Below are 144,179 nucleotides of genomic sequence, written 5' to 3'. Positions count from 1 at the left end.
TCATAAGCCCAGCAGATTTCACCAATAGAGAGTTCCTTCCTGAAAGGGCAATCCACAGGTGATATGGGGCTGCCCTAACAACTCCTACGATGCCCCTTCTCCCTCTCTCTAGCATAAAAGTGTACAGTGAGGGGGAAAAGGTAGGTCTGGGTTGCCTGAATGGGTTATGGAAGCTGGCATAAAGTAAAGAACTGTGAAGCTGCTTTTCCCTGCTCAGTACTGGATCAGCAGTCAGTCAGCACCAGTATTGCATGGTGTTGAGCACAGATTGGACTCAGCCCAGACTCTTTATTTTATAGAGTAAATAAGATTTTCTCTAAGCTATTGGCAATCATTCCACATCATCAAATCAGAGTCATAGGAATTAAAATAACTGATTACATCCCAGCTAAGTGTTATCAGTCAAAACTCTCAAAGAGATCTGTACTAATTATTGTGCTCACTGTCCTCCCACAACAAAATGAGAATAATCAGACCAAGCATCCTCCACATTCAATCAACTTACTGATATATATCAGTATATATATATATATATTTTTGGTCATGGCTTAATATGTTCCTACAGGACACACATGTAGGTGCTCCATTGATGTCTTTCATTTCCTTCACTGAATTTAAGACCTAAAAAACCAACTTATTTCATGAGGCCTTCAATAAATAATTTTATAATTAAAAAACACATCTCTATCTCCCTGACCGCTGGATATCCCGAGTCACTTCCTTTTAGATTGTGAGTGTTTTGGGAAGGAACAGTAATTTTGTGCAGCATATAATGTTAAACATGTTATCCTAACAAGTAGTAAACAATAAGTAACTCACTGTTTTGAAATTAAATTTTTGACGTGTTGTGACCTATGAAATGTATAACAAAAAACACAAATGAGTGACTCGGTACAAACGAGCAGAGAAGGAAGCTTGACATTAGGTGGGATTCTTTTTTCAAAGTGCACGAATATGTCTATATTTTGACATTTTTTCTCCATTTACAGCGATACATAGTCAGACAAGACTAGCTATGGGGGGGGGAAGAGGGGAGAGAAATTTCAGTCTAAAATGAATCATTTCTTAGTCAGTTAAGCAGTATGCCCACACATGCCAGTTGTAAGAAAAGGGAGTACATAGGATTAGATATATTTTTATACAGTACTCTTTTATAGATGTTCATACAGAAGTGTGTACATTAATGGCTGGATTGTGTCTTGTACTACATGTCTGCTCAGGGAAATACCCCAACCTCACCCACACTGTAGGCTAATTGGACTTTGGCTTGGTGGCATGGGGTAAAAAAGAGTGCAAGATATCTGCTTACTCCCTCCATTGGGCAAACAGAGCAGTAGGTTGATGATTAGACAATGAGCGAAGCCAGGACTCCACCATCATCCACTTTCTGGCCAATGCATCTGAGTTGGCACAATAATGGTCTTAGTGTGCTCAGAATTGTGCCTAAAATCACAATCTAGCTCTCAGAACTTGACCCGTCAGAGGACAGATGTTGGTTAGCAGAGACGAGCATTGAGCCACTAGTAGAATTGCTACTGTGCATGGAGCAGGCTCTTTGGAACTGTCAGTGAAGAAAGATCACGTGTATCATACAGTGAATGAAGTTTCAGCACGAATATCTCAACCCTGCCCAATGTGGCAGATGCCATAAAGCTTTCCAATGTTTTGAGATATTCACTACCAAAGTCTCTAAAAGCTGCTGGGTAGTATTTTGCATATTTTGAAATAAAGTGTTCAGCAGAGCTGAAATTTACAAATGTTGAATACTTAGCCATCTGGAGCATTAGATACTTAATTACATCGGAAAGAGTTGTGAATGAACAATAGGAGACAGTTTCCACTTTACATTGCAGGTTACTGATTAGGTCTGAGCATTTTATGCCTTATTAAAAAAATGAACTATACAAGTGATCATGTTATGCTATTCTTAAGACTTTTGTGCTTCTTTTTCTTTTCACAAAAGCTTAGGTTAAAAAAACCTATCTAGCAGTGCTAAAAATGCTCTCTTTTTACAAAGCAGTGAAGACAACAATTATATATAGATGGATTTGGAACAATAGTCAAAGAAGGGTATTTTGTTTCTTGGTTGTAATTACACTTAATGTAATTCTTCCCACTACCCCCACCTCCATTGTAAATTACTTGCTTTTTTGTGCTTTCACTAGTTTTAACAATGGGCTTGTTTTCACTTCCTAAGGATAAGTCAGCCTAAGTTATGCTACTCCAGCTACATGAATAACGTAGCTGGAGTTGACATAGTCTAGGTCGACTTACTGTGGTGTCCTTACTGCCCTGCATCGATGTCAGATACTCTCTGGTCGACTTACCTTACTCTTCTTGGAAAACTGGAGTCCCAGGGTCGATGGGATAGCACTCTGCTGTCGATTTAGTGGGTCTTCACTAGACCCGCTACATTGACCCCTGCAGCATTGATTGCAGCAGCATCAATCTCCTGTAGTGAAGACAAACCCTATTTTTCATCCCTGGCTGCAACCAAACTCTTGAAACAATATCAAATTAATGAGTTTACTCTGACTGAAATAAGAAAACTTTGTCCCACACACCCTAGGCAAGTCAAAGTATCATACCCCTTTCCTTGTTTGTCCATGTGGGACAACAATTAGGCCTAAGGCATTCAGACATGACATTTGAAATAGAAGGAGCATTGAGGTGTATGAACTATGCACTGTAACTATAGGTGGTTCTTTACAATACAGAGGTAAATTTACAAGTTGTTGCTTCAACCAAGCACTTGTCATTGTTTTTCTTTTGTCATTGCTTTGTAATGAAGAATGAAACCTAAAAGTTGCTTACTGCAATTTTTAGTGTTTAGTATGGGTGAGTGAAATTTACAAGTTGCTTATTCAGGACTGCCATACAACGCATACTGGCTTTTCCTGATTTTCAGAAAGTGAATTTTACTAAATATCTTACAAACCTGTTTCAGTTTGGTTAAGTGTGATCATACAGTGCTGATTATGGGACCCTCCCACAGTGGCCCAGGACATATCTTGGGACTATGAAAGAGTCCCCGCTTGCATTTTAATAAATGGGAAACAGTGCTAAAACAGGTTTTTCCTGAAGAAAAGTTGTCTGATAAAGCAGATTCCTCTAACCTTTGGTAGAGAGTTTCTATCCAAGAGTCCCAAAATGGTGATGGATTTATTTTGTGGCTTCTAAAACACAGTATTTGAAGTGGCATAAGCTGCCCGCAACCTCCACTGTACTGGTATGTCAGGAACTGGCAGATCCAATCCAAAATAAACTATGAGGTCAGACTGGCCAGATGATGAAATGATTCTGCACATCTATTGGGGAACCCTGAACATAAATTAAGCTCCCTTGGTAGAATACGAGGGAAAGGGTTGATAGTACTGCCATCTGGCCTCCCCCAAGTATGAATATCTCCACTAGGTAGCTGCTTCATCTGTTTGCAGACCTCTCATCTATGCTACTAGGAGTGCCATAATCTGGATAAATGGTACTGTGTAGCCTATAATAATATTAGTAGAGTTGTTACCTTCAGAAATGATAGTTCAGTATGGTAAGGAAATCCAGTTTGGTAAGGAAATCCAGTTGACAAAAATGAAGCATATAACAAAATACACTTTTTAAGTATCAGAAATGTAATGGTCTACAGGCTATTTTTCTCCCTTCAAGAGACAAAACCACATACATTTTTTTTAAAAGCAGTGCAAGTCTTCCAGTGGTATGCAGAGAAACAAACTTTTGCTCAAGTTTTTGGTCATTCACTGATACAGAGGAGGTCTAGGGATAATACTTAACTTTGTAAATCATTCAGCATCACTTTACAAATAGGAAAAAATAAGACAGATGTAAAGTGACCAACCTTATTCAAATCACTCAGCTGGTCACTGGCAGAAGCAGAAGTAGAATTTAGATGTTTCCTATTCTCCACCCCGTGCACAAACTACTAGTCCAGGCTGCCTCATCTCTAACTATCTAACAAATCTCACAGAATCTTCTGTGTTCTCTTCTGTGGCAATAGGTTCTTACTAGATTTAAAAAGCTATATGCTGTGAGATACTAGGTTATAGCTTTTTGTTATCTATTAGGTATTAGTACAAAGGAAGTGTTTTCTGATAATGGTAAAATGGTTTTGTTATATCTACACATTGCACAGATTGAGGGAATATATTTTTATTGCCATCACCCTAAGTCTTGAGATACAAATTGTGTGCTAACTGCCTTGGGCAGGATAGTGCAAAAATTTAATTTGCACTCACCAGCCTGAAACAAGGGGAGTGCAAAATATACTTGTCACACCAATTTCACATTTTACAGTAATTTACCCAGCATAACTTCCTGGAGTTGAACCAATTGTCTTAAAACATTCAGAACTAATGCCACAGCATACAATAACAGATAAACTCCCTAGCAACACAAGAAACCTGTAAGAGAAGACAAGAGTTTCTTAAAGGCCATTGAAGAGTTATTTCAGAGATCTGTTAGAGAAAACAATGTAATGGGCATATGACACGTTATGACATATTTAACAGATAAAAACATTTTAGGCGCCAGCTATCCAGCAACAAACTGGGGATCCCAAAGGTATGGCTGGGGGTATGGTGGGGAGAGAGAGAAAGAAACCTGACATTTAATTGACTATTAGCCACATTCAGTGCATGAGCCCCCTTCTCTCATTTTATCCCCTTTTCATTTGCTATCCGTCCCTACGACTCCTTAAAGTTGAATCATATGATCAAATATTCAAAAGTGGAGGCGCAAAGTCCACGAACAACAAAACTGCACATGTAATTGCATTCATGGCTTCTGTCAGTATAAGCACAAATGGGGCAAATGAGCTTGTAAAATGCTAGCTCAGCACATCTCACCCTGTGAAGCATTTAAGCACATGCTTATTTTTAATCATGTGAGAAATCCTGAAGTCAAGCAATATTAAAGTCAATGGAACCACTCACATACCTAAAGTTAAGTACATGCTTAAGTGCTTTGCTGGATTAAGTACCTAACCAGCAATTTGTCCCATTTGCTTAATCACCCACATTTTTTTTGCACACTGATTTTGTGTTTATGAAAGATGTAACCATAGTGCTTAATGCTGCCACTTTGTAATACCTGAGAGTTTCTTAGCTCTTGAATTTCCTCAGCGTGGTTTTGGTCTATTTTTTAAAACCAGTTCATTTGGTTCTAAGGAGAGGAAAAAGAAAGGGAGAGTGTTTGTATTACTCAGCAGTCTCTTTGGTTTTTTTATACTGGCAATCAATGCTACTGCTAAGCTTTTCTTCAGCATGTGTCATTTTGCTGGACATTGCCCAAGTGAGAGTGGAAATAGCAGTAACAGCAGGAGAGGTTTAGCAGGAATGGGATTACCAGATTTTCGATGACAGTTTTTGGGGGCTGATCTTTCCGTTGTGTTCCAGTAGAAGAGAGCTGTAACCTACTCAGAAAAGGAAAGTCTCAATTTCAGCTTCTCTTCAACAGTTTCCTGGTTTTTCTTTCAGTGTGGCACAGATTGCCATGTTTTCCTTCCCACCTGCTTCACTCTTGCATGACTCATTTCCCTTATTCTGGTGCTGGCACACACATTCTTTGAGCTCTTGGATTATTATGCTGTGTACCCCCCTTCACACACACACACACACACACATTGTGTTTAGAATATGTTGCCCAGTGCTTAAAGTGATCTCAAACGTGGCATGTCTATCATCACTCTCACATCTGCCAGTCTCTCTGGCCAGCAATTAACTCCTGCCCTACAAAGCCCAAATCAGTCCTGTCCCCCAAGTCTCTGAATCAGTGCTCTCCTTCATCAGTTCTGTTCCTCTAGTCTCACTTCTGCTCATTCTCAGACTCTTCACTCCTTTTCCCAGGCCTGTGGTGGTTGCAGCAGGATCTCTCTCCCCTCCCAGACTGGGTGTTGCAGGGAGGGAGGAACAGAGGCGTTGTCCCAGTGCTAACAAGTAGGGACAGAAACAGGGAGAAGGGAGGGAGCCACACTCTTTCTGCTTCCCTTCCACTCCTATGAGAATGGTGTCCATTCCAGAAGGAAGGGGGAAGAGAGCTCTGTCTAGTATCAGAGGGGTAGCTGTGTTAGTCTGTATCCACAAAAACAAGAGGAGTCCAGTGGCACCTTAAATATTAACAGATTTATTTGGACCCAGACGTCACCTACTACAGGACAGGCCGAACAAGGAAAATAACAGAACACCACTGGCCATCACATACAGCCCCCAGCTAAAACCTCTCCAGTGTATTAGAACATAAGAATGGCCATACTGGATCAGACCAAAGGTCCATCAAGCCCAGTATCCTGTCCTCTGACAGTGGCCAATGGCAGGTGCCCCAAAGGGAGTGAACAGACAGGTTATCATCAAGTGATCCATGCTCCATCACCCAATCCCAGCTTCTGGCAAACAGAGGCTAGGGACACCATTCCTACCCACCCTGGCTAATAGCCATTGATGGACCTATCTAGCTCCCTTTTGAACCCCGTTATAGTCTTAGCCTTCACAACATCCTCTGGCAAGGAGTTCCAGAGGCTGACAGTGTGTTCCATGAAAAAATACTTTGTGTTTGTTTTAAACCTGCTACATATTAATTTCATTTGGTGGCCCCTTGTTCCTGTATTATGAGGAGTAAATAACATTTCCTTATTTACATTCTCTATACCAGTCATGCTTTTATAGACCTCTATCATATCCCCCCTTAGTTGCCTCTTTTCCAAGCTGAAAAGTTCCAGTGTTATTAATCTCTCCTTATATGAAGGCCGTTCCATACCCCTAATCATTTTTGTTGCCCTTTTTGTAACCTTTTCCAATTCCAATATGTATATTTTTGAGATGGGGCGACCACATCTGCAAGCAGTATTCAAGGCTGTGGGTGTACCATGGATTTGTATAGAGGCAATATGATATTTTCTGATTTATTATTGATCCTTTTCTTGATGATTCCGAACATTCTGTTTGCTTTTTTGACTGCCGCTGCACATTAAGTGGATGATGATGATCATCATCAACTATCTACAACCTATCTTGGAAAACGATTCCTCACTCTCACAGAACTTGATAGACAGGCCAGTCCTTGCTTACAGACAACCCCCCAACCTGAAGCAAGTACTTACCAGGAACTACACACCACACCACAGAAACACTAACCCAGGAACCAATCCCTGTAACAAACCCCGCTGCCTACTCTGTCCTCATATCTACTCTAATGACACCATCAGAGGACCCAGCCACATGAGCCACACCATCAGGGGCTCATTCACCTGCACATCTACTAATGTGATATATGCCATCATGTGCCAGCAGTGCCCCTCTGCCATGCACATTGGCCAAACCTGACAGTCTCTATGTAAAAGAATAAATGGACACAAATCAGATATCAGGAATGGTAACACAGAAAAGCCAGAAGGAGAACACTTAATCTCCCTGGACATTCTATAACAGATTTAAAAGTAGCCATCCTTTAACAAAAAACTTCAAAAACAGACTTCAAAGAGAAAGTGCAGAGCTACAATTCATTTGCAAATGTAATATCATTAATTTGGGCTTGAATAGGACTGGGAGTGGCTGGCTCACTATAAAAACAATGTTCCCTCTTTTGGTATTGACACCTCCTCATCAATTATTGGCAGGACCGGCGCCATTTTTTTTGGTGCCCTAGGCACACGGCCATTTCTCCACCTCGCGTGCTGTTCCCGCAGCTCTGGTGGACCTGCCACAGGCGTTCCTGCGGAGGGTCGGCTGGTCTCGCGGCTCTGGTGGAGCTGCTGCAGGCGTGCCTGTGGAAGGTCCACTGGAGCCGCAGGACCAGCGGAGTGTCCGCAAGAATGCCTGCAGCAGGTCAACCGGAGCCGCTTGCCGCCCCCCCGGCAAAATGCTGCCCCCCAATAATCCTGGCACCCTAGGCTATTGCCTAGGTCTCCTAAATGGAAGTGCCGGCCCTGATTATTGGGAGTGGACCACATCCACCCTGATTGAATTGGCCCTGTCAACACTGGTTCTCCACTTGAAAGGTAACTCCCTTCTCTTCATGTGTCAGTATATATATGCCTGCATCTGTAATTTTCACTTCATGCATCTGAAGTAATGGGTATTTTACCCATGAAATCTTATGCCTAAATAAATCTGTTAGCCTTTAAAGTGCCACCAGAGAGCTCTGTTTGTTTTCTACAGCACCTAGGATCAATCCTATTCAACTTATTCATAAATGACGTGGAGAAAGGGGTAAAAAGTGAGGTGGCAAAGTTTGCGGATGATACTAAATTGTTCAAGATAGTCAAGATCAAAGCAGACTGTGAAGAACTTCAAAAAGATCTCACAAAACTAAGTGATTGGGCAACAAAATGGCAAATGAAATTTAATATGGATAAATGTAAAATAATGCACATTGGAAAAAATAACTCCAACTATACATACAATATGATGGGGGCTAATTTAGCTACAATGAATTGGGAAAAAGATCTTGGAATCATCATGGATATTTCTCTGAAGATGTCCATGCAGTGTGCAGAGGCGGTCAAAAAAGCAAAGAGGATGATACGAATCATAAAAAGGGGATAGAGAATAAGACTGAGAATATATTATTGTCCTTATATAAGTTGATGGTATGCCCACTTCTTGAATACTGCATACATATGTGGTCTCCTCATCTCAAAAAAGATATACTGGCACGAGAAAAGGTTCAGAGAAGGGCAATTAAAATGATTAGCGGTTTGGAACGGGTCCCCTATAAGGAGAGATTAAAGAGGCTAGGACTTTTCAGCTTGGAAAAGAGGAGACTAAGGGGGGAATATGATAGAGGTATATAAAATCATGAGAAAGTAGATAAGGAAAAGTTATTTACTTATTCCCATAATACAAGAACTATGGGCCACCAAATGAAATTAATGGGCAGCAGGTTTAAAACAAATAAAAGGAAGTTCGTCTTCACACAGCACACAGTAAACTTGTGGAACTCCTTGTCTGAGGAGGTTGTGAAGGCTAGGACTATAACAGCGTTTAAAAGAGAACTGGATAAATTCGTGAAGGTTAAGTCCATTAGTGGCTATTAGCCAGGATGCGCTAGGGAATGGTGTCCCTAGCCTCTGTTTGTCAGAGAGTGGAGATGGATGGCAGGACATTACCTGTTAGGTTCACTCCCTCTGGGGCATCTGGCATTGGCCACTGTCAGTAGACAGGATACTGGGCTAGATGGACCTTTGGTCTGACCCAGTATGGCCATTCTTATGTTCACCTCTCATTAGTTGCTCTTCCCCAGGAGGCTGGCAAGTGTGGAAAGCAGCCAATGAGGGGGATTTTACCCCCAAGTGGTGCTAAAAATGGGTGCCTCTCAGTGACCTGGTTCCAGTGGCACCCATATCTGTATGCAAGTTACACACCATGTGCACCACAGGCAGAGGCAGAGCTAGGGAGAGCAGCAGAAGCATGGTTAGTGGCTGCAGAGTTGTTTAGAGCACTTGGACAGGCAGGGCTGGAAGGAGGGGCTGACTGTGGCATGGACTTTGGTGAGGTGCTGGGGCTAGCGGTTGCAGCAGGGATGGCTCCACGGGGATTGCCTGTCATTTCTGGGTTCTCCCCACTACCCCACGCAAGGCTTGGGAACTGCTCAGTCGGTGGGTAACTCCATTTTCCCCCCCTTGCTCTGGGTGGGAATTTTGTGGGAGAAGGAACTTTGGGCAGTAACCCCTGGAAGTTCCATGTGTTGTGCATACCATGTGAAAAATGTCTGGACAAGGCCTTGTCTGGCTTACTACTTGGGCCTTTTTTTGGCACTGACGTTGCCACATCTGCCATCTTTCTGAAAAGTGAACAGCCAATGCCCCTGACTACCACATTTTCTTTCCCATCAAGAGAACGTCTTTAGGTGGAAACTGTCTTACTGGTCTCATCCAAGTTCTTTTTTCTAGATTTTCCAAACTACCTCTTCTACTAATGGCTAATCAGCGAATAGCAACATTACCCCAATTAAACATCATCCACCTACACTTTTCTAAACTTGTTCCAGCTGCCTATCTTTGCTTAGACAGCTCAGACTGCTTGGTGTCTTCTACAGCATTGTCAGTTCTGAAACATTCCCCTGCCTGGCTCTTGGAGTGATATCTGAATTTGAGTTTTGACATTTGAAGCATAAACACAGTTTAAAGCCTTTGACATCTGGAGAAAAAACTTCCCATGCAATATGCTAATGTAAAGGGAATGACTAATGCACTAACAGTGGAAATGAACTTGAATTTGACTCAACTGATACCACTTCCAGTGTGATTTTATTTAATAGTAAACTATAATTTGGCATTAAAACATAAAATTAGGGGGGCAGGAAGAGGAAGTCATGCTTTAATCTCAGAGCAACATCCAAGATTATATAACAGTGATATCACCTCTGAAACAGTGGAACAAAAAGGCTGACCCCTATATTGTCCTAATCTCCATGGGTCTCTGGCTAAGAATTCCATATCCAGGCTATTCTACTTACTATGACAGATTATTCAGAGTTTTTTTTTTTAATTGCTGTTGTTAAAAACAGTCTCTGGATGATTGCCTCAAGAGGTTACTCAATTATTTATGATGCCGATGCAGAAAAACAATATATCCTGAAGATGACATACCATTAATTAATGCATTTTTGTGCTTATCACTGCCTTTTTCACATTTTAATTCCATTGTCAAGACTGTTCTAATTCAATAACTTAGTGTGTTTTACCTCATTCCAAGACAGCAACATTTATTGTCGGGTATAAAAATAAAAGTAACTGGTAAATTATCTCAGTTTGAGGAAGAGTCATCGTTTTAACTTGATGGCATGTGCCGTTACACCCTCTGCAGTCTTTCTTCCTGTTAGCTGGGTGTTTATCTTGACATACAGTGGTAAACTAGACTTAAGCAGTGGTTCCATGACATTGTACATGCTGGAGAGAAGTTAGGCTGGAATAAGTCCTCTGCCTATATTTAAACTTTTTTTCTTTAGGGAATTGCATTATTTATGGACCTCCCTTTCCCTAAGTCACAAATCACTTATTTCATTCAGATCTGCAAACGTAGTGCCCAGACTAATCAATCCCAAACCACCAATTCAATCAGTGATGCTGAGATAAACTCATTGCCCTTGTGTGCTGAGCCAACCATTTCACCAGCTTGCATTTGATTTGTGGCTCCCTAAAATGCTCATAAAGTTGAAAATGTAGTATTTCCACTTGCCATTTTATATATTTATAAAATGTCAATTGTCCTTTTTAGCTACTTAATTTATGTTAATTTAAATGGGGATAAAAAGCAGACACCACCTGAGGACAGTAACAGGCCTAGTCTACACTATGTTTAAACCGAATTTAGCAGGGTTAAACCGATTTAACCCTGCACCCATCCACACAACGAAGCCCTTTATATCGATTTAAAGGGCTCTTTAAACCGATTTCTGTACTCCTCCCTGACGAGGGGAGTAGCGCTGAAATCGGTATTGCAATGTCGGATTAGGGTTAGTGTGGCCACAAATCGACGGTATTGGGCTCCGGACGGTATCCCACAGTGCACCATTGTGACCACTCTGGAAAGCAATCTGAACTCGGATGCACTGGCCAGGTAGACAGGAAAAGCTTCGCGAACTTTTGAATTTCATTTCCTGTTTGCCCAGCATGGAGCTCTGATCAGCACAGGTGGTAATGCAGTCCCAAATCCAAAAAGATTGCCAGCATGGACTGTACAGGAGATACTGGATCTGATCGCTGTATGGGGAGACAAATCTGTTTTATCAGAGGTCAGTTACAGAAGACGAAATGCCAAAGTATTTGAAAAATCTCCAGGCTATGATACAGAGTCCACAGCACAGTGCTGCGTGACAAGCGTAACGGAAAACCAAAGAATCAAATAGGTGCTCATGAAGGGAGGGAGGGGGTACTGAGGACTCCAGCTATCCCACAGTCCTTGAAAAGCATTTGCATTCTTGGCTGAGCTCCCAGTGCCTGAAGGGTCAAAAACATTTTCCCGGGTGTTTCAGGGTATATGTCTTCAATTTCACCCTTACCCCTCCCCCCAAAAGAAAAGGGAAAAAAAAGTTTCTCGCCTTTTTTCAGTGTCACCCTATGTCTACTGAATGCTGCTGGTAGACAAGGTGCTGCAGCGCTGAACACCAGCATCCCCTTCCCGGTGGCAGACGGTACAATATGACTGATATCTGTCTTCATCATCAGCCCGTGAGTGCTCCTGGCTGGCCTCGGTGAGGTCGGCCTGGGGCACCTGGGTAAAAATGGGAATTACTCCAAGTCATTCCCAGCAGATGGTACAAAAAAGCTGGTAACCATCCTCATCATAGCAACTGGAGACTGAGCTCTATCAGCCCCCCCCGCTTCATGTCTAAAGAAAAGATTCTGTACTGCCTGGACTATCATAGTAGAGGGAAGCTGCGCTCCTCTCCCCTCCCATCCTTTAATGTCCTGCCTGGACAATCATAGCAGCTGGAGGCTTCCTCCCCCTCATTCTATCTCACTAAAAAGTCAGTGTTTGTTTCTTATTCCTGCATTCTTTAGTACTTCATCACACAAATGAGAGGACACTGCCACAGTAGCCCAGGAGGGTTGGGGGAGGAGGGAAGCAATGGGTGGAGTTGTTGCAGGGGCACCCCCTAGAATGGCATGCAGCTCATCATTTCTGCGGGATCTCTGGGGCTCTGACACGGAGTGGCTGTGCTCTCTGGTTCTCTAGTACACTTGCCCCATATTCTAGGCAGGACTGACTATTTTCAGACAAGACATAAAGAAGGGAATGACCCAGGGAGTCGGTCCCATTTTTGTCCATGCACCTCCAGCCGACCTCAGTGAGGCCAGCCAGGAGCACCCATGACAGCAGCAGATGGTACAGAACGCCTGATAACCGTCATCTCATCGCAAATTTACAATGGCAGATGGTGCAATAGGGATGGTAATTGTCTTTGCTACCTTGCAAAGGCAAATGAATGCTGCTGTGAAGCACTGCAGTACCGCCTCTGTCAGCAGCATCCAGTACACATACAGTGACAGTGACAAGGCAAAACGGGCTCCATGGTTGCCATGCTATGGCGTCTGCCAGGGCAATCCAGGGAAAAAGGGCGCAAAATGATTGTCTTCCGTTGCTTTCAGAGAGGAAGGATTGAGTGATGACATTTATCCAGAATCACCCGCTACACTGTTTTTGCATTGGGATCTCAACCCAGAATTCCAATGGGTGGGGGAGACTGCAGGAAGTATGGGATAGCTACGGGATAGCTACCCACAGTGCAATGTTCTGGAAATCAACACTAGCCTCGGTACATGGATGTACACCGCCGAATTAATGTGCTTAGTGTGGCCGCGTGCACTTGACTTTATATAATCTGTTTTACAAAACCGGTTTATGTAAAATCGGAATAATCTCGTAGTGTAGACATACCCACAGACTCTATGCAGATATGTCTTCCTCCTACTCCATAAACAATGCACAGTGGACTCAGACCCAAATAAAACAGCATTTATTACATTAAAATGAAAAGGGACAGCATATTTTGGTCCAAACTTTTGGCAAGTGCACCAGAGGATGAATAAGGATGGCAGAATTTGGCCTTTTCACTTTTTTTTTTTAAATTCATCCAGATGATTCTTAAGACTGTACAAAAAAATTCACTGTTTATTTGGAAAAATAAAATGCTCCAGATATAATGGGTCAAATTCTGTTCCCCATTGGAACCTCTTCAATTTCTGCCCGCCATGCACAGTGGAATACAGGAGAATATTATGGTATATTTTCTGGTGCTAAGTATCAAAGGGTAGCCGTGTTAGTCTGTATCCACAAAAACAACAAGGAGTCTGGTGGCACCTTAAAGACTAACAGATTTATTTGGGCATGGATTCCTTGTTGTTATTGTGGTGCTAAGAATTCTACAAAAACCCCAATTTCCCCACACAGAATTTCTATTCTCTTTCAGGGGTAGAGCCATGGGATAGAATCTATGCTGCATAGAGAAGAGGAGGCAGATAAAAGGGTCCTGAGGTAGTGCAGAAACACAAGACTTCCCTCCAGATCCTGAAGGGGCTAACTACATGTTCATGCCATGCTAACGAAGACCCTGTTTGTTAAGGAAATAATCCGGAGGAAACTCTGCAAGTGGAAGCTCATGGAGTTCTCTGTTAAATATGTCATTTCTGCCTAGGGAATGATCTAGATCAATGTTCCCTGAATTCATTTCTAAAACGGACTGAGCATAACACAGTGAAAGCGAGACTCGCAGGGGCTCGACCCTCCCGGATGAGGAGGGGAGCCACACCGGCCTCAACTTGTTGTCTGAGGGTCTCGGTTCTCGGAACTGTCGCCCACTGCCCGGGTAGCTCGGTCCCTGTGGATAGGACCGGGCAGTGGCACAGTCAAAGGGGGCCCAGCCCTTGGTTCGGGAGGGCACCAAGTACACAGTTATCTCAGCTCTGGCCCTTTGGTTCAGGGGTGGGGTGGCAGGAGTACGGGTTGCCCGGGCCCTTTGGGACAGGACCAAGCAGTGGCACAGTCAAGGGGGGCCCAGCCCTTGGTTCAGGTGGGGCACCAGTTACAGTTATCTCAGCTCTGGCCCTTTGGTTCAGGGGCAGGCTGGCAGGAGTGCGGGTTGCTCGGGCCCTTTGGGACAGGACCGAGCAGTGGCACAGTCAAGGGGGGCCCAGCCCTTGGTTCAGGCGGGCACCAAATACACAGTTCTCTCAGTTTAGCTGGCCTCTTCAGGCCGGGGGAGGGGGATTCTGCCACCCGCGGACGGGTGGCAGGGGGAACGCAGGCCCACCCACTCCACTGCGTTCCAGCCTGGGGCCCTAGTAGCGGTAATCACCGCTACGGGTGGTCAGTGGGAATCCTGACCGCAACACACTGCCATGGGTATCGGGAAATCTGCAGCCTGACTCGGGTCGGCTGCCCCCAGGCTACTTCCGATACCTGCTCCGAGCCTACCTGGTTCGTGGGATCAGCTTTGGGGATGTCCCACCACGTAGGCTCCTCACGGCCAGGGCTGGGCGGCAGATCCGGCAGCTCCTCCAGGAAGTCCGGCCAGGCCTGTTCCGGGGTGTCCTCAGGGCTGCAGCAGGGACGAGACGGCTCTGGCTGCTTCTCGTTGTAGCGAGCGCAGGGAAGCTCTGGCAGCTCCTCGTTATAGCGAGCGCAGGGAAGCTCCGGCCAGTCTGGACACTGGCCTGTGGCCTCAGCAGCTTCCCAGTCAGGAGCTCCAGTGGACAGGTCTGCTCCTGACGGTGGCTGGGCTCCAACTGAGGGCTGAGGGCCGGCTTTTATCCTTCCGGGTCGCCACTTGACCCTTTGAGGGGTGGGCCTTCCGCTTAGAGCCCCCGCCCCATGGATGATTGACGGAAGAGCCACACCGCCTCATTACACACAGGTTTAAATGTTTAATTTGTAGACAAGGCAGCAAATGTACATTAAACCTATTTTGATATCATTAGGATAGCGCCTAGCAAAACACCATATGCCAAAAAATAGCCTGATTGAAAGACCCTGCTTTCACTAATACCAGTCCTTTAAATTTATTCAGGCCACAGTATTATAACCACCTCACACACAATTTCTTAACTGAGCTTTCCTTTGGCCTCAAGGTCCTAAGGGCCCAAACAATCTGCTGATCATTCTGGCACAGTGGAACAGTTAGATCCTAACATATTGAGGCCTTGTGGGGACATTTTAATTCCAGTATTAATGACACAATGGGTTGTAACATTCTTATGGAGCCATTAGGATCTATTGTGTCAGACTGTCGTGTATTAATCTTAACTCTGTGTACTGAGGAACCATTTTCTGTTCCCAATTAAAATAAATAAATAAATAAACAAACAAAATTCCTGGGCATGAAGAATAGCTGCTTTTCCAAATGAAGTAACCAGATCAATTTTAATTTATTTCCCAAAGTAGGAAAACCAATTAGTTTCGCTTGGAACCAATCACTTGCAAAATTCCATTTAAATGAAACCCACACAAACCTCTCCCCCATCAACTTTTTTCAAGTTCTCTCAGCGCAAAAAGCACCTGAAACCATAAAATTTTCACATAGTTCAAAGTAGGCCAAAAAGATTTAAATTCAGTTCATAAAAGAATATTTCATTCATCTACAGAAGCCATGGTTTCAATTGTCTCCTCAGTGATGCTTAGTATGACTTAATCACAAACATAAATGGTAGGAGATGCTTAACTACAACGATCCTTTCAGAAATGCACATGTTTAACCTGATTTTCAAATTTGGGTTGGAAAGAAATTTCTCTTCTAGGCACATTGGCTGGCGCTTTATTTTTTTCCCACTCTCCTTTGGAGCAAAAGGTAGAGATTAGGTCAGTATATCCCTCAGAGTCAATTTCCTGCATTTACAGTGGGATGTGAACACTCCTGGCCCTTGGCCCTTCCTGTTTTTCTTCTTTTGTATATCCAGTGAGAGTCATGTGTACATATCAAAGGGATCATATTTTAATATGTACTTTTGCATGCCAAAGCTGAGCCTCAAGCAATTTTTTTATGATTATAACCCCTGAAAATAAGCAATTCTGATGGAAATGCTGACAGACCCTTACTTGTAGCATCATGAACGGGTGGGGTTTATGGCAATATTTTTAGCACAGTGCTTGAGAAATAATTGCACCATTTCTCCCATAATCACTTCTGATACTTTCAACTGAGACACACCTTTGTTTCCTCTAGGGGTGAGAATGATGTATTAACATCTCCTCTAATATAGGGATTACAGGAGTTTTGAATACAATAGTAAAATCATCTGGGTCTGTTTCCTGGATATTTTCCCCATTAAAGACCAGATGGCTCAAACTATAAACCGGATAGCATGAAAATCCAAGATGATGATTGAAAAGTAATTATAATATAGGTTAGTACAGTCTCACTAAATACAAAATGCAGACTTTCTCCCTCTTGATTCAGTTTGTCTTACAGCCCACCTCTGCTTTTCAGATGCTAGTCTCAAATAGTCCTAGCCTGCATGAAATGCAGTTAATCCTTGGCTAGTATCAAATGTATTTCTGGAACATTTCACTTCTACTCAAAACAGGGTTGTTTTTGCTTTTTTTTTTTTTTTTTTTTTAAATTTAAAGCTTTAGTGCTTTCTAAAATTTGCAGCTTGGTGTTAGTACTAGAGCTTTAATTAGCTGCATTTTTTTGGTCACTTATTAAATGAGTCTTTCTACACATCACAGCATGATGGGCTACCTCACCATCTCTCCAGCATATGCAAAACCATGCATCACAAGAGGATGTAAATTGCTTTTTCCAACTACCCCAATAGAATTGCAGCTTGACATTTTCTGTTATCAGAAAGGCAGCTCCATTGAGCTAGAGGTCAGGAGAAAGTATGTACATAGACTTGGGACCATACTCTGTCTACCTCAACCCATTGTTCTTCCAGCAGTTGCTTATTTAAATGTATATTTGGAGCGTAAGACTCATATGAGCATGCATCTATAACTTAGTATTGCTAGAACTAGAATTTTCCCCAGTTGTTTAGTTCTGATTCCAAGTGGGATGACTGCTTTTTTCTCTATAATCTTTGGACATAATCTCTGACTGTCTGTGTTTGGCAAGGCAAAAGGGAACAATATCAGCTAAAACACCTCCTAACCACCCCAAGTATCTTGTGATTTGAGCGTTTTGAGCTATTTACAGTAGTAGTCATATCACTCCCATTCAGATTGCATCGATATGTCCCTCAAAAGGCAAGGAAACATATTCAAGTTTCTCTGTGTGGTTTGTTTCCCCAATTTTTAATGTGTATAAGACACTGGCACTCAGGTCTATCCATTTAGTGACAGCAGATTGTGCTTTCATTTGATGTGAATTTGGATTCTGAGTATGGTCCGTTATTCCTGAGGCTATAAAGGAGCTCTGTGGAAGCAAAGTGAATAGTCCGGGGGATGAGGCAGGCTCTCTGTCTGGATGCTCTCAAGTGACCCTTTCTGACTGATCCAGGAGCAGTTTAACAGGCTATGAAGACACACAATTAATGACCAATTATCCCTATTGTTTCCCCACAGAATCATTGCCTCATTCAGAGCACAGGATGGACTGTGATCACAGTGTGTAACTATTCAATATTTCTTTTTGTATTCATCAATGTGGACTCCACCTCTAGAGTACTTACTGCATATCATCCTAACCCTGCACTGCGTACAGAATTGTAATTTTCCTCATGGGCTTTCCTATGGTGCTTATCGCTCTAGAGAATCTGAGTGATTCACAAACATTAATAACTTGATCTTCGCAATACCTAGTAGAGGATGTGGTATTATTTCCCTCATTTTACACCCAGGAAACTGAGGGGCACAGTGATATTAAGGCCAAAATTGTCAAAAATGTTCACTAATTTTGGGTGCCCATCTTGATATGCCAAGGGCCTGATTTTTCAGAGTACTTAGCATCATTAGCGCTTTACATTTCAGAGCCCAGCTCCCACTGACTTTGCTGGCAGCTGTGAGTGCTTAGCATTTCTTAAAATCTGACCCTACATATCTCAAGTCAGGCACCCATTAAAATAAGTTTCAGAGTAGCAGCCGTGTTAGTCTGTATCCACAAAAATAACAGGAGTATTTGTGGCACCTTAGAGACTAACGAATTTATTTCAGCATAAGCTTTCCTGGGCTACAGCTCACTTCTTTGGATGCATAGAATGGACATTAAAATAAGGAACACACAATTAGTGGCTACCTGTGAAATTTGATTTATGTGACTTGCCCAGCATCACATAGGGACTTTCTATGTCAGAGGCAGGGAGAAACTACAGTTCTCTAGAACAGCATTCCATTAGAATGGGACAGGAACCAGCTTTTCCATTTTTGCAAGAAATTCCAGTATTTGAATTGCCTCCTCCCAAATTTTGCATGAAAAGAAATTCTGGACAAATATTCATTTGGGGTTGATCAAAGCATTTTGTTTCAACAACAGCAAAGTACAGTTTGTTCCAATGTTGACATTTAAAATACTTTTAATAATATAAAAAATTGAAACAGGGTGTATTTAAATCAATAGATTTCCATGCCATTTTCCCCAGTACTTTTTCTATTCTCCCTCATCTAGTGAAACAACCCACACCCGTCCCCTCTTAGGGCAAGTCCCTGTTAGCATTACCCATAATTTAAGTCACTTAGGGAAAGACAATGGGAGCTCAGTGCCTAACATCTCTTTATGCTTTTGAAAATCTCCCTCTTATATTACCACAGAAATATCAAAAGAAAATGCAGCAATATCAAGCCATTTTCAACAACTTTGTATTGCAGGGCTATGCCTGAGGAGGCTCACAAGAAACAATTGTTAAAATTCTTCCTCCAAACTGCCTTTGATGGAATTCCGGTTCACCCCACCCTACACCGAATATTGTTCAATCATCCCTGTAAGAGAAGCTGAGAGTCATTAAAATAATTCTTCAGAACACACAAGTATTGGCACGTATTTAAAAAAAAAAAGTGGGAGAATACATTTAGACCCACAGATCCATCGTTAAAGTTCACAAATTAAATGCTGTGCTAGAATGTCTATACAGTCAGTCGATTCACTTTTGACTTCTTTTGTAATGAGATAGGAGTTTTGTTTAAATTAACAGGCACCCAAGTTATGCACTACTGGTAACCCTTGTTAAAATACCTGCACTATATCTCTGCAGTACTGGTACACTAAGAAGAAGTGGTAATGACATTTTAATGTTGCATACTGGAAAGTGTAGGATCCAAAATAATATATTTGGATTTTCCCCCCTGAAGTAGTGTTTACTCTGATCCCAGACATAAATTAAATGATTCCAAGATACACCCAAAAGTTCTCATAACAAATTTCAAAGATGAATGGAAAATCCGAGAAATATGGATACTAAAAACAAAATTACCTCTCCAAAGAGAAAAAAATATTTGCTTAGCTCTGTGTCTCAAAAGAGTGTCTGGGGAAGTTGGATTATCTAAATGATGAGAAAACTCAGGGACACTAAAGATTTTAGCCATCTTAGTGCCAAAGCTTTCTCTTAACACTCTCAAATCCCTCTTTAATACAAAATCCCACACACACTGATCCTGGAACCAGAAAAAAGCAGTAGACTGGATGGATTTTCCCAGGAGAATGGGATAAAAAGCAGTAAGTAGCCTACTGGGTGAAAAGCCATAGACTTAGGAGGTCTGTGTAACAGTAGCACTAGAGTCAGTGCATGCTGCCTCTGCCATATAGAAGTGGTATAAACTTGTCATGTAACTGGGTTAGAGAAATAAAAACCACTCTCTTACCAGCACTCCTGTCTCTCTCAGTTACATGGGTCCGTGGTGCCCGTGCTCCAGCAATATTCAGGGCATGGGGGCCTGTCTCCACCAGTGTTCAGGGACGGGTCTCTCCCCTAGCTCTGCCTACCGCCCCCAAGCGCCTTCCCTGACCGACCCTGCCTGCGCCCTGGGAAGCAGGAGGCTGCCCTGCCACTCCGCACTGTGCTCCGCTCTGCCAGCTCCAGGCATCAACTGCCACCACAGGGTCTGAGCGCTTCCCAACCACTAGAGCCAGGACAGGCTGACCCTGATCCTGCCCCTGCCCTTCCTCCTCGAACAGATGGGCCCTTCCCTTTTCCAGCAGGATCCTCCACCACCACAGGGAGCCCCCTGCTTGTAGTCACCACTCCTTCCCCTTGCTGGGCAAGGGGCAGCCCCATCCCCTAGCCCCAGTAAGGCTATAGTGAGGGGCAGCAGCAGGGGAGGAGGCACACACATCATGGCAGCCCCCTCCCTGCACCCACCATAGGAGAGGCGAGGGGGTTTCCTGGAGCTGAGAAGGGCCCTAGGAGCACATGCAGTGATTGGGGGAAAATGGGGGGTTCTTCCCCTGGAGCTTGCTGCTGCCAGAGCGAGAGGGCTCGGGGGAGTCCTCCTCTCTGGCTCCAACCGGGGACAGACTGCCTGCACCCCAAACTCCTCATGCCTGGCCCTACCCCACCCCACCCCAGAGCCCGCACATACTCCCACATCTAAACCCGCTGCCCCAGCCCTGAGCCCCCTCCTGCACCGTGAACCCCTCAGCCCCAGCCCCACTTCAAACCCCTCATTCCCAGCCCACCCCAGAGCCCTCACATATTTACATTATTTAAATATATATGTTGGCTTAAAAGGCAGGTCTGGGAGGGAAAGTGAGAAGGACTTGGATCTGTTCTGGGCACCACCAAAAGTTATATAGACCTGTTGCCCCTGCACCCTTATAATGGATGGAATACCTCTGGAATCATTGAAACCCAAAACTTAAAGCAAAATGTGAAGGTGAAAGAGATGGCTGCTGCAAATCCACAAGGATAAGAAAGGAAGAAAACACTGGCAAGTTTACAATATTGGACTCAGAAGGACCCTGAGGTTCTTATAGCCGCCAGTAGCTTGCTGAACTTGCTTCTGGTAGATGCTACAAACTAAGCTACTGTTTCCGTAATATCTCTTTGAAAATGATTCAGCTACAAATGAATATTCTCTTGAAAGAAAAAAAACAGCATTATTATTAATTTTTTATTCCTATAAAAGCTTCTTCCCTTTATTTATTGCTCAGTTTAACTTCAACAGTTACTTACTTTTAAATAAGAAAAGAGCAATGGTACTGGTATGTAGCCAAGTTTACTGGAGGCTTTAGGATCCTCACGGTCCTGTGGCCTCCAGTGCATTTAAATTAACTTTAAATATTTAAATACCATTAAAAATTCAAATATATGAACATGTGTTCTCATTAAACCAGATCATTTTATAAAATATACAAATACTCAGAACATTTTTAAAGCAGATAGTTTACATTTTCAGAGGCCTACTCTATATTAAAAACAAAACATAGCAAACAAACAGTATTATACAAGATATGAGGCACTGGGTTTTTATCTTGTGTTTTTCAGTTCACTCAAGAAATATTTATACTATATTAAAACAAACTTCATTTATCTGAAAATGTAACATATATATACTTCTGTAATATGACATATGTGAATGCCCTTAACTGAAAGGCAACTGAAACTAATGGCTCACATCAATTTCAATGGATGTTGGGTCAGGTCTTAAAGACTTACAAAGTCCTATGCATACCTGAAGTCTTATCTATCTGAATTAGTGTGAACTCAATTTTTATTTCATGTACTCCATGATATTTATAGTATGAAATAACGTCACACTGGTAAAACTAAACTGGGTCTTTATTAAGAGAACTATTTACAGAAGTGCTGGAAATACAGCTAGCATTCCAATCATGTGCACACAGACTGACTTTCTGATGTCTCATCCAGACTTTTCCCTTCTGCAGTCTGTGCTTCTCACTCCAAGTTCCAGGCAGGCTGCTACATCTTTCCCTTCAACAATGTTTGTTATGTCTTTTGTGCAATGGATTGCTGACTTTCTGGGGCCACCAGTTACTATTACATAACCCACCTTTACTGCCACCTTACTGTGACCCGTTAGACCTTATATTCCTTCAACACAATACTGCTCTTCGAACCAGTCTCCCACTTCCTGTTTGTGTTACTGCCATTCATGTGGGACTTGTTTCCACCTAGTTACAGCCTTTTTTACTGTTGGATGGTCTGTATTATTTGTACTTTGTTTTAATTACACAGGCCAACTGATGGCTGAGGCACTTTCTATGTCCTCTTGGTACTGGCCTTGGCCCTGACTCCATCTTTCTGGATGTGCCAACTATCTGACACTACTTCACAGCTGTCCTCAGTTTAATCTCTACTGCTGTCCTGAATCTGTAGCTACCTCATATGACCCATGTCCCACTGCAGCCTGGACTTTTGCCTTTTGCTTTTACTTTGTGTGGCTATTTGATGGTTTAACCTAGACCTGCTCACCAGGGTTAGTAGCCTCAGGTACTTGGTTCACTTTGTTGTAGCAGGCTGCTGGCTTAGCTTGGTGCCTTTTCTTCTATGTATTATCTGTCATTCCACCATGGGCTGCAGCAGACTACCCCTCATGGGAAACAGAGTCTTGGTTCTCAAACCAATCAGTGTCTGTGCTGGGCTACTATCTAGTCCCTGGGAGGGCTTATTGCAATGGTCCCTATACCTTCCAGTCTGTTTAATCTTTATCATCCATCTCTTGACTGTCATTACTGCCAGCTCTGCCCTCTCATTGCTTTGTGGGTACCCAGGGGAAGCCATCTTGTTCTCAAATTTCCATGTGGTACTGAATTGTTTGAATTCTGCAACAGTGCACTTTGCACAGCATGTCAGGTTTGTCATACCTTGCAAAATATGCATTCAGTTTTCTGATCATAGTTCTTACCTGAGTTTCCTGCAGATAGTCCATCTCCCAGAAACTGGAGCAATAATCTACTGAGATCATGAGTTCCTGTTAATTAAAAGTGAACAGTTCTGTTCTGATCTTTTCCAAGGGTTGTGTAGGTATTCAATGAGGTTGTAGAGTATCCTGTCACTATATTCTTTGCACATCTCACACTGCTCCATGTATGCTCTCAACTGGGCCTGGCCTACAGATACACTTCCTGGCTTATCTCAGGCATGCTACTGTAGCCAGGTGTGATGTGTCATCTCTTCAATCTGTTTGGATTACTGCTTAGTTCCCTTTAAACAAGATCGTGTCTTGCACACACAGTTCATCCCTTAGCTGGCAATAGGGGGTAAGTGCATATGGCATTTGTTTCTTCAGATCTGGCCAGCCTGGCATATGAATAATTTTACTGCCTTGTATCACTTCATCATGACTGGTAATTTGTTGGATTTACTGGAGCCTCCCATCAGAAATATGAAAGTATTGTAGCATACTGAAAGACTAGCTTTTGTCCTACAGAGCCATCTATGTAGGACTCTGGAAGGTATGCACAGTTCAGTGTAACTGTTACCAGTATTTACTTTCCTTGGCAGTACCATACCCTCACCTCTGAGTGATGGCATCTCAATAATGTGTTGTGATCACTTGTGTGCTCTCAGCAGGGGCTCCTTCATGATGCTTTCTAATGGCTTGTGACTGCACATCCACCTCCTACCTAAAGGTGAACTGATGGAATTGTTCCATTCTGAAGAGCACAGCCAGTAGCTTGTTTTCCTATCTGTGCATATCCCCTTTCTTTGACTGTCAGGGAGCTAGTAAGAAATGCTACAGGCTGCCAACTTTTGCATGTGTGTTGCTCTGAGGCATCACACTGTAGCTCTAGTTGCTCTGCAGGGCTGTAGTATTTTATATCTAGTGCCTCACTTATGATTTTCTCTACTCTTCCAATACCTGTTTTTGGATCTCTGACCATTCCCATACTGCATCACTGTGTGTTAACTGTATCAAGGATCCACTGGCTTCTGACAGGTGTTTGCAGAATCTAGAAAGATAGTTGGCTATCCCTATAAGTTGTTGGACTCTGTTCATATTCTTTGGTCTGGGCACGTCTTAATGTCTTTCAGGTTCCTAAGGTCCATCCAAAGTCCCTCAGAAGTCAGATGTCTGATGTAGGAAACCTCAGTTCTCCTCAGCTTCAGCCTGTTGCATTCAGCCTAATGTTCCACATACAATACCTGTTTAAGAGTTGCCACAGCTTGATATCCTGCTTCTGCATTGTTCTTCTGTGAAATCACCTTCTCCCACAGTAAGAATATCATCAGGTACAGTGTTGATGTCAGTCAGGAAGTCCCTATTGTCCCCAGCTCAGTTTACACTGGAATACCTCTGGGGCCAGAGTAATGCCCATAGATATTTGAATCTAGTGGTACCAGCCTAAAGCTGTGGCAAAGATTGCCATGCAGATAGATGGCTCATCTAGCTCAATATACTAGAACCTATGCTTGCCTTCAAACAGTGAACACTTTTGCCCTGCAAAATCATGTAGCATATCCTCAATCACTAGTGATAGGTAGTGACTTCTTCTCAATGCTCTCTTCAGTGCTTTTGGATCAACGCATAGCCTGAGTTTACCCGAAGATTTTCTCACTGTTACTAGGCTGCTGATCCACTCCATGCTAGTTTCCACAGATGTAATGATGCCTCTTCATTGCAATCTTGCCAGTTCCTTCTTTAACAGCTCCTCAAGGGCCAATGGAACTCTGCTTTTCACTAATCACACAAGCAGTATGTGGAGATCTGTTTCAAAAGTTCAGTTTGCCCTGTAGGTGTCCTCTCCTTGGAATATGTCCATATATTCTGTTATAATGCTGGTCAGGACCACATTTCCTGTCCTCCTTGCTCTATCACTTTGGCGATATTCTGCAGCTGTACTGTCATCTAATTAATGGCTTGTACTGTCCCGCTGCCAGGGTTGCCATAAGTACTGATAAAAAGGACTTAAGTTCCAAGCACACCATTGCAGATATACTTAAAAGTACACGTATGCTGTGGAAATAGTACTTATGTATTTTTAAGTAAAAGTACAAGCACAAGTACTTTCCACTCCTGTATTCCCTGCAATTGTCTGGTGAATATATGGACAACTACCTAAATAATATAAGCACATAGAGGAAGAGAAAGAAAAAGAGCAGCAATGAAAGGCTGCAGCAGACTAAGTAATTATTTAGGCCCTAATTTCCCAACAGCCCCTTCAGCACTGGAATGTGTCCAGTAACTGATAGGTATTTCTTACCCCAACCTGCAGAGGGTGCAGCTGCTGAACTTATTCCCTCAGTGGTGGATACAGAGTTATGGGCTAGGCTGGGAAACAAGCCTCCCTGCTGCCAGTTGCAGTGACCAATCAGAAATGAAGGGGGCGAGGCCACCATCCTCACTTGCTGGTGCAACAGCAGGGCCAAAAGAAACTAACTCTGGCAGCCAGAATCATAGAAATGTAGGAGTGGAGGGGACCTAGAGAAGTCATCAAGTCCACCTTTTCATGCTGTGGCAGGACCAAGTACACCTAGATCATCCATGAGAGGTGCTTGTCCAACTTGCTTTTAAATGCTTCCAATGATGGGGACTCCACAACCTCCCTTGGTAGCCTATTCCAGAGTTTCACTACCTTATAGCTAGAAAACTTTTCCTACTATCTAACATAAATCTTCCTTGCTGCAGATTAAGCCCATTACTTCTTGTCCTACCTTCAGTGGATGTGGAGAACAATTGATAGCCATCCTGTTTATAACAGCCCTTAATATATTGGAAGTTTGTTATCAGGTCCCCACTCAGTCTTCTTTTCTCAAGACTCAACAGGGTCCATTGTTTTCAACCTTTCCTCTGAGGTCAGATTTTCTAAACTTGTATAATTTTTGTTGCTCTCCTCTGGACTCTTCAGTTTGTCCACATCTTTCCTAACTTGTGGTGCTCAGAAGTGGACACAGAACTCTAGCTGAGGCCTCACCAGTCCTGACTAGACTGGGACAATTACTTCCTGTGTCTTACATACAACATTCCTTTTAATACACTCCAGAATCATATTAGCCTTTCTGCAGCTGAGTCACATTGATGATTCATATTCAGTTTGTGGTCTATTATAACCCCCAGATCCTTTTCAGCAGTGCTACCGCCTACAGAGTTATTCTCCATTTTGTAGGTGTACATTTTATTTTTCCTTCTTCAGTGAAGTACTTTGCACTTGTCTTCACTGAATTTAGGCTTACTATAATTCCCCAGGTCTTCCTTTTTCCGTGAAGCCTCTAAGCGGGTACGGTCAGTTCTGGGGGCCTACCAGAATCTGGGACAGTTAGGAAGGATACAGAAAAGCTTTAAGTACATAAGCTTATCTGCAAATGTAAACAAATATACTTAAGTTCAGGGGAAGGTGGCCTGCTGCCCAGCAGTGCATGGTACTCATGTGTCAAATACCATAAATGTCAACCGATAATGGCTTGTTTCATGGTTTTCTTATGAACAGCTGACATTTGCCCATTGGCCTCAGAGTAGGTTTTTTTTTGTAGATCACTGCCCCTAGCCACATTTCTCCAGTCTAATATTGCTGTTTATCAGTATTGCTGTAGTCCAGCTGGAATTTAATTAGTCTCTAATATCATAGCTGTGAATATGGCAGTTTAATAGGTGGCAGTCTTCTTTTGCAGTGTGTGCACATTAAGCATCTTTGGATCTGCTGAAGTCACACTGCAGTGATCCTTTTCACGAGAAGTCTCTATATCCTCAATTACTGCAGGTACTGCTGCTTTTTATTTCCTGAGATAGCTGAAGCACTGGGACAAATTGGTTCTGATTCACATACTTCTTGTAACTATGCCAATAGGCTGGGTATTTTTCTTTCAGTCTTTCATGCTTCTTTTCACAGTATACCCACTGGACCAAGATGCCTGCTTTCTCAGTAAGTCTCTTGCTGTCCTGCTGCCTGGGTTTCTTTAGGTTGACTTTATGTATTTGTTTTGCACTAGTGGCTGTTTTTATTTTGATCCTTTCCCTGTACAGTTCTCCTGCCCTTGCTATATGGAGGGGTTTCTCTCAGTTTCTCCTGTAAGCAAGAATCATCCTATCTTTAATTGGGAAATCTTTCATGCTTCTAAAGTTGCATGTGGATTCCAAAGTTCAAAGCTCTGTAATGTAAGTATTTATTCCCTCTTTCTATTATTTGTTTTGATGTAAAACAAAACACCCAGTCTCTCGCCACAGTGCCATTCTGTCTTGTGGGTAACAGTCTTCAAACACCTTTATCAGCTGTTGCAACATCTAGGGCAGTATTCCTGGCACTAGAGACTCACACTTTTTTTTTTAACCCTAAAAGATGATAAAATAGCTTTATCTGTATTGTCTCATATTTCTCCCCTTTTGTTCTCTCTGTTTAGCTTCCATTCTTGCTTCCATGCTTGTGCAATGTCTTGTCTGGAAATCCAGCATTCCTGGTAACCTCAGTCCCCCATGCTACCTGTTTGCACTGTTTCTAGATGCTGCTTTGTTTGCCTATCAATCACACACTCTTCCTTGCTAGACTGACTGCTGCCACCATATTTCAGGTGCTGTGTGCTGGGTAACAACATGACAGGTCTCTGCTTCCGAAACTAAACTGGTCCTTTATTAAGAGAACGATTGACAAAAATAGTGCAACTGCAGTACTATTCAACTCATGTCCCTATAGAGTTCTTGGTGCCTCTTTCAAACTCTTCCATCCTGCTACCTATGTTCTTCTCAAAAGTTCTCTCAGTCTGGGGCTTACCAATAGGGTTTTCAGTTGACAGAAAGAAGGGACAAATGCAATGGTATTCATTCAACAGATGTCACTTGCCATTCCAACATTCTCAGAATTGCCTAGGTTCGACACCTTCTCTTCTCATCTACCCATTGCTGATATGAAACAAGGGAGCTTTGAACTATCTTGGCTACTCTTTGTAGCCGGAGGAAGGGGGAGATTTCCCTCATTTCTACTGCAGTTCTGAGTGCTGGAAGATGAGGAAGCAAGGTTCTTCCATCTTCTTTCTCCTTGCTGTCTGTGTGTGGCATCTCTCTTTCCACCTCCCCTTTCACTTCTTGAGAAGACATCTTCAGCGGCTCAGCTCTGCATGGCTCTGAGGGTGTGAGGTGCACATGGGTACTCCATCCAGCAGGGTGTGTGGAGTGAATGATTCCCATATGTTTAAATCAGTGCTATGCACAGTGTGCCTGAAAGGAAAGAGGTTGTTCTAGTGATAGGTTACAAGCACAAAACCTATCAGCAGAGCTCTCACCTGTGCTGCATTAGGAGATACATGCTGCACTGGAGTCAGCCCAGCTTCCCTGCACTGTTCTGAACAGATGGGAAGCTGCTCTCTGGGAGTAGATGGCTCAGCTGCTGCAGCTTTTCTGACCTTCCTGCTACTCTCTCCTCCTTATGAGGAGTGGGAAGAGGCCTGGGGCTGACAATATTTCATAAGGCAATGGAGTGGTCAGCCAACATTCATCAGGGGTAACATGGAGGAGGAAGAGAGATAGCACTGAGCCCCTTTGCAACTGTCAGCCCAGCAGACATGCTTTCTTCCTCACCTTAAGTTTACTGTTGGTTCCTGAGCACCTCCCCTCTTTTCCTGCCAGGTGTCTCTCTGCTTGCAGGCGGGAAATGGACAGGTGGCCAAGAGTTACTGCAGCAGCATCTCCTTCCTAGAGAGGGACAGGATCCCTGAGCTGCAGGCTATAGTAGAAGGAGCAGCAGCTGCAAATATGGGGCCCCAGTCTATCTGCAGCAAGCCTAAGAAGGGGGATAGAGGCAACCAGTATTTATTGTGTGTATGCAATGTGAGAGAAGCAAAGGTATTGTGAATAGAGGCATCCCCTTTTCATTGAAGGCTGTTGGGGAGATGGGTAGGAGCTATTATTCATTAGGGGATGGAGTAGGTAGCATTAATTGTACTGTCTGTCAGAAAGAAATTTCATGGGATAGAAATTTCATGAAGTGAGGTTGAGGGAAACCTTATCAGGGCCCATCCTTTTCATCCTTTGCGCGCCTCTCCCCAGTTTACCAGCAGAAGCACGGGCATTGACCCTTCCCCACCCATATTCCCTAGTGGCCAAACTGGGGGAGAGAAATATTTTGTTGCACATCAGGCTATGAGTGACTGTATAATTGATATTAAATGACAATACCTCCTTTATAAGGATGGCCTCACTAGGTGTATGAAAGAAATCTGTTTAGCAATCAGTTAACAGGCACCCCACCCCACACAAATAACCTGGACCAGATTACAAAACTGCTTCCTTTCATTCATACATGGAGAAAAAAACATTTAGAAACAGGTTTCATACTTGCATTGCACCATAATTGTCAGATTAAAATACTTTTTAATAGACATATTCCACATCTGGGTAATTTGTCACACGTTGCAATGTCTTGTGTTACACAGTGGCAGGCTTGAAAGTTAAAAGGTATGCTTGTCAGCATTCACCCAACAGCTCAAAGAAATGCCCATGCCTTGGGGGAGAGGCTGGGAGTACTTATTTAAATTCACAGATTAAAGCTATTAACTCAGTGGACAGTTTCTGGGATGGCAGGTGGGTATCAGTATTTTATTGCTAAACTTCTGAGGGTGCTGAACAGAATAGAAACATCTAACCATGAGTGTTCTATTGACTTAGCTCAGTGGCACAGGATACCTTGCTTCTGACCAGCTCCAGTTATTAAGGGAGGTCTACTCTACAATGCTACAGGCTGCTGTAGCATAGACATTTCCTACAATCGATAAAAGAGGTTTTTCCATCAAGGCAGGTAATCCCCTGCTCCAAGAGCAGTACTAGGCTGCTAGAAGAGTCCTTCCATTGGCCGAGTCGCATCTACAACTACTGTGCTCAGGACACAATTTTTCATAGCCCTGAGTGATGAGTGAGATTGACATATGTTTTATGTATAGCCTAGACCTCAAAAGTCAACTTCTAGAGCTGGTCAAAAGTCTTGCCAATTTGTTTCAAACACAAAATGGCTTTTTTTCTTTAAAAAAACAAACAAACAAAACTTCCAAAATTTTCAATAACTGCTGTTCACTGCAAAAATGTTTGGGTTTTCAATTAATTCTCCCATCCCCTATCAAAAAAATCAATACCAATTCCTTGTCAAAATTTTTCATGGGGAATTTTTTTCTAAACAGTTCTACTAATTTATCAATTTAAGGTAATACAATACATATTTATAGAGCTGTACAATGACGGCACTTTACAAACCCAAAGTAATATGTTTTCTACCCCTAAGACTGTAGAATATAAAGATGGAATACCTCTGTCTTTTGAATCTGCATCTACATTAAAACCTCAAGGGGAAATTAGCATGTGTTAAAGGCAGGGTGCGTTGTCTACCCATGACTTTTCAAGTATGTTAGCTAACAGTACAGCTTTTTTCCTAAGCCAGATAAAGCCACTTACACAAGTCTTACAGCGGGGAACTATATATAATAAATAATTTGCACTAATACATGTGTCACATTGCCACTGAGAGACAGGTGTGTTTTTCCATTTTTTGGCAGATGAAGTGGGACAAGCAGAGTAAAATTCACCCTCTTGGAAAAGCCTACACCAATCCTACAACACTCCAGAGGAGTCCCAGACACAGCCTTTGTATGGCTCCGCAAAATAGCCAGAGTTCACTACTTGAAAGCAGGAATTGAATGCACACCTCCTGCCTTCCCAGTCCTGGGCTTTAACCACTAACATGCTCTAATCTCTACCATGCTTTCCGTTTAGTACAGAGATCTGAGGATCAGCCTTGCCAACTAGGGAGGAATGCAGTGTTTACAACGCGTACTGTCATTTCTGATGAATCTGAATGGTATTTGTACATCAAGCAATCAGAAATATAATTGTTTATTCATTCCACTATGCTGTAAAAATAGTCATTTTAACTGAAAGAGTTGAGATGAATGACATTAACTGTGACATGTGTGTGACTATGCTCATGTGGATCATAGAAGGCATATGGCAGAAGCTAGAAGTTTAGCTCGCAGTTCAAAGAAGGTTAGACATCCTTGTTCAGATTCACAGAGCATTCACATTAATTACATCTCAAACATCTGAATGTTAGTTTTAAATTTACTTGTGGGACTGAAATTTTGAAAAAAAATTGTTTTATGACCACAGCTCATTTCCAATGTCAGAAGAGCTTTAACATGAGGGCTAACAACTTCAAAGAAAGCACAGGTAGTTCCTTGAGAACCAAAAATAACCCCAAACCACTCCTTCCTCCCTTCCCTCCACCCTCTCTGGAGGACATACCCATTGTGAGGTTACCAGGATCAGCACAGGAGATTTTATGGCACATAATAAGGTGGAGTGAGTAGCTCTGCTGTAGGGAAGGAGAATGGTGAGGACAGAACTGGTTTTGTGGAGGACAAAGAAAACAGCCTTGAGATGTGAGAGTGAGGAAAGGAGATGAAGGAATGTCACAGATGGGAAGGAAAGTTAGAAAGAGGCCAGCTCTAAATCCAATGGGAAGAGTCTCTGGAAATAGAAATCATACTGATCCATGGAGATGACAATTGAAATGAATATTTATTAATTTGGGCCGGATCCTGATTTCACATCCTCTGGTTTTCTACTGGAATAACTATTGATTTCAGTGGGATTACTTCTTATTTATAGCAGTTAAGTGAAATTAAAGTAAATTATCACAGACATATGAAAATATGGTCCTTGTCCCAAAGAATTTACAAAATCCATAAGGCAGCAGACATAAAACTAAGATCACTTTATCCTGGTACCTCAGAGTCCTTAATGGTGGGTATTTTCAATAATCAACCCAAGAAATATTTTGGGAGTACAAAGTGAAAATAAGTGGCAATAAAGACAAATAATTTGCCTGAGGTAGATTTGCTTTTAGATACTGATTTGAATCATAATATTAATGATATGAATGTCCTTCTAAAAGCTTAGCATCCCTCTATAGCACTAGGCTATTTCAGTAAGAAACCAAAAATTGAATTAGGGTCTTCTGGAGGGCAGTACAGAATGTCACCCCTAATTAGCAGGGAGCAGAAGCTGGTCCACAGTAAATACTTGGATATCAATTTAAACAGTCTAAGCAGTAATGGGAGTTACTGTATATGCTGTGTTGTGAGTTAATAGTCAGAGCCTGCCTGGGCCTGCAAAATATTTCCACCTTCCCCACAAAAAAAATGTAACCTATTCCTGTCCACTATTCCCATACTCCCCCACAAAAATGTGACATATTCCAGTTCATACAGCATATGGTCAGCCTAAGGACTTGGAGATCTTCTTGTGAAGATTCTTTGGGATGCACTCCAGATTTAATTAACTCCTCTTTAAAAAGAGTGTGCATTCTATAGGACCCTATTCAGCCACCTGTTATAAAAATGTATTCCAAACAGCTTGTTTCTTTCAATTTAGTTATAAGGGTGGTATTTAACTGGTTTACATTGCTGAGTATCTCAGCAAGGTAAAGGGCTAGGACTGTACTTTTTTCATGAAAGCAGAGATTCCTCTTTATGTCTCTAGGCCTCTGTTCTACAAAGGAAACTGTGCAGGCAGACCCTTTGCAGCATCAGTGTCCCTAGTACTCCAAAAATCAGAGGCTTCCACCACCATAGGGGTTTCATGGTGTAATAGTGTTTAATGGTAGTACATTATTCAGCCATTAGATGCTATGTGCTGTATAGAGTTCTAGATAGGCCATGGTCTCTGGTAAACAGAGGAGACAAAGCTGTGTGAAATTTGTAGCTGTTTTCTTTAATATACTTTCTGTTTAAGTTTAGTGATTCTATATACAATTAGAAGTAAAGCTGTGGTGTTAGTCTTCCCCCCCTCAACCCCCACTTCTTGACATATATGTTTAAAGTTGTATCCCTCATGTTGCATTAAATATTGCCTCTATTATCCCAGATTCAGAATTGTGCAGAAATACATTCCATTATCACTGCTGCATCACTGTTCTGATCATCTGGGACATTGCAAAGATGAAAATCAGAATTTTATACCACATCCTATAAGATCTGAAGGGACTGACTTTTAAAAAGGAAACAGATCATTCATTTAGAAATTAGAGACCAAAATCATTAGCTATTTTTTTAAGTATTGCTTAAGATCTTCTATAAACCGGAGTCATTTGTTTTTCTTGTTGGCTTCCTGTTGCTTGTGTCTTTGTTTAGGTTCACCATATGTACTTTATTGCTACACTTCCAACCCCCTGCAAGATTCCTGATACATAGGGTTGCCAACCCTCCAGTATTGTCCTGGAGTCTTCAGAAATTAAAGATTAGTCTTTAATTAAAGTTTGTCATGTGATGAAACCTCCAGGAATATGTCCAATCTAAACTGGCAACTCTACTGATACAGTCTACATTAAATATATTCAATTTCTCTGTTTTATGAGAGCAAGCTTTCTGTTTTACCCTGCAGAGTGGGGAAGATAGTCTATCACTATTTTGTGAAATTCAGAAAACTTGAACTGTTCATTGTGGAATATGCAATAAGCAAAGAAATACCAAGGGGAAAGGGATTAAGTTTTAAAACAATAAATCCAAGAAATAATCTTACATTTTAAAGAGTTGTCTGAGATTTATCATCAGCCAGCCATACACTATACTGTACAGTCTAGTCTGCATAGTGCAAGCTTCCTTAGTTTATTTGCATTCTCAGAATACACTGAAACTAGGATGACAAAAGAAATCAAGGGTAATATTTTTATCTTTAAGAAACCATATGGCAATGTTTGCAACATGAAGTATTCAAGCTGAGAAAGCAAGAGAGTGGCATGAGAGAAAACATTGCATAGTTGAGATAACTGCTACCTAAAGTAGGTGGGTATAAACCCGTGTGCTCAGAGAAGTGTGATTTAGAGGCCAGTTCTGCATCATTGAAGTAAAAGGAGAGTTTTGTCATGGAGCTCTGGGAATCATGATCAGGTCTTTACTGTGGGAATGTTTGTGATCAGTCAGGATTACCAACTGCATAAATCACCACTCTATACAAACATATTTATATCGCTTCCCCCCCTCCCCCAGATATTTGTTCTAGGTTTGATCAGATATATTTAGATAAAGTGTATACATTATATGGCATACCCAGCTAATCATAGCAGAGTGTTTCAAATATATAATAACTGTACATTTTCCAATCAATAATATGCATTTTTGTATTCAGAAATGATTGGCCTGAATCTCTATTTGCTTTCTAGCCATCCAGCACTCTTGTGGAATGAATTGAAAGACTGTGTATATTTTCTAATTAAAAACCCCATTAGATCATTACCATTTATTTTCATTAAAACTTGAAATTAATCTTGCAGTAAAATGCCTAGGGACAGCTTGGAAAGCATTGGACGTTTGCTTTTTCCAGTCATTCATTTAGCCTCTGATCCTGGCAGATGCTGAGCACCTCCCATGAAATGCTGAGCACTCTCCATTCCCATTGACTTTCCTGGGAGTTGATGGAGCAAAGCACTATTGAGGAGGCACTCAGCACCTGCCAGGATTGTACCCTAAGTAGTAAGTTTGCATCTGAGTTCTTTTATCCACAGCAGATTTTTTTTAATCAACATGTGGCTGCAAATTATGTGATTTACTTCACATCCAAACTACAGCATAACTGGATAATAGAGGAACAGAATTTTGCCTCTGAATGAGAATGTGCACATATCCTAGGGAAGTGTCTGGATTTAAACGCAAAAGCAAACAGCAAGCTTTGTTTTCTAGTGGTTATAAATATTTTCTTGCATTAGACCAAGTTCTGCTCAATTTACCATGGGATCAAATCAGTTGAGGAGGGTTTGGTTTTATATCTACACAATCATGGGGAAAAAACATAGGGTATCTGCACAGCTGATGCATCTCTGGAGGATCTAGTCCCATACACAGCAATATGGCAATCGAGTTTCCCTTTGCTAGAATTCCTCCCCCAAAACAGGAAGCAGGTTAGGGTGATTTCCTTGAATCTGATTGAGTTGACTCCACTCTGGCTACTACATAATTCCTGCAAGAGGTGAATTATCTTTGGAGTTTATGATAATACTCCTGAAGAGCATATTCACAAGTTTGGAATCAGATTTCACCAAATTATTGATCAAGCACCCAAATGTGCAATAGGCAATTGACAAGTATATACAGACAGACTGTTGCCCTGAAGAGAGCAGATGGTTTCAAAAATATTCAGAGGGGAATTGTACCTTTTCACCTCACATCCTCCTCCAGTGTTCACAAGTCTACAGAATAAACTAGACTGTCAACATATCTAATGTACTTTTTAGGGGACAAAGTCTGAATGTTTCCAATAAGTGGCACCTAAGATATAGGTATGCCCAGTGATGCAGTCTGTTTCCTTGATTGTAAGCCAGTGAATGTTTTGTATATGAATAGATGATCTAGTCATGCATCCAAGTAAATGGGGTTTGTTGGAGTCTTAGAGGAAGGAGTGGCGGGAACCACTTGCAAAGATATTTGCCATTGCTATCTGATCAGAAAAAAAAAAAGTTGGAAGGAGACTGACCTTTCAATTGTGCCATGAGCAAGGTAGGATTTGCTTCCTCCCTACCTGCAGTACAAGCAGTGGCTTTACCTCCTAAAGAGCTATAAAATCAGCACTAACATGGGCGGGGCAAGGGAAGGAGGGAATCTGCTTGAGGCACAAGACTGTGCACAAGGAAGCTCTGTGCACATCAGCTCAGGGCTTTCCAGCACCTCTTCTTGCTCCCTGGCAATACAACTCCATTGGATCAGCCAGTGAATATTCCAGGTAAATATTCCAAGTATCAGAATGGTATCAGAAGCCTCCTCCCCACAAGTTAGTGTCCTCTCAAAGTGGTTTCTGAAGGGGATAGAGGGAATAATTTACATATTGACCCATCCCTTGTCTCCTTTTCCAATGTGCATCTCCAGGCCTATAGATGTTGACGGACTTCCCTTCACACCACAAATGAAGGCGGGGGTGGGAAGGGAGATCTACATGCAGGGTTATTTCCACATAGAGATTCTGGGGAATAAATCTCCCCTCCCCTCAAAAAACACGGTGTTTAAGGGATCAGTTATTTATTTCATGAAATTAGGGGCAATTTCAGGATTGGCAAGTAAAAGATGAATGTGCTATAAAAGTGAAATACTTAGTCTTTGGGTTAGTGCCAGCTTTATTTCAGTGAAGGATTTCTACAGAGATACTTGGATTTGAGTTCTTTGAGAAGTCTGTAAAAACAGGCAACATCAAGGCAAGACACAGGTAATAAATATGGGTAAAAGATGACATAGGTACATGAATATTTTATGTAAGAAGTGGAATGTGTTTTAGACATGTTCATATAATTAATACAGTCAAGTACAGTGTTTGTGCCATTGCTTTGTTTGTAACATTGCAAAAACCTATTCTACTTAAAAATAGAATTATGATGATGTGTTCTTCGGTCTTATGAAGATATCAACCATAGAAATTTTGACACTGTATGTAGGAGCACTTCTGAAGCTACTGTTATAGGAAACCAGACTGGCACATTTGCCAAGATGCATGAGAAAGAAGCAAATGAGCAAAGTGAAATAGCAATTTTTTAATGTTTACAGTGACTATTCGAAGTGATCCAAGATTCACTTTTCAGAGTGGGAGACAATTAGAATCTCTATCTTTAAAACTGAGAAAAGTAAGCTCTCAAAGAAGAGAAGGATTGCTAATTTTCTAAGTGTGTATAACCCATTCATCAAAATTAAGCCCCAACAATGACTGAGCCCAATCAAATAGAAGGGGTGAGGAAAACCACGCATCTTTTCAATCTCCAAGTCAAATGTATAAATATACAGCACATGCTATCTTTGATGTTTTTGAAATATAACTAAAGATTATTGTAGGTCTGCAGTATGTACTTTGCAATTCTACAGCACCAGTTCATAACAGTGAACCCATCAGGTTTCTAAACAGAATATACACAATGCTCACATATTCTATTTTTAGTTTACATTTTTGCCTCTGCTAATAGTGTGAACATTAATGCACAGTCAAGCATGAAGCCTTTGTTTTCAGGAGAATCAGGATCCTCTGAAGTTTCATCATGACTTGCTGTTTGTCCTGTGACAGCACTGCAAACCCCCATTCAGAATTGGAATATTATCATAATATCCAAGTTCATTGATTAAAAATAGCTTGAGTGATCCCACAATACTTCATCTTTCATAAGGAATTAGTATAGAGATCCAGCAGAGATAACTTGCACATCTATAACCTTTGTTACATATATGGTAGTTGAAAAGCATTTATAGCCTGTGGTATTATCAGGACCTTAAAATTATTCAAACAGTAGAAACTACCAATACAAACATTCCTCTTCAATGTTTTTCTTTGCAGGGAGGTTCTTTTGTCACACATCTGGCTTTTGGCATCATTCATACTGTGTGTTTGGTGCTCTAGCCAAACAAATGTAAAGTCTCAAAAACCATAAAAGTTGTCAGGTGTTTCAAGTTGAACAAATTCGTCCTCACCTGCCAGATTGTCAGCTAAGTATTGGGCAATCATTAGTTTGATATACTGTGTATTAAAGCAATATCCAACAGCAGTAAAAATTGATAGGTATTAAAAAGCCTTATTTCATGGGTAGCCCCAAAAGATCCGCTCTGCTGGTGGTAAGCATACTTCACAAGATTTAGTTTTAAAGGGAAGACTGGCTACTCCTTTCAGCAATAGGTTTTAAATAAAATTATTTTTAAACTATGCAGGCTAGATAAAAGCAATTATTTTTATTATATTACTACAATAGCTCCTCAATGGTCCAGTCAGAGATTGGGGTCCCATTGTGCTAGGTGCTGTTCATACATATAAGATTAATCATTTTGGGGACTAGGACTACCTAAAAATCTGATAAAAGATGATGCGTGGATACAACAAACTGGGAGAGTACAAGGTAACAGTGAGATCATATCAAGGGATAGACATTATACAGCTCTTTCCTCTACCTGTTTCCTAAACTATCTCCTCTTCCCTAAATACTTCACTTTATCGTGCCTCAAGGATCACACCCAATTTTGCTTTGATTCCCTCTCTTGGGACTCCAGATCATAGTGACCATCTTTACTACTGAAGAGGAGTGTTGAATGCAATTCCCCCGGGAGCATGTGAATTAACTAGTGGGGTTAGTGCAGAGTGATATGAGGTAATGTCTCTACGTGACATGGCCTGGCTACTCTAGTCCACTACTTCAAATGTAAAAGTCCTATTCTGGGACACTGTTGTTAGACTGTAAATTCTTTGGAGCAGGTACCATGTCTTGCTATGCATACAGTGCCTGAGGTCAATGGAGCTTTGTTACTTTTCACTAGCAAATGAGCTGCCATTCTATTTCCACTGTGATTTCACAAAAATCTTGTTATATCCATGTCTAAGCTTCCTGACTTCACTTACACTCTACTTCAGAATTGTAGTACTTTGTTCCAAGCCTGGTTTTGATTTCACAGCATCCTATTCCCTTCAAGGTTTAAGTCGAATGTTGTAGATGTTGACATCAGAAGGTTACTCCCTTGTCCACTGAAACTAGTCTTTATCTCCTTGACATGTGACGAACCTGAGGTCGCACCTTGGAACTTGTGCCTAAATATGTTCAATGGCAATGGCAGCACCAGATGTGGCAGCAGCTGGAAAAGCTTTTGTTCATATTTGAAACTGATGTTCAAGTATGTGTTCAGCCAGACACCTTGGGACAAATGTGAATTTTTGATGATGCCTTTGACTGTGCACTAAAATAATCTATCATTGATACTTGCCTCCCTAGCATGTAAACACCTACTGCAAAGAAGAATTTGATAAAAAATGAAAACATACACTTGTATACATGATGTTTTGATCTACCGTGACCTGGAAACACTCTAAGTGACTCATATTCTGCTAGTGCAAATTAGCTGGTACAAAAGGCAACAAAGTATTCCATTAACATAAAAGGAATTCAGTTCCAAGGTGACATAGAACCAGCATAATGGCTCTTTGTCATCATCCCTCACACAACCCTTGGTGGAGGGTAGGAAAGAGGGAGCATAGCCAGAGGTCTGCTGTCCTCCTGCAATCCCCAGCTCACTGCTGAAATGGCTCTTTGGGAACCACTGCAGCTGGACAGAGCAAACCAGCTCTAAGTAGTGCCAAGGCCCAAACTAGACCCTAGCCAGCCCCAGGGTGAGGTATACACAAAGGCAGCCCAAAGGAAGATTTAGCCCAAGGAGTTAAAGGCTTTTTTTAATTTTTTTCATTTTTTTTCCTAAAAGTTTTCCTACCACTTAAATATACAGTGGTACACAATTTTACTGACTGAGCAAATTGGGCAAAACCTGTATGACAAAGCTTCATTTTACATGGGCAGACAATATAGTGGGGAAGGGGGACCCTTTAACAGCTGGTACAGACCCCCAGGGTACAGACAAAACTGCCGTCATGATTTTATGCACCAAGGGCCTGTATACTGCCCCACTCCCAATCCTAGAAGTAGCTAAGGGCTAGTTCTAATTTTTGTCTGATTAGCTCTCAGTGCATTGCAATTTTCGTAGCATGGCTCCCCTTGCCCAGCCATGCGCCATACACTTGGCATTCTCTTTACCTAGTGAAATTCTATTGGTTTCTGGCTTGACTGCAAATCCCTAAACTAGGCAAAGATTTCTGGAAGGCCACCATGTTTTGAGTAACATTGGGGCAGGACCAAACAAACCATGTGTGATAGTGAGGTTACATGAGAGGCTGCCCTTCTAGCAGGTCAGAGATTCTAAAGGCTGACAAGGAGGTGTCCAATAGAATCTGTTTAATATTTTGTTTTGGGATTGAGACAGGTTGGGCAAAGAATCCTGTAAAAAAAAAAAATCTCATAACTGCTTCTCTACTAAGATCTAGGGCTGTGTGAAAATTCAGAAGCCAAATATTTGAGTACATTCTACTTTCTAATACAGATTTTACATTTGTTTATTCTTCCATATTTTCTTTTTAAAAAAGCAACGATTATGAAAGATTAGGCTTACTGCTGGAACATCTCCTTGTAGCCATGTGTAGTATAACAACCTTCTTCCTGTCTGGTGCCATCTGCCAACAGCTGCCCTAGTCCAGTGGTCCACCTCTTCTCCTGACTCAATCCTCCGGCCAGGTAATGATTTAAGTGTACCCTTCCAGGATAACAGAGTCAAACAGAAAATGTCCAGCCATCCTCACACAACATCTGTGGCTCTAGCTCTGGTCCCTGTGGATCTCAGATTTCTAACATCCTTATCTTCTGTCATGATAGCTGTATGCCACCTTCTCCAGTGGCTAGTAGAAGAACCTAGACCTTCCCACTACAGTGGGTTCCAGCTCAGGGACCCTATAACCAACAACCAAGGTTAGTTCCTTTCAACTCCTTGCTGCTACATCCCTAGGCTTCTTCCTACCATAGCTTATCTGAGGCCTTCTCCCACACAACCTTTCTAGTTTCACCCTTCCCTCAAGGCCCTCCTCTAGAATCCCCCTCAACAAAGTCCCAAACTAAAAGTATCAACCTAAACCAACCCTTGCTCTCCTCAAGCTTGATCTTTTTAGCCATCTGTTCTGCTTTGTTTTACCCAGCTTTGTTTCTCAATCAAATTCCTATGACTCTTTGGAAGTCCAAATCCTACCCTTTTATCAGGGCTCCCCACAGAACTACCCTAAGTCTCTCCCAGCCTCTTAATAGACTTCCCTACTGAGGATAAGGTCTCAGAGCTAACTCACGTCCTCATCACAACCTCTCTAATTCCAGAGAGCAACTACAGAATTTCTCTTCTCCCATAGCCCCCTTCTGTTCTCAATGTCCTCATCTTATAGTCCTCTCCCAGCCTTTCCTCATCTCAGCTTCATTGTCTGTTAAGCCTGGCCCATTCTTTAGGTGCAGCTTGGTATGTTAATTGGCCTCTCAGGCCCACAATAATTGACTCAGGGCCTGTGCAGGTACACATCCTATCACAGAAACCTTAACTGATTTCAACAGCTTCCACCCCACCATCAACCTCAGCCTGGACCAATCTACATGGGAGGCCCACTTTCTTGACACCACGGTGCAAATAAGTGATGGTCACATTGACACCACCCTATATCGAAGACCTACCAACTGCTATGCCTACCTTCATGCCTCCAGCTTCCATCCCGGCCACATCACATGATCCATTGTCTACAGCCAAGCACTGAGGTACAACCGCATCTGCTCTAACCCCTCAGACAGAGGCCAACACCTACAAAATCTCCACCAAGCATTCTCAAAACTACAATACCCTCACGAGGAAATAAGGAAACAGATCAACAGAGCCAGATGTGTACCCAGAAGCCTCCTACTGCAAGACAAACTCAAGAAAGAAACCAACAGGACTCCACTGGCCATCACATACAGCCCCCAGCTAAAACCCCTCCAATGCATCATCAAGGATCTACAACCCGTCCTGGACAATGGTCCCACATTTTCACAGGCCTTGGGTGGCAGGCCAGTTCTTGCTCACAGACAACCTGCCAACCTGAAACATATTCTCACCAGTAACTGCACACCGCACCATAATAACTCTAGCTCAGGAACCAATCCATGCAACAAACCTCGATGCTAACTCTGCCCACATATCTACACCAGCGACACCATCACAGGACCTAACCAGATCAGCCACACCATCACTCGTTCATTCACCTGCGCATCCACCAATGTAATATATGCCAGCAATGCCCCTCTGCTATGTACATCGGCCAAACTGGACAGTCTCTACAGAAAAGGATAAATGGACACAAATCAGACATTAGGAATGGCAATATACAAAAACCTGTAGGAGAGCACTTCAACCTCCCTGGCCACACTATAGCAGACCTTAAGGTGGCCATCCTGCAGCAAAAAAACTTCAGGACCAGACTTCAAAAAGAAACTGCTGAGCTTCAGTTTATCTGCAAATTTGACACCATCAGCTCAGGATTGAACAAAGACTGTGAATGGCTTGCCAACTACAGAACCAGTTTCTCCTCTCTTGGTTTTCACACCTCAACTGCTAGAACAGGGCCTCATCCTCCCTGATTGAACTGAGCTCGTTATCTCTAGCTTGCTTGCTAGCATATATATATACCTGCCCCTGGAAATCTCCACTACGTGCATCTGAGGAAGTGGGTATTCACCCACGAAAGCTCATGCTCCAAACTTTTATGGTCATAGTCAGTGTAAGAGGCCAGACAGTGCAGCAATTAGTCACATTAGGAATGAAGCCAGCCCATAATTGTTGGCAGCTTAACACCTAACAAATGGGAAAGCCCTTCCCAAATCTTAGAGTCTACACAGAAACAACTTATACTGTCTTTTTTCCTCCTCCTGCTGCTGCTGTAGTGGTGTTATATTACCCTGGAACTTCAGGTACCTGGGGCCAATTAGATGTGCCCACATTTCCAAAAGGTGCCCTGATAGCCTATTAAAATTAAATGCTCCATTGCATTTACAGCTGCACCCACAGCGACATGTCTTCTGGCTGTGAATGGCATGTAATTAACCCCTTCCTTTCCAGATATAATGCCAGAGTACTCCACCCCATTGAATCAGATTTAAAAAACAGAGTCAGAGACCTGGTTTTATTTCCAGTGTTGCCACTGACTTGCTGCATGACCTAGGACAAGTTAACTAATCTTTCCGTGCTTCAGTTTCTTCATCTATAAAATGGTGCTAGTGGTGCTTACCATCCTTTTTAAAACACTTTGAGGTCCTAGGAAGAAAAGTGCTATAAAAGAGCCACAGGTGAAATCCTGGTCAATCAGATTTTGGCCACTGACTGCCACAGAACCAGGATTTCAGCCCAGTTGTCTCATTAGTGTATTATAACAGGGATACTCTTAAGCAACATGGTTGTTACAGTCTGTATGCAGTTTTTATTATTGAAACATATATACATGTGCAGAATTGTGGAAGAATGCATCTGATGCTTTCAAAATAAACAAAATCAGTTATGGAACCACAGCCTAGTCAACAACATTTGTCTTCCCCTCTGGGATTCCAAAGCCATCCTTAGAAGTATTCAGCTTCCTTCGTTCAAGATGGATACTTACAACAGAGGAAATCTTTCCTAAGGGTGAAACAACAGAGCCATTCATATGAAAGGTAGTTTTCCATTTCATTTGGTCAGCTTTCTGAGTTTTCATAGTGGAATCTTAACCTGGTTAAATGATGCTGGTTTCCATTTTTGTTGCAAACTCCTCAATCAGGCAGAGATTTAAGTAACACTGGGTCAAACTTAAAGCACATCTGGGCTGAGTTTCTAGTCAACCTGGCACTACATATGGTTTACAGTAGAAATAAAACTAGGGCATTTTGCACAGTTCAGACTCCAAACCAGACAGGACATAGTGTTTTTCGCTGCTTGGAATTGTATTTTAATGCATTACTTTGCATTTCTAACATTTAAGAAAAACTGATCCGTTAAGCCTTGCAAAGCCCTTGTGAGGCAGCGAAGTATTATTCTTAATTATTATTCCTATCTTACAGATCAGGAAACTGAGGCATACAGAGGTTATGACTTAACCATAGGCCACAAGGCAAGGCAGTCTTCTTAGCATATGCACAATGTGCCATGGATGGCACAAGACCAGGATTCATCACTGAATTTGGTCTGCAGGTTGGATTATTAACTTCCCCAGCTTGGGCCAGGTGCTGATGGGGAGTGTGTCATAAATGCTGATCCATGCCTGAGAGTGGTGCCTTAAATAAAACCCAGAACTCCTAACTTATTGTCCCATAGTCTAATCCTTTGACTATGTTCCCTTCTTTTTCATTTGACCTTCCTCCTAAAATTCAAAGTGAAATTCATTGTACATACCTATGAAGACAAAAAGCAAACAAAGGTTCATGCAAGCTCTGTGTCAGCTAAGAGTTGCACACAAATCTTTACTCCTATATGCAAGGATTTCTCACATGAATAAGGATTTACACAATCTGCCTCCTAGTATTCCCCCACTTCCCTGATATAACATAGACAATAAGCCTTTTGATCAAGAAATACATTTTAAATCTCTGAGTGAAAAAAGGGCCAACACTGGACACTGGCACCCATGTTCCAAATGTAATATGAATTTGACGTAATAGATATAAAAGCCATTGTGTGACACACTGCAGTAAAATAGTCATCAGTGCACTCAATGGGTTTTTGCAGTGCCAGGATTCATTATCACTCTTTCCAGCAAGCAGAGGCTTTTTCTAAGATGCAGGTTTTTATTTCTGTAGGAAAATGGGGGGCAAAGCACATCTCTCAAGGGAGAAACATCTCTGCGGAGAACTGCATAGGATATGCAAAAATAAAAGAGTTCAGGTAAACTCTGTGTATGCAATTCAACAAGAACACTGCTTTAGTGCTGTAAACTCATTTGACAAGCGGAGGAGGAGATGTAAATTTATCTCCTCCATGAGTGACCTTTATGTCCTCTCATTATCGCTGAGTGATTAAACAGCAGAAAGTTTAGCATATGCCAAGGAAATGTCTCAACATGTTATAGGTCATACATATATACATGTGGCGATTCCAGATCTTTTGGTCATATTGTTTTCATAGTTGTTACTATAATAATTTCTGATGTCTGAACTTCTGAGGGGAAAAGAAATTCAAATAATTATATTCAGGCATGTTTGCGCTGTGATCTCAACTACTTATCTAGCAGATAAAATGGGTTAACAATGAATATGCAAATATGCTGATTTTACTCTGCCATAAGTCCATTGACTTCACTGGAATTATTTCTGATTTACATGGATGGAAGTGAGAAAAGTATCAGGCCCAGTGTAATCATTTATGCAAATGGACTTACAGAGAAGAAAGAAGCGCTCATAGTCCCATGTGTGCTGGGGTTCTCTGATCCTGGAGCTGTCTGGGAACTGAATTGCTCCCTGCCATGAACCGGAATAAGATAACAGCTGTTCTAATTTATGCTGGATGACAGTAGCCAGAGATGAGCGGAGATCATATGACGTTTACTTTGTGAAGCAACAGCAATAATGTTGACCATGTGTCATACTTCTTACCGCTAACTTTTTGTCGTGTCCATACTATATTATAGCACATTACCTCCTGCATTATTGTGAGATAATATAAGCCCATAGTCCGGCAGGCCAGCTTCATTTGTCATTGCTATGATTTCCTATAAATACAATACCTTTCCATGGAGGTGCTGCTGGACATGACTGACATACCATTGGCGCCAGTGCTACAGGGATCATTTTGGAAGCACAGAATCTCCAAAGCTACATATTGAAAGAGTTTAAGTGGGAGCCCGTTTCAAGTGACAGGCCTGGAGACAGCTTGGTCTCACTGGGGTCTAATATTGGAATGTCCCAAAGGAAGAGGACAAGACATGTGATTGATCTACCCTAGAACAAACTTAGGAGGTACCTTCATGCCCCTTTGGCACTTGCAATGCATGTGTTCAGAACAAAGACATACGGGGTACACCATGGTACCAGAAAAACAAAGTAGAAAGCTGATTGGTTAAATCTAGTTTCAGGGTATGTCTACACTTACGGTTTTGCAGCGCTGGTAGTTACAGCTGTGTTAGAACAGCTGTATAGGGCCAGCACTGCAGAGTGGCCACACTTACAGCAACCAGCGCTGCAGTGTGGCCACATTTAACAGTACTTGCAGCGCTGTTGGGAGTGGTGCATTGTGGGCAGCTATCCCACAGAGCACCTCATCCCATTTCGGCGCTGTGGCTTGTGGGAAGGGGAAGGAAGTATGATTGTCTTTCCGCTTCCTGTTCCAACGCCCCGTGGTGCTTTGGTACACATTCCGAGCAGTGTGGCAGCATTGTGATTGTACAGCGCTTTTTCTGCTATTTTTGTTATAAATGGATCCTGAGCAGCTGATGACCTTATTGATGAATGTTGCCAGCACATCACGCATGGCAGTGGAGCTATTCCTTCAGCTGCAAAATGAGAGTGAGAGTGACAGTGACAGTGAGAGTGAGGAGTCAGACGATGATATTGAATCGCCTCACTGTGAAGACAGTAAATTGCTTGTGGCAGTAACAGACGTGCTCAGCTCCGTGGACCGGCGCGTTTGGGCTTGGGAAACCAGCACTCAGTGGTGGGATCAAATCATCCTGCAATCCTGGGATGACGAGCAGTGGCTGCAGAACTTTCGGATGAGAAAAGCCACTTTCATGGCACTGTGTGCTGAGCTCGCCCCTACCCTGTGGAGCAGGGACACGAGATTGAGAGCTGCCCTGCCAGTGCAGAAGCGGGTGGCTATTGCAATCTGGAAGCTGGCAACTCCAGACTGCTTCAGATTGGTGGCGAACCAGTTTGGAGTGGGAAAGTCTACAGTTGGAATGGTGCTGATGCAAGTTTGCACAGCCATTAATCGCACCCTGCTAAGAAGAACCGTGACTCTTGGGAACGTGCAGGACATTGTGGATGGCTTTGCAGAAATGGGGTTCCCTAACTGTGGAGGTGCAATAGATGGGACGCATATTCCTATTCTGTCACCACCCCACCTGGCATCAGAGTACGTTAATCGCAAGGGGTATTTCTCTGTGGTTCTGCAAGCGCTTGTGGATCACCGTGGGTGTTTCACTGACATTTACTCAGGATGGCCTGGAAAGGTGCATGATGCACACATCTTTCGGAACAGTGCCCTGTTCAGGAGGCTGAGGGCCTGGACTTTTTTCCCAGACCGCAAGATCACAGTAGGGGACGTTGAAATGCCCACTGTGATCCTTGGAGACCCCGCTTACCCGTTAATGCCATGGCTCATGAAACATATACAGGGAAGCTTGACAGGAGCAAGGACCGGTTCAACTACAGGCTGAGCCGGTGCAGAATGACTGTGGAGTGTGCTTTTGGACGTTTGAAAGCTCGCTGGCGCTGTCTTTATGGGAAGCTAGATTTGGTGGAAAGCAGCATCACCGCTGTTATATCCGCGTGCTGTACCCTCCATAATATTTGTGAAGGGAAGGGTGAAAGATTCAGTGAGGAATGGACCTTCGACGCCTGGAGGATGAGTTTGCTCAGCCAGAGAGCAGGGCTAATAGGGAGGCCCAGGAAATGGCTTCAAGGATTAGGGATGCTTTAAGGGAGCAATTTGATGCTGAAAGCCAACTGTAATGTTTGATGCATTTGATGTGCTTTGCTTTATCTTGGTGTATAATATTTACCACTTCCAGCAACAATAAAACGTAGTGAAAGAAATAGAAAAAAAAAAAACTTTATTCAACATACCATACATAACAGGCAAGGGGGTAGGGGTGGTGGACTGTACATTTACAGGTTTTAATATGTCCTATTTTGATCAATATTCAATGTCTGCTGCACTTCAGGATTACTATTCTGCGGAATAATGGGGGTGGAGTGAACAGGGTAAGAATTATAGTTATCAGGGCTGGTAGGTGATCTTACAGGTGTTGAAGGAAGCTGGGGATAATAAGGAACTGGCTGCTGGAGAAAGTTGTTTTGTGCAAATACTGGGGAACAAGGAAGAGGGCTTTGGGAGGGCTGTGGGTTACCATAGTACATATTTGTCTGCATGGCTACAATAGACTCGAAAGACTCAGTTTGGTGAGCCAGGAGGCTTATCATCTGCTTTGTGGTTTTTTTGGCAGACAGTTCCTTTCTCCTGCTTTCTATTTGCCTCTATTCATGCACACTCTCTCTCCATTCCTCTGTCTTCCTACTTTCTCTGTTGTAGTGGCTCATAACAGATTTCATCAATTCCTCTTTTGATTTTCTAGGATTCCGTCTCAAGTTCTGCAACCTACGTGAGGCCGGTGATCCGGCTGCAGTAGTCAAGGTCACTAGAAAAAAGAGAGATAGAAACATGTAATACACAGAGGCTACATTGTTTATTATCACTTGGTGAAGGACTTTTTAGACTTTTGGTAGCATCCTTCTCACATACCTCACATAACACAGAGAGGGCAGGCAAGCTAAGTCATGGCGAGCAATGGGGTGAGTGGTTTTGCCCCGATTTCCCCTTGGGAGTGGGAATTGACCAGTGGGTCACTGAGGTTTATCAGCAATGGGTACAGGAGGTAGCTGGTGTCCTGAAGAGGGGACAGTAGTGAATTGGAAGGTCGTGAGCTAGCTGCTTGGGGGGGGGGTTTCTTTGGTCCGCGTTCACGCCGTCCTGCTGGTGACGGGGGGGGAGAAATGTGGGGCTGGATGCCTGCTTGGAGGGGGGGACGGGGAACACAGGAGCACACGGCGGGGCTGGATGCCTGCTTGGAAGGGGTGTGGGGAACACAGGAGCACACGGCGGGGCTGGATGCCTGCTTGGAAGGGGTGTGGGGAACACAGGAGCACACCGCGGGGCTGGATGCCTGCTTGGAGGAGGGTGGGGAACACGGGAGCACACGGCGGGGCTGGATGCCTGCTTGGAAGGGGTGTGGGGAACACAGGAGCACACGGCGGGGCTGGATGCCTGCTTGGAGGGGGGGTGGGGAACACAGGAGCACACCGCGTGGCTGCCTACTTGCTGGGAGGGGGGGGTGGGAAACACGGGAACACACCGCGCTGCTGGATGCCTGCTTGGATGCGGGGGTCGGGAACACAGGAGCACACCGCATGGCTGCCTACGTGCTGGGAAGGGGGGGGCTTAAAAACAGAGCGCCATGGGCTGGGGAAACGCGAACCTGGCGCCCTGCACTCAATTATCCCTAAACTCTCCACAGGGTTTCCTACTGCCAGACATATCATTGCTGCGTGTTACCTGGGAAGAGAGGGAGGGTCTTCTACAGGAATGTGGATACCGCCCTGGCCCCTATGCAGCTTGCCTGTGTGCAGCCATGGTCCCCCCACCCCTCTCTGCACAGTGGATCGGATAAGTTAGCCTGACCGGGACAGGGACCATGGTGGCTCTCCGTATCAAATTGAGAAAGCAAATTGCAAACGCTCTTGCAGCAACTTTTCAAGAGATTACCGAGGCAGATTACAGAGACGTGATAGAGCAAATCAATGGGCTATTCCACGTTTAGGCATGCATGCAGGCAGCCATAACCAAAATCCTCCTCTCCCAAAACATAGAAATCTACTTACCCCGAGCACGATCCTCAGCTTCCTCCTCAACATCAACTTCCAGCTGCTGCGACTGGCTAGCCTCCTCCAGGCTTGAGAAGAACTCCTGGCTGCATGTGTCCTGGGACTCCGGGGTGTCTCCCTCCAAGCCAGTAACCTCACTGTCTCCGTCCTCTACAAACTCCCCCACTTCTCCCTGCTCTGAACTCTCCATCGTGCTCCTAGGATTTGCAGTGGGGTCACACTCAAGTATGGCATCCAGCTCCTTGTAAAACTGGCAGGTTGTGGGGGCAGCTCCTGAGCGGCGATTTCCCTCACGGGCTTTGCAGTAAGCACTCCTCAGCTCTTTAATTTTTACCCTGCACTGCAAGGCATCCCGTTCATGGCCCCTTCTCATCAAGGACTGCGATATCTGCCCATACGTATCATAATTTCTCCTTCTGGAGCGCAGCTGTGTTTGCACAGCCTCCTCTCCCCAAACACTAATGAGGTCCTGCAGCTCTGCATTGGTCCATGCTGGGGCTCGTTTGGTATGTGGAGGCATGGTCGCTGAGTGATTGATAGATTAATTGCACTCCACACCTGGCTGAGCAAACAGGAAGGGGATTTTTAAAATTCCCAGGGCATTTAAAGGAGGGGTTAGGTGAGCCCAAGGCAGTGGAGTTTGCTTGATTACCAGAGAGGCTTCTTCAGGTATGCTGGGATGCCTGCTTATGCTACGGAGGTCAACAAAAACGCTGGTGAGTGTCTACACCTGATGACCAGCGCTGGTGATCCAGCGCTGGATCCTCTACACCCGAGGCTCGACCGGGTGTACGGCCAGCGCTGCAAACAGGGAGTTGCAGCGCTGGCCGTGCTGTGCAGGTGTGTACACATCCTAAGTTGCAGCGCTGTAACCCCCTCACCAGCGCTGCAACTCTGTAGTGTAGACAAGGCCTCAGATGACCTACTCAGTACCTTTTACTTGTAAAGAGTAGAGTATACAAAGGTAGCTTTAGGGGTATAACTTTGGGAGCACATCTACTACATAAGGTGAATGTAATAATGCTGCATGAGACGGCTTCCTGGAGACTCATGTCATATAGAACCTTTTTCCTGTAGTCTATTGTTGGCTTACAGCAATCAACCTGACTGACAGTGGTTACTTGGTCTCTTGAATGTATTTCATAATGAATCAAAATGTGGTAAAGCAATTGACTATACAATATATCAACATGTGCATACATAAAACCCTCTGCTGTTTAAGGGACTAACTGCACAGTTCAAGGGGAGAACTGAGTCCAGCATTGGCATTATTTTGTTCATCACTTTTGTCCTCTGCTATTTTTAAATATAGTTGTAATTATTAGAAAACAGTACAAAGCCAAAATAAATTACATTAACTTTTTTATTTTGCACATTCTATTACATTCTATTTCTATTACCTAAGAGTTATCAAATAGGAGATGATAGCTCTAATTACCTTTTCAATGTATTTAGATTTCTTGGCTGTTTTGCCCTTAATTCAGTGGAGCAAGAAAATGAGGTGACTCTGGCTACTTTAGCCCGCCATTGAATCCTGTGAGTAACTGAAAAAATTGTTAGGGTGATTGTAATGGTAATTACAGATAAAGTGATGATATATGCAAAACTAGTGTAAGAGAAATTATAGGTCAATTCTGTTTGTGTCGTGCCATTTCCACAGTGATAAAAGATATTGCAGTTAATTACCAGATTATTAGCATATTTACTTCTGATAATTCTAGGCTATCAAAACAATATTTGGAAACACAAATCATTATTTTGTTCTTCCAGCAAGGTGGCAGTACTGTTCCTATATCACTAGCTCTAAGAGTGCTGTCATTTTTGTTAATGAATTAATTTTTCTTCCTTATAGCTGCTATTCACAGATTAAAAATTTGCCTTGAGAAGTTAAACAGTTCCCTTCTGAGTGATTTACTGACTTGCATGTGCATATTGTCTCTTGAAAGCATCACTTCTAAGTTTCAGTGTAGTTATTGCTCTTCTGGCTACATTCTTTGGGATTGATACTGCAGAGTGGGAGTTGGCAGTGTTCATCAACTACCAGGCAGAATTAAGTTTCAGTCGCTACCAAGAGGTATAGCTCCAAGTCTAGAAATAGAAAATTTCCTTCACGCTGTTGTTGGGAAGAAAACAGAGAGCTATGACACAAGAGTAGTACTGGGAAATGGATCAAAATAACTCATTTTTCATTCTGACCTAGTTCAAGAAAGCATCTCTATTCAGAAAAGCACATACTTAACTTTAAGCACATGCTCAAATCCCATTGACATCAATGGGAGTTGGGGGCACCTTGCAAGACCCAGCCCATAAAACTGCATCTGTATGTATTAGTTTCATTATTTAGAAGTAAAATCACATTTTTCTTGTCTTTGGTTCTGATGCTTGTCTTCAAAATGTTAATTTGAAACTGTGATGACTAAACACAGGGCCAGATTCTGGTTGTATTTATTCATGTAATCTGTCCCATTGAAATAATTGAGACTACTCATGTGAGGGGACCTCTCACTGAAAGATCAAATACAATTTAACAAAAACAAACAAAAAAAACCCCAAACACCTCCCTACAGGTTTTTGAACCATCCTTAGAAATAAATAGAATTTTAAGGGATAATTATAAAACCTATCAAAAGAAGCTAGTTCTCTGCTATTTTCTGTATTCATTTTGAGTAACTGCTATAAAACCTATCCAATTTCTATAGAAATGTGTTATTTTTATTCCTATTCAATTTTATCCCTACAGAACTTTTCTATGAGAGAGGTGAGTGGGATTTGAGTCCCAGATCTGTTCCCATTAACGTCAATAACAAAATGTCCTTTGACATTAATGGTGCAGGATTGGGCCCATGATAAACAATTTGAGCGGCCATTGCAGAGTCACCAGACCAAAACTACTGCCTTCCTTGCGCTCTGGTAGTTTTCCTCATTCTGAGTAGGAGACACTTTCTAGCTAGCAGTTTTCCAGTGTACTTTTTGCAATAAAAACTAGTGAAAATATAATCTTTTCTTACACAGACAAAACTGGAAACGATATTAGTATAAGAACTGCAGAAGAGATCCCCTCCACTATTCCCCATGAATGTTGTTCTGATGTACAGCAGCTGTACAAGTCCTGCAGCCAGACGGTGCAGTTCTACTTAGGAGTGGGAGAGGGCAGGCCATGGGGAACTGGAAATAAGAGAGAGCATGCCAGAGATGTGTTGAGTGTTAAAATTTTTTTGGAAGGCTCCAGACTGTCAAGCAGCCCATAGACAGCCCAGTGGAGGAAGGGAGAGAGATGGGTCTGTAAACAATATTTTTGCTACATGAACCATGACGGTAGAAAAGCTTGAACATAGGTAGAGAAATTTGCCCCAAATAATTCACTAAATGTGAAAGTGAAATAAAAGATATCAAATACTTTTTGCCCAAAGTGGGATGTGACATAAGCATTACCTTGTGCTGGGGATTTGCTATTTTATGTTGAATGATCATGTGGCTCTGACACAGGTAAGGAGGACATATTAAAAAATATCTAAGAGATTTAGGAACACAATGAGCTTTGTATCTCTAATGCACTCTTGAAAGTCTCATCTGAGAAAGGGCCCAAACTCACAGGATGAGACTCTGAGGAGATTTAGAGCCACAGAGTTTAAGTTCAGAAGGGACTGTCGGAGAAAAACTCAGTTCTTGCTTTTTATTTGGGTGCAGCAGAGTCAGATACTTTGTTCTGTTTAGCAGCTACAACAGGGAGAGAGTGCACTAGGACATAGGGTCTCCCCTTCCTAGACAGGTCTCTCAACAGGTAAACAATTACAGCAAGCATTTATACTTTTGTTACAGACAATAATAAGCAACACCTGCATTTTGTTTATACATAGGTCATCCTGATATCTTGTTTTTCTCACTTAAGAGACACCTGTCTACATATTGTATTATCTACACAAGGTCGAAAAACAACTTCTCACACAGTTCTTTTCCACTCGCCTCACACAATCCTTGCTTCTACAAATCTCGCGTTATTAGGGTTACAGCTAGCCTAACTCTGGCTAATAGAGACTGTCATGCATTAAGATCCCCTGCAAATCCCTGTCAGTTCTTTCTGTACTTCCACAGGACCATCAGATCATCTAGACTGACTTTCTATATAACACAAGCCACCAACGCCTCCCACAGACTAAACCCAACAACCTAACTTAGACCAAAGTATTACAGTCCACCAGAGACTAGACTATTATGTGCCACAGGCAGAGGCTGCTGCAATTTCAGGAGGTGCAGGACAGAATGCGCAACCCAGTGAGGGGTGAGGGAGGGGCAGGGGTAAAGAAGATTTCAAGCCAGAATCTCAACCTGCATGTTTGGGGCTTCTTTACCTAGGGGATTTAGGATCATAAATACCAGTGACTTTCAAAAGTGGAAACAACCCAGGGTGTTAAAATTAAAAGAAACAATTCTAAACTTGCCAGGTGTTGCCCAAGAATGATTTGAGCCACAATTTCAAATTGATTATGAGGACCTACTGTATGGCAAATGACAGAAACAGAAACTTTCTGTAACATGTATCTGTGGTGGTTGTGTCTATTATTAGTACTGCTGTAGTTCTTCTACTACTATTACTTTGCACTTATATGGTCTTTTAATCTGAAGGTCAGGAAGTTCTTCACTGTAAATATTACGGAGGCAACAACAGCAACTCAGACATGGGGCAAGGGCTTCAGCATTGGCTTGCAACCAAAGTCCATACCCAGGATCTCAGGGCTTATACTTGGGTTGCTAGCCCATGCCGAATCCCTCGCCACTATGTCTACACTGCTATTGATATCCATGTTAGCTAGAGGAAAGCTGTCATGGTTATGCCTATGCTTGCGGTATAGACATAATCAGTTCAGTCTATTGAAGTCCAATGGGAATCTTCCCATTACTTTCATTGGGTTTTAAATTAAGTCTGAATGGGGTAGGCTGCTTCAGATAGCTAAGATCGTACAACCTTAGATAGAGAATCCTCAGCAGAATGTAAATGAAGCTTCAGGCCGCAGATATGTTTTAAAGGTTATAATAAAACACAGAAAACACAGTTTTTAGTTTGTGGAAAGTTAGTGCCCCTGCATTAGAAAATGATGTTCAAGGCACAATAATTCCCTTATCTTACTACTTCTGGAATAATATTTTATGGTTGAACTTTTTTTTTTCTTCAAAAAGCAAGTTTTCTACTATAAACCCCACTCATATGTCTCATTAGAAAACAAATGAGTGGCACTTCCCTAAATACTGCCATAAACCCGAGCTTTACCCACTCATGATGCCAATGTGAGATGCCACTAACAGGATGATTTTGGTATTAGAAGAATAAGAAGATTGCCCCACTTCTGTCTTCTATGCTTTGATCAGCAGTGAAATGAGTTAACAGTGATGACATGTGAATTTATCCATTAGGTTTCAGAGTTAACATTTAGTTGACTTACACATGGGAAGTTCACACTTCTCAGAGCTATTTTTACAGGTTGACTGTACCCTCAGGCAAACATCACTGCATCAGTTTACATCCGGTTCAGATTTTAATCCCAGCATAAAGCTGAGAGATCTTTTTTTTAATGATAGCCTAGATTCTGGATCATAAAATGAACCCCACAGCAGAAACTGAGGCACCACTACCTGGCCCAACTCACCCCTCAATTTGTTCCAAAAGTTCTATATAGGTGGTGATTTTTACTGTATTATACAGAAGAAAATATTCAACACTTAACAGGGACTGAAAAAAAATATTAAGTGACAAGCAAAAACAAACCTAGAGAAATAATTGATCACTGAGAATTTTGTTTGTACGTGTCATAGTAGCAGAAAAGTTAAAAGCTGGCTAACGTACAGTGAAAATACTTCAGATTAAATTTCCATCATTATACATGCATCTCATCTTCTTGCATCTCATCAGAAAATGGTGAGAGATCTGAGTTACATCCCTTGGGTAAAATATTAAAATTATATATTCCATCTTCTGGTGGGTTTGAAACAGACACATGAAATCCTCTCATTGTTTGAAAGGAGTAAGGGATAACTACCAGAGTGCCCTTGTTTATATTCCCTCTGAGTTAATACCACTATAGATAAATGTAGATTGCACTAAAACAAATGCTCTTCACTGTAAGTGGGCACTTGCTGAATATGCATTGGTTGCTGCATGTGTTTCCATGCAATCAATTCATATAAGACTAATAATAGGCACAAAGTGCTTTGAGATGCAGTATATGAAAAGCACTATAATACTGCAAGCCAGAACCATATATTATACTTTCCAGTCTTTAATTCTTGAATGATTGATATCAGTCCAGTACCTCACAGTGAAAACACACAAGCTTAAGGCCACTCTTGTTTCAATGTGCTATGTGTGCAAGCTCCTTGCAAAATTGTCACTATTACACCACTGCTAACAGAATGATGAATTGACTTACACTAGTTGGAAAGCAGTTTCTTCCAGTGTCAGTGCTCCAACAGCCAGTATAGTTATTTTTCATCATTTTGCTAGAAGTTTAATTCAATTCTAAGATATTTTGTCATGGTTTACAGTTGGGTCTTAACTCTTCAGTTGCATCTTTTTGGTGACTCTTTCTCTTCTATCCATTTATGATTTCCATTTATTTTCATTCTGTATTCTTTCTAATAATTATCCAACATGCACATGAATTAGAGTTCTTTGGGTGTACAGACTTAATAAAAAGGTCATGTAAATTATACAGATGATTTGTTGATTGTCCATGACTGAATTTTTATATAAATCAGCATTTATGCTATCCAGATAATCTGGACTCTTCTGGAAATACAGTTTTCCATCTGTGAAACAAAAATGATAACTATGATAAATGTATTGAGCCCAGTCTACCTGAAGTTCACATTAGAAGGGGACCCTTCATGGATGGATCCTCTCCCTCCCAAACAAAAGTGGAAACATCTGCCCACCCCTTTCCAGGATCTTGTGGGATCAATTGCAGTTGGACCATAAAGGGTGAGGGTGATTGGGCAAACTGGGGGTACATGGCCCTATATGAAGTGGTAATGGAATGCTCTGGGCTATATTTCCCATAGTTTCCATCTGCAGTGGGTGGTCCCTATAGTGGCCTTAGCTTTCTATTACAAGGGTGATATAAGAAGCTAATTAGATTGATAGCACATGAGAGTGCTCAGTGCAGGGATGATGGGTGGAGAGACAGTACTGGAAGTAAAGATCTGGTTTAGAGACAGAAATTCTACCTGGAGGCCCTGACCTCCCAGCATCTGTAGCATTTAGGGGTGATCCTTATGGTCTATTTCATGAGGCACACTTCACAGTAATTTCCTGTCCCTGTGCTACATCCAGGACATGGATTTTAATAACAATCAAAACTAAGTTCCCACAATGATTTATAAATTGTAAAAAAAATAATAATTTCATCTTATATTAAAAAATTTACTAAAGAAAACCATAAGGTTTCAACTGTTACATGTTCTCAGAGGGTGACTACATAATTAATAATAAATAGAATAATAGAATCATAGAATTGTAGAACTGTAAGGGACCTCAAGAGGTTATCTAGTCCAGTCCCCTGCACTCAAGACAGGACTAAGTATTATCTAGACCATCCCTGACAGGTGTTTGTCCAACCTGCTCTTAAAAATCCCCAATGATGGAGATTCCACAATCTCCCTAGGCAATTCATTCCAGTGCTTAACCACTCTAACAGTTAGGAAGTTTTTCCTAATGTCCAACCTAAACCACCCTTCCTGCAATTTAAGCCCATTGCTTCTTGTCCTATCCTCAGAGGTTAAGAAGAACAATTTTTCTCCCTCCTCCTTGTAACAACCTTTTATGTACTTGAAAACTGTTATCAGCCTTCTCTTCTACAGACTAAACAAACCCAATTTTTTCAATCTTCCTTTCAATCTTCAACATAAGTCATGTTTTCTAGACCTTTAATCATTTTTGTTGCTCTTCTCTGTACTTTCTCCAATTTGTTCACATCTTTCCTGAAATGTGGCACCCAGAACTGGACACAATACTCCAGTTGAGGCCTAATCAGTGGTGAGTAGAGCGGAAGAATTACTTCTTGTGTCTTGCTTACAATACTCCTGCTAATACATCCAAGAATGATGTTTGCTTTTTTTGCAACAGTGTTACACCGTTGACTCATATTTGGCTTGTGGTCCACTATGACCCCCAGATCCCTTTCCGCAGTACTCCTTCCTAGGCAGTCATTTCCCATTTTGTATGTGTGCAACTGATTGTTCCTTCCTAAGTGGACTACTTTGCATTTGTCCTTATTGAATTTCATCCTATTTACTTCAGACCATTTCTCCAGCTTGTCCAGATCATTTTGAATTTTAATCCTATTCTCCAAAGCACTTGCAACCCCTCCCAGCTTAGTATCATCGCAAACTTTATAAGTGTACTCTCTATGCCATTATCTAAATCATTGATGAAGATATTGAACAGAACTGGACCCAGAACCGATCCCTGCGGGACTCCATTCGTTATGCCCTTTCAGCATGACTGTGAACCACTGATAACTACTCTCTGGGAACAATTTTCCAAATACATAATAAATAAGTAATATTTCCTAACAGAGTGCTTTATTTTCCATTTTAAACTGCTTTAAAAACATTAAGGGCCCTACTCCACTTAGACATGTTGGGTGGGAGGAAAGAACTACACCCAAGAATCTATGAAGACCAGGATAAACAGAGCTCTCTCTTCAGGAAGAAAGGGTTTGTAACTTCACAGAAGAAGCACAGTGATGTTTTTCCAAAGCACTGAGTTTAAAGCTATGCATCATAGTTGTGGGTCTCTGACTATTAGCATAGAAAACCAGTGTCTTCATGCAGTGTCTTGCTTCTTAGATTGTCAGCATGACTGGCTCTGTGGAAAGCTGCAGTTGGCTCCATAATCTGCAACTGCATGCTACCCTTTCTTTGTGAAAGGTGAAGGATTACCACCCACTGGAAATTCCAATAGCAAAGCCTCACCTCTCTTCTAGCCAACCCACTGGAACATGAAGGGCTCAGCATTTGAGATTTTCACATTTTATTTTGTGTTCACAAAAATAATCCATTTTTAATATCTATCAGACATGCCTCCTTTGATCAAAATCCTAATTTCAAAATTTTGTTTTGAGAAAGGCTAATTTCTATATTGAAATGCAAAGCCTTTTTAAATCTTGCATGTTTTGACATGAAACTACTATTTTGAAAAAAATATACCAAAAGTGAAATCTTTGAGCTGCAAAATGGTTTAGAATAAAACAATGAGGGGGAGAGGCAGGGAGAAGAGTGGCTATTAACATGTAGGTTTGATTAATATATATTTTCTGGAAAGGTATGAGGCCCACAATCTTCACAACACACACATTGGGTGAAATTCTGGTCCAGCCAAAGTCAAGGGCAAAGCTCCAATTGCCTTCAGTGGTACCAGGATTTCATCCACTAACTTTATGTATGCGAGTAGTGCCGCTGAATTCTTGTAACATCAAGGCTTTAATGTTTTCTGGTTCTTTGCAAATATGTTTTGTAAATTGACAGTGATATAAAACCTCAGATATCTGACATCTGTCTGTATAATTAATGGGTAACGCCTCAAAGATACTGTCCTAAAGCCAGGAAGAGCTTTTGACTTAATTAATTAAATTAATTTTCAAGCCAATGACATGAGCAAATTCATTGCAGAACTTCAAAAGGCTAAGAAGCAGAATTTATGGCCCTCATTGGTCAAAGACCTAAACAAGTGCTTAATTTTACACTTATAGTTAGTCTCATTGGTTTCAATGAGCCTACTCACACGCACACATACATAAATCATTGCAGGATTGAGGCCTACTATTTTTACAGGCCTACTGTAAAAGATGTTGTGAAGACTCTTAGCTCATTAGATATATCCAGGAAATAAGGTGTACATTTTTAAAATCAAGACTGGATGTTTTTGTAAAAGATATGCTCTCTTCCAAACAGGAGTTATTTTGGGGAAGTTCTATGGCTTGTGTTATAGAGGAGGTCAGATAGATGATCATAGTGTTCCCTTTTGGGCTTAGAATCTATAACTGTGAATTATTACATGATGGGAGAGAGTGTAACTAAACACATATGTCAAAAAACAATTTTTGAAGGTGTTGGGTTAAAATCTTGGCACCACTAAAGTCAATGGCAAAACTCCTATTGACTTCAGTGAGGCCAGAATTTCAAACTTTGAAAAAATAATCCCCCGATTCTGTTTCTATTGAAGGCAATGAATTCTAAGAGCTTGATCCAAACAGTTTGTGTCAAATATTGTATCGCTCAGTTTAGCCACATGAGCAGTCCCAGTTGAAATCAGTGTGACAACTCATGTGAGTCAGAAAAGTAGGGTTTGGTTCTTTGTTTCTAAAGCTCTATTGCCAAGCAAGTGAAAGAGAAACTGTCAAAAATATTAAAAATTGAAAATCTGGTTAAAAATGATCTATACATTTCCTTTACTGGAAAAGTCTGAAAAAATACTATTAGTGTTTTATGTTTCCATTATCTGGCTAAAAAGTCCATTTTATTGCATACAAATGGCCACCGTTTACCTTTCCATACATTTACAAGTTATTTTTCAGCTTTTATGTCTGATTTATAATCATTTCCATGTGCTTAAATGAAATTAAGTTATTTTTCTAGCTCTAACTAATTTGCAAAAAAATCTGTACAGTCACACAGAAACAGTTTTTCACTTCTAAATACTTTGGTTGTGTCTTTTAGGGAAGATAAAAAGAGTCTGAGTGAAATGGCTGTCAATGACTGTGTGCAATTATATCACCTGTTGTGGCTAATTTGTCTCCAGAATTGACAGTGAATATTTTGAAAAGTGAGCTTTTTGTTCATTACAATGATGACAATGTATCTTGACATAAAGACCATAATTTCAGGAGAGACAGCCCCATCAGGCATTGCACTACTTATACAAGTAATGCAGTGGGCTTCAATGGGAGTATTTGCATGAATAAGGACTACTCCTCACATGAATGATGATTGCAGAATGAGACCTATATTCTTCCCAACTACTGACATATTGAATAGGGATTTTCATAAAGCAGGATTTTAGTTTCATCTTCCTACTAATACATTAAACATAATTTTGTGGCCTGTAATTCTATAAGTAGACGACTGTAGGGGTGAGATCTTCACCCCCTAGTCAGGTCCTTTAAGCTGGGTAAAAAGGGTCAGACTGACATAAATGGCCCTAAAAACTCCCTGTCCAGGTGAAGGAAGATTCCCCTAGTGCAGGCACTGTGGAAGACACCTGAGGACATGTCTGTAATCCACAACATAGAGGGCATGCTCCATGGTCTGGAGGCAAGAATGGTGTGACAGCACTGCAGCCCACAGGGCATCCAAAAATTAGATAGTCTAATTAGGGGTGTTTAAATTATACCAGAGGCTCCAGAGCAGCCCAGGATTGGGAGGGTGCAAAAGTGGTTTAAAGCCAGTTTAGTGCCTCCTCTCTCCCTGGTCCGCGAGTTCTGTGCTGCACATCTAGGGAGGGCAGCACAGACTCTCACCTGGAGATATGCATCCTGGAAACTATATAATTCAGGTTCACTTAACTGAAAAACAACATTAGTAAAAATTAATAGCTATTTCATTGAAACAGAAAAACTATGGCCTTATATATTCAGAAAATGTTACAAGTGCACAGTTAAGCATTTAAGAAATGGAAAAGTTAAGCTCAAGTTTCTTGCCTCAGGAGGTCTGCAGGAAAAGTGCAACCTCTCTTTATTCTGTGGAGCTTAGATGCTCTGCAGGAGCCCTGTCATAAACAGATAGTTAAGGGTTAATGTCTCTTTTACCTGTAAAGGGTTACAAGCAGTGAACCTGGACCACCTGACCAGAGGACCAATCAGAACACAAGATACTTTCAAATCTCGGTGGAGGGAAGTCTTTGTTTTGTGTTTGTTTGCTTGTCTGTTGTTCTCTTTGGGTTCTGAGAGTGACCTACAGGCTCTCTAATTTTCTGTTTAAATAGTAAGTACCAGTAGAAAGGTGGTTTAGTCTTTTTGATTGTTTTCTTTATTTGCAAATGTGTATTTTGCTGGAAGGGTTTTAATTTGTATTTGTGTTGGGGGGAAGGCTTCTCTTTAGTGTCTATAAGCTGAAAGACCCTTTACCATCTTAATTACAGAAACTTTAACTTTTTTCTTTCTTTTATTAAAAGCTTTTCTTTTTTAAGACCCGATTGATTTTTTCCCCTTGTTGAGGCTCAAGAGAATGGAGTGTGTACTCACCAGGGAATTGGTGGGAGACAGGGAAAGAGAAGGGAGGGGGAAGGTGGAATTCCTCTATTTTAGATTCATGGGGCTTGAATCTGTATTACCTCTTGGGGAGGGGAAAAGAGGAGGGAGAAGGTGCATTTCCCTTTGTTTTAAGATTCAAGGAGTTTGAATCACAGTGATCTTCCAGGGTAACCCAGGGAGGAAAAGTCTGGGGGAGGCAACGATGGGGGAAAGGCTTTACTTTCCTTGTGTAAGATCCAGGGGGTCTGGGTCTTGGGGTCCTCTGGGAAGGTTTTGGGGGGACCAGAGTGTACCAGGCATTGCAAGTCCTGGTTGGTGGCAGCACTGCAAGATCCAAGCTGGTAATTAAGCTTAGGGGGATTCATGCTGGTACCCCATCTTTAGGACGCTAAGGTTCAGAGTGGGGGTTATACCATGACAAGCCCTCTCTTATCCCCTTACACAGTGCGTATGGGCTGAAGCAAGAGCTCCAAAAGAGCCCAAGCACACCTTCAAATCTCTCTTTGAGATGCCACTAAATAACTCATGTATGGATTTGCACTGCAGCCTTCCTTAGCAGGCAAATTTACAGGCTTAGCAAGAAAACCTATTCAGAACCTACTGCACAAGTGCCAAGTGCAATTTTCAATGGCTTATAGCATCCAAACCAATTTTCATTTAAGCACTTAAAGACGCTTCTCCCCAGTGAGTTCTATTTTCTGTCTGTCCATACAACCCCACACTGGACAACAAGGGGCCAAGGAGTTTCTCTAGGCTCTACCCCACCACATCTACAAGGCATTCAAACAGACTGGAAAAGGCATTTAAATTGGGAGCACAACAGCTCACTTATGGGAATGAGGGAACGGAACAGACCTTCAACTCTCAGATTCTGAGGAAAGGGCTGACTGAAGGCAGGAGCTTCCCAGCAACTACTGCCTGAGGTAAGGAAGGACCTGATTCTGAGAGGGTGGCTTTTGCCTGCAACTCTGCCCCCTCACTAACCCAGTTTGTTTGTGTTAATCCACCTTCCCTTTTATTTATGGATGGCCCTGGAAGGGGAGAAACTTTGAAGTGACCTGGCCAGAGGGCCAAATCATAGGAAGAGGCAGGCCACTGCAGAGGCAGAACAGCCAGTGGCAGCAAACCTCAATGAAGAAAGAGCTTCCATGTTGTGCTCACCCATGAGGAAATGCCAGCAGTGAGTCATCCCCTTTACACCACCCCAATGTGAAATCCATATTGAGCAATTCATTAGATATGTGAGTTCTCACCTACTGTACCTAGATGGATACAGAAACAAAGGAAAGGATGATAGAGCCCTGGGTTATTAGCTCTTGTAACTTGTCTACTACATTTTAATTTACCTGACTTTGCAGTGTTTGTACAAGCAAACCTATAAAACAATGGGATTTTTTTCCCTGTGTTACGATGGCAGGTTATTCATGAGTTTCTTGTCACAGCAGAAGTGTCACAATGCATTTTCTCAATAGTGAAATAGTTGCATGTTACAAAAAAATTAATTCCTGGATATTGTGCCCTATGGTGTATATGCTGGCAATCCTGGATTATTGCATTCAGTTCCGGGCACTACATTATCAGAAAAATATTGACAAACTGGAGGGAATTCAGAAAAGAGAAAAAATGGATCAAGTGGCTGGAGAGAATGCCTTATGGGAAGAAACTGAAGAGCTACATATCTAGATTTATTAAATGGTGATTAAGAGCAGTGGGAGGCAGAATAACAGACTATACATATTTGAAGGATATATGCACCAAGGAGGGGCCTGATTTTTTCCTCCCTCAGATCTATATGTAAAGAGGGACATTTATAGATTGGATTGGGGTTTAAGGCTTTAGAACAATCCCCCAAGGGCTATGGTGGACACCTCGGTGCTTGGGGCTGTTAGGACTACCCTAGACAAAATGATTGAAAATTGAGTGTAGGTAAAACTCTAATACCAATATGCAGTGCAGGGTAGTCTAATGCGTCTTTGCCATTTCTTACTTCTGTGCTTCTACAGAGAGATGCAATTCTAATTAGCAATCATCACAGTATAGAAAATATGGCATACATCACAGTGAAATGTCATTGAAATAATTGGAAACATACCAGCTGTGATCATTATGGTCCATAGAGTATATTTCTAACATTTCCACTGAAATCATGTTTCACTGTTAATACATATGAATTTGAGTATGCAAAACCATTACATAATAAATCAGTAAAACCGTACTTAAAGCCGTACTTAAACCAAGAACTAAAATCTACATGGACTTACATCCCTGCACAAACTGACGTCAATGTGGTTGCACAGGCTGTAAATCAGTGAACAGTTTAGCCTTACAATGTGGCAAAAAATTAAAATGACAACCAACTATAGCTCATTAATCTGATAAATAAGAATGTGAGATTTTTGTCCTTATTCATTTTAACATTGGAAATTTAAATTAAGCACTAAAAGCAAAATAAAACCAACATGAAGACCGGATTGTCCAGAAAGACCTGTCTAGAATAAGAATGATCAGTAAATTAATAACAGTTGGGAGAGGATTTTGAGCCTGATCTAGAAGTCAATGGTAGTCTTTCATTGGGCTTTGGATCAGATCCTTAGGGTATGTCTACACTGCAATAAAACAGCTGTGGCTGGCCCAGGTCAGCTGACTTGGGCTCATTGAGCTACAAAATTGCAGCATAGTTGTTTGGGCTCAAACTGGAGCCCAAACTCTGTGACCCTCCCCACTCACGGGGTCTCAGAGACCAAGTTCCAGGCGAAACCCAAACATCTACACTGCAATCTTATAGCTCCATAGCTCAAGCCCTGCGAGCCTGAGGCAACTGACCAAGGCCAGCTGTGGGAATTTTATTGTATTGTAGACATATCCTCACATACTCCAAACTCTGCTTCCATTGAAGTCAAATGCAAAACTCCCTTTGACTATAGTGGCAACAGGATTGGGTCCTTACTGACAAATAACTCAGACTATTGTGAGAGCAAACTCATACTTGTTGATTTGGGCTGAATAGATTTTGGGGGACGATAGGGGGTTGAGGGAATGATTTTATTTGATATTTTGGGTCATTAACAATAAGACATTACAATTACATTGTCTTGACACAGATAGGGACATATCATACAGCATTAACAATATTAAGCAAAATATTGTATATTGACCATATTTTGTTATATCATTAATGCTTCTTTTTTTCCTCTTCAGAATTATTTAGACCTTAACAAGAGGTAGGGTGAGTGTGTGTGATATAACCATTCATACTAACTTTTCAGGTGTTTTGCAATAAACGGAATGTTGTCTGGGGTTGATAGGGGAGAGGAAGTCTAGACAATAAAATGAAAGGAAAGCTAAGAGAGGAAGGAGGGATGTAATTCAATTATTATCTTCTGTGTGTATCCTGCAATGACTATATTGTAATATAGAATAATTGTGTCTAAATCAAAGCTTCTGAATGATTTTAGTATTTCTATTGTATTGTTTCCCCATGCAATATATTCTGTTACTTTTAGCCTTTTGTGTATGAGTGTGTGCGCACGTGTGACCTTCTTTAGCATTGTTCTTATAAAATTTGTTAAGTCTTCCATTACAAAGATATTCTATTAATAGCTTTCTCCAGTAGGAATTGTGGTCTGTGTCCACAAATTTAAGACTGTAGCACAAAAGCAAAGAGCACAATCCTTATTCTTAGTTTGAATCATTTTAAGAGGCCAACACTGAACATGTCTTTTGATCCTGTTCAAGTTCTCTTTCTTTATTTCCTTCATTCAGGCTGGTTTAAAAAAATTACTGTCCAGCACCCCATATCATGTGTACAAAAGAGGGACTGACTGTTTCGCATTTGTGGGGCAATACTATGTATTTTGTTATAGAGAGATGGAGAAAAGTACATTCTGCAAACTGAAAAGTACTGACATTGTACTACTTGTGTAGTATTAGAGCCAATATAAATCAGCTGCATTATCTAATTCCATTCATTGGCTCTTATTTCATATTTACAGTCTGCTCTCCATTACTTAATAGCTTTGTCATTTGTCCTTTAAAACACAGTCAGGAGATCACACATTCTAGACATAATTTTGATAGCTGAAATTTAAAGCAGTTTTCAAAAACAGACTGTTTAGTTGGTTCCTTTCTTCTCTGAAAGTGTTTTTTTAAGTAAAGTAAGCAATCTGTATAAACTTGTATTGTGCATGCTTTCCCTTTTTAAATATATCAGCTACATCTGTTTGTTTTAAAGGCTTGTCCATCCCTAAAGAAATCCTTATTTTATTGATATTTACCTTGTTATAGGGCAGAGTTCCCTTACCTTGCTCCAAACAGTCATGCACACCAGTGGTAAGTTCAACAACACCATGTGCCTGATTTTCAATGTGCTTTAAAAGTGTTTGTTCCCTACAGCATAAGGCTTTTCTCCAAGTAGTAGGCTTTTATCTACTACCACAGCACAGGGCATGACAGGGAACAAAATCTCACCTGTCGGAGGTCCCCCCATCTCTTTTGTCTTTTTTTGTCTCTTACTCATCAGCAGCTGAGGGAGCTGAATCCCATTGTTGAGTGGTTAATCATTTGTTACTTAAACAATGATCATCATTTTGGCTCATTTGGGGACACTTATCAAGTGCGGTCAGAACTTAGGCTACTCACACTCTGGCACATGCCCCAACATCTAAAATCTTCCTTACTCAGTCTCAAAGCACTATTACTTCTGATTTTTGATATCACTAACATATGTTTTTTTTATTTGGGTGCTGGAATGTTGGAATATGAATCCATCACTCAATTATATAGTGAGATCAGGTTTGCCAGCTTCTGTTTTATAAGTATCCATGATGGATTCTCTCTATTAGAAATGCATTGCAGTACCAGTCTAATTTGTGCCACCCTATAGTATCTCCTGAAGTCTGGTAGGCCTCCAATCTCAGCTGGATGTTCCATTCATTCCATTTTGATTCTCAGTTTCTGATTTGATTATAGGAATCTTTGAATAGTTTTTTAAACTTCTTCAAGAAATTTTTGGGAGGTGTAAAGGAAATCATGTTAAAAATGACAAGACCCTTGGCAGGACATTCATCTCCAGCCATACTGGATGAAAGACAAGAGGCAATGGATGTGGTTTAATTAGGCTGCAACTTTATTCACTTAAAATTTATAAATTGCATAGTATAGATCATCATCTTTTCCCTAATAATACCCAACCTGATCCCAGCCAACCCATTGCTGGGATGCCACCAACTTTTTCTTGTATGAGGATTAAAGTTGGCTGGATAAGGAGGTGTGATTGGCTTACCACTGTGCCAGATGCAGGAGATGTGGACTCCACTTCCTTAGCTCCCTTAAGGGATGATTTCCTTCAAATCCTTCTCTGAGTCATTTTATCCAATAACCTTGTCCCAGACACAAAGAGTATCTGGACTGGACACTTGCCACAAGTTTTAAGTACTAAGTTGCAACATTATAACCTAACTCCTACCCCACCTCACTAATTTTAGGCAGGTTTGCACTTGGCATAGTGTACGTCCACTGCTGCTATCTCTGATACTGTGGCTACACTATTTGTACTCATACTAGCTTGGTGAGACCTAGTGTAAGTTTGTGTACACAAGCAGGGGAACCACACCCCTAGCTCATAGTGAAGACATAGCCTTACAGTAGTTTGGTCTGTACCTTGATTCCTGACCAAATACTTCAATTATTTCTTGTAATACTGGGGAACTTTTATCTACATCTTTTGTAAAAATCATAAAGGTGTCAGGTGTCATAATGAAGGCTGAATATAATTACTTGATCACATGGATGTTTGTTATGATGATGCTTCATATAATCTAATATTGTCCTTAAAAACAAACCTGTGTTATGAAGCCTTCCAGCTAGAATAACCATGATAAGTTTATTCAAGTCAGTATTGTTTCCACACATCTTCAGATGAGGTCCTCATGATAAATTGGTTGGTTGCCTCAGAGTGTGGCCACCAACTCTTGCTGGTGGCTGCTCCTTCACTTTTCCCTAAAATACTTAATTAGCTTTAGGAAAAACAATAAATATTCATGTACACATATCCAAATCATTGTAATTTATTTATCGCTAGCTAGAAAGTCTGTTGTGAAAAGTGATATTAACAAACATGCAAGTATCACTTTGCACAGCAAACTTACTCAGCCCTGCCAAGCCTGAGGACGATTTAAGCTCTGGATTGGGGGTTAGGTGAGGCAGTCAGGGCCAGGGACAATGGGAACTGGTTGGTAGGGAGTTGCGGGAGGTAGTGGGGGACTGGAGCCCAAACTCCTGCAGACAGAGCCCAAAACCCTGCAGATGGAGCTTGGGATCTGCCACCATACAGCCAGAGCCTGTGGCTGGAGCCCAAAGCCTCTTGACTAGAAACTGCCACCCCGCCACCCCAGGGTAGAAACCCAATGCCGAAGCCCCATTGCCCCAGAAAGGTGGGGAATTCACTGGCTGCCTGCTCCTCCAGAGTGGTGCCCCAGGTGTCTCCAGAGCGGGGCCGTCCCAGCAATCAACACTAAGGTGGTGCATCGAGGAGCAAAAGGGGCCACTATTTTGCCACCCATCCCCACCCCATCGCAGCCCATGAGTCTGAGGCCACAAGAAAAGCCCCTGGTGGTCACATGCAGACACAGTGGCCACATTTGAGAAACGCTGCTTTAGACCAGTGGTTCCCAAACTTTAACAACCTGTGAACCCTTTCACTAAACTGTCAAGTCTCGCAAACCCCCTCCTAAAAGTGAATATTGCCAGGGATTTTCTCCTTTACCTGAACATAAATTATAAAAGCAGTGATCTTGAAAATATAAATTTTATTTTTATGATACGCTTATTACACACTATTTATTAATTATTATTTATCATAACGGTATTTTTATTACATTATGAAAATGGCAACACTCTTCCAAGATCTCACTTCCACAGCTTGTATCACTTTGATTGAGCCTGTTATAAGACAAGGCTCCTATGTTTCATCCAGGAGTGTCAGATGTGAAACAGCATGAAGGTATTTAAGAAGCCAACTCAAAGAGTTCCTCCTACACAGGCATTCAGGTCTTGAGCAGTCCAGGCAAACAACGCACGTTACAACGAAGCTTAAACTTCGTTTTTCATAATCATTTTAAAAACAATACTAGCTGCCTATTTAATTTTAAAAACAGTAAAAAATATCCACCTCCCTTTCCATTTCTTATAAGGAGTCTTGAAGTTTAAATTTCCTCAGTAGAGTGACCAGACAGCAAATATAAAAAATCAGGACAGGGGGCAGGGGATAATAGGTGCCTATGTAAGAAAAAGCCCCCAAAATCAGGACTGTCCCTATACAATCGGGACATCTGGTCACCTTACTCCTCAGTGTGATATGCTTGCTTTGATCTGCTTAGCTCTTGGAAGTCCAGGGGATCCCGGCTGCTGGCCCCATGGTACCCAGAGTTCCTAGGGTCAGCTCTGTCTGCCATTAGGGAATTTTTTCCCAAGAACCCCCTATAATATTTCATGAACCCCCAGGGGTTCACGAACACCAGTTTTGGAACCAGTGCTTTAGACTATAATCTGTCTGGGGCAGGGACACACTATTTTATAGCACCATCTATATGTTTGTGGCTACTTAAGGTCTATATGTGGTAGGGGTATCAGTGGGAAGGGATCGGTGATAGGCACTGGCTAGCATATCAGGGAACATATGTTGCATCAGATAAAAGGCTGGAGTGGAGTATGTCCCTATTCTGTTGCAGAGAGGTAGGACTGTGAAATTATGCACTGCCTCATACACAAGTCTTCTGTTAAAGCTACGCTGTATCTCCAAATAAAGAAAAATGATACTCCTGAATGATCATTGCCACTTTGAAATATTAGTATGTTTTTTATAATACACTACAATGTATACAGGGAATTTGAAGCAAACTATCATTTGATCCTGTGTGCTTCAAGGAGATAGAGGAAGGTAAAAAATATATGACAGTGTAGCGCAAAGTATTAGTAAGATTATCATGGTTTTAAGACTCTTGTAGTATCTAGAAAAAGTGAATGAAGTAAAAGACAGAGGTCCTGATTCTGATCTCAGTTATAATAGTGTGGATCTAACTATATCCATTGACTTCCATGGAGTTACTCTGGAACTGAGCTGGTGTAGCTGAGATCAGAATTTGGCCTTACATGTTCATTGCTAATTGTTTTTAACTTAAGAAAGTCACACTTTTTTGATCAACCATCTCTGTAACTTCTATTTTTCCTCACCATTTGACTAGCTAAGAAACAGCCTCATGTGTCCTTGAAAATGGAAATGATGACAGTGTTTTTTTCTTTTTCTGTTTTTTTTTTAATGAAGATTGTTATGATCATCATTGCTGAAATGTCAGGATGTATTTAATCAAGTGAAAACGTGTAGCCCGGGACACCCTAGCAGATAAAAATATTTAAATTGGAAAACACACACACACACACACAAATAAAACCACTCTTTTAACTGTGACACTGGGAACTTTGCTTCTAAGTCAATAGAAGTTCTTACAGAAATAAGTAGTCTGTGATTTTAATACCATTTGAAACAAAGGGGACAAGGAACAAAGGGTCACAGCAAAAACTAATAACAAAATTTAAAATTTTTGTCAGATGCTGGAGTTTCGACTGAGCCCTTTGGCGTTTCCTTTGGAAATTTAATTTTGACATTCCACTGACATGGATTTTTTAAAGTACTCCATAGCTAAGTGAAGCTCACAGGAACATCTGTTCACCACTGTAGAAGTTTATAGTGACCTGTGCATTTGAATTTTAAATCAGATAGCATTTCAGGCTATAACTTTAAATTAGAAAGAAACAGCCTCACATTTTAAATGAACCAATGTTGGCAGAACAGTTTTAACATAACTACCTTTTTACCTTAAAACAAAAAGCATATGGGCTTCGTGTTAGTCAATGTCACTTTCTTTTTGATACAGTTATGTACATCTGTTATTGCAATAAAGAAAATAGTTCTTTAGCAATATACATCTGCTGGCAGGAAATTTTCCAAACTACTATTAAACATGTAAGACCTGCTCTTCTGTTAATATCTTTTAAAAGTCATGGTTTTTTTTTCAAAAGAGTATATCCTCTTCATATTTCAAATGTTCTCTTTGTATTTTCCTCCATTTTACTGTTCATGATTTCTCTAAGTGTGATCTATACAGCACTAACTCCTGCTCACTTCACTCACACAAATAGTCTCATTTGGCTTCCAATATAGACTGAGGCCATGTCTTCACTGCCAAAAAAATAAAACAACAAAAACAAACAAACAAACAAAAAAAGAGTTTTACAGTGAGATGGCGATGCACAATAGCTATCTCACTGTAAAATCCTAGTAGAGACAAGGCAAGAGATAGTTTTAACCAAAATATAGGTAGGTGAGCTCAGGATATACTGTTGACCTTGCCTAGTTACCTAAATGTAAAGTCTAGCTGTGCCTTTTCTTCAGTAGAATTTGAAGTGAGAAAACTAATTCATGGTAGTTATCCCTATGCCACCTTTTTTGGCAGTGAAGCCATAAATTATACTTTCATTTCTCAGGCTGATATACAATAGTGATTCTTTTACCATGTCAAGTCACCGAATGTCACATAGTCCTGAATCTCCATGTCTCTCAAATGAGGGGCATCGCTCATTTTAGTCCTGAATTTACTTATATGCCACACAGATTAGAGGTTCCATCTCTTTTATGGTTCATAATTACATGGGAAATAGAGAATCATGAGACTGAGGGTATAGAAAAAGCCATTCACACCAAAGGAAGGAAACCCACAGCATTTTAAGTCTTCAGCACAGATACAGTTTCTGTGCACCTCATTTGAGGGTTTTGCCACACATTGAGTCTCACATTTGGGCCATGGCAGGTTGAGGAGAGGAGAGTCTGCATTGCTTAGAAGCTGCTGTATATGCTGACCTTTGATTTCATTGGTTTATACTCTAAAGTTTGGAATTGTTTCATCTGGACCACTGACAAACTTTATTGCCCACATAAATCATTTTCATGTAGCCTTCTTTAGTGTAAAACTTTTTAACAAACCAGGAAGCACTCATCTTATAACAGATAATTCTAGGTATTTAATATGTGGAACAAATCATGGCATTTTCTTTGTCATTTCAATTATTATTACACAATTTGTTAAATAATCTTCAGCCTAACATTTTACTTACAGCTAGTCCAAAATAAACCCTGTTTATCTTATGGCATTTTTATAAGAAATGTATTTGTCACCTTCAGATGTACCACTGATTGTTATAGATAGATAGATGGATAATATGGTTAAATAGTGGATACAATTATTTACTGAAAGATATATTTAATATGTTTTTCAATGGACATTTTTCATCCAGCTCATCAACTGGTCAAAAAAACCCCAAAACTTATTTATCCAATATATTTCTTGACAAGTATTATTCAGCCTGATTTAATTCTATGTGACAGTCTGTCATTTGGCATCGCATGATTTTGTAAGTGTGCATCAGTGAAACATTGTTCTGAAGCCTGTGAAATGTAGATCTTTTCAGTTGTACTGCAATTGTTTTTTCTAACTTCTTAAAAAATTTTTTATATTTTCAGTGGGTTTAATTTTAGCATTTAAGATCCACTACTCAGTATGTGTGGGTGTTCACCCACACATACTGAGTGGTAGCAGTGCTGAGGTGTTTCGGTAGTGGGGGAAGGGCTGTGTGGCTATTCCTGGAAATAATAATTTTAGTGTGATTTTCATATAATAATGAGTGCACACATCTTCACAATCAGTGTTCTGGAAGTACAGGATTTCACTGTTCCTGGCTCCACATATAGTCAGACCCGAAATAGCTAAGCTTGGGGCTGTCTAGGTACTCCTCAAGCTTCCAGGATTTTTGCAGTATAGGGAATATGAACTAAATTTGTTATTTTGCTATTCTAATTCTCAAAAGATGAAATTCACCCCTTACCCGAACAAACCCCAAATAAGAAGGTTTTGTACATAGAAAGCATCAGTACTAAGATGGACAGCTTTACCCCTGACAACCTACAGACAGAGTATGAAGCTACTGTGCAGATTTGCTGTTTGTTAATTTTTTCATAGCTCGTCACAACATCCTAAGGTTTGCTGGAGGTTCTGTTGTCCTAATTATGTGCTACTCAAACCTATGTAACCCAAAGAAAATAGGAGCAAACTTTAGGGCAAAATGATAGTGTGTAGTGCCTTATTTGAAATTATTTGACCTATATATCTGAGGTTGATCCAGAGGGCTCATCAGAACCTAGAGGGGCATTTGTAAAAAAAGGAGTTACAAAAACAATCATATTTTATCTTATTCTAGGAATGCTGCTGGTTCCTTATCAGAAAGAAAACCATTACATCATTTGTAATTGGGGGCTTGATGTAGCAGGGTGGAGAGATCCAGCACATAATTACTGCAATAGCACTTTCAAATCATCTAATCTTGTCTGAGGATTTATTTGACCTTGTTTAGACTCTGCATTAATTCTGTTTGTTTACTTTTAGCATTAGCAGCCTAATCTTCCATTAACACCTGTATCATATGCTGCACCAAGACCCACAAAGTTGTACATTGACAATGCATTGTAATGAGGTACATCGCTTCTTACTATATAAATAGAACTATACAAACTATATAAATAGAACTATACTATACAAATAGAACTATTAAGACTTCTGTAAATAATAAATTGTCAGGGAATAACAAATAATAATGATGTAATGAAAAAAATGACAGTTACATTTTAACTTTCTGTGTCATTATTATTTATGTGCAAATAACAAAGCTTCCTTCAAAATGGAAGGACATATGAAAATAAAGTTCACTGATAATCACTCATGCAGACACATGATAAAAAACTCCTGAAACAACAAATAGAAAATATAGTTGTCTACATATGACAGAGTTCCTAGCTCTCAATTGGAACATAATTTGTCATCTTGTAAACCTTTTCAAGAAATGGTAGATGGTATTTTTGGAAGCTTTCCAGAAATAGTAGACTTTTTTTCAATAATAAAAGGAGCAGCCAAAAGAATATAAGATGCACCACCAGGATTTCAGCAGAGATAAATCAAGTTCCCCATCAATGTGCTCTGATTAACTTTCTGTGAAGAAACAAAAAATCTTGCAATTCTGATCAATCCATTTAAGTGATCTGTGAGCCTGTACTAACACTCATTATGTGTATTATATATACTCACACAGACACTCTATAGGAACATAGTACTATATATGTATCTATAGATATACATGAATAAGTTATAGTGAATTTGTCTGCATAATTTACACTGGCTGCCATGTCAACTCTAAAATTTATGATAAAGTTCAGATGGACTCTGAAGATTCATGACAGTAAAATATAAACTATGGAAAATTTATTTCAACCTGGAGGAGCAAACTGCAGTAAAGTGCCTTGAAGAAGATTGTTCATACTTTTTTTAAGTGAATAAGTGTTTGCACATTAGACAGATAAGGCAATAGTCCTACAAACTCCCTTCCCAGAGCATTGCATGTGACTTCAATGTGATCTTCATGAAATACAGTCCTTCCAGTCAATCTCATCCCTTAGTTTCTGCCATGATAAAACCATTCTTGCTAAATGGTGCAGTATTATATTTGAACATTTTTTAAGGTGGATATTTAACATACCATATATAGGCCAAATGCTGCTTCTGTTTACACCAGTGTAAAACCTAAGAAACTCAAAAGTAGAATGTGTCAAAAGTAAAACGTTGAGTAGAAACTCAAAAGTAGAATATAGTTTTTTCAGTACTGCTTAACAAAAACTGATGGTCCAAATTCAGCTCTGGTGTAACTTCATCCCACCCCCGATTCAATAATAAAATCACATTGAGTTTAAAAAAAGTGATGATCTTGCTCTTTCTAAGAGAAAATAAAATTTAGGGGGGAAAAGAGTATAAAACCCCAGAAACAGGAATTATGATGTTTAAAGTGGTCTTATTGACATTTGAAATTCAGTAAGCTGTGTAAAATCAGTTTACATAATTTGTAAGTGACTGATTTCAATTTCTTTCACATAAATAACCCAAGAATATAGTTTGGTTACATTTCCACTGTATAAACTTGAAAAAGAAGAAGGAAGAAAATAATTTGCTGGGTACTTTCCCCTATGAAAGCATATAGAAAACAGAAACTTAGATAAAGGTTGGGGAGAGTATGTGGAAGAGCTAGACCATCACTTTTTTGATGAAAATATGAGGGGAGGCCATTGGCTAAATCTTAGGCCCTTTTCTGACAGCAGCACAAAGTCACTAGAAAACTGTTGTAAAGGAGACGCTAAGGATTCACCATGACCTAGGAGAATCCTGAGGGGCAGCAAAGATGGAATGGAAGGGAGTGTGAGGGGAGTGGTGTGTGTGTGTGTGAAGCACACACTGTTCCATAGATATTCAGATTGGGCAGCTGCTGGCTGTAGCCGGGGTAATTTAGAGCAGCCTCAGAGTCACTTCAGCTCCCAGTCAGACTAGGACTGGGAGAATGGAAAGGTGTTTTAGAGCTACTTTTCCACTTCCACCTTCTCAACTGCATTGAGTATGACATCCTGTGCCATGTGTTATAAAGAATATGAGCGTCAACTCGGAGCAGCTGAGGAGTGAGCCCCACATTTCTAGATTAGAGGCAAATGGAGGCATATACCTGTGCGTATTTGGTGCAAGATGCTGCACAGCTTCAGTGTCATGGAATTGAGGGAAACTTGCAGATTCAAGCCCTTATAACCCACATCTGCACTCTAAATGCTCATGCCACTAGTGTCTTAAGCGTTTTAACGTAAAAAAGAGAAGAAATGTGTGTTTGGTTAAAATACACCAAGCTACAAAGCCAATGATCTCTGAAAGATGTACATTACAGCAAAGGAAACCAAACAAGGTGATTGCTATTCCCATTGTCAGCAGAGCTAAGACGAATGACTGAGTATTACCACTTTGAACAATTATTAGAGGATCTGTAGAGAACTCTGTAGGATAAATCCATATTAAAAACAAGGAAGCTACTAGTCCAAGCAAAATTAATAGAAAGATGTGGATGTTTATGAGCTGTGAAATTATAGAGAATCAGGCTAATGATTTAAAATGTATAGTGTCTAATTCATGAGGTAAACTAACACATAAAATGTTGTCATTGAAGCAAACAAAAAAATCCATGTGATGTATGTTATTATACAAATGCAAAATGTCATGGGATTGGACACTTTAGGTGGATACACCAAAAAACCAAATCAGCACAGAAAATAAATAAATGCCAGCTAGGAAGAAAGAAACAAAGCAAGTTTATAAAAAAAAAAAACAAAAAACACAGACACCAAGGTATCCAAACTAAATCAAGTATAGACTAATAGCAAGAGTAAACAAAATTGCTGAGAAAAGGGATTCAGTGAATTGTCTAGTCCTATTCTGAAGACTGTAAAATCAAAAGGCCACACAAGTTATTACTGAAGATAGAACATAAAGCCAGCCCACTGTTATGGAATTGGACACAGGCATATTTATATCATTCCTACCTGAAAAACTATATAAGAAAAGTTTAAGAAAATGTCACTTCAGGACTTGAATGACAAGCTAAAAATGTTTATAGTTCCAGCAGCGTCTGAGATTGGAAAACTAGAGGTGGCAGTGACCTTTGACACTCATATGACAAGGTTGCCATGACAAGTAATGCATTGGCCCTGTTAGAGCCAATTTCTGCCTATCTTCTAGTTATATCAACAGAAGGTTAAATCTGTATATAGGAAAAACTGCTCTTCAGATACTATTGGAGAAATATTGACCCTACAGAAATTAATGTAAGTTTTGTCATTGACTTCATTGGGTACAGGATTTCACCCCATGTTTTGCACAATAAATTGAATACTGTTAGGACATTTCAGTATGTAAAATACTGCAGAAGTACAGCAATAAAGTATTCCAAAGTTGTTCAAAACCATACTCTGTGCCATATATTCTAAAGAATAATAGAGAAAAACAGCCGAGAAGGCTGAAAAAGGTCATATGTCACAGAGAAAGCAGGTTATTCAGAGTGGGCTACACAAACGGTACTAGTCCACACTACATTGGTCCACTCATTTATCTAGTGATTATAAACGGAATCAGTCTCGACCTGGAAGTGCATCAAAAATCTGTGTCCAGACCAGAAGAAGTGTTTATGGGGGACAGAAGTCCTCTGAATTGAACTCTCATGTTCTTATATAAAAACAATAATGATTGAAAAAATCCAGAGATACTGGTGACATGACCACTCATATAGGTCTATAACACCGTTTATATCACAGACTACCATATGGTGTAGCTTTCATATCAACTGTTTTCCACTTAGTAATAGATAAGATTCTGAATGGTTTTCCAGTGAGATGCTACATTGATCATTTTAATGGTTGCTGAACAAAATGAATGACAAGCACTTAAAAAATTTGGAGGTAGCTTAAAAATATTTACATCAGTATGAAAATAATTATTTTCAAAGTCCAACTGCTTTTCTACAAAACCGTTGAATATCCTTGATTCATTGGTAGTTCACTTAGAAAACCACGCAGCGTCATCTTATGGCAGAGGCTGTTGCAAACCCCAATCGTTGTGAAATATAGAGGGCAGGGAGAAGGCAGGGCTGAGCCACTGGTAGTGCTGTGGAATATGATGCTTTGTTCCTCATGAACCAATATGATGAAGTAAATGGAGGGAACATGGCACTGAAGTCTGGCGAGACAAATAGAATATTGTACTGGTTTATGTCATGAGTCACTGAGCTGCTGGATGTGAGAAGTTCTGTGATGCAACAATGGTCAGTTTTAAATGCAGTGCTTAGGCTAGTTATCAGTGCTTTTGCAAATCCCACCCCATGGCTTTTTTTTTTAAATGGCATTTAGTTATGACAAGAGAGTGGATTTTGACATATTACAGAAAGCGAGATTTGGGAGGAAGAAGTTAAATATTAGAAGAATCAGCAGCGGTTTTGGCACTGCAGGCTGACTTCAGTAAAAGAAAACAGTTACATAGAATTCAATTCAATTCAGACAGACAGTTATGACATTTAAATGAAATTTCCAAAGCATGTACTGCGGTTAAACAAGAAGGGTGGCTAGTTTCCAGATACATATAGTAATTGTGAGGAAGCAGTTTTATTGATGACATTCTAAGCTGGCAGGAGAATTGCTGGGCCCAGAAAGAAAAAGAATAAAAAGCCAGGAGCTCTGTACATAACCTATATCCTCCTCCTTTCTCCTTCAATATCTTCCCCTTCCCCTTACTTGTCATTCCTATCCTTCCTGTAACACTCCCATGCCCTTCTTTCTATTGCTTCCCTCTCCCATTCCTCTTCTCTTGCTTACTTCACATCATTCTCAGTCCCTCACTCATTCCCTATGCCCCCTGACATTTCTCTGGCCCTGCTGGAAATGCTGATAGACCTGGAATGCATTAGCACAATATGTAGGAAAGATCATCTGAATCTTAATGGGATCACCATTCTTGATGAAGGTGGAGGTAAAAAAAGCACGTTTAACAATGGCAATCAATCAGATGTCACCAGGAGTGCATTGATTTTATTTCTACCTGCAGCAGTGAGCCTTTTCTTCAAGCACACACTGGTCAGGAAAGTGTCATGTGACACAACTGCTTAAAGATCAGTATTGTCACACAAAGAGTAAAGGTAACTAGCAATGTTCGACTGCGTTTTGAAACTTATTTGTAACTAGTTATTTTACTCAATTATGTATTTCTTTTCCTCCTACTCCTTTCTGTGATGGCAGTCAGCGTAGCATGTGGGCTTCCTGTCTGTGATACTGAAACACAGAAATTCTCCACCATGGTGGAAAGTGAGCTCCTCCTCCTAATCTTTGTTTAAAACTGCTTATGTGGAAAACAGAACAAAACCTGCTAGCATTCAGATAGTGTTGGCAGGTCCACTCTAAAATGCAGGAAGGGGAAAGATAGAGCAAAGAGATGAATCTTTTATTCTATCCTACACTTCTGCTCAGATGGATCTCCAACTGGAATGAATTCTAGTCAGTGTGTGCATGTGCATCCTGCCCCTAAAAATTCTACCTTCGGAATCAAAGCCAAATCCTCCTGAGGAGAGTGGAGGAGACAGGCAGGGCCAGATTTAGGGACGGGTGACCCAGGCGACTGCCTGGAGTGCTGTAAGATATTCAAAAGTTTAATAAATGGAAGGAGGGGCATGAAAGACACTCCTCACCTGGGGCGCCATTTGGTCTAGGGCCAGCCCTGGAGACAGGCATTGTGAGACAGTGTAGCCCTAAGGCCTAACACCAGAACTTAAAATTAAACACTGAATTGAACTGGCAGTCAGTGGAGAGTACAGAGCATTGGCAAGATGTGGTCTCTTGATCTGCCCTGACTCGAAGGAAAGCTGCTGTACAGTAACTCCTCACTTCACAGAGGGGTTAATCTGGATCTGTAAAAAGCGACAGAGTCCTGTGGTACCTGATGGACCAACAGAAGTACTGGAGCATAAGCTTTCGTGGGTGAATACGTGCGTCTGATGAAGTGGATATTCACCCATGAAAGCTTATGCTCCACTACTTCTGTTAGTCTATAAGGTGCCACAGGACTCTTTGTCGCTCCTCACTTACGTTCCTGAAGAATGCAGCTTTAAGTGAAATGATGTTAAACAAATCCAATTTTCCCATAAGATTTAATGTAAATGCAGGGGGTTAGGTTCCAAGGAAATTTTGTGGGGGGGCAGACAAAAGGCATTATATAATGTACAGTACTGTACTGTACTATGGTGGGGAGGTGCCCTGGCTTACCCCTGGGGCTCAGGGCTGGGGGTGCGGGGTTTGGGAGGGAGTTAGGGTGTGGGAGGGTGCTCAGGGTAGGAGTGCGGGAGGAGGCTCAGAGCTGGGGCGGGCAGGAAGTGCAGAGCTCTTACCTGGGGCAGCTTCTGTTTGGTTCAGGGGGTGTGCAGGTAGCTCTGAGCAGTGCGGCACCACACCTATGGCTGCGATTCTGGGAGCTCCCCCACAACAGGCAGGGCCACTTGGAATTCAGGGGCTTTAGGGGCTTCAGGGCCCTTGGCTAAGGGGACCCTGGGGCTCTGGCCTGCAGTTCTAAAGCCCCTTTCGGAATGAGGCCCTGCGAGCACGGGCCGGAGGACTCAGGAGGAGCAGAGGCAGAGCGCAGCCAGTGGCCGGAAAGAAGTGGCGCTTTCCCCTTCAAAGCTGGCTGGAGAGAAGCGGTGCTTCTCTCTTGCTGCGCAGCTGCCCCTGCTCCTCCTGAGTCCTCTGGCCCATGCTCACAGGGCCTCATTCCGAAAGGGGCTTTAGAGCTGCAGGGCAGGGCCCCTTTAGCCAAGGGCCCTGCAGCCCCTGCATTCTGGGTGGCCCAGCCTGCCGGGGGGGAGGGGGAGATGCAGCTTCCCCGCTCCCTCCCTCCCTCCCAGAAAGTCCTAAGCACCACCAAACAGCTGTTTGGTGGTGGGGAAAGCACTGGGAGAGAGGGAGGAAGGGAGAGGGAAGAGGTGGAGGCGGAGACGAGGAACTTGTGCAATGCTCCCTTAGAAAGTCAGCCAAGCGACCTTATAAGGGAGCATTGCACAACTTTAAATGAGTATGTTCCCTAATGGAGCAGCGACGTAACTTTGAAACAATGTTAAGTGGGAGGATGGTAAGTGAGGAGTTACTGTATTCTGAAACTGCAACAGTTTCTGGGCAGACTTACAAGAAGCACTGGCTAGTATGTTGTACTATGGTGTAGTCTGGAAGTGAAAAGAGTATGGATCTTTAATGCTAGATCTCAAGGCGAGAGCCAGTCTTTTTGCTAGATGAAATTTGGAAGGGCGGTGGTGGTGGGAGGCATTTCTAGCCCCTGTTGCTACCTGCGAATTCCAGAAGTAGAAAGGCGTCTAATAGCACCTTGAGCTTACTGATCATCTTGACAAGGAGAAAATAGATACCCTAAAGCTGAATGTGAAGCCAGAATTCCTGTCAGTTCTTCAAAATGCTTCCCCATGCTGGACAGTATCACCTCAGTCATACCTAGACCAAATCTGAACCAACTGTCCAGATTCCTTCTTCACTCAGATACTGAGACAGAAGGCAAGCAGGGATACCATTGCTTGGCAAGAATCACCATATTATATACAATGAAAATGTGTGTATCTTATTATCTAATTGTGAATTTTTCCTAGATAATATTTGGTAACAAGTAAACTGATCTATAACATCAATCTCCTTTTGGGACACTGAAGCCTGTATCAAACTGGAGTCTGACAAAGAGAGGATACAGCCTCAATGAAATGGAAGCAGATTCAGCTGGGAGAGACTATTATGAATGAACTAGAAATAGATGCTCACAATTCAATGAACTTTGAATACTTCTGTAACTGGGGAAATATAGGAGTCTGTGAGAAGGACAGATTTTTAGCTACAAAGCAAATAGGTCAAACTTGTTATGAAATGATTACAGTAAAGATGAACTTTACACATTCCCCCCTTATTTCAGAATCTGCAGGGTTTTTCTGTGATATCTTGGCAACTCTTGCTAAGTTTGTCTGTGATTGTGACAAGTAATCATATTCTGCTTATGTTGTTGTATTAAATATGGCCAGACCATCCTGACCCAAATCCAATCTCAAGTCGATCTCCTTGGAAAGCTACATGTCAAGATTTAGAACCTCTAGCCCTGGTAGTCTATGGCTTTACTTACAAACCCAATAGCTTTCTCCAGAAAATTAAATCCAGGCTTCACTCTGCATTGCCACATGAGACTAGAGAATATCTTCAAAATATCATCTTATTTTTTACCCATCTTCACAATTAGACAGCTACTTTCAGGAAAGATTGTCTAGGCACTGCTGTCTATTAAATGTAATCTACACTCATAAACCAATGTCATCACAGTATCTGTGTGCGTCAAAAAACTATAATATGTGCAGACCTGCTCAAATGTGTCTCTGCAAACTCTCATGCTACATCAAATGAAGGAAGAGAGTCTCCTACTTATCCCTTATCTCTGTTCATTTGGGAACATAATAGCTGAGCTGTATCTCTGCTTGTGACTGAAAAATCCTAAGTGACCCTGTTGTAGAGTAAATGATGACTATCGAGTCTTGGGCAACAGGGAGTGGAAGCAATTAAATAAGGTACATAAAAATACTGATAGCAAATAAGCATGCTCCGATAATCCGATATTTAAAACTATAGTCTAAGTGATGGGGCAAGGCCAGATGGCTACAGTAAAGTACTGAGGAACCGGTATGTTAGCCCCAGGCTAAACAAATCCTTAGTACCATGGTAACCAAATGGCAGTTGCTCCAGGTTAATCAGGGCACCTGGGGCAAATTAAGATCTTTCTAGAAGGCAGTGGAGATAGTTACATTGATTAGAACACCTGCAGCCAATCAAGGCAGGCTAATCAGGGCACCTGGGTTTAAAAAGGAGCTCACTCCAGTCGGGGGGGGGGGCGGGGGAGGAGCCAGAGGAGAGGAAGTGTGTGAGAGGAGCTGGGAGTAAGAGGTGCAAGGAGCTGAGACTGAGAAGATGTGCTGCTGGAGGATTGAGGAATTATCAGACAATCAAGCATTATCAGACAGCAGGAGGAAGGTCCTGTGGTGAGGATAAAGAAGGTGTTTGGAGGAGGCCATGGGGAAGTAGCCCAGGGAATTGTAGCTGTCATGCAGCTGTTAGAGGAGGCACTATAGACAGCTGCAATCCACAGGGCCCTGGGCTGGAACCCGGAGTAGAGGGTGGGCCCGGGTTCCCCCCAAACCTCGCAACACCTGATCAGACACAGGAGGAGTTGACCCAGACTGTGGGTTCCACCAGAGAGGAAGATCACTGAGGTGAGCAAATCCGCCAATAAGCGCAGGACCCACCAAGGTAAAGGAGGAACTTTGTCACATCTGATATTTAAATATAAGGCATCAACTTAGATAAAATTGCTGCAACTCTCCTTATCTTTTCTTAAACCTATATTGGTGGGTTTATATTGGTGACAACCAATACTGTAAAACTGCACAAACCTTGTGTGAGGCAGATAGGCCTGCATATAAAAATTGAATCCTGATATAGAGTGGTTAGGAGAAAAAGACTTTTTACTCTGAGGTATAGTCTGACATTTCACCCAGTCTTTTGGTTTAAAAATGCTATTCAAAATTGAGTCAAAGTTGGTTTTTGAGTATCAAAATATAAAAGAGTTTTATGTATTTGTCTGTAGAATAGCTATCTCTTCACATGCATGGCTGAGTGAATATATCATTAGTGTTTTCTTATTATTTCAATTCCAATCTTTTGCCACTCTTACATTTTTTACATTATTTTTTATTTGGTATTTTTTTAGGATGGTCGAGATAATGCCTATGGACTGACCCATGATCTCAAATGTCTCGGAATTCCTGCAGACCTAATGACTGACTGACTGAATCTATTTTTTGGATCCCTGGACTTCCTGAGCCTGAAATTATTGCAGTGAGAGGTTTGTCAACATAAAGTTGACAGAATCCCAACCCATAGGGTGATGCCAGTGATCGTAGGAGAGTGTCCCATTCAGATTCATTAAGAAGTGGGAAGCTCCCAACAGGAAATTCTAACCAGCTTGCTATCTTCAAAAACTGAATTAAAGGAAGAAGTTTCACTTTTAGTTCCTGAATTGTTTGGCTTGCTTGCCTCCCATGGCTGCTGCCAGTGTCTGAATGCTTGACCAAGAGCATGTGCTGCTTCCATCCTCCTGGATGACCACCGATGGTTGGAGCCCAACAACATGCAACATCTAATATTTGAAATTTAAAAACAAATCATCCCTGGCCAGTCAGCCAGCCAAACTGTTGATACTAAAACATCTGACATCTGACAAGACCACCCACTAACCTTTTCAACCATGTACCAGCTTCCTGAAGCTGAATGAAACAACAAGAGTCATGACAGCCATCCTGTATAAGAATTAACCAAGTTGGTTTTGTTTCTTTTTCCATTTTTGATTAGTATAGGGATGTCTCCACCTCAGCATTCCTGCACTCTTTTTTTCTTTTAACTCAAGCTGATGACTGGTAGAATGTGTGAGTGTATATGCACATGTTCAGGAGTGGCTAGAACCTAGACTAGTGTCTGTAGAAAAGTTCCTCAAATATTTAAAACAGTCCTAAGTTACACAGCCTTGCTGCCCAGAAGAACACACATGCATTATATCTAACTTTAGTATTTTGGGGGCCTATAGCTAAACAAGTCTGCTACCTTCCCAACTTATTTTATAGACTGTAAATGGAATTGCTGGTTTATTTCATATGGTTTAATGAACCTGATAGATTAATTTGATTGGACAAAACCCCACTTTTAATCTGATGTGTTTATATGTATGGTATTTTATCCTTTTTGGTTAATTATTTAGTTTAGTATAATTAGAAACCTGAGGTCCTAATGTTTCTTCCCCTGATGTAAGGGTTCCAGACCTGCGGAGTTGCCAGGGTAAATACGAGGCAGTTCAGTGTCTACTTAGCAGCAATCCATAGAGGGTTCAGAGAAGAGCCATGAGAATGATGAAAAGATTGGAAAAACATGCCTTATATAGTGATAGACTCAAGAAGTTCAATTTATTTACCAAAGAGAAGGTCTTAACTTTCTTAACCTCCCTTTGGGTGATGATTACAATTTTTAAGTACCAACATGGGCAATAAATATTTGATAGTGGGTTCTTCAGTCTAGCAAAGTAAGGTACAGCACAATCCAATGGCTAGAAGTTGGAGTTAGACAGATTCAGATGGGAAATTGTGTTTTTAATAGTGAGAGTAATTACCCATTGGAACATTCCAAGAGTTGTGATGTCAAGATTGGATCTTTTTTTCCTAAAAGATCTGCTCTAAGAATGATATTGGGGAAGTTCTATGGCCTGTGCTATACAGGAGGTCAGACTAGATCACACTGTCCCTTCTGGCCTTGGAACCTATGAAACTGGTGTCCAAAAGGGAACCTGGTTTGTTTTAGCGGGAAAGTTGACTTATGTAACAATCAGTTCTTTCAAAAAGCAACATAGGTTGCATAACCTCGGAGGCCCTGGGCTGGAGGAGACTAGCCAATCAAGCCAAAGGCTTACTAGTACCCTCTAATAAGACTATGCTTCTCACAGTTGAGTATTTATCTTCCTGGCAGTCTTCTGCTCCTCTTTTCTGGCAACAAAGGATGGCAATATCCTGATAAAATATCCTTATTGTTTCTTTTAAAAACATACATTAGTGCACTATGTGCTCAAAGTGATCTGAAATTGCACTTAACTTGCCCTCCAGAGCCATGCATTTTCTTTATGATGATGACCACCTCATAGAGGCTGATAGGCCAAAATGTTGATTATAGCCATTATCTCCACAGAGAGTAGAGTTTATGCCAACTACCTTTCTTCCTCCTGTTTGAAGGATTCTCATTGTTAATATGTTAAATCTTTAATTGCCCACAGCTGGAAGTTCCCTTATATAATTATGGGACTTTCTTGCTTCGTCAGGTTGATTATCTTCCCTGCAAACATAGTACCCTAACATATTTCTCAATCTGCTAAAGCTCAAATGTGTGACAACGACCCAGAAAGTGGAGCACAAAAATTTGTATTCACATAGAAAACTTAAAAATAGAATCCAATACATACCTATTCTTATAGCCACATTTTCTGATGTAAATATTTTTCAATAATGAACAAGAGGGGTCACCAGATTTGTATGTGGTGCAGGGACTTTAGGACTAAAGTGAGTGATGTCCCTTGAAATGAGTCAGAGTTGAGAGTTATGGATCCTAACATACACATTCATGAGTAGAGCTGACCCATGTCACTATATTCTGCCTCAGACTATCTTCTCCATAAAAACTTTATTAACTTTATGGAGCCGCATGGAAGAAAGCAACACCATTATGTTCTCATCACCACAGGTACGTGAACTAGCTCTCAAACAGTCAGTATCCTTCTCTGCTGTAGTTCAGAGGACAAAGTGCCTGGCATAGTTTTTAAAATGCAAAGTTTTAAGAAATATATAGCAGGGTGAATTACATATTTTTCAGGGTTGGGGATTCACAGAAATGAAATTAGTGCCAGGATTGCTGCATTGGAAGCATTCTATCCTCAAGTTTCTGAGGTTGTGCTTCCTTTTCAAGGCAATAATGTCAATATAATACAATCAGCAGTAAGTAATGGTGGCTATGTATTAAAAGGATGGAACAAGACAACACAGTAAATTGCCTACCCTCCATCCAGATGCATCTGAACTAACACTTAGTAGAAATTAGTTACCCAAATGGCACCAAAACAGACATGGGATGGGTGTTCAATAATAGAAATTAATATAGAAGCACAAAAATCCTTCAGCTGACATGAATAATTCTCTTACATAGCTCCTATTACAGTAATAGAGAACATCCTCCTAACCTCTTCACGTGTTCCTAGTCCATTATTTGACCTCTTTCACTACTCAGCACTTGTACTTTCTTATGGGAAAAGTGCATGGATTGGGAGCTTTTTGAAAGGTTAGTAAAAGCCTTGTTCTCTTTCCCCCTCTTTCATATATATGCAAAATCCCATAAAAATGAATGAGGCCATTATTTTGTGTATCAGGTCCCATAGCATTGTACCAGCCAATCCTAAAGGGAACACAAAACTCAAGCCATGTGCTAGGAGTTTAGTGTTCTGCCATCATTCTAGAAAGAAATTAATCAGTGATGCCTATGAATATTTTACTTGAAAGCCCCCTTCTCCTCTCTTGGTAGGTTGATTTGATTATACTTCTCACATCTCAATCTGATATGGAGACAGGCTACCTCATTTATTTATTTTTTTTATATAGCTTTATAAATATTTATATTAACGTGTCATTTTCTCATGTGGGTCTGTAGACGTGTGGTGCTTCCTGCTGGCCACTTTTGGGAATTAGCTCATTCCAGCTAGGAGCACCCTCTGCAGGCCAGTGATCTGCCTGTCCTCTGGCCCTATGTCCCTTCCTGGACCCCGGGTGCCCTTTTAACTGGAGTGCTGCCTCCTGGCAGTACCCCACCAATCTGGATCTCCCCTCCTTGAGGAACCCCCAGCCTACTATCCCCACTTTGCCTCAGTTTTGGCTACCGCCCAGTCTTCATCTAGCCCCTGTTCACTGGGGCAGACTGCAGTATCAGCCACTCATCATAGGCAAAGGGATTTGGACCTGCTGCCTTTGCCTACCCCGGGCTGCCCCCTGCAACCCCCAGTACCTGCTGGCCTTGTGCTAGGCTGCAGCCTGAGGCTTTCCAGGCAGGAGCTCCCCTCAGGTACCCTGTGTCTAGCTCCCTGCAGCCAGGCCCTTCTCCCTCTACAGGCAGAGGAAGACTGTCTGAGCCTCTGGCTCACTGCCTCTTATAGGGGCCAGCTGGGCCTGATTAGGACCTGGCCACAGCTGGGCCTGCTTTCCCCCAGTCAGCCCAGGCTTCTTGACTCAACCACAGCCATCTCCTGGGCTGTATTAAGCCCTGAAGGGCAGGAGAGAGTAAGCACCTGGCTACAGGGTCATTTTGATATTTTGTTAGAATAAGAAAAAATGAAAAATATAAATCTGAATTTGCATGGTTACTTGAAGTACATAGTATAAGGCAGAGCTATCAAACTATTCATTATGAATGATATTCACTATGGATGTTGCCCCTTAATATGGTTAAATCATTTCACAGGTGATCTTGATGTTTGAATATATTTGTGAGTATTCAGCAAAGTCTGGGTGACTAATTTCCCACTAGGATGTGTCAGTGGACTGGTCATGTTGGCTGGTCACTATTGTGTATGATTGGTTGCCCAGGTCGCATGACACTGTTTCTTCGCTGTAGGTGAATGACACATTTTTGAAAGAAGAACAGCAAATAAAACACTACTAGTCCAAATTATGGAGATAATAGTCATTAATGCTAAACTTTGCAAAACTTTCAGGATTTGCTAACATTTTTACAACTAGCTGATTGCTGTCAGAGTACTCTCACCAATCAGAAAAGGCTGATTGTTACTATCCAAATGAGATATTTAGTTAGCATTTAGGAATATTATTAAATGTCTGTTTACTTGAGATGGGTCCAAATCAAGACCACGGGCTGGAGCACCTCTGAAATTTGGAAAAGTTTAAATCTGGTTCAAATTTTGCACCTCAGAACTACCTCTGCTATTGCCAGAGCTATTGGTTAATAATAGGATAAACAATTTTAAATACAACACACTATTTTCTCTATTAGCTAGACTCCTGTTCCCATTGGGTTGAATTTCAGACAGATGGCATTAACAGCTGGGAAGTTAGCCAGTGAGGAAATATTACAGACCCGGCAGCTATGTTTGCAGTAACTTATGGTCATTTCAATGGTAAAGCATGCATGGATAGATCTCTGATGGTGAGTTAAAAGGCATAGTTTAAAAAAAAAAAATCATGAGAGGGCAGTCTGCAATGGAAACTACTGATATGGGAGGAATGGCAAGTTTCTTCTTTATTCCATTTAGAAGAGCTAGATGATTTATTGTTTTCTTTATTTTCCTTCTTTTTAAAGAAGAGATATTGCTGATTTCGTTATCAGTGGTCTTTAAACATAACAGACAGTAACTACTCAATCTGCTGTTCATATTACTTGTGATTTCACATATTACTTTAAGGACTTGATCCTGTAGTCCAAATTCTCATGTTGCATAGTACTTTACTTCAAGGGTAGCCACACTGAACTTGCTGCTTGGAAAGTCAATCCGAGTATGGGCATCAGAATCCAGCCCTTAGACAAAACTATAGAATTGATTCCTTTAGAGGTTTTCTAAAGTAAAATGTAATGTACTAAAGAAATTATATCTATAGGATAAAGAAAACATCAAAATGTCACAGAGAATTGCATAAAATAACAAACCCAGCACCCAAGAATTTGTTTAACCTAACAAACCATGGATAATTTATTCATGAATGGATCTGCAAGGATACTCGGGTAAATAATCCAAAATAGTCATCAGGCATTTATTAACTCTGTAATTCCAATGGAATTTCTTAGAGTCAGTATACAGTATAATGAAGAAATGCTGTATTAAAGATACATAAGGCAGTGAGATATGGAAGCATGATGAGAAAGAGGGCCCCTTTACATAGCTCAAGCATGGTTTACATCTTTAGAGGTGTGTGTGTAGTAACAGAAGGTGTAGAGCAGTCATTAGTCAATTCCGTGAAAGTTTAGTACAGGCCTAGACTTAAGGGGATCTTGCATGGTGATCCTAGGAACCATACATTTGTACTCAACCTGAGAGCCAGAGAAAATTGCAGTTTTACTCTGTGTCCATTAGCCTAAAGAATCACAATCACATTCACTAAAATTCTAACTTAATTCACATTTTTCTTCTCTACCACAAGGTCTGCATGTGTGTTGGGGATACAGGAAGGAGGGAAGGTGCACAGCTGTATTGTGTATATAGCATAGTAATCATTAAAGGTAAAAAGCAAAACTTAATTATATGACTGAGCAGCAAAAGATCTTCCTAAAGGAACAGAGAACCATGCCAAAAATATAAAAAGAGAAGTTCAGTTAGGAAGTACACCTGACAGGTAAATAAGCCAAAAATACTCATTAACCGTTTTATCTGTGTAGCCTTTTCCAAGTGAGTTCATTAAAGGTAACACAATTTCAGCCCATGCTTTGGCAGTACAGTAAAACTTTTAACTCTAAATATTTAATTGAATATAGTGTTTATGAAAGGTGCCTAACTAATAGTGTTGACAAGTAAAGTCCTTTATATATGCACAAAATAGGTACAATATTGCTGGCATTGGGGGCAAGTTTTCCCACATCACCTCACCAATGTATCACAGTCCTAACTGACATGTGACAGAATATTTGAGCTTCCAATGCCCATTTGGTCCTTCACTTCTCCACAGAGAATGTCAATAAAGTTGCCATTTGTGATGGCAGTTTTGTGATGTGGATTCCTGTCTCCTAAAAACTGGACTGAGACTACAATATTATCCTACTCAGGTCACTAATCAGCCATCATATGTATCATCAAAAAATGGTAACAAGTTTGTCATTATTGACAGTGTCCTCATTTTGGCTAATTGACTTGTAGGGGAAAGGTTTTTGTTTGTTCGTTTTTGTTGTTTTCCGCCCATCTCATTAGCAATTCCCTGAGCCATACATTAAATTTACCAGCTAGCCCAAATACTGCAATATATGTGCCACTGCATTTATGCCACAGTTGAACCAGCTTCCTAGGACATAGAGGTCATAAGTTGGTGTTCTCTCTTTTTTCTTATGTCATCACTTAGATTTTTGGATCTAAAATTTATAACCAAGAGACAGTGCAAAGAAGCAGAACAAGTCTCTGTAAAATTCATGTGTGACTAGTTTGTTCAGTTCTACAGGGAAAATGTATCAAAATATTTTTTCAAAAGTCTAGGGGAGAGCCTTAGAGCAAATGATAAAAACAAAAGTGAGAAGGAGTCTTTGAAAATACTAAACTTGATACAGAAGAGACTGAACTCTTTTTGTTCATTTTTTCCCTCCAGGGTCAAAAGCAGGTGGTTCTTTTGATTACACAGATTACGCTTTTCTTTTGCCACTGAATATAGGTGAGGAAATCTTCAACAAAGCCTATACCTTGCTAAATTAGGTTTTAGACTTTTAGATGTGTGTTTTCACTTTTATTTGCTTATAACCTTTTCTAACTTTATTTCTTATACTTGAACTCACTTAAAACCCTATATTCTTTTGTTAATAAATTTATTTTACTATTAATCTAAACCACCAGCACTGCATTTGAATTGAAGTAAATGTTAACTCCAGTTAATGTGGCAAGCTGGTGGGCTGTGTCTTTAGGGCAGTGTTTTCCAAACTTGGGATACCACTTGCTTAGAGAGAGTCCCTCGCAGGCCGGGCCGGTTTGTTTACCTGCCGCATCCGCAGGTTTGGCCAATTACGGCTCTTACAGGCTATGGTTCGCCACTGCACGCCAATGGGAGCTATGGGAAGTGGTGCAGGTGGAGGGATATAAAGGCCACCGCTTCCTGCAGCTCCCATTGGCCAGGAGCAGTGAACCATAGCCCGTAAGAGCCGTGATCGGCCAAACCTGCGGATGCAGCAGGTAAACAAATCAGCCTGGCCTGCCAGGGGCTTTCCCTAAACAAGTGGCATCCCAAGTTTGGGAAACACTGCTCTAAAGACACAGCCCACCAGCTTGCCACATTAACTGGAGTTAACATTTACTTCAATTCAAATGCAGCACTGGTGGAAGCCAGGGGCTTTCCCTACACAAGCGGCATCTCAAGTTTGGGAAACACTGCTTTAGAGGAACAAACAAATATTACTCTGAACTGCCCAGGAGAGGGCTGGAAACTACAAAGCGCACAGCATAGGGAAACTTCAGGACCAGGAGTGTGCTGGGGTCACCCTACAAGTAGTCACCAAGGGTGGTGGAAGTCAGAGTGGGGCTGTGTGGTTGTAGACAGACTGCTGGGGTCAGAGACAGTGAAGCAGGGGTGTCTAGCCACACAGACACTCAGGCCTGCATGCTCTTAGGCTGGCTGTGAGAATCTCAGGTTGGAAGCTACAACAGCAAGGTACTGTGAGGCACTCAGGGCTATAGACTAGGTTGTGACTCAACCTCTCACTGGTCTGGAGTGTCTCCTGAACATTGTGACAAGCTCACAAAAGGAGAGAGAGGGAAAAAGTCAAAGAGAAATGATTAACTTGAACACTGTTCTGCTGAAAACATTTCTTTCAGGTGAAACTTTCCAAATTGTTGATGATTTTCAACAGTTCCCACATTTTAAAATGCACGGAGATCATTTGGCTTGTGTCCATTTCTAATAATAAGAGACACAATTCCCACTATGTGGAGTAATTTTTCAATTCTACAGCACCCATAGCTCTTTCATTGCTATTAAGAAACAAGGAACATCTGTTTCCTGGAATAAATCTGTCATGTAACCAGTAAATCCCAACAAGAAGACATTACCAGTTTATAACTCAAAAAACCGCAATTGCATAGATAAAAACAATATATCCTGCTGAACAGCTATCATGTCGCCTCTAGTTTATTTAAATGTATGACAGCTGAATAAAACATGTACCTTTCTTATTTGCAAGAGTTACATTCTACTGCAGATACTGTAAGTAGGTGGTATTATACCATAGTTAAGAGGCTGTACCTAGTCACTAGCAACTACAATTCCAATATTTCAAAGGAAGCTACCAGTTTCATGCAATCATGTATTACCATCACTTTACTTGTCAAAGATGGAGGTGACCAGATGTTCTGATTATAGGGATAGTCTTTCGGGCCCTTTTCTTATATAGACTTCTATTACTCTTCACCCCATCCCAATTTTTCACACTTGCTATCTGGTCACCTATTTCTGCTTGCACAACTGGGGGCTTCAGTTTTGTTATTTTAGTCTTTTCCCTGGATCATTTTTAATGTAACCTATTCATAACCTCTGAAAACTACTATGAAAATGCTCTCCAGGATCTCTAAGACGTTCTCTTCCAAAAAATACATAGAACTGGACAAAAAAACACAAGATTTTCCATGTAGGCAGTTCAGTATAGTCTCCCTTACATGAAAAAGAGCTAAAGAAAATTTGTTTGGTGGTCAGAACAAAGTAAATACTATCTATGTGTAGTTTGTGTCCTTAATCATTGGTTAGCATGGGGGATGCAATGGAAAAATGGTTCCGCCTAACATATCTGATTCAGAGTTATGTCACATGAATAACATAAATTGATGTGGGACTAATGAAGTTTAAGCTATCTTTAACACTACATTTTGATGAGTGGTGTTATTTTTATCTGAATGTTGCAGAAATACATATTGGAAAAGCTCATTGGGCTAAACCATCTCTTACTCATTTTCTGGCTAGACTCATGGTAAACTCTCCTCTCAGGAAGATCAAAAGTTGTACTCTGCAATAAAAATAATGTTTAGGGAAACCTATATTTGTAACAAGTTTTCATGAGCTGGATGGGGAGGGAGAATTTCTCTGATGAGAAACATCCAGGAACTTAATGTGGATATTTGTTTACTCTTTAATTTGGGAGTACTTCTATACCTCTGTTTTTTCTTGGATGAATGAACGAAATTCAAGAGACCTGGGGACATTTATTCCAGTATTCCAATGGAAACTGTATATTCCATTGATTCCGGTGGTGACTTCAGCATGGGATTGTTAAATTGCCAAAAGATTGTACGAACAAACCCTTGTCTGTACTCCGGATTTGTTTATGTTAAGTTTTTTAATATGGTTATTTTCAGCTGTGATAATTAGATCTGATTGATTACTTAAGATGTTTCTGAGGTTAGTAAGTATAGAACTCTCTCTGGTATTGTAACATGCTGCCTCTGGAAACCATTCGTCCTTGAAACACCATTCATAGTAGAGAATATATTCTCAGTTGCATATGTGAGAATAAGGAACTATGCAATGTCTGAATGAGATCCCAGTACACAGAAGTCAGATTTATCTTTTGCATAACTATTGCAATTGTGAACACTGACAGTCAAATTAGCAATTTGTTCGTGCTTCTACATTTCTTGTATGTTTATGTACAAAGAGAAGGAAAGGAAAAATGTGAAGAATGTAATTTACTACCCATTCTTATTTTCTCATTTTTACTGTACTAAATTTACAAAGTATTGAATATAACCAAGTAGCAATATTACTTCTGCCCCCCTGCACCGCCCCTGCCCACCCAAAAACATAGCAAAAGTACAAAGTGGTTCCTGAGCCACTGTTGATCAAATACAAGGTATGATTAATTTTATTCAGCTCAATGATAATCATAAATATTATTAATAGCATTTGCACCACTCCACAGGAATTCAGCTTGAATTATTGAAATTGAGCTACCAAGTACTTAAAGCATTGTTTTGCTAAGCCTATCAATGCAATCACAGGTAGTCAGAGTGTACTTGAAAGCATGGGGTTCCTCAGTTGTGTAGAGAGAGGGCTGCTGTTTATGTCACAGCAGCTTGTAACATCACTGTTCAGATTCTTCAAACATCATGCCAATTTCCTCACATAATAACAGAAATTTGCTTTCTTCTTATTGCTCATGTAATAGAAGAAAACAAATGATTAATAAGGTTGCAATTCCTCTTTATACATCATAACTGATAAGTAATGAACAGAAACAAAAAAAAAACCTCTTGGATTCTAGTTTATTTTATTAAAGAAAAACAAACCAGGTCACCTTTTTCTCTTCTTCTCATGCTCTGGAAGTTCTAAAGGAAGCCAATGTTACATATCAGCTATGCTACAATATTTCAGTTGCTGTGTGACGATTTCTGGTGATGGAGGTGAAGTATTAACATCCTCCTCATCCTCAGTAGATACACAGAAATCATCACTGTCTTATAAGAGAGAGTTATCTTCTTACCATTAGTCTTCTACCTCTTTGAGACTTGTTAGTACATTGCTGATGTTAATGGTTTAAAATAGCTTGAGTTGGACTCTCTGGTACACTGAAGCCACCACTCATGATATAAGCAGCATACAGCAGCAATAAACTAGCCAAAGACTCCATGGAAAATTCCCTCTTCACAGGAGAACTCTCAAGGCAGGGTGATTTCTATCTAGATGTGTTCTCTCTTTAAACCACGAAGAGCCAGGCCTTCCTGTCACAGAGTCTGTTAGGATTCTGTCTTGCCCTGGTGATTGGGAAGCTATCATAATGAGTATTAATTAGGGGAATTCCCTTATTTTTTTCTCTAACATTGGGAATAGCTGTTCTGATTTTACCTAATACAAAGCACACAGTAGTATTTTTCAGACTATTATTATTTTGGTTTGGGATATAGTTTATCTTAATGGAAAGCTGAGAAAGCCTTGAGTACAAAAACAAACAAAACTTTTCATTCAAGAATAAGACATTGTAATAAGATTATAAACACTCAATAACCAATGCTTCAAGATGTTTTTCCTTAATTCCCTTATTAAAAAGTGGGATGGGAGGCTGTTTAAGATAAACACAATAGTTACCTTCTCCTGTTCTTCACTAACAAAAACTTCCACATGTTCCATGCTGACACATGTTTTTGTAGAACAAGGCTGGCTGCTAGATGGCTTTAGGGAACATTCCCGACTGCTGGAAATTGAACAATAGAATCAGAAGGGCTGCAAGTCTTGAAATATAAATTACGTTTTTTCCTCAGGTGCCAATATACTTCATGCTATAAAGATAAATTAATCAGATTTGAACTGAGCTTCAAAATAATAGTCAACAATTCATCATCTACATTTTCCTTATATTAGATGACTGGCAAGCCATAGACAACAGTTGCAAATGAAATAGCTTGTAGCCAGCAGCCTGGCATATGGTATGATCAAAGTTAGCCAAGTTCTTGTAACCACCGAGTGTGCCAAAGCAATAAGTAGTGCTTAGTCAATGGAGATAAGGGATATTAATGGCCCTGATCTAATCAATCACTGCTTTATTCACCAGAAGTCTCAATACTGCCAGGCTTTGTGGGTTTATTTTTCTTTTGCAATTGATCCAGCAGTCTGTTTCCCAAACAGATATGATTGATAGATCTACCATGTGGCAGGGTCTGACACAGAGGCCTCTGCACCTGCTTGAACAAAAGATTTCTCTACAGGAATAACAGCAGCTCACTCCTGGGCTTAGGTCATTGGCTGACATCAGGGGGAAAGGAGTGCCTGTTCTCAATTAATGTTAAGTTGAGTGATACCACTGTGCTTCAAATATCACTGTGCTGATGTTTTAAGGTACAAATTAAAAGTATGAAAAGAACCCAGAGCTTTCCTTTACTTGGTCAGCTAGGGATATTTGTTTATGATTCTTCTATCTTTTAAGTTGGGGACAACTCTAACTAAGTTACTGCCAGTCCTAAAGCAGTTAGGAGATTTTAAGAATATTTGTCGTCATAAGCATTTTTTGTTTATTCCAGATTTCCCTTTTCTTAGAGATAAAGACTTACTCTTATACTATTGTCTACAGCTAAGAGCAAACAAACACAAATGAAGAAAAACAAGAATCCCCAGTGACCTGTGCCCCAAACACAAATTAACTAGTTAATCTCTGCCCCAAAACCTGAATGACAGAGATCCCCATAGAGTTGACAGTCACTCTTTATACTCATTGGGTCCAGCTGAATTTATACGCAGTTTAGGTGCCTCAGTATAAGAAAGACATTAACTAACTGAAGAGAATTCATAGAATGGTAAAGATAATTAGGAATATGGACAAACTGAGGTCAGAGGAAAGGTTAAAAGAACTAAATACAGCTAATTACCACTAAGCAGAAATATAATTGAGTACAAATATTTTAAGGTCTTTACGTAAGGAGAGCCATTTCAGAGAATGATTTGGACTAAGAGAGGGAATAAATAGGTGTCGCAAGATGAACATGATGATTTGGCTGGACATTAGGAAATATTGTTTCATTTAGACTACAGAAGTCTTTCCTAAGGGCACAATCCAGCGTTATCTTATGTGGTTTCATTAGCATGACAAGCAACAAACAACTCTGTCTTTCAATGGTGCCGTTGGGTAAAGCAGCAGAGAACCTGCACAATGGGTCTCTACACTCATAGATGTGTGGTGGATGTGACCTTTGCAGCAGGTTTTTGCAAGGGAATATAGAATGAGAATAGTTGGTGTGATCCCCACAGGCAGAGGCATTACCAGTGGAAATCTTGTGTGGTCCAAACTGGCGTCTGTTTCTCTACACCTTATATCCTATCCAGCAGGATCTGTCAGTTGGCCAGCTTTATAGGTGGCCTGAGCTTTATTACAATGTTGTGGCTGTGGTTTGCAGGTCCATAAAATAAGAGCCCTTTTAACACAGGCACGCTTTCTTACAATGAGGCCCAGGGGAAGCAGTGACAATTCTATCACTAGTCAAAAGTAGACTGGATAAATCACTCTTTAATGTACTGTAAAAAACAGTCCTGCACTGGCAGGGTGAAGGATTAAATGACCTAACTGGTCTTTTCTCTCTAATTTCTATCATTTCTAGCTACCTGAAGATAAAAGTGGTAGCCTAGATGCTCTGAGACCTAAGCATCCCTTAACACAGGGGACATCATTAAGGAATGTATGTTTACTGCATCAAGGGGTTGCTGACAATTCTCTATACTGTATGCAAGAGGGATCTAGACTCCAATCATCCCAAAACAACTCATAGAAATAACAATCAGATCTATTGCAATCTAACAAGAAAATGTTAAAACAAGAAATGGCATGATAAATTCATACAAGAAATTGCAATGTATATATCAACTTTAAAACAAGAAAAATCAGATCACTTCACTTGCAAGCTATGTGTATTATAACTGCTTCAATCTCTATCAATAATAACCCCTTAAAGCTTACATTTTTTGGTGTGCAACTGACTGATTTTGTATTATTCTACTTAGAATGGGAAATACTACAAATATATGGTAAATGTAATTCATAGAGTTGGTAAATGTCCGTTCTGGACAGAGTCAACTGTAAAAGCTCTCTACTCAACATAGCACTTATGTCTTGTTAATAGTAATGAGAAAGACATCTGCATGACTAGTGGAGAGAAGACTTTTGTTTTGTTCTTGTCTGACTATATCTTGTTCTGACATACCAGATCATGGGGTACTGAAAATATTTGTTAAACTCACTCAAGTTTGATGCATACCAGAAACACTGTACATACAGACACATGGTTACACTCTGTGATATTTATGTTATCAGTAGAAACAGACTTAATAAAGGATTTGTCTTCAGAAATAATTTAATTACTGGTATCCTGATATTAATGTGTTAAGGAATATAAAAATAATTAGAAGTTTGAATTATTTAAAAGTTTAAATGCAAAGGCTTTATCTGCAAACTACAGAATGGAATGGGATCCCTAAACCAACAAACGTATCAGGCTTGCTATTATTTGCATGATTTCATAATGTGTGAGAGAGAAGAAAACAGGAACAACTGTTAACATGACTCTCAGTAGCTTTCAAGATTTAAGCATGATAGAAGTGGTAAGGTAAAAAAATCACAAGGTTAATTCTGCCTTTGTTATGCCAGTGTTTCTCCACTGGCTTCAGTTTCTTAAGTCTCTCGCTGTTGTCATATGTGAGCTTAATGGAGTGGAGATTCAGACCCACGGAAAATCAGGATACAAATTAAAATGATATGGAACATAGCTGCCAAAATGAGACATCTGAAAAGTCTTTGAGTTTCTTTCTACCTGTGAAGATTTGTTCTCTGCGAAGTGAAAAGCCAAATCATGTTTGCAGTCCTCGAGAACAGGACACCACCAAAATGTTCTCTGTCTGCATGGAACACAGCAGTAGCAGTAAGCAAGAAGAAGAGAGAGAACGTTGATGAAAATTTGGTGTTTATTAAGGAAACTTTAAAGGGGAATGTCATAGAGCCAAATAGACACAGGGCCAGATCCTCACCAGTTTATACCAGTTGAGGATCTGCTTCACAATGTTAAAAACAAAACAAAACAAATAAATGTGAATAAAAACTGGGGTTGAAGAGAGATAGATGGTGTTGTGTGTAAGAGGAAAAATTTGGGGAGAGGAAGGCTCATACCAGAAATAGACCTATAGAAAACATCTGCAACAAGCTGTGCCAGTTTAAAAGACTGAAAGGAAAGGGGCAGAGGATATATGCAACATTGCCAAGCAATCCAAAAAGAAAACTAGCAGCATTGGGGTAGAATGCTTTTTTCTCTTTAAATCATTACTACAACAGAAACACAATCTCTTTATTTCTGTAGAAAAAGTGCCAGAGAAATGAAGGAAAGCCTGCCACACACAGGAACATTGTCTGCTCCAAGAAGTCATTAAAAAAAGAACCCCCCCTACTGTTGTGTGTGGGAGAGAGACAAAAAGCTGTAGAGTGCATAATCAGAAGCAGGTGTAATGGGGTTGCAACATAAAGAGGGAAAGGAGGATGAAAATGAGACTAGAAGTATCTCAAAAGGGAGCAAGCCACATATGCCGTCTCAAGCTCCTGAATTTGCAATACACCAAACTTACTTTTTCATTAAAGAGATGTCAGAATTCTACAAAACCCCTGTGAGCAGCAGTGCCCACGGCTTAGAACATTTCAGAGCCTCATGTATGCACTGGCACAGTTGCTTTAAAAGGTTCACAGAGCCATGGCTCTCAGGAAACTCTGCAACACAGGAAAAGAGGTAATCACAGTACATGACCATTACTAAAGGACTTCTCAAATCAGTTCATAAGGGTGCTTAACTTCTGGTGCAGCAACAGGAGATGGTGGTTCCTTGAGTCATATCAAAATGCTATATGTGCCATATGACGAAGAACCTCATGGCATTTTGTCCCTCACACCTGGGTACAATGCTTATCCATCAGATGATTATAAGGCAAATTTTGTTCTATGTATATTAAAATATATATTTAAATATAAATCACAGGACATTCCATGCATGATAAATGGCACAAAAGAAGTGCAAACATGGTTGTAGGGGGCATAGATAAAGATCACGGAGGATGGCGACATCAGCTAAGTCAAAGGGGCACTGCTCTTTTGATTTTTTTTTGTTATTCAAATATTTAACTTTATTGGCAAGATCCTTGGCCCTTGATCCAGATGCTCTATGCTATTGACATATAGCAAGCTCTATGCCACCTGTTCTGCCCCTCAGTGTAGGAGTTACAGAAAGCACATGGAGAAGGTGAGAGGAAGCCATTGTCACCAACATAATTCAGAATACCCTAAAGATCCAGACCTACCCCAGGACTGAGTGAGGAGATGGGTGGATCTAAGCAACCTTCCTCCAACCCTTCCTCAGCCGCTGCCCAGTGTAAGCATGACTGAGCTGGGGACTGAAGCCTATGCGAATGTATTTTCACATAGTTTGTTCTGTTTAAATAAATCTTTATGAATATAAACTTTGGAGTCTGCCTTCTCCTAGGCCCCATACTATAAGATTTGTAAACAGGCATTTAGGAAAGAGTAAACACCTGTTTTTGATCTTTACAGAAACTTATTGTAAAATTTGCCTAGAGATGGTAAAACCGATTGCCAAGTCTGAGTGCAGATAATTTTATACGATAGTTACCAACCTTACTAAAGTTTTTAGAGGCTAGTTACAAGGACACTAAAGAAGTCTGAATTATAACTAACTACCTAAAATGGCCAGGTAATGCCTTTCAACATTGGACCAGATTCTGAGCTGCATCTGAATTGTGCTTGGCTCAGCTTAAGGGGAGCAAGAGGAAGGAAACATTTTCCCCTACCTCAGTCCTTGGATAACCACATGCTGGGTAGCTCCCCTTCCTGCGTTAAGTACATCAGTGTCAAGTTGAGCTGTTTTATGTCAGTTGCTAGAGATCCCTGAAGGGTCATTCCAGCAGCTGATGATCACTGGGGCAGGGACTCCCCAGCCACAGCTATTTCCCCATAGGTGCTCTTTCTTAACAGGGGAGCTGGAAGAGAAGGTGCAGGAAGTGTGGTTGAGAGGATGAAGAGTCACTATGGTAGTCCTATGCTACACAGAGATTTCCATATACAGGGGAAATCTTTCACTGGATGGGTTTTCCAGGTTTACAGCTGACTTGCTCTGGTAGACAGGCACAAAATGGCCCCAGTGCAGCTCAGAATCTGAGCTTTTATTCTGATCTGCAAATTCATCATCATCATCATCATCATCATCATCATCACTCCCCTAACCATATTGGTCATTGGGGCACCATCATTGATGAGGAATCAACCAATTGCCTCCATCCCTGATGATTGTGTGTCAGTACCTGAGTCTCCGCGAAGTCCATTCCTGTCCCCTCTTTTATGTTGTCAATCCAACTCTTCTCCTGTCTAGCTCTTCTTCTCTTCCCCTGTACTGTCCCCTAGAGGATGATCTTGGATAGACCAGATGATCTTGTTACATGGCAGTACCACTTCAGCTTGTGCTTCTTCACGGTTGTCAGGAGGTCTTCATATGACCTAGAGCATTGGGTGATAATCTTGCGGACCTCTTCATTAGTGATGTGGTTGAAGTAGGAGATTTCCAGGATTTTATGGAAGCATCTCATCTCTACTACCTGTATTTTCCGTTCGAGTTCTGCCATAAGAGTCCACGTCTCACATGCATACAAAAAAATGGAGATGACCAGTGCATGCAGCAGTTTCAATCTGGATTCCAGGGAGATGTTCTTGTTCCTCCAGATTGGCTTTAGCTTTGCCACTGCTACTGTTTGTGCATTTCTTGCCTAAATTTCTGCCTTGGATCTATCATCAGTGATGATTGCCTCCAAATACTTGAACTGTTTCAATGACTCCAGCTCTTGTCCACTGCAAGTGATATGTGAGCTGATCCCATCACGTTTGTTTGTCATCAGCTTGGCTCTCCCTGCACCAATTTCAATGCCATCTTTTGCGGCTAAAAGGCAAATTATTTTGACACAAATGCAGGTTGCCTTTCTTTGGCAGAGTGATTATTAGTGACTATGACCACATGGAGGGCCACTCACCTGTCTGCCAGATCTTGTTGCAGATCTTGGTGAGTACATCTATTACTATTTCTCCTCCGAATTTCATCTGTTCAGCTGGGATGTTGTCAATACCTGTAGCCTTTCCATTCTTGAGTGATTTGAAAGCAATATCAGCACCGGGAAAGCTCTTGTTTTAGCTCTATTAATCCCAGAATTAAATTGGTTTTGCACCATGATGTAGTTGATCTGGCTGTGATGTAGATGCTGCATGCCATTTTGATCACCTGGATGCTTTATGTGCTCCTAATGTGTGTGTGAGAACCAGATTGTTATAAACAGCAAACTCCAAAAGTCTCAATCCTCTCTTATTGGTTACTGTATTACAGAAAGAGTCACAGTAATCTCGCCAATCTGCCTGTGCATCAGTACCCACTTTAACATTCCAATCTCCTTGTATAATCAGGATATCTTTCTTGTGTACCTTACTGATGATGTCTTGAAGCTGCTTGTAAAAATCTTCAATTTGCTTATTGTAATAGTCTGTTGTAGGCGCATAAACTTGTACCACAGATATATTAAACTTTACTGCCTTTAGACAGATGGAAAAAAACCTGCTGGGCATCGGGCAGCATCCTAATACTGAATTCTTGATATCTTTATCAAGAAATTCTACACCATTGACATGTTTGTCCTCTCCACTGTAATAGAGTACATGGCCTTCTGTTAGTGCCTCTCCAAAGTTCTTCCATCTGACTTCAGAGATTCCTAGGAGGTGCCAGGTGTATTGTTCCATTTTGTATGTGAATTCTTTCAACCTCCATATATGTCTCAACGTCTGTACATTCCATGTGACTATCTCTTCCACAGAGCCTCTTTGCTGAGGTTACACCAGTAGTACACTTGCTGTATCTGCCCTGGTGGGATACAGATGGCGCGGTCATAATTAACCTAGGCTGCAACCAATCCGGTATGGACATGGTTGACTTGGGCAAATTGGTGTGCCTTGGGCAAATTTCTAACCTGGCAGAGCCCATCCGTCTCCAGGCAGTCCCTTTTTAGTCACAATAATTTGCAAATTATTTCCTTGTTAAGAAGAAAAGAACTTCAGAAAGGATCAAGTCACACACATTAATTTACAAAAGTTAAAACCATTTTCTTTTTGGACACAACAAGCTGTTTCTGCAGTTAAATTTACTTGTTACTGTGAACAGTTCCTATCTCTGAACAGCTTTGAAGTATTCAGTTCTCTAAATAAAACATGCTTTTTTTAATATAGCCAAACAATCATTTGTAAGTGCATTTGCTCCATTAAGTGAATCAAAAATATTTTCCCTTCTCTCTTCCTCAGGATTAAAACCTCTGGTGCAATATACAAGAAACATCTTAAACTAGTCCTATGACTCTAACCATTTAAAACCAATACAAAGTCTGCTTCTGACTGAATTATTAAACTGACTCGGATTATTTCAGAATGGGTGACTAATTCTCAGCTATTAACATTAATAACTCTTCCAAACAAATTAACACTGAAATTGCCTGGTTATCCCCAAATAATCCAACTTTCCATTAGAATCCTTCTAAAATAATCTGCACTGACTTTGACAGGGCTTTTGTTATTTTGAAAACATAATATGAGGCAAGATTTCTTTTCAGAAGTATTAACAATAAGGACTTCAGTTCTTTCATTGAAGGCTGATACAAAGGCTGAGATTGAAAGCAGTCTCCAAAACAGTACAGAATGTTGTTTTACAAATTACATGGTTATTCTGCTTTGCAAAGTCTTCTGATGGAGATGTTCAACTAGCATTTAAGGGTCAGCTGGCAACTAGAGCTGCAGATGTGTGTATCACATATGAGACTGGAGCTATATCATCTCTAATTGTCCCCCCGACTTCTCAGTCTGAACACTTGTCTCTCGGTCCCTCTCAAAGATTGTCTGGGATGGTCTCTGGCACTCTATATTCAGGCTTTCTCCTCATCCTCAGACATTTTGAGTCTTTGTCATCCAAGGATATGCCTCCCAGAACTCTACCTCCATTTAATACTCACACCACCCCTTTGCCAGTCACATCTAACCACTCATCTGCCTCCTGTACCATATCCCACCACTGGAGTCCACTCTGGAACTACACTCTTAGAATGCCTCATGCCACAAGAGGTTAATGTTTGACTCACTCATAACTCCTCAGGTTGACAAGTGCACGTTTAGGTGTTTTTCTTTCCAATTGTTCTGGCAATTTCTCAGAAGCATACGCTGTTTTTCTTGCTCTTTTTTGCTACACCTAGAGTCCTCATGTTTATTTAGATGTTCAGTCAATCAAATTTCTCTGCCATTTTCTCAAATATTCTTTAACAGTTTTCCCCTTATGGATTAGAGTGTTAACCTGGTACCTAGGAGCCCTAATTATGGACCAGAAGCCCACTGTGCTAGGTGCTGTACAAACACAGAACAAAAAGACAGTATCTGCCTCAGAGACCTTACAATGCAAATAGAAGACAACAGGTGGATACAGAAAGATCAGGGAGTACAAAGAAACAACAACATTAGACAACACAATAGGCAGCGGTATCTGCACACCAGCAGCCTAATCATAATTTTTGTAGGACTCATGGCAAAGAAGAATTTTAAGGAGGGATTTGAAGGAGAAAAATGAAGTGGCTTTGCAGATATTTACAGGGTGCTTCTCCCAAATATGAGGGGCAGCAAGAGAGAAGCCACAAAATTGGGCAATAGAGGCTGGTATTATTGGCCAATAAAAGATTGGGAATTGATCTCTCAATAGTGAATGAGAAATGATAGGTGAGGTGGGGTGGGACTGGGGATAGGACATGAAGGCCTTTGAACTTGAAGACAAGGGGGCAGTGGAGGGATGCAGAGAGAGTGACATGGTCAAAAGAATGGTCTAGGAAAATAATCTTGGCAGCAGCATTCTGAAAGGATATGGGGGGAAGGAGAAATGCATTTGTCAAGGCTAGAGAAAAGGATGTTGCATTAATCAAGGTGATGACAGCCTGAGGAGAGTTTTAGCTATGTAGATGGATAGGAAAGACTGTATCTTCAAGGTATTATGCAGATGGAATCTGCAATATTTAGTCATAGCCTGGATGTAAGGAGTCAGAAGAGAGATTTGAGTTGAAGATGATGTCTAGGTTACAGACCTGAGTGACTGGCAGGATGGTAGTGTTGTCTTTATTCTTTAAATCCAGCCCAAGTCATCTCACTACCATTTACCTACATAAGCTGTTATTGAGCAAGATGTTACTGATGACAATGATTTGAGCATCTCTCTTTTCGTCACTGGTCACCTCTGGTTTGCTGCTAAACTTAGCTGAGTCCATTTTAGCCTCCCCTTTGTGAAGAGATGGGCTAACAAACAAGACTTTTGCTGCTGACCTTCTCTTTCTTAATTTAATTTTGTTCCTTTCTTCACTACCTAGTGCACCATAACACATACTTTTTCCAGGCTTTCATATGTTGTTACAATGTATTTGTATTAAAGTAAGTAGCACCCAGAGGTCCAATCGGTTGGGGACCATATCTATTAGGCACAGTATCTATAGGGTCAATTTCTGCCTTCATGTATGTACACATAAGCCCTTTTGTATTCGAGGGAAGTTGAATGCTTAACTAAGGCAGAGTTTCACTCACAGTACATGTTTCATAGTATAATGTCTATATTTCATTATTAAAAGTAAGTATTTTATTATAATGTGACTATAATTTCCATTGCTATCTATAAATTCCCCAACAGCGTCACAGACCTTTCTTGGCTGAAATATCATACTTTACCAAAATAACTAGAAATGCAGAGCAGCTGGCTTGTTTGCAGAGAAAGATGCTTCATGTGGAATTTTTGAATGAAACAGAGCCTCAGCAACATGTAGAAGTGTTTCACTTGCATTTTAATACTGTGGCTAATATACAGCTGTAATGTGTCTCAACTCTAATCTCACCGCAAAATTCCTGAAAACAGTTTTACAGAAACTTTAACACCTTTTAGCACATGTACAATTTTCCAGCAATTTGGAAAAGTATCAAATACTCTCTCAAGTCTCTGAAGCATTCCAGAGGAACTCAGAATACAATATGAAGAAAAGATATATTTCAGTTGTTGTGTCCACTGAAGAAGGACAAAACACTGAATATGGATTTCCCCCTACACCAGAGCTCATAGGGACATACACTATTTTGCCATAAAACTAAGCACATGGGGCCAGATTTTGGCCCCCACTCAGCCTGCTTTATGCTGCTCTAAGGCAAGCAGAAAGCTAGCTTAACCAACTCATTGGAGATTTCCTCAGTATAGGTGTCATAAACAGATAGTTAAGGGTTAATGTCTCTTTCACCTGTAAAGGGTTAACAAGCTCAGTGAACCTGGCTGACACCTGACCAAAGGACTAATCAGGGGACAAGATACTTTCAAATCTTGGTGGAGGGAAGTCTTTGTTTGTGCTGTTTGTGTTGTTCTTTGTTTTCTCTTGGGACTAAGAGGGGCCAGACATGAAACCAGGTTTCTCCAATCTTTCTGAAACAGTCTCTCATGTTCAAAATAGTAAGTACTGGCTAGAAGGCGCATTAGTCTTCTGTTTGTTTTCTTTATTTGCAAATGTGTATTTTGCTGGAAGGATATTTTACCTCTGTTTGCTGTAACTTGTATCTTAGGCTAGGGGGGAGAGAGTCCCTGTAGTCTATATAAGCTAAAGACCCTGTAAACATTTTCCATCCTGGGTTTACAGAGATAGTTTTTACTTTTTTTTTCTTTAATTAAAAGCTTTCTTTTTTAAGAACTTGATTGATTTTTTTTCTTGTGTAAGACCCAAGGGGATTGGATCTGAACTCACCAGGGAGTGGTGGGGGGAAATAAGTGTGTGTGGGGGGGAAGGTTAATTCCTCTCTGTTTTAAGATTCAAGGAATTTGGATCACAGTGATCTCTCAGGGAAAGTCTGGGAGGGGGAAAGGAGGGGAAATGCTGTATTTTCCCTTGTTTTAAGACCCAAGGGGTTTGGGTCTTGGGTCCCCCAGGGAAGGTTTTGGGGGACAGGAAGTGTACCAAAACACTACATTTTTGGTTGGTGGCAGTGCTATCAGATCTAAGCTAGGAATTAAGCTTAGAAGGGTACATGCAGGTCCCCACTTTCTGGATGCTAAAGTTCAAAGTGGGAATAATACCTTGACAATAGGGAATAGAATATAGCCAACGAATTGCAGGTGAAGGAGGCATAACTGGAGCACTACCACACTATGATAATCTCCAGCTGCTGGAATGCTCTCTTGGACTGCCTTAAATGACACTGGAGGTGAGCTGGCTTCTGCCAAGATTTGGGGGTGTGGGAAATCAGTGGGAGGTATAGGTATCCTTAAACCACATTTTGCCCTCACTCTTCAGCTGCAGCTGGGGATTCAGCCTGTTATTCAGATTTAATTTAAAACAGGGTGCATAACTCCTCTTAAGTATCAGAGGGGTAGCTGTGTTAGTCTGGATCTGTAAAAGCAGCAAAGAATCCTGTGGCACCTTATAGACTAACAGACGTTTTGGAGCATGAGATTTCGTGGGTGAACACCCACTTCGTCAGATGCATGGGCATGCCCATGCATATGACGAAGTGGATATTCATCCACGAAATCTCATGCTCCAAAATGTCTGTTAGTCTATAAGGTGCCACAGGATTCTTTGCTGCTTTTAACTCCTCTTAGTGTCACAATATCTAGTTGCTGTTATCTCTGATCCATTGTAAAGTCATATTTTCTTCTGCCTTTGAGTTTTCTCTGCTAGTCCTTGACTCTATATGGGATTTCTAAGGGTTCTCCCAGGACTTTTATTAGTCATTCTAGCTGTGGTCTTGACACTGAAGAAATCTCTCTAGGTGATAGGATCTGAACTGCGTTCAAATCAAAACTTCAAATCAGAACAGCCCTAAGCTTTGGGGAAGTTTACAAATGAATCATATGACTGAAACTCAGGTGAACTGCTGTAAACAGTGAGCACATAGACCCAGCTGAACATTCAAATTTACAGACTTTTGAACTGTTCTAGAAATTGTTAATCAATTCCAATGTAATCAACCCAACACACAATTAGGAAAGTCAATGATCTAGTATCAAAGCCTATGTGCTACTCGTATCTCTAAATTGTTTAGACTACTAATATGTTTACATGGAAAAACATTTTTTACTTTATCAGGACTATGCCCATATGCTTTTATGGAATGGGCCCTGGATTAATCAGAAATATATTATTCCCTAATATCCCAAGGCTACAGTATGTAGGAAGTGAGCAAGATTAGCATTCATATATGCTGTGTATCAATATGAAATATTCATATTTTAATACCTTACCAGTGTCATAGCAACTTTTCTGTCCCTTTTTATTAGCTTAGCACAATGCCAGTATATAGATCTTTTCTTTGTCACTCTCACCATTTTGCTGCACTAGACCGATATAGTAGTAAGCAGCTTATACAAGTGAAGAGCCACATAGTGCTAATATTTTGATAATAAATTAGTCAAGCTTTATGCAACTGTGATTCAATAGTGAGAAAAAATGGTAATTCAATAATTTGTTTGATTGATCAAAAACATCCAACTGTGCTGATGTTAGCACAAAAGTTGTTTGTTGAAAAGAAGAAATCTGGCAGGGGAGTAGCTTAATTACTTTGAACTGCAAGACAGATTTTTCCATGGCTGGCTCTCTCAAACTGCCAACACCTTTAAGTGAATGCACTAACTTTTCACCAGTGGTGACCTGGTTTTAAATCCATTTCAAGTGAAATGGTTTGGGAGATCTCAATCGATCCCCTCCATTAAAATATTTCCACATCCTAAAACCACAAACTAATCTGGAACAGTAGATAGGACCTGCTGTAGGTAAGGAGTAAGGTAAAGGGTAGGTAAAGGTAAGATGCACTTACAGAGATGTGGGGGGAAAGTTGCATAATGTCATAACCTACTCTCAGCCTCTGATTTTCAGTAACACCAAAATATACTTTAATAATATTAAGGAGATTCTGGACATAGTGCTCTATCATATCTGCAAGCATTTCATTGTATTCTTTTATACTATTGAATCTCGTTAGTAATAAATACAGCTTGGAAAATGACTGTTATATTGTACAAGAATACATATGTACAAGTAGTATTACAGGAGCCACTTGGATAATTAAAGTACAGATGTTCTTCTTCTGTGACTGTAGCAACTTCCATGTTTTGCTGATAAATAATTAATCTCATTGTCCCTTTAGCAAGTTATTTTTTAAAATAGCAGAGACTTCGATCTTCCTTTCCTACTGTGTTGTTAAAATGGAGGTTTCCTTTTGTGCATACAATCATGTAGTCAAACAGCTTGGCTTACACTTGGATATGCAAGAAGAATTTACACACAATCCGTGAGTATGGAGATGAAAATAGCTCCTTGAATCCAATATGCGTCCCACACACCTACTGCTGTACTAGTCCCATGGCAGGCAGGCCTTTCTGGGACTGTAGAGAAAATGGCAGACTCTGTCTGAAAGGAAGTAAGGCTAGAAAATACCACTTTGATCAACCTGGATTTTACAGGCTTGCTCACTCCATGATTCCCATGAGCACTACATTTAAGTTTTTCTTGAAAAATTCCATTAAAGGTGTCTCATCCCTTCCTTAGTCAGTCTGTTCTGTTGCCCAATTGTGCTGAAAATATCCTTAATATCTACGGTGATCATATTTTTCCAAAGGGAAAACAACACTGCAAAGGGATGGTCTGAGGACCTCTCTCCTGCCCATGCTCGGGGCTTGCCCAAGCCCCCCTGCTGCCCACCTGCATGGGGCCAGCCTGAGGCACTCTTCTCCCTGCATTGCTTGGGTCTGGCCTGAGTCAACCCTGTTGCCCCACCCACACGGGGCCAACATTGCCGCTCCCCCCGGCATGCTCCTCCACACCCTGCTAATGGTTGCACCCCACTTTTCTGACAAAACTGTACATTTCTCCAGTTTGCTTTTGCCAAGTGATGATCAACTGGCAAGAGCAAATGGGACAAATGCCCAGTTTTGCCAAGGAATTTAGGCTGAATTTAACCTTGAAGGAATTTAGGCTGTGATCATGTGGCCCCTGCGCCTTTTTTTCCCTAGACTATAAAAATTTAGTGTTTTCTGTCCTTCAACTTATGACATTCTTCAAGCACTATAACGTGGTTGTCGCCTTTCCTTATATTTTTCTTGTTGTTTTTATTGCTCCATTCAGGCTAGTGCAGATCTGGACAGATCTGTGTGGTCTGGCCAGTTCTTGGATGCTAGTTGTCCAAGGAATGCACAGGTGTTGCAGAAATTAATATGGTTCTGTGGAATGTAAATTTGTAGAGAATGTGACCCATTGTCTATTAAGTGCTATGGGATCCTTAAGATGAATGGCAATATATAAGTGTAAACTATAATTGTTCCTCCTTTTTATTAGTGGTGATCCCCTATTGATACTTCTGAGAGCAACACTGGCCTTTTTTTTTAGAATCATTTTTGCATTGCAAGATTATGTTAATGCAAGTCCACAAAGCCAATGCATTCACTCCATGATAACTATATATACAGTGTTGCTAACTGGCAGCAGAAACCCAGATTCTAAGGCTATGTCTATAATACAAAAATAAGTCGACATATGTTAGATCAACTTACAACCACTGCATTAATAACTGGGGTGGCTGATGTCCACACTATGCTCCTTCTGTCAATGGTGTACTCCTCACCAGGAACACTTCCACAGCTGAAGAGGGGCAGTGTGGCGGGGCTGAGAGCCAGGGGTTTCAGCTCCCCACAGGGAGTCCAGCTGTCCCCCAGGGTTTCTTACCTCCATGGGGGAGATCCATACTGGGAGTCAGGTTAGCTGCCATGCTCCCGGAAGGGAGCAGGGAGGTGGGACCGTGGGGGCACCAGGGCTCCCAGTGGGGAATGCAGGTGGCTGCTCAAACCTGGAGATTGGACAGGAGCCCGGCTTGAGGCGGAGAGTGGGTGGCAGCCTGGGAGCTGGCTTTCTTGTCAATTTCATGGCTCCAATGGAACTGTTAAATTGACAAGAATGACAGCCAACAGCCCATGTAAGTAACAGTGTCTACATAGTGACTGTATCACCCTAACTACACCAACGTAAGCCCTATGCCTCTTGTCGAAGTGGTTGTATTATGTCAGCATAACAGGGAGTTTCATCAGCAGGAGAAGCACTTTAGAGTGTACACCTCCACTGCTTAGTGGACAAAACCTTTTGTCGACAAGGCCCACCTCTCCTCTCCTCAGCTCTCCCCTTTTCTGATTGGTTTTTTTATTACATTGCCCAGTTTGCTGACTGATGTACGAGGCTTTGAGTTATTTCCTTCCTCCAGCAGCAAAGTACATTGAAAACAGACTCTGGAACAAAATGATCCCCCCACTACTCAGTACCTGTAGGTGTTGGGGGGCTGAATTCTGAACCATTAACTAGATCTTGGCTAACTAGCCTCTATAGCCTCAGACTCTCAGCTTCCAGATGCAAGAAGCCAATTTACTTGTAGTGGCTTTGTCCTGAACACTCTGTAAGTGCCTTTTAATGACAGCTCAACAGTTTTAGTAGTATTTTTAAATTGCTAAAAATAGGCCAAGCCTGTTTAAACATAGCCTATTCACCAACTCTCGTCAAAACAATTCCGTTTTTTTTCTACATAGCGATCCAGCAGACCATGGAAACCGGCTACACAGACTATTTATTTTCATCCAAAGCTGGGCCCTCAGGCTAAGAACAAGTCTACCATGCAGTGGTCACATTAAATACTGTTTCACTGTCTCATACAGAAACAGAGCCTTTCTTTGAGAGGGAAATTGTCACCAAAAGCAACACAGTCAGCTGCCATAGAGCAGACTATAAAACATTACAGGCCAGATCTCCTACTATAGCTGAGGATCGCTTGTGCAGCGGAGTATGGATGGGTGCCAAGGTGCTGAAATCTATTTTTGTCCCTTCCCACAATCCTCCTGGATCCTGTCCGCAATCCACTAATGTCCTGGTGCAAGTTAGAGCAGCCTAAAAGGCTGTTGCCCAAGAGAGTTCTATACATTTTAGTTTAAGCTATTTCTTCTAGTCTCCCTGCTAAGTAAAAGAAAGGAAATGAAAAAGGAGACCTCTGTTAAGAAAAGGGGAATAGAACATTCAAATGTATTACTGCTTTAGTGCTGGTCAGGAAAACCTCATGTAACCAGGATCCTCCTTTGTGCTGGGGAATGGAATTGTGATTTAATATTAAGAGCTAAATTGTCACATGTTCTGTACATGGGGCAGCCTGTTGTTGAGCTGCCCCAGAAGCAGCCCTGCCTCCCTGTTGTTTCCCTGTTCTTGGAGAGTTGACATATGCTGGGCCAACCCTATAACTATCTCAGTGTATTTCCCCACACTCATTATGGGGTGAAGTCAAGTGTCTGCCTATTCCCCGCTCCTGCTTCTCATTCCCCAAGCATGTGGGTGAGATGAGGTAGTAGAACTCTGTGGAAGCTGTTTCCCCCATGCGTCTCTCTGTAATGTGAGTAGCTGGCGTAACACAGTAAGGAATACCATCTGCCCCCATACTATCTAGCATGGGCACCCAGCACAGGCCATGATCTGGCCCTAACAGAACATCTGGGGTATTTTCTTACTCTCTGCAGCTTTTAATAGTATATGTTAGTAGCCCCAAGTGGCAACAATGGACATATGTTGAGAAAAAAAAAAGAGGCCTGAGGTCTGGATGAAAGACCATGTGCACAATTGCATTCCTGTACATTTTTAGGCAAATACCACAAATGTGCATGCAAATACATCTTAGATGTCTGATAGGTATGGGAGGCGTTGAGCCATTTCTTCCATCTAAAAGGATATTGTTATTTTGTAGATTATGTTATAGTCATTTTATGAAGCACCCAGAATTGGAGACCAATTTTCTATATAAATAAATCAAGTAATAGCAAAGCCTAGTTTTCCTGTCTGCATTCAAACCGAGCAACTCTTCCTCACAGTATGTGATGCACATGGTTATATATAAACAACTGAGGCTCAATCCAGCACCAGTAAAATAAAGGTGGCTTTGCCTTTGAATTGTATGGGAGCAGGATCAGATACAAAATGTCCATATGTGAGTACTTTGTCTAATCCATGATAATTGGGTATGCAATTATTAGGCGCAAAATTGTGCATATATCACAGATTTTCCCCCCCAAATGGCTAGAAATGATTACAAAACCTCCTATTATTAGTAAGTAAAAATGAATGCAAGAAGTTATAGATAAAATAGACATTTTTGGCCATTGCCTCTTTCCTTTCGCCAATTCATTTTATTGGTGGAGGATAGGGAAATGATAGCATTTGCCAGGAGAAATAACCTCCAACCCAGAATGGAAAGCATGATTGCTGTTTCACTAGGTTCTAGAAAAGAGAATCAAGGAGAAGCTTGACAAAAATCACAAGGAAGAGCATGAGATCCCAAAGGAAATGACTCCCAGGAAAAGTTGAAGAGTCTGCACGTAAATATAATGGAAGGGTAAACTAGATTGAAATCTAATACAGCACAATACAATATTAATTTTATACAGATGAAAATCAGCAATATAAGAGATATTGGAATCATTCCTATCACAGAATAAACAAACAAAAACAAAATGTAAATGAATTTCATTGTTTTAATTATTTAAATTGCTTTCACTACAATGGAGACCCATTAAAATTAGTGGAGCAGTTGACCCACTTCCCTTTTGTGAACATCCTGTGGTTTTACAATGAAATGCTAATATGGGAGTTGGTAGCAATAAATACGATAGACACATTGATTATATACATTCTAACTGCAGGCCATAGGTGGGATTGGCTGCATATTTTTGTGTATAGAAATCAATTCAAGGCACAGATGAAAACATTCCCCCATTCTTGGCTGGAATTTTATTTACCATTTTTCCATGCTTTCCTACCAAACAACAGGACTAAACTTGTGGAATGGCTGACTCATCTATGGGTTGCATGCTGCCCTTTTCAGAGACCACTGAGGCAGTGCAGGATAATTAGAAGTAAAATAAAGCAAAAAATTATTTCCAGAGGAGGACTCAGTTTTCAATGAATTGGCTTTATTGTTTACGCCTTCTGTGCAGGGAACTCCTGTTGACTTCAGTTGGAATTCTGCATGTGCACACATTCCGAGACCAGTCCCAATGACTACTATAAGCATTCCTCCAAAAAAATCTTATTTCCATAAACACAACTAAAATGACTAATGCAGCTGAAAATAATAGGCCAGCCCTGCTTTAAGTGCTCTTGTCGCTGTTCTGATGAATACCCAGGTGGCATAAAGCTGCTGTAGCAGTTCATTAATGTCTGACTGATGCATTGTATTGTACATGTGCATGAGTAAAATTGAGAATATGCCATTCTCTATAGATTACTATTGTTGCTTTTATTCTGACCCCAGATGAGTTACTTTCATCATTCAGATACGGTGACCAGAGGATGTGAAAACACACACACACTCTTCCTTATATGAAACAACAGATAATTTAGAGGCTGCACATTGTTTAGGTGCCCAGTTTTGTTCATTATCATATCCTCCTTAACCTTGTAAAATGTAACCCAAGAATTCTTAGTAAAAACTTGAATAGAGTGTTTTCTCTTAAAAATACTTTTGATCTTTTCCTTTTTCATATCCATGTATCTAGATTCTATACAATAGACATTATTCAACTTCTATACTATAGATGCTTAAAAAACACAACCTGAGACATTTTCAGACACAGTTGTGGGGGGACAGATCCATAAAGCAAGAAGTATGCAAAATCCAGATGGTGATCGTGTTACAAAGAATGAAAGGAAACCATAAAAAGCAAATGCTAATCTTTTCTCTCTCTTCCCTCCCCATTCAGAAGAACAGGTACATTGTGCTGTGAAAGGGCTTACTGAAGCATACAACTTGATAATGCTTTAGGCAATACACCAAGTTCATTGAGAATTCTTTATAAAGCACATCATTTAAAAGACACTTCCAGTTTTTTGTCTTAGATGTTTTGCTTTGAGACAGATTTTTAAAAAAAACAAACTAGAGATGGGTTCAGGTTGCTTGAGATCCAAAATATCTCCCTGTCCCCCGAGACTTTGGGGAAGTTTGCATCTGCATCCAAACTTGGCAGTTTTAAAATTAAGATTTCTAAAGTAGTTACTAAATTATGACAAAATATTATATTTTTGTTATGTGTTTAATTGGCTCAATCCTTCAAGACTCTGGCCTATTCTGTCCCCAGTCCAGCAAAACATTTAAGTTCATGCATAACTTTAAGCACGTCTGAGCACCTTGTAGAAACAAGCCCTGTGACTCCAAAAACCTCTCAATAAGTTGGCAGAAGAGATTACTTCCATCAGTTTGTCTTCTAAGACCATCATAGGGAGGCTGCCTCCAAATTGACCCCTCATGATCTCAGGGTGGCCCAGCAAGTGGCCCCACCTTGATTTCCCTCTTCTAGGCATTCACAGGTTCCCTCTTCTTAATTGGTAATCACCTACCTGATTTTTCCACCATATGTGAAAAGGCGACCCTGCCTGGAACAGTCTCTAGCATCAGGCTGTGGCAGAACAGTTCTGCCTCAATTTCCCCTCACGTGGAGTTCCCAGTAAATCTACGTAAATATAAATAGTCCTTTGCGGGGTTAATTTATTACAAAAATCATAGAACCACAATTCTCAGCAAAGTCCAAACAGTACATTCAAACTTTCCAGTCTCAAAAGTCCATCAGCATCAAGTACAGCTCTAGCATCTGTCACTATGCATCACCTCAAGCTCCCTAGCTGGGGTGCATCTTTGCCCTCTTGCATTCTCAAGTCTGGCTCTAGCCCTCACCTGGAGACATCAGTGGGTTCACCCCTCCATCACTGAACCCGTTCTGACCCTCTGACTTCAGCTCTTTGGCTCAGAGAAAGAGGATGCATCTGCCTCTACTGCTTCCAGCCTTCAACCCTCTCTGGCCATGGTTGTCTGGCCTAGGAATGTTTGTAGGTGATGTCCTGACTACCTTCTGCTTTCACCAGCCTGATCTGGATCCACTGTTCAGCTAGGGAACTCTCACCTCTCCTTTCTTCAGGGATATCCCTTTCCTGAAGCTCTTGGCCAAGCTCTGCTCCTGAGCTCTCTCTACTTCTCTAGATATCCTCATCTCTTCTCTCATCCTCTCTGGACTCTTGCTTCTGAACTCTCTCTTGCTTTTGAGTGGTCTCTCATTGATAACTCCCAGGGACAGCGCTGTCCTTCTCATTATACCAAACTAAGGCACATTTGGACTGGAACAAGAGAGCAGAACCCAATCTTGTTTCAAGGGCCAGTTATGCTGCTACTAAGAGGACAAATTGGAGAGAAGCCAAAGGACAGCAACAATATGATAAAAGGTTTAGAAAACCTGACATATGAAGAAAGGTTTAAAAAATAGGACATGTGTGGTATTGAGAAAAGAAGACTGAGTGGGGACCTGATGACAATCTTGAAATATGTTAAGGGCTGTTATAAAGAGAAAGGTGATCATTTGTTCTCTCAGTCCTCTGAAGATGTTACTACTTGTCCTTGGCTTAATTTGCAGCAAGGGAGATTTAGATTAAATGTTAGGAAAAACTTTCTAACTATAAGGATAGTTGGCACTGGAATAGGTTACTGAGGAAGATTGTGGAATCCCTGTCATTGGAGGGTTTTAAGAACAGGTTGGATAAACACCTGTCAGGGATGGTCAAGGTTTAGTGGTCCTGCCTCAGTGCAAGAGGATGGACCAAGTTACCTCTTGAGTAACCATTCTAGCTTTACATTTCTATGATTCTGTGCTGCAATTTGTAGTGAGAAAGAGGGCCCAGGAACTGACTGCTATTTCTCCCTCTGTGAAACTTGCAGTATCTTCCAGCCCAGAGAACAAGAGATGGGGTCTGGGGCAAGTAACTGACCTACATCAAATTGTTTCAATGTTTAAACAATAATCCCTGTTGTTGGGGACTCTAGCTTCTATAATCTTTTAAAGTCCCTCAGAAGAAAGGGAGACCTTATATTATCAAGTGAGGAGAAAATCTAAGGGATTAAAGTTTTGACATCTTCAGTCCCTTCGTACACAAAATGGAAAGGGAGGATATTCATTCTAGCAATCATCCTTTGAAAACTAGGCACCGTTAAGATGTCTCAAACTGGGACCTCCGAGCTGAGACTCCCCAAATCACTAGCTACTTTTGAAAATGTGGAGGTCTCTCAGTCTGATATAGTTTAATACTGAACTTTTGCATTTGAAGCAAACTGTAATGAAGCAAAATCCCAATTATCCAAAGATCTCAGGGGAAGCCAAAAGCTTCAGATAGACTGAGGTTTGACTAATCAAACTAGCCAATGTGTCAATGGCCTGGTCTCTCAATTATTTATTATGGAAGGTGCCCAGAAAGATGAGTTTGGGAAACAGGGCCTTACTAAACCACACTTGGTGCTCAGACTCCTTCTCTGCTTCCCTGCCCTTTTTCCTTGAGAATCGCTCCTGGCAGATAATTGGGGAATTGGCCAGTAGGATTTCCTGGTTATTCGGCTTTAACTTATCCAAAGCCCCTGTTCTCCAAAACAGTGTCACATTCTCATTTAACCCCAGAGAACATGATTCTGTTTCAGAGAACGAGTGTTATATATGTGTGATTCATATAATCATGTTTGCCCTATAACTAAACTGTTGCTTATGTGTACATAAGAGGATAAAGCAATAACAACTTTCAATTTCTATTGCAGCCTTAATTCCTCCACCCTATGAGTGATAAGCCACAAAGTACTTCCTCTAAATGCAGCTTCTAACATGAACTAGCATTGACTAGATATGCACAGGGCCAAGTGGGTTTGGTTTCATTCCCAGCAGATGGAAATATGAATCCTGCGAGAATAGAAACAGTTCCCAAACTAATCCCTCTTCCCCTCTCTGCAGCCCTATATCATTGTGTGGTCCATCTGGTTGGTATCAAACTTGAGCATATTTTTCACATTTTAAAAATATTAAACAAGCATTTTTGCAATAAATTGAATTTGGTAATATTTGAGTACATCAGTGCATTTTGCAATGATGTTTTGGACACATTAAATAACTAAAAATCCATTTTGTACAATGCAGTTACGTTCTTTTTGTTCCTTTTGGGAGTTAACCCCCTTGGAACGGCTCACCTCAACCACAGTTTTTCCATCACTTTCGTTTAATGTACAGTCTTTAATTTTATCTCATTTTGGCTAACCAGTGAGTATCTGGCATTCAAAAATGTTAGTTACTATAAATAGAACATACATTTAATAGGCCATTTCTATTAAAGATGTTATTCTGTGCAGTGAATTATCAGTGAAGTATTACATCACAAACTTGAATCAGATGAAATATTTATTTCTTCCCTTAAAATTAAATGTTAGATCTCAATAGCAAATTAAGTTTGAGTTTTTCCTAGAGATCTGGTCTGTCCTAAAACTTGGAGCTGTGAGAGTTTCCAGATTTCAGGAGGATTTGACTGAAATGTATTAACTCCATTATCACAGTTCCTCCTTTATACATCTATTGATATTTCAAAGACTTTAGAAAATGTATAATTGTTCTCATTAACAAATTCTTCATTTTGATATTAAAGAAATAGTGGAGAGGGACTAATACTAAATATCTTCTGTTTTAGTTTATCTGTGGTTATCACAAAAATAGCCCTGCATTCACCTTTTTTTCAAATAGTGACATAATTTGCAGAAACAGCCTATTCATTTTGGCCTACATAGTAATTTTCCTTTCAGAAATGGTATCTCCAGCTATGACATTTAAAGGAATTATATAGAAACATGGTGCCGGATACCAAGGTATTTAGAGTCTGTGAATGTCCAAAGAACTGCTGTACTGAAGGGCAAAATCAATAAGTAAAATTGAGGGCACCAAAATTTTAGAAGCATGTGTGCAATACTCTAGGGAACAACTTCTGATTTTAATATTTGTTGAACTTGGAAACGTTGCAACCACATTTCCTTTCTGCTTCTTAAAACTAGTGTTGCATTTACTTTTTCTATGAATTTGTGTGGTGTAATGGGAGGGACTAAACCACAGTGCTCTGCTGTTAAGATGGCTGACTCCAGCAGTTTAGTCTAGCTGCAAGTTCAAACCCATCCATTGCTAGATAGCTAAATGCTTTTTGGTGAATTTTTCTCTTGGCCTTTCTTATGGCTCAGGATTCAGATTCAAGGCTTTGTATGTAGAGAGGTCAATACTAGTGCTACTAGAGCAATGAGATGTAGGGCTACTGCACTGCCTATTTTAACTTTAATTAGACATGTTAAGCATCATTAAATAAGAATCCTCTGGCCTGATCAGCTAACACTTGAAAGTCATGTTAATGTTGGTTCATGAATTCTGGTGGATGTTTAGTAATTAATTTTGGGTATACCTAGTTGTGCTACATGATCAGTGCACAAGTCCCTTAAGTAGAGCAAGGCAGAAAGTGAACTTTTTTTCTCTTTTCACCATTTTTTTTTTGGTTGACACTGAAAAGATTAAGTTATATCAGTCTTCTGAAGAGCTGTTATCCCTTATAATCTAAAACCATCCTGTAAAGATTTCCATTTGATGTATTATTTGTAAAAAGCTCATTTTCTTTAGAATGAATATTACAAGAATCTTGGATATTAATTCCAAACACTAAAATACTTGTAAAAGAAATCATGTTGTCAATCATGCCTTGTATATTAATAGTTCAAGTTCAGTCAGAGCAAAATTAATCTTCACATAAAGATTTGACCTTGGTATCTTGAAGGTGTTAGACTTTAAGAAAATGCTATTGGAAATCTGAAATGCAATCAATTAACAGAGAAGACACCATACATAAGACCAAAAAATAAATATCACTATTGTAAGGTAAAAGCATTTTATTAATTAAATATACAATTGTTATAAAAATGTATTCATAGGTCCCAACATAAATGCAGTAACAACCCAACAATTTGTTCTCTTTAAACATGTTTATAGGAATAGAAATACCACTTTACAATCTAATTCCTGAAGGATCTTGATAGCAAGCATGGTAGTGAAGAGGATAGGTCTATCAAAGGATATTAGTCAGGATGGTGTCCCTAGCCTCTATTTGCCAGAAGCTGGGAATGGGTGACAGAAGATGGATCACTTGATGATTACCTATTCTGTTCATTCCCTCTGCGGCACCTGGCATTGGCCACTGTTAGAAGACAGGATACTGAGTTAGATGGACCTTTGTTCTGACCCGGTATGGCCGTTCTTATATGTTATGGTGTTAAGAGCATACATTACTCTTTTGGCTAGAAAGGGGGAATGTTAAGGGACAGGTTACCTATGAAAGCATAAAGGAAATTACAGGAAACTTTGCAAGCTGAGGCTGAATCCACATAAAACCAAGATTATATTGGTAGACTGGAGGAATTAGTATGTGGGGAAGATGTGCTGGAGCTTTCTTATTATACTGAGTGGGTAATTATCACAATGAGATAAATAGATTATTATATCATAACTTGATTTTTTTCAGCTATTAGGCCTGATCTAAAGCGATTAAAGTTAATGAGAGCCTTTCTATTAACTTCAGTAGGCTTTGTGAATTTTAAAAATGTAAAAGTACATACAGAGTTTGAGATGGACACTTAGGGCCAGATTCTAGTACACTTACTCATCATACTGAGTGGTACCTTACTCCACAAGCAGTTTCTCTGAAATCAGTGGGGCTACTTGTTGAACAAAGTTGTACTTTGACTCACACTAAGTACAGAACTCTGACCCTAAATAAAAAACTCTGTGGAAGTACCTGTGCAAGCTCTAAGGAAAGCTCTCTCTTTAAAACAAAAAACAAACAAACAAACAAAAAACCCACTCACTAGATTAGATAGGGCAGCAGCAAAACTGCTGAAGATTTAGGTAAGAGTTGTCCAAATTATTTTTACTTTAAGTTTGCCTGGAATCACTTTATCACTGCGCTTCGTCATTTCACTGGGAAAGTTTGTCTGAGCCTAGGCATGATCTTAGGACTCAAGTTCTCCTAGCAAGTGGAAGTAAATATGATGGTCATTGTGGAGGGTAATGATCTTATATTTCTTACAGCAGCTCCTATGGCTTGCTAGTTCTTGGGAACAAGTCATACATACTGCCTTCTAGGCTGGAGAACATAATCTCAACATGTCAGTCATGAAAAATGACTGTCCTGTAAGGAATAAAGGTGTCTGCTATTTAATTGTGAAGGGGCCTTAAAAGAACTTTACCAGCTAAGTGATTTATAGAGTTAAGTTAAGAATGTCCTTAGTGGCCACACAATTTGTATGTGGTTATAACTATTTTCAAATATGATGTATGATGTTGTGCTGAACTTATGGGCAAGCTCTGATGTTTATATGAATAAAAATTGAGGATAGAATATACAAGCGACTTTTTTTTTCTCTCCGCTTGGAAAAGGATAGCCAACAGTGGATGACAAAAGCTGCATTTCAAAGGTATTATATTCCCTAAAATCAGACCAGGAGGAAACAAAGCAACCTCTCTATAAAGCTGGGAGTCACTTCCAGGACAAATTGGGAAAGAAGGGTGCACAGAGGCACACTGCACTTGGGACATGTGATATGGAACTAATAGGACACAGAGATACAGCCTTACCTGTCAAGATTTAAATGATATTGCATCTAAGTTATAGGACTGTGATATTCCATATTTGGTAAATTAAGGCTTTTGTCTGCTCCAGGATGTTAGTCTGAGGCAGGGCTGGCTCCAGGTACCAGAGCAGTAAACAAGTGCCTGAGGTGGCCAAGGGGAAGGGGCGGCAAGTCCGGGTCTTCGGCGGCAATTTTGTGCCGGGTCCCTTAGTCCCTCTCGGAGGAAAGGACCTGCTGCCAAATTGCCATCAAAGAATGAAGCAGCGGTGGTAGAGCTGCCGCCGAGGTGCTGCCAATTGCGGCTTTTTTTTTCCCTGCCGCTTAGAGCGGCAAAAACGGTGGAGCTGGCCCTGATCTGAGGTGTGTTTAGATTAATTAATTTTTATTTTAATTCTGCTTTGATTTAAAATAATCTGAATTTGAATTAGTGATTGTTAAACTAGATGATATTCAGTGCTAGGTACTCCCGGAGGTCCTAGGTACAATCCTCAGATGAGCTACACTCATACTTTGTGCAAGGGGAAGGCAAAGGTGCTGCTAAGATTCATGTCTCCCCCAATGCTTGGGATGCTGGTGCAAGGCGGAGCAGTCACAGAGTGCTCTAGTTCCTGACAACAAGAATGGCCCCGTAAGAACCATTCTGGCTGCAAGGGATCAGTCCTTGTGGAAGAGCAAAGCTAAGGATTTCCCCTTACTGGGGAAATGTTCAGCTGTCCTGCTAGAGCAACTTTAAAGTCATTTTGCATCACAGTGGTGGAATAAAGTAACACGAGTAGGGTCTGAGGATGTGGGTCAGCATCTGTGATTCTCCACTGCCTTGCCCTTGGGTAGTTTCTCCCCTCTGGGCAAAAAGTGCATGTAAACTGCTACCAAAAATGGTCTTAATTTTACAGTCAATTCTAGAGTTAAGGAACTATCTGTGAGCACTATCCCCAACAAGAGTCACAAGGAAGATGGCATAAGCCAGTATGTACATGGGGAAAGCTGAAAGAGTGGTGGGTTTGGAAAGATGACACATACTAAACTCTATTCCTATAAGTGACCTGATGTTCAAACATTTCTAATTTGCAATGTATTTAATGAACTATCTCACTAGTTTAGGTCAAATCCAAAACTTTTAACAGTAAAGGCAAAGAGTGTAGAGAGGGTGATTTCTCAGTGCCCGTAGAAGAGAGAGCAGGGGGGTTTAAATGCACATCTTGCAACTTTTCACCGTCTGGATATAGAGTAGAACAGCAGTGCTGGCTGAAGCTGTTTTCCCTTCAGTTTGCATGTAGAAAAGTGGACTCCCTACTAGAGCATGGATGGACATGGCATAGCAGCTGCTCTCCTCTTTAGCACCTCCAGCTGATGGCCACTCTGGAGTGATCTCTCTTCCCATAACTCAGCCCTCCAGCCAGGTCATGATTTAGTCCCACACCATTCAGATTAATAACATCCAACAAATAAAAGTCCAAACAGCCTTTCAAAAAGAGTATTGGTCCCCAGCTCTGTGCTGCATGGTCCTCATCCCCTCTTGGCTCAGAGTTTTCCCATGTTCTAATGGTTTCAATCAGCAGAAAGGAGAGACTTAACACCTTCCCTGATATCCCTTCTGATATAAGCCCAGAGACCCTGTAGTGAGAAGGCAAGGTCTTCTGTTCAGATGCACCCTGCTACCTTTCTGGGCTTCTTCCCTTCATAGCTTTTTACCAGACCTACTCCCACAACTTTGCTAGGTTTATCCTTGTCTCAAGGCCAGGACTCACAACTGGAATTCACCAATAAATCTCCACCCAAAAATACAAACAAACTTCCTTTTGTGCTCCTCAGGTTTTACCTGTCATCCCTCTAAAATTTCCCTTGAACAGTTTCTCAGTTAAAAACTTCCCAGGGCTCTCTCTCAGGAAGTCCTGATCCTACCGTTTTTATCAGGGCTTCCCGCCAGATCCTGCTCCACTCCAATGGCTGCTTTGTCTTTCTCCTGGCAACTTACTGGCATTTTCTATTACAGAAAGAATTCAAGTCTTACTCTTTCCCCTTGTTTCTCCTGGGTTCCCTGTTCTCTAGTCCTACAGAGTGACTGCCAAGTTCTTCCCTTTCGTCTCTAGACTTTCTCACTTTAAAGTAGCCACCTAGATCCTTCCTCAACTCGGACTCAACTTTCAGTTAGTCCTGGCCTATGCTCCAGGTGCAACCAGATAAGTTCATTGGCCTCTCAGGCCCACATTAACCCTTTTATTTCACACCTCAACACACTGCAAAGCAAAACGTACATGACAAGAGTTGTATCAGAAGGGAAGCTCTATATTGTGCAAAGGTGCTTAGATGCCATGATTTGAATAGATTCATAGGTTATAAAACTAGAAGGGACCACTGATCATTCTGTTTAACACAGGCCATAGGACTTCTCTGAATTAATTCCAGATTGAACTAGAGTGAGGCTATTAGCAAAATATTCAATCTTGATTTTGAAGTGTCCAGTGATGGAGAATCCATCACAGCCCTGGTAAATTGTTCCAATTGTTAATTACCATTGGATGTTAAAAAATTGCACCTTATTTCTTGTCTGGATTTCTACAACTTCAATTTCCAAACACTGGATCTTGTTACACCATTGTCTGATAGATTGAACAGCCCTCTACTATCAAATGTATGTTCCTCATGTAGGTACTTACAGACTCATCCCTTAATCTGGTCTTTGATAATTAAATAGATTGAGCTCCTTGAGTCTTTTAGTATAAAACATATTTTCAACCCCTTTATCATTCTCATAGCTCTTCTCTAGCCCATCTCCAATTATTCAACATCCGTCCTGAAGAGTGGACATCAGCATGGGACACAGTATTCCACTAGTGCTTGCACCAGTGCTAGATAAAGACATAGTAGAGCCTTTCTACTCCCTTCTGATTGTCACCTGTTTATATATCCAAGGCTCATACCAGTCCTTTTGGCCACAGAATTGCACTGGAAGCTCATGATCAGATCATTATACACCAGGACTTCCAAGTCTTTTTTCAGAATCACTGCTTCCCAGCATAGTCTGTCTCTTTTAAGTACAGCCTGCCTTATTTGTTCTTAGTTGTATGATGTTACCTTTGGCTGAATTGAAACATATTGTCTGTCTGTGCCCAGTTTAACAAGCAATCTAGATTGCTCTGTATTATGGACATGTCCACTTCATTATTTACCACTTCCTCAATATTTGTGTCGTCTTTAAACCTGATGGATTTCATAAAAGTATTGAATAGCAAAGAGCCAAGAACCAATCCCTTCAGGACTCTACTTACAATCATATTTTCAGGCCTATCAGATAGCCCATTTTTAATCCATTTCATATGGGCCACATAGATTTTGTATGGTTCTAGTTTCTTAATTGAAAATGTCGTGTAGTATAAAGTCAAATGCCTCACAGATATATACTCAAATAGCCTAGGAGAACCTGCTGCCATACAGAAAAACAATCAATCAAAAAACAAACAAACAAAAAAAACCCAAACCAAACCAAACAAAAAAAAACACTGACACCACACTCCTATCCCCTCCCCTACTTAGGACCCATATGGAGTATCAAACAATTACAACCGATGCCTGATGGGGACCACATCCGAAAAGAAATATTTTCTGAACACCTTCTGGCCTTAAAACAATCCCTGAACCTTGCCAAGCTCATCATCAGATGCAAGTTCTCCACAGACTAGGGCAGACCAAACTCAAAGAGGCACCAGACCCTGTCAGAACAACAGTTGCAAAACCTACAGACATATTTCCACTGCTGCAATGATCAATACCCTTCCCAACACACCTTTCAAGATCCATGGGCCCTACACATGCCTATCATAATATGTGTTGTACCTTGTCCAATGCATCAAATGCCTCAACAACTATGTGGGTGAACCCAATCACTATACTCTTGAATGAACTCACACAGAAAAATTATAAAAAAAGACAAACACCTTGTGTCATAAACAGATAGCTAAGGGTTAATGTCTCTTTCACCTGTAAAGGGTTAACAAACAGTGACCTGCAATACCTGATCAGAGGACCAATCAGGAGACAAGATACTTTCAAATCTCGGTGGAGGGAAGCCTTTGTGTGTGGTTTTTGGGTTTTGCTTTGTTCTCTCTGGGCTCTGAGAGTAACCACAAGTACCTACAGGCTCTCTAATCTTCTATTCCAATTTTGTGAGTACAAATGTAGAAAAGCAGTATTGTCTTTTTATTTGTCTTCCTTTGCTTGCAATTGTGTAGTTTGCTGGAAGTATTTTAAATTGTATTTGCTGGGAGGAGGCTTCTTTTTAGTTTCTATAAGCTGACAGACCCTGTAACTTTTTACCATCTAAATTGCAGAGATAGACCTTTTACTTTTTTTCTTTCTTTTTATTAAAAGTTTTGCTTTTAAGATCTGTCTGATTTTTTTCCCCTTGTTGAGGCTCAAGGGAATTGAGTCTGTACTTAACAGGGAGGGTGGGGAGAAGGGGTAATCCCTTTGTTTTAGATTCACGGAGCTTGAATCTGGATTGCCTCTGGGGGAAGATATCATTCCTCTCTGTGTGGTGATTCAAGGAGCTGAATCACGGTGATCTCCTAGTGTACCCAGGGTGGGAAAGAGCTGGGAGGAAGAAAGGAGGGGGAAGGGAAATGGTTTATTCCCCTTTGTTGTGAGACTCAAGGAATTTGGGTCTTGGGGTCCCCAGGGAAGGTTTTGGGGGAGACCAGAGTCTATCAGGCGCTCTACTCTAAGTCCTGATTGGTGGCAGCATTACAGGATCTAAGCTGGTATTTAAGCTTAGGGAAATTCATGCTAGTATCCATATATTGGACGCTAAGGTCCAGATTTGGGAATTATACTATGACACCCTGTATTAACCACGGGCAAACACTTTTCACCAAATGATGGCTCCATATCTGATCTATCATTCCTTGTCCTCAAAGGAAACCTGCACAACAGCTTCAAAAGGTGAGTCTGGGAATTTAAATTCATAACTCTGCTGGACACAAAAAAGGACTTTACAGAGACATAGGTTTTATGGCCCATTACGACAACTTGTAAAAGGTTCTGTTGCCTACTAACTCTCCATTGTCCTTTGATTTCCCCATCTAGTTTCAGGGACAATTCTCCAGTGTTCACATTATTGAAATTACATACCAAATAGCCTGTTTTTCCTCTGCTTAGTCTGAGCCCATGACTCTCTAACACATTTCTCAAGATCCTCTTCTAAACTATCTTTCTTCTCACTGCATAGCATGATGTAATCTGCTAACAACGTGCACCAAGGTGCCTCCTTCTGTATGTTCCCTCTGAGGGTATCCAGAATGAGACAACAAAGGGCTTAGTACTGATCTCTGACGCACTCCCACCTTTACCGATCATTTGTCTGTTTCACCACTGGAAGTTCTGACGATTGACTTTGCACCTAAGTACATGGTGTGAACAAGCCACATGAAAAGTATTGGTACCATTTTCTCCATTATATACCACCAGATGACTTCTTTTGGTCAAAGATATTTTCCAGAACAGTGAACAACATGTGAATATTTTCTCATTTCTCTCTAAATCATAGTGACAAAATATCATAATCAAAATAATTCTTCTAATGCTGCTTGAGTTTTAGAAAAATTCAGAACATCTCAAATATATTCATGCCCTTTGTCCAGAAGCATACACTTTCCACACAACATACATTTTGTAAACATTTCTTTCCCCCACTCCCACATGAAATGAAAGTAAGTTTTATTACAGTTTAGACATGCCAGTTTTAATCTGGGTGCTCAACATTTACATATCCAAGCAGTTGAAAGCAAACCAGAAGAATGAAATAATTCTTTTTAGAATAATTGATGGGTTGCCATAGGGAATTTGTTTCTGGTATTTGAGGATATATGGAAAATAGCTGCAACCTGTTATGGCTTTCAGTTCAATGCAAGCCACACAGAACAGGATGGTCAGGCATTTACCACTAACTGAAAATAGTTATGTACATATTCAGGACAATCAGCACAAAATTTATAAATTATTAACGTGGCGGTGGGAATGATGCAGAAAGAGAAAATAATTCTGCTTCCAAATATCTTGCTGAATGCTTCTTGTTGAATTTTTGTCCCTACCAGTCTGAGAAAAATAAATGACATAATCAGTAGGGGTCTTTTCAGCAATGAATCCATTTCTAGATTGTTATGGTATTGTAGAAATATACGGAATATATTAGTCTTTTAGTCTGAATCTAGAGGTCACAAATCCCGCACCAATGTAATTACTTACTAACTGGAAAGTTCTACTTCCACAGCTGCACCCGTCTGGCCAAAATGACCTGCCAATGACTGAATGAAGTGTCTGTCACAGTGTGAGAGGGCTGCAGCTTCAGCATTAAAGGAGTTTGTTATGTGGCTCTTTGAGAAAGAATAAGAATTAAAGGGAAAATATATTGAAAGTGAGGCTAAGAGAAGCAATGTCTGAAACAAAAATATGCTATAGACACCACAAATGATCTCTCCCCCCTCATACACTACTCTGTTTATAGCTTGGTAAGAGATAGTGAATCTGTGGCATGGAAATGAACCTGAGAGTCCTGTAGAGTTAGAGAGATTCTAAAGAGAAAGAGAAAATATGATCAACTTAAAATATAAGTGCCAGTAAGATTTATCCACGGTTTGGAATATTATGTTGGCAGTAGCCTGTGACGGAATAAATTCTTGCATGTTAACTGAGATGAATATTTTCCCCTTCAACTGGAATGCAGGGAAATCCTTTACCACAGTGAATGAAAGAGAGGACATGCCTTACAAAAAGGATGGGAAAGTTTCTGCGGATTTCACTGGGAACTGGAGAGTGGAAATAAGGAATTTCATACTCCTCATGAGTACGAAATAGAAATATCATTATGTAATATAATGTCCGGTCTCTAAACCCAGCTGTTTAAATAAGGCTTATAATAGAGGCATGCGAATAACGTCACAGAGCACCAGCAGCGCACAACCCACTGACTGCGAACTTCCCACGCACCATCTGCAGCAAAATGTGCATCTCTAGAATTGTATAGTCATGAGAGGGCACACTATGAGACCAACAATAGATGATCTGCACAGATTTGGCATCATCGGATCAATGGACTACCTACCATAATAGAACAGCAGTAAACTATTTTCCAGCATGGTAAATTTAAGTGAACAAAGCATCCCAGTTCCAATTAGGTTGTCTGGTAGGTTCTCTATTTGTTATTAACTTTAAGAAGTGCCATAGACTTCTTATGCATTGAACTGTTGGATGCGTAAGGGTCCCATAAAGAGGAAGGATGGTCTAGTGGCTGGAGAGCCACAATATAAGTCAGGCAGTGTAGGTTGAATTCCGTCTCACCCCAGTTCCCCATTTGTAAAATAGGGATAACACTTCCCTACCTCTCTGGTGTCTTGTGATGACAAAAATCAATTAATGATTGATATTCAGGGCATAGACATAGAGATCTGCTGTAAATATGGTTACAGCTGCATAGACATAGAGATCTGCTGTAAATATGGTTACAGCTAAATTTATTTTGGCCAATTTCTGTGGATGAGGTGGAACCATGTTAAAATGTGCTTTCCCCAGGAACCTAGCTCAGCCACATCTGCTTATCCAAACCATGTAAAATGTAACTGAAATGTTGTTGTTTAAATCTGGCTCTCTAATCCAGTTAAGGGCCCCATGCAGGTGGGAGAGGAGTGTCTAAACAAATTGAGGATGTTATTCTCAATGAAAACAACAAGGAAGTGAGGTTTTTTACCCCCAAAAACTTATGCCCAAATAAATCTGTTAGTCTTTAAGGTGCCACTGGATTCCTTGTTGTTTTTGTGGATAGAGACTAACACGGCTACCCCCTGATACTTGATACCCAATGAGGGATTTAAATATTTCTAAGCACAGGAGTCAATGGAAGTGCTGATGAAATACACAGAGGATAACAACAATAGAGCAGCATCGCTGTATCATGATTCCTGCTTCTGATTTAGAATGTGATTTATTTTGGTGACTGTGAAGTAAGCTGAGGCCAGAAAAAACAATAACAGAGGGGAAGCATGTTTAACTTCCATACAATTTTTTGAAGATATAGAAAGAAAAAGAGGGAAAAGTGGGAAGCCCCCAAAACAGCCCTGTCAGTCTGATGGTCTCAGAGAGACTATTTTGTATAGGTTCTTATACTGCCCTAATCATGGAATCTGAGTGCCTTGCAGTAGTGCAAAGTGACGTGACTAACATCGGTCATGAGTGGTATGTTCTCTCTCTCCCCAAAAGGAAAATTGTGTGCGCAGTGAAGTGTATAGTTTTGGTAGGCTTTTAGCTTTTAAATGTACAAGCTGCTGTGTTTTAGATTAACTTGGGCTGTTTCAAGAAGTTTTATCATATGTGACTGTCATACAGAATGAGACAATTCCTTCTCCTTTCTGTCTCTTACTGAAGCAATTATACAGAGCACTTCAGAGACTGGGATATTTTTACTTTCATTCTGCTGCTCTTAGCATGAGCAAAGCACTACTGAGAAATAGTGCAAAGAACACCTGCAGACAGACAAGAACTTTGTGGAGGGTGAATCATATAGCAAAAGAAAAGGATGAGGAGGAGGAGGAGAGAGAGACATGAAAACACACAAAATGAGGGAAGAAGAAAAGATACAGAGAGAAAAATGATTTTCCTACCTTGAGTGGCTGAGCCAGGGTTTCCATTCACAAACAACGCGCTCTCCCCTCCCCTGTTTTGTCTCTGCCTACATCCCCATATCATGTTGTTTCTTCCTCCTCATCACAATGCTAGAATAAAACCAGGCACCAATGTCTGACATAACCATCATTGTGTACCTAGATAAAAGGTTCTAATTGTATGGCAATTTTTAACCCCACAGATGTCAGTCAGTCATTTTCTGGTTTGTCACTTGCTTGGAGGATTACTTGCTGACAGTACCCCTGCTAATGACACTAAAATTCTCTTCCAACTCCCAATAAAATACACTGCGGTTGACTTGTCACTGATCACATGAGCACTTTCAATCTTTTATATAACATTATTACTCCTCTTATGAGGCATTCAGCATGAGATGTTTGGGCTGATTTCCTTAGAACTTTGTTGAAACATGTCAGGCTGTTTTGATTACAATATACACATACCTCAAGGATCAAGAAGTAGGAAAGATAACAGCAATAATAACACATTCCATGTCTTTATCTTGATGTTAGGTGAAAAGGCACCAAAGCAAGCCATGCACTCACCATGGGCTTGGTCCCTCCCTGACTCTCTTTTCACTTGTTATAAGGAAGGGGTGGAAGTGCATGAAAGGGTAATTGATGAGACATTAATTATATTTAGCACTATGAGAATGAGTGTTATTCCATTAGCCTGATGTCTGTTGCCAAAACTTTCTAATCTGCTCTTTGTAAGCCGGATATCTTGCAAAAAAATGTCCATCTCAGATAGAGTTCCCAAATTATTAGTCCATGATGAGCCAACATGCTGAAATCTCTAACTGGACAAGGTGATCTCTGAGACAGAGCCAGGGGACCCTGAACCCTACAAAACAGTCTAACCATACAGAAGGAAAGTTGGTGTGAGAGTGCCTTCCCCCAGCACCACCTTTTCTCTGGACTGGCCATCCAGGGGAGAAATGAAAGACCTTAACTCTGAAGGCCGCAACCAAGAGAGAGAAGAGACTGACCATCTTCTGGCATGTGAAACAAGATGATATTATTTGCAACATCAGAACTAATTTGCAACTAAAACTAATCTCAACAGTTAGAGACTCTAAGAAAACCTGAGTGTGCTTTTGCATTGTATTCAGAGCAGTCTGAATTCACCGTTCCATTAGAAATGTATTTTTGTCACTAACCATTTCTCCAGCTACACACTAAACCCGCATCCTCCCAAAATCAGTTATCTAATTAGTAAGAGATTAGTTTGGGTTAATAGTGTGTTATTCCAAAGCTGCTATAACAGCCTGACTTCTGCATCTTTGTAAGAGTTTCAGAATGATGCAGACAATGAATTAATGTGGGAAGGAGAATAAGCTAAGTAAACAGAATCTAACAGAAATTGTAAGGTGGAACAAAGTGCAAAACTTTAAACTATTAAGAAGTCATTCTAAGTGTACTTCCTTAAAACAAAGGGAAGAGTCAACTGCAGACTGTAACCTAAATTAGATTAAAAGAAATATGTTCTTCCTTACCTTTCCTATAAAGTGTTAACGTAATTCTTGTGTTAACCTTATACATTGATTTAACTACCTATTGTAATAACTAGTGAGCCAGATACATTAAACCTTTGATCTACTGATTCAGTTTCAAATGCGCTGTTAATCTGATCATTGCATTGTGTTATATTTGATTAGTTTAGAGAAATTAGAAGTAAATTAGTGCTTTATATTTGTTTGCTTATTCTGTTAATAAATCCATAAAAGCACACTATACTGGTTTCTCAAAAATTCAATGTGGGAAAAGAACCTAATTAGAGGAAAAGGTAAATACATTGAATAACTGCTGGACTTGTTTTTTAATTATTTGATTAAAATCCTATTTCCACAATATATAGCAGTAGCTCCATCCCTCTTGTTAATTATAATCTTCCAGCCATTCTTGCTCATTACAGCCAACAGTGGCCTATGCCAGATGCTTCAAACGCATGAACAGAACAGGGCAATTATCAAGTGATCCATCCCTTGTCATCCAGACCCAGCATCTGGCAGTCAGAGGCTTAGGGACACTCAAAATATAGAGTTGCATCCCTGATCATCTTGGCTAATAGCTATTGGTGGACCTATCCTCCATGAATTTATCTAATTCTGTTTTGAATCCAATTATAGTTTTGGCCTTCACAACATCCCCTGGAAACAAGTTTCACAGGTTGACTGTGTGTTGTGTGAAGAAGTACTTCCTTTTAGTTGTTTTAATTAATAGGTTATTGACTATTAATTTCATTGAGTGAGCCCTGGTTTTTGTCTTACATGAAAGGTGTAAATAACACTTCCTTATTCACTTTTTCCACACCATTCTTGATTTTATAGATCTCTATCATACCCCCCTTTTAGTCATCTCTTTCCAAGTTGAATAGTCTCAGTCTTTTTAAATCTCTCCTCATGTGGAAGCTGTTCCATACCCTTAATCACTTTTGTTGCCTTTCTCTGTACATTTTCCAATTCTAGAATATCTTTTTTGAGATGGGGCAACCAGAACAGCAAACAGTATTCACAATGTAGGCATACTATGGATCTATATAGTGGCATTATGATATTTTCTCTTATCTTCACCAGTATACTTCATGGTACCTTCCTCACAGCTTGAATGAAATTGTGTGTGTGTGTGTGTGTGTGTGTGTGTGTGTGTGTGTGTGTGTGTGTGTGTGTGTGCGCGCGTGCGCGCACATGCGTGCATGCAGGGGCAGGTGTAATTTTCAGAAGAATCCATTCCCAGTGTTCACTGGACTATAAAAGAGAGGGGCAAGGAACCTAAGATGACAAAGCTGCCAAGTATTTTGGACTTTTTGGAAGATCCTCACCAGAGGCGTGGTCAGCCATATTGGTAGAAGTTATAGTGGTAGGAAACCGCCTTGAACAAAGGCTTATAACCTTTTCTAAATCTAGCCTTTATACTTGAACTTACTTAAAATCTTATATTCTTTTGTTAAGAAACTTGTTTTACTTTTAATCTAACCCATGCCAGTGCTGTGTTTGACTTTAAATGATTGCTAACTCCAGTTAAAGGGATAAGCTGTGCATTTTGTCTCTGTGTGGGCATAAAGAAACCTTATAATGCCACTATATGGTCCTGGAAAGGGATGGATATTTCCCAGCACACCATTTTAGGAAAACTCAAGACTGCAAGTGCATTGGGATCACCTCTGTATAAGATAACTGGGTGACAGAGACTAGAGTGGGGTTGTTGTGTTGTAGACTGGCTGCGGGAATCAGAGTTGCTGAGTCAGACTTTCTTAACACACGGACAGGTAGTACGTGCTCGTATTCTGGCTGGCACAGCAAAGCATTTTCAGACACTTGGGATTACAGGACAAGTCGTGATAACCCTTCACTGTTATGGATTGCACCTCAGAGTGTGACACCACTGTATATGAGATCACCATACAGTCCCTTACATTTAGAATTAGATATATGTAGAACTTCTTTGGCAATGATTGGCAAATGTTGGCACTAAAATAATTGTTGTGTTTTTTACAAAAATGGGATATTTACAGGAATACTCCTACCAAATCAGAAAACACATTGTTGCACTGACCATTGTGTTTTTTTATTTCTGACATATTTCCTTAGAAACTCAGCCATCAGCGACGTTTTTTTTCCTTGAAAATCTCCAGTGTCCAAGAAATAGGATAAAAATCCAAACATAGTTATCACCACATAGAACCCAGATCAGCAAGACTCCTTGTTATTTGTAAACCAAAGATAATGATACAATAGCATAATCATCAAATTAGTGAAGCTGAAAGAGTAGTTAATTTTATGGTAACATATGGACAAGCAGCCAAACAATTCATACTTTTCTACAGCATGCTGATTTAGCTTTGAGCCTAGAAATGGGGAAAGGGTGTTATTTTTAACACTGATTGTTAGCCTGGCATCAGCATTTCTGTCACCTCCACTACAATTACCACTACCACAAGTAAAGAAAGACACCTGCCACACACACTAAGGAAAAACATGGCTGTTCTCAAGGTAAAACATTTCCTGCAAATGCATACAGCTGATAGCATTCAAAAACAGCTGGAATGTCTGGTTACTGCTTGGGTCATTAGACAAACCACTGTGTTGTGGACTATAATAGCAATGTAACACACACAGTGAAGACCTGTTTCTGCAACACTCGTGTTGAGTACTACTTTTTATTCACATCGTAAGCCAGTAAGATAAATAGCACTATTTGTGTAAGAGCTAATAAACACAAGTAAGAGTTACAAAATTGGGCAGTGGATGACTCTAACCAAAGTCCATTACGTTATCCATTATCTTTATTTATCCATCAGTAGAACTGGTTGGGAATTTTACATTAATATTTTTCTGTAAAGAAATGTGGCTTATTGAAATTTTCTGGAGGAAAATGTTGGTCTTGTATAATTCTTTCAATTTGCTGAAGGAAAAATTGAAACCAAACATTTTGTTACAAGTCAAGTTGACCCAAATCAAAATATTTCAGTTGAGATCAGTTCAAATTAATCTGGGCATCTGATTGAGCAGCTGCAGCGCCTCATAGGAATGATGGTTTGTGCGTCTCATACACTTACTCTGCCCAGCTGGACTGCATCTCCCAAGATGCACCAAAGAAATCCAGCCACAGGGAGAAACTGTGGTTTATCATGGAAGACATAGTCTGGCCAAGTATTTTCATCTATAGTGGGTGCATGAGATATCTGAACTGCAACTTCCATAAGGCATTGTAATAATTTAAGTGAATGCTGAGTAATCTCAATCCAATCCAGAATGAAATGTTGCTTCATTTCCAGTTTTTTTTATCTTTCTGTTCTCTAATTTATTTATTTAAAGACTTTCCAGGCCACACTGGGAAAAGAAAACAAATCTCAAATATATTGAATTTTTTGCAGGACTAGAATTTCATTTTTCAACTAGCACTAGTAATCTGTGATGTTCCTGACAGGGATGATAACGTGAGCAATATTATAATATGCAACATAAGGATTTACTTTCTTTTTAACCACTCAACGAAGGGCCATGAGAAAATTTGTCATAAGTCAGAAAGCAAGCTCTTTTACTTCAGTATCTCATTCTTGATATAAAAGCTAGTATAAATTCTACCTACTATGGTATATATTCAATTGCGATGTAAGTTTGGCAAAATCTGATTAAATGTCACTCACCTAAAGTAGCAATAAATGACTGTATTATGACAGTATGAGGTAATGTTCCAAAGAAGGGAGATAGAATTATTTGTATCAGAACAGCTGGAAGAAAAGAAAATTCACACACACTAAAAGGTTTCATTAAAACAAGTTTAATTAAATTTATGTGCTCACATGGGATATGTCTACACTGCAATCAGACACCCACAGCTGGCCTGTGACAGCTGAGGCTGGCTCATGCCAAGGGGGCTGTTTAATTGTTTTGTAGATATTCAGGCTCAGGCTTGGAGTCCAAGCCCTAGGACCCTCCCCCTTCACAGAGTCCCTGAGCTTGGGCTCTAGCCCAAGCCCAAATGTCTACACTGCAATTAAACAGCTCCTTAGCCCACACCCTGCAAACCAGAGTCAGCTGATCCAGGCTGGCCACAGATTTTTAATTTTAGTGTAGATATACCCATGGTGTCCAGCAGTTGCTTAGTAAGCCTTCCACCAATGAGCCCCCCGTGCAGGGGGTAGCTGTAATCACCACAAGCAGGCGGTCCCTTGAGAACAAGGTTTGTTGAAGTCTAGCAAAGGGAAGCCCCTGTCTTCACCCCACTCCACACCTGGCAACAGAACAAGTTGGTCTCCTAAGAAGGTAGGGTTTCAGTTGCACTTTCTAGGCATTCCAAGAAGCATCATGCCTCCCTGAGGAACAATACTTCCCAAAGTTCTCAGTGTGTCAGTGTAGCTCCACATTGTCCACTACTACAGATAGTACCTTATTGGCACCCTATGACCTAAAATTGAGATGAAAAGTCAACTAAGAAGTGCTTAAAGAATGAGTTTGTTTTAAATGAAAATCTCAGATGAGTCTTAAAACATTTGTTAACTTTTATTGGTAAAGTACTTAAGAGTGACAAAAATTAAAGTATTTTTAATCAAGATTAAAGCACCTACATAAGCCTAGCAGATGTATTGGAGTATAAGCTTTCGTGGGTGAATATCTACTTTGTCAGATGCATGCGTCTGATGAAGTGGGTATTCACCCACAAAAGTTTATTCTCCAATACATCTGCTAGTTTATATGGTGCCACAGGACTCTTTGTTGCTTTTTACAGATTCAGACTAAAATGGCTACCCCTCCGATACATAAGCCTAAATTCCTGTGAGGACCTTAAAATGCTGTATGGATGGATAACCAGCTAGAAGGATGGTAAATGTTTTACTTTATTATTATTTTAAAAAATTGCAGAACTTTATGTATTTTATCTATTTTTTTCTTATAAGAAAAAGAGTTCAAACACCAAATTTCAGGCTTAAACCGTCTGAATCGTCTTACAGTGAAATAGTAGAATAGCTCCTAGAAATGTTTTATTTAAAATAGGTGATTTTTTTTGTTTTTGTTTTTAAATCATATAGGATGTGTTAGACCATAACCCATTTTCTGTGTTATTCTCAGAGCAGGCTGTTGACTGAGGAAGATTCCAATATATGTTGAAATTGAAGGGCAAATTTTGTATGGACAATTGCCCACTTTGTGCAAGCTCGCCTGCATGTGCACTGAAAACCCAGTCTGTGCAAATGTAGATCTAGCTACTTCATTTACATTCATAAATACAAGTTGTGTGTACAAACCCAAGCTCAGACTACCCACTGTGCATTTGTTGCAATTGCACAAGCCTCCCATCTCAGCCCCTTCCCCTCCCTTACAGCCACTAGGGAAAAAAAAGACAAATCAAACTCAGTGTCCTTAGATCAAAATGACATGCACTCAAATGTGGCCTGGCCCACTCTGTCATGACAGAGGAGCAACAGGGTCAAACCTGAATGGTGTTGGGCAGTGTGAATGCGGGATGTCTGGGACTGGGAGGAGCCATCCTAACCTGGGATGGGTGTGGATCGCTGAGCAAGGTGAGTAGCCAGGAAGGTGGCAGTGGGTAAGGAACTGGGAACAAGTTGTTGGTGGGTTATGAAGTGAGCGGGGAGAGATGTATGTCAGGGCTTCTGGGATGCATGTGGTGCTGGCTATTGGGCAGTCTCCATAGTGCATAGAGCCCCAGAATTCTTTAAATTGGGCTTGTGCGTATCTCTACCTAATACCCAAATTAGGCCCAGATTTGCCACACATTGGTCTAGACTATAAAATGTTTGAGCCTGGACAAACCTATAAGCCAAACAGGTACAAGTTATGATTTATTAATGAAATTCCAAAACAGACAAGTTTTATGTTTTGTTACAAAAAGCTCCCAGATCTCTTGAAAATACCTTATTGGAGTCTGGTGGCATGATGATTGATGATGCACTATAAAGTGCATACATACACATCCAAAAAGAAAAGTCCTTCAAACAATTATATCTTAGGATTAAATTTGAGAAAGAAGGCCAAGCCACAATTTCAGACCCAGACCCTAATTTTGAATACCTATTATTTGAGGATGTTCAGATCTGGAGTTTTAGATTATAATAAGGCTCATTTGTAAAATTTGTAACTGAATCCAAATTTTGCTTTTAATACTCCCAAAGTTTGCATGTGCTGAGATCTGTGGTTCAGACCATGACCCATCTCTACTTTAAAAAAAAAAAAAAAGTGAGGCAATAGACACTCAAAGGAAAAGAACAAGCCACAGGACATTGAAACCTTCTTTAAAAGAGAAAAGGAAGCATCTTTGTGGTTTTGGATTCCCATTGAGTATGCCAGCTTTTAGGCAGTTTGGACCTTCTGAGAATGTCCATTCTGGTTTAAGAAAGAAGTTTTGTTCTCAAAAATAGAATTAAGGTACAAGGTCTCAAAAGAAAATACCCTGGGGAAAATTGTTCAGATGATATTTTCATTGGCAAGCAAATTAGAACAAAAATTGTCCTGGTTTATCTTGTTTTACTCTATAGGAGTTGAGGTTTCTGATTATAGTCTAAGGGCAAGATTTTCCAGAGGTGTTTAGGTGCTTAAAAGACTTGGGAATTAGGCACTTACACTAAGCACCAAAATACCGTAGAAAATTTGGCTGGAAGTAATGCTGTGTGCTCCCATTTATAAGCTAATTCACCTGGAAGCAATGCTTATTTGATTATGGCATCAACGTGCTTACAGCTGAATCACCACAAATATATATATATATAAGATGAAATCCTGGCCCCATGGAATTCAGTGGCAAAACTCAACAGGGCCAGAATTCCACCCATAATGAATAAATCAAAGAAGAATTGGACATTGATCTCTATTTAAAATTAAGAGGTTGCAAAGCCTCTAGGCATTTCCAGTGGTGGCACAGCCTTTCAGTGGTTTCAAAACAGAGTTACGAACTGCCCAGTCAGCCACACCCCTCACATGTGCAAATGGAAGTACACAATCAGACAGCAGCAGCAGAGCCAAAAAAAGCAAAGTAATGTTAAATGTAACCTATTAAAAATAAAAGGGAAAGCAGTGTTTTTGTTCCGCATACTAAAATTTCAAGGTTGTATGAAGTCAATGTTCAGTTGTAAACATTTGAAAGAAGAACCATAATGTTTTGTTCAGAGTTACGAACAACCTCTGTTCCAGAAGTGTTCATAACTCTGAGGTTCTACTGGAGCTGTAAGAGGTACCCAAGCTCTGTGTTATTTCAGGGCCGATAGTGGGTTTCCATGTATTAAATAATTACTCTCAAGAATGCATAAATGAAGGCTGTAATTCCATTTTTGTGGATGAACACTCTCTAGCATCTCCAACTTTTGTTTTATGATGTTTGAAGAACCCCTTGATGGTCCTGGTAGTTCACTGTATATGCTTTATAGTTATATGCTATATGGTTGGGATCACCTTATTCCTTAGATAAGAACACACTAAAATGGTAGTGTATTTAGTGAGAATTAGATTTAAATACTGAAGCTCTCAAGCCATCAAATTTTATTTGAAATGATGATGATGAGTAAAGTAACAAAAGGATCACTCCAGTATAAGAGAGATTTTCTGATGGCCTATATAGAATCTTCTACACCAACACCTCCTGCTTCCTGCAAAGGTGACATGACTTGGGCTTCCTTACATCATCCTATAACCACCTACTGCATTGGCTTTTTGGGGCTGTGGACAGCTGGTGCAATTCAAGGTAGGTCCACAGTGGTGACTTGGCATGGGTCCATGCATGTGGTTGTGCCAGAACTCCCGCCCCCATCCACATCTGAACACCATATGCATGAGTTCCAAGGCATATACTGGGTAAGAACTCTAGTATTTCTGAGGGGTATAGCTATGAACATGCTTTGGGTTGTGGCATGGCTTCATACTTGTACCATTTTGGAGTAAGGGGTGCATACTGTTTCCTAAGTTCATAGTCCTCCAGTCCTGTTCCCACAATGCACTGATCCTTTCCTGCTTGACACTTACCCAAATCTATAAAAGGTTCCAGACCTCCCTGTTCTCATCAGCTCTGCTGATCCCTTCTGAAAAATTATTCACTGTACTTTTTTTACCAACACATGAACATGGATCCTGCTCTGAGAGCTGCTGTCTGGTCACCCTGATGCTCAATGTGTGGTAGAGTTCACTGTTATGCATGACTTCTCCCACAGCACCAGAAACTTACATTTGTAGTGGGAGATTTTGGATAAGCTGGCTCAGGTGGACATTATCCATTCCTGACACTGAGCCAGAGTATTGGGAAAGTACCTGAGACTCTAGTACTAGAAGGTAAAAAAGACTCCAGCAGTCAATCCAGGAGAGGTCCTCCAACATGACCATTCTTTGAGAAGTAGGCATGGTGCTCTCCAGGGTTCCCAGTATTAAGCCTGAGTTGACGCATCACTTCCTATTCAGCCCTGCTAACCTTATGATCTGATGGGATAACAATAACGGCCAGGGTATGAAAGCAGCAGACACCAGGGAGGAGGAAGTCCTGGAAGACCAGGAGGAAGAGAAGCATGGTATCCTTCATCTCTACCCAGAAAAGCTGGCTCAGCAAGCCCCTCTGGGCAAGCCATTGGGGACCCTGAGTTTCAGCTGGAACTGGAACTTGAGGATTCTAAATCAAAACCCCACCCTCCATGGCAACATCCCCTCCTCTTTATCTGAGGCTGTATGCAGGACTGGAAAGTGTCCCCCACCCCACTGGCCCCCATCACAATGTCAATTAAGTAAGAAGGTCTGAATTTCAATTCAGAAGAGAAGATGTTGCATAGTGACTTAAAAAAAATAGTCCCTTTTCAGAGCAAAAAATGCACTTTAAAAATCAATATGAAAAAGCAGGTAATGGAAAAAAATTAAGAGAATAATATGCCAATTTGCTTTAATATCAGGAAGAAATGCATGTGGCATTTCAAGCCAGTTACAACTCATATTTCTATGGAATAGCAGAAGAGTGAGAATTACAGACCCCAATCTTCAGAGACCACAAAGCTATGTTCCTAATCTATTTTAGATAGCATATGTCCAAGACACAAAGTAGTCAAAGGTAGTAAAATAAATCTGAATATTGTTTCAATCTTGAAGGACAGATGCATTGAATATCTTTGATTTCTTTATTTTCAGCTTTGAAAAAAAATTAAATAACTAAAAGCAATGAAGACAAAATATTTTCCTGCACACTGATTGTCAGACTGTAATTGCCCAGCTGCTACACAAACAACTTCCTAGCTATGGAATTACTTGTCTCTTGTTCAGTTTTTCAGGTATGCTCCTTGTCAGGGAGTTAAAATTCCCCCTTCCCCGACCCCAAAACCACTCCTGTGTGGGAGTAATCAATGTGTCTATAAAAATTAACATCAGAAAAACACACACAAGCTTGCAATTTTATTTTGAAAGCCACGTGGTTAAAATATAGACGATGACTTTGAATAATATACCTCTTGTGGTGATTTTTTTTTTGTCAAGCCTTATCCTTCACTAGGTTAATCTATGTAGAATTGTAGAGTAATTCAGCAGCACTGGAAAACAAAACAAAACAAAATCTTACCTTCATTTCAACATTTTTAGAAAGGTTTAATTAATGTTTTTGTTATTATTTTTCTCTAAAAAGCTTTAAGAACAACCTGTTTGTGTATGTCAGACATTAGAAAGTTTTATTGAGAAGGGCAAACAAAATGCCTCTTTACTAAACTAGAATTTAGAAGACGGCATATGGGCAGCACTTTGAGGTTTTGATTTAGGAATATTGAACATCTCATTTTAATTGAAAATGTGCACAATTTGGCCTACTTCTATTTAATTTCTTGGCTGAACCAGTGGAGTTCTGGACTGATCAGCACAGCTTGACATGAGCTGACTCCATAAGACAGCGGAGGCAATTTGCAGGTTAAAAACTCAATGGGCCGCTGAACTCATGAAAGAGAGGTATAGCCCAAACTGACCATTTGAAAAGTGGCATATTTAATGAGTCAGCAGTGCAATTATTTATGATATTGACAGCATCTGATACAGAGATGTATATATAATGCTCATCTGTTTACTTGAGTGGAGTATTTTAGCTCTTTCTCCATTTCTAAAAATTAAATCAGAATTTATTTTTTCATCCTATATTACAGAATATATTAATTGTAAGTATGGGCACAATACAGGTATCCTGGGCAGAGGAACCGCTATCCCTATCACTATGAGAATTAACCCTCAACCTTTGTCCAAATGCTGAACTTAACCTTTGCTTTTTCACGTGTGAAATGGTTTACTTTTAATGTTACATTTATTCCATTTTCCTTTGCCTGTATGCTTTCCTGTTCCTTCTGTGGCTGAAACTGACTATTTCAAACTAGTGTGAAAGGCCATTATCATGGTGTGTTTGATCCAACCAAAGCCAGAGCAACCTTATTAAAATACAACAGCAGCATTCTAATATAACTTTCAAAATGGCTAGGACAAAAGAGCAACCTCCATCATCCTCCACACTTCAAGTCTCTCAGAGGTAGATTGTGACCCCTTCACAATGATGAGCAGTTACTCACACAAATTAGATATTTAAACCCATCCATTCAAATTAGGATTTACAAACAGTAAGTGCCAGATCGAACACCTACACACATTGGAGAGCTGTACCTCTCATGGGTAATATCAGTCACCTTTTGACGTAGTAACAAGCACAATACAGACAAATCTGCACTGGGGATAATAACCCCATAAGAAGTTACATACACCTGCATGTACCAAGCAGCATCTATTCCAATGAGTACATACTCTAGTATACACATCTTTTAATTTTTATGCAAGAGACACAAACAATGGAAAGAATCTCATGAAGTAACAATAAGAAAAGATCATCACAGGACAGAAGACTAGAGAGACCATGTTACAAACACCCATGTTCCCATTCCTTGTCATGATTGTAGGAAATTGATCATGTGGAATGTGCCCACCTTAACAGACGATACTCATTCAGTGCAACAAAGGGATCTGAAAAGTTTTCAGGATTCCTATCAACATACTGAGACAGATGTATTAATACTTTTTATCATAATCATACTGCAGTACATCCGAGGCATCCCACTCATCAACCCACACCCCATTGTGCACTGTACAAACACATAATGTATGACAATTCTTGCCCCAAAGAGCTTATATAGCATGGGATCAGGAAATAAATTTACTATCTGATGCCATTCATAGATTCCAAGGCCAGAACGGACTACTGTGATCATCTAATCTGACCCCCTGTAGAACATAGGCCATAGAAATTCCCCAAAATAATTTCTAGAGCAGATCTTTTAGAAAAATATCTAATCTTGATTTTAGAATTGTCAGTAACAGAGAATCCACCATGACCTGAGGTATGTTGTTCCAATGGTTAATTGCTTCCATTGTTAAAAATGTCTTCCTTATTTCGAGTCTGAATGTATATAGCTTTAATGTCCAGCAACTGGATTGTGTTCTACCTTTCTCTGTTAGACTGAAGAGTCCATTATTAAATATTTGTTCCCCATGTAGGTACTTATGGAGAGTAATCAAGTAACCCTTTAACCTTCTCTTTGTTATGATAAATAGATTGAGCTCCTTGAATCTATCACCCATGATTGATGCACAGTCCAATTGGATATATGCAAGTAAGAATCACTGATTAAATATCTAATTCAATTTATATTCCAAGATGCCATTAAGAAACATCTACCAGTACTTTTTTTCTTGAGTGCTGCTAAAGTAGAGTCTCACTTTCAGAATATAGGATGGCAAGTTCTATATTCTGCATGCTGAAACTTAAACTAAAAGGAAAAGCATCCCTTCTTTAACCCAGAGGAAGCAAAGGGTTGTCACCAACATACTGTTAACAATAATGTTCATTGGGTTGTAATAAATTAACTTACAGCTTTCCAATTTATTTGAATGGGAAATAGCAGGAGTCTCTGAGCTACAATCCACATGATCAACAATGCTATTAATGTCTGTTACTGTATTTCTGTAAGTTGATTAAATGAATGAACCAGTGGTCTTTCCATGTTGTAAATTATAGATTCATTTGCCGTGATGCTGCCTCTAACATTACTTTGGAATAGCATTGGCTTCTTGTTCAAATCTATTTTGCATTTTGTGATTTCAGCGATGTGATACAGTGTGATTACATTTTTATCCCAGTAAGTTCTATCTACTGTTATCTGTTAATTGCATAGCACAGTTAATAATAGGGTTCTCAGGTCAATGGACAGTGAAACAATAGGCATCCTTTTACTGACTTTTAAAAACAATCGGAATATAGAACAAATCTCTTTGAAGAGATCTGGTTGCATTGTCCTCAATTATACATGAAAGAGCCTTCTTGGGTGAAATAGTGCTGCTTCACTTGGGCAGGTATTGGGAAACAAAAGTGAACATCAGTAACAATATTTACTTTTCATCATTTGATCTTTGCACTGTGAGGATGCTGGGGCAAACTTATCACACTATTCCCACAAATGATTCTTTTACATAATGGGAGCTACTAACATCATTCTAGGCATATTTACTCTTTTATAGATTAGCCTCCTCTAATAAAAGAATGTGGGATAAATCATATGACTAATGGAGCTAGGCAAATTTTTAGAAGTAACCATTTTATTTGAAAAATACTGTGTAATTTGCCAAATGTATTTAATTACTAATCAACTACTCATCCTGTGACCTATGTGACATAATTCACAGACATGTTATGTTGAAAGAAACACTTCTAGAATCACATTTCAACAAAGGTAATATAGATATACCCATAGGTAGAAGTATATAAGTGGGGAAATAAATACCAAGACATCAGTAATCTAGACAGGTTATCTTCAAAAACGGAAAAGAAAAGAAATAAATTTGAACCAATCCTGCAAAGACCATCAAGGCTTTTTTTTTTAACAAATGAAAAAGCATGTGATCTGTTGAACAAACAATTATCTTCTGCTCCCTGTCACATAAATCCTTTCCACACTTGACTTAATATTTTACACCACACACACAAAAATTATCACAAGGTAACGGGACCTATTCATTTAATAGATCATGCCCTCACTTGTATAATATTGTAGCCAATAACTAAAGTAGTAAGTGAATGGAAGTATCATGAATGGAAGTATCATGAATATGAGAAAGGTTTGCAAAGCAGCCACCGCATTATTTTAATTTTTAGGAACTGAAAATCAGAATTAAAAGAAAAACAAAACCAAGAAGCAAGAACATATAATTTAAGATAAGAGTCTAATGGAAGAGCAAAGATGTTTAAGGCATACTTGAATGTAAGAGGTCTTTTTCTCTCTCAGATTTTCTGACAAGGGTATGTAAAGGTTGCCATATACTCTCACCTAAATCTGTCCAAACCAAAGGGGAAAAAAAGACACAAACAAGAAATGGAAAAGTCAGACAATGGTAACCAGGTGCAGGTGTCTGGCATATTTATATCCATTACCTCCTCCCTTCTAGACTTTTCCTTACAGACACTAAACAAACGAGTAGTAAGTTTTAAAGAAGGTGTGAAACTGAAGCAAGGAAGTACACTGGCTGCCATTTG

This window comes from Gopherus evgoodei, chromosome 6, assembly GCF_007399415.2.
Source record: "Gopherus evgoodei ecotype Sinaloan lineage chromosome 6, rGopEvg1_v1.p, whole genome shotgun sequence".
NCBI lineage: Eukaryota > Metazoa > Chordata > Testudines > Testudinidae > Gopherus > Gopherus evgoodei.
This window is presented reverse-complemented; position numbering follows the sequence as displayed.